This window comes from Neopelma chrysocephalum, unplaced genomic scaffold, assembly GCF_003984885.1.
Source record: "Neopelma chrysocephalum unplaced genomic scaffold, ASM398488v2 Primary Assembly neopelma1_96814, whole genome shotgun sequence".
Taxonomy (NCBI): Eukaryota; Metazoa; Chordata; class Aves; order Passeriformes; family Pipridae; genus Neopelma; species Neopelma chrysocephalum.
The window spans coordinates 1,806,055-1,927,950 of NW_020925458.1; the positions used below are offsets into that span (position 1 = coordinate 1,806,055).

Here is a 121,896-nt window from a genome sequence, read left to right on the forward strand (position 1 = left end):
TTCACAAGAGGGAATATTCCCTCTCAGGCTTTGTGTCACTTGATTAATTCCCTTGCTAGGTTTTGAACAAGTATTTTCCAGTGATGTAAATGTATAGAATCAATGGAGTTCTGGTTTAGGAATTAGGAAAGGAAATGGACAGACCGGGGCCACTAAAGAATTTATTTCAAAGTCTTTGAAGAAATTTAGTGTTTTGAGAAACAATGATTACACTGTGTTAAATGTGCCCCTCCCACCACTGTGCTTAAGCCCTCCATTAGATCTAAAGTAAGTATTTTGTTTTCTTATTGAATTTTTTTCTCTTTTATTTTCTTTCAGGTAGAGCAAATAAAGACAACAGAACACCTGTGTTGAGTTCATCAATAACAAGTATGTACATATGGCATAAATCTGTCTCAGTGTGATTCTTGTGGAAATAATTGCTTAAGAATGTACTTTGTAATGGTGACAACCAAATGGATAATTAAATTCAACTTTGATTTTGCTTTTCTACTATTTATGTAACAATGATAAGTTACAAGTGAAGAGTGGCTTTTTGTTACTGTGTCAGCTTATTGAAAGGAAAAAGTAAAAGAAAAGCATACTTATTCCAGGAGCAGATGCACTCCTGATATGAACAAGAAAAGGACAGAACAGTATACTGTTTTGGAAAGTCTGCAATAGGATGGGACATGCTCCCTGGAACTTATATCTCAGGATGGTGTCACATCCTGATGTGCAAACCCTGTCTGCAATTTGAACCATGTTGGCATGGTCCTGTGTTTTCTGCAGTATTATAGTGTGCATTTGAAGGTCTTTGTCACAACATTCATGACAGAGGGTTTGGCCCTGTTGAGAGAAACACCAGAAAAAGCTTTAGCTTCCCTAACAGTTTCTTTTTCCTCATGTTGGGATACTGGTGCTATTTATGAGTGAAGCTCAGTGAAATGCTGGTAGCACCGTGACAGTGAGAAATGAAGGAAAGAGTGAAGAGATTACAGTGGGAGAAAAGAGATTAAAATAATTTTGTTGTCTCTCATGATGGCTATTGGTTAATTTATTTTTAATTTGTTGTATGCTTTTATTTGGAGACCACCTCAAATTAGACTGCTGTGTGAAAATTAATTCATACTGGCAGTTTGGGTTTTTCCTAAGAAAACCTCTCCTGAGAGTACACAGCTTTTGGTGTTAATCTGTTCTCCTGCTCTGCATTTAAGTCACTTAATTCCTGGGCAGCCTGAGATGGCAGTTTTAGCAAAGATTTATCACTATCTGAAAAGTTTAAGCTATGCTCACTGTCTGTATGTTATTTGCTTAAAGATCTGTCAAAAGACAAGGATACACATGACTGCAGAGATGCTTCTTTTGAAGACAGAGAGCTGAAATGTAAGTATAAATGACAAAGGCAAAAAATAGCAAATTATACACAGCATAAATCATCCGTGATCATTTGAGTCTTGATTCATGGCTGATTTATTTACCCCCTTGTTTCAAAAGACAGAGCCTTCAAGAGAAATATAACCTCCCATTCTCTGTCCTACAAACTCGCTGTCATAACTCATTGTGTACTGTTTGTTACATCAAATAATGAATCTGGTTTTTAAAATAGAAAGGATATACAAAGGAAAATGTGATGTGGAGTTATAACCAAAATCAGTCTATTTTTCTGGTTCACACTTTTGCTATAGAAACAGTTGTTCACACACAGTGGGGAAGGAGACAGTAACCTGTCACAGCCACTTGAGCAAGTCTCAAAATGTGAGATATGTCTTGGCAAAGCAAGAAAATGTATGACCAAATTTCTGAAATCTCTGAAACATACTGTGGTATGGAAATTATTAGAGTGAAATTATTGAGGTTTTTCTTTTATGTTCTTGCTGATTTCTAAAGCACTTGCATTAATTACATCCCAAATCCTTCCCTGCTACTTCACTGCAGTAAACTTACAGATAAGCCTGCGGGTCCTGCAGGTATGGATCTCCAAGTCAAAGAGTTAGGACCCAGGTATATGCTGCTACTGATATTGAGAGATAAAGCACTGAATGCATTTGAAAGAATTTAAAAAGCTTTTAAAAGACAGGGGAACCTAAGCAATAGCAATTTCACTGTATTTGCTAAAGAGCACTTCCCACCACTTCCTTTCCTCCCACGATTATCTTCTTCTTCTGTTTGATCTTTTAATTAATTTCATTTAGGTCTTTAATTTGGACAATGAAGGACATTTTTTTGGTGCCTCCAAACTCTAGGAAAGAGGCCCAAGCCCATGAATTGTTTTATGACTTCATCATTCAGTAATTTGTTATTTATTTCATATAATTCTTCCTTTTACAGATATGCAAATTGAGAAGACCTAGATAGAGAAAGCAGGGGAAGATTTTTTTCCTCTGTGGTGAAGATTTGACAGCTCAGATATTCTGTGTTCTATCTATTGAAGGGGATATTAATTTTTTGTTTTTATTGTGTGATGGCAATCTTCTAATTGTTGTAACTTGGGAAAAAATGCAATGAAGTTAAAATAATTATAACATAAAAAGTCCTTGCATTCAGGCTTCTGTATATGGGACTAGATATTGAGGTATTTATTTAAATATCCAAGTTTCTACCTTACAAGTTTAGGCAAATGTGTTTTTCCAAGACACATTTTATTGAAAATGTCTTTAAGGTAAAGCACTTTAGGTCTATGACCATCATGAACTTCATAGCTAGTTCTTGATAGGTCATCTTCTGGACATTTTTTTTCCTTCCTCACCTGAGCTCTCAATTTCCTGCAGACATTTTTTTTTCCAGCTTTTAAAGAATTTTTTCAATACTTTGATCCTCATAAAAGATAATGGTATAACAAGACAAGATGCCATACATTCAGGGCATTTTCTGTCCTTAAAATACCAGATTACTCATAGCTAAGCCTAAAAAAGTGCTGTAACCCTCTTGGCAACTATGGTTTAGAAATTAAATAATACTGAGCTTTTTGGTCTCTTCTTCTTAAAAGTGTTTTGGTAATTAAATTTCCCTGTAATATATCTGGCACTGCTTGGTTACTGCTCATTACTTTCCTGATTTACAATTTGGGGATAATGCAACTGTTTAGACATTCAGAAAGAAGAGCTCTTGTTTTGGAGGCTTTTTTCTTCATCTTGGGAATAGAAGAAAGAAAACCTTCTTACTTCTAGGACATGAAATACATGTGATATATGTGATTACTTCAGAAATGCAGAGGAAACATGCTCCTGGATCCCATTTCTTAAGTTATGGTTATGTTACATTTTGCTAGATACATAGCTTTTTTGGGGTGGTCATACAGAGGTGAAAATTATTTATTGCAATGATATTCACAATTATATTTTTTTTAATAAAACAAGTTTTGTTTTTCTTGTGTTTTTCCCTGCTCTCCTTGACTTGTAAGTACGTAGAGTAAGCACTCTTGCACTTTTTCTGGGAAAATAAAAATGCAAGATTTGAGTGTAGAAGAGTGTCTACACCTGTGTCATCCCACTGATGGCTCCCACAAAGAAGAGATGGTGGAGAACTGGAATCTCATTGGATTTGGCTATTATTTTTCTGTTTAAAATAAGTTTGTTGTGCAGTCCTAGGAATGTGAATGCAGTCCTCAGCCCAGGGTTTCACTGCTGGCACTATTCAATCAAGCTAATGTAAGGTTGTGTTTAGTATATCTCAGCGAGCTGTAGGATATATAATATGATAGAAAAATGTGTCATATAACCATAATGGAGTTGGTAGATCCTAGTTAAGTAAAACAATTACTATAAAGTAATTTCCTTAATTCATTGCAGAGCTTGCATATTCTGATACTAATTCTTGACATTGAACATCCCCTCCTGTGTGTGTTTCCCAACACACTTCTTGAGGCCGTAGTCTGGGTGTCACTGAAGGTGATAGCCAATTTTCAATTATCTACAGAGTACAAAAATGGTTTTGGAAATATCAGGGCCATTTGTAGACAAAGAACTGACTCTCCTCAACACACAAATATAGAATCACATCACCACATAAGTGATTTCCCTTCCAGACAATTAACCCCTTAATTTTCTACTTCGTCTTTGAGATTGCAATAGCTGTGTGCATAATAAAGTAGGAGTCTGCTCCTTTTAGTTATTATCAGCCTTTGCAAAGAAGTGCTGTTAGTGCATGCTTAGTGTCATGGAACTGAATTTTATGTCTTTATCAAACTCCACCAAACAAAAAGAACTGTTGCATTTCTCTTTTCCCAGCAGGAGAAAGGGTAAGTTACTGTTGAAAATGCTGTATATCAGATGAGTAATATAATGAAATGAGGGGACAAAAATATAGTTTTAAATTCTGTAGCTAAACCCCAACATCTAAAATAACAGTGGTTGAATTCCTGAGTGGTTGATAGGAAGTGTGAAATTTTGCTCCTTCCCTAGAAGAGCAGGATGTGTGGTGAATAGCAGATAAGATGAAAAGAGCTGTCCTCTCTAAATAAGCTGTACTTTATACTTCTCTGAAATATGAACCAGAACTTGTCTAATCTAATTTTAGTAACTTTCCAAATTAAGCTTCTAGGATAAGCCAAGTCCCTTGGCTTCGTTATTATGAATATGGGGAGACAGGCCCACATGTTTATCCTCCAATGCCATGAGTGCTTTCAGCTCAGTTATTTTCCACTCATGACAGAGGGAGAATATATACCTAGGTGAAAGTACAACAAATGTATGTCACAAGAACTAGATAAGAGGAAATCCTTCCTATCCTAACCTAAAAATGTAGTTAAGCACTTTATGTGTAATAGTATTTTTTCCTTCAGTTAAAAATGTTTGTGTGCTACTTCAGTGTTTCTGGATATCCGGAAAATAACATCCAGCAGGAAGCTAGACTAGGCCTAGCTTCAGTAAGCTGCATTTTGCTTCCTAATGGCCAGGCATTATTAGATTTCCAAAAGTGCTCATAAAAGCCTGGTTCATATGCACAATCTAAATTGGCTTATTGATATTTGAGTTCAGGACTCATTCATTTGAAAAATGTAACTATGAACCAGTCTGGTGGCCTGTTTTGTGATGTGGCACCTTATTTTGTAGAATATGAATGCGTTTGCTAATAACAATTACATTAAACAACCAATAATTAATAAAACAGAAACATTGCTGTTGACTTGCAGGGCTCTTCACGGAGCAGAACCAGCAGGATGTGTGTCCCTTTTCCCTTCGGCCAAAAAAGTAACCTTAACATCCTTGAAGGACACATACCAATGGTGCATCATTAGTATAGGCTAACCAGCAAAATAGCAGAGATATTAACACTAGAATTCTTACTTTTGCAGATGTTAGCAGTAGGACTTCTAGTTCTACAGCATCTTCCCCCTAATTCCCAGTCTTCCTCTCTATATTTCTCTGGTCCTGCAAATATTATCCCAGTCAAGTACCTGTGAGATACTGCTGGGTTCATGATGTGCCCAAGGTGGGTCACTGACTCTTGGGCAATTGCACTGAGCTTTCTCCCTATCCCAAAATGGGAACCCATGAAGAAAACCTCTTGTATTGCCTTAGAATGAGTAAAAGGCAGTGATGGTGATTGTGAAGCAACTTTGGGGTTCCTCTTCTGTCAGGTGGGAAGAGAACAAGGAACACTTTTGTTTTCCTTTTGAAAGAAGTCATAGTAACTTCTGAGAAACTAGACACTTGGATGCAGGGGAGGTAGAGATTCCTCATTAAACAAGTGAGGAAGTTGTGGAGGGAGTAGGCAAGATAAGGGCTAATTAAAAGAGAAGGAACAAAACAATGCAATCTACAAAACAAGGTGTCTATATGCAGAGAGTGTCACATGGTAGGACTCTGGTATTCTGCAACAACATTTACTAGGAAGCACCATGACTTGAGCTGGGATATCCGTCTTTTACAGTGGCTCCGGCAGAGCCTTTACTACCTCAGAACGCTCAAGGGATCTGCATGACCTACACATCCTGTATTTTTTTTTCTTTATTTCTTCATTTTTACCATTAATAAATCCTTTTAAAAAAGTTCTTAATTGAAAGGTGTGTTTGCATAAATACTTCTCCCTAAATAGGCTATTTGTCTTGTAGAAGGCCAAAAAACAGACAAGGCCTTTGAGAATTGGCAGCAGGTGGAGGGTGAAGATGGAGTTAAGAGAAACAGTAGGCAGGCAATCACCGGCCAGGAAGAAGAGCCTTAGGAAGATTCAATTCCCCTGCTCTCCCATACTTACAAAAAGAGCACAGATCTCAGGTTTTTTGCCATCTTTTCCCTTTTGCTTTTACTGAAAGTATTAGGCCATCATAAGGCCTAACTTGATTTTAATTGTAAATCATAGATCAACCTCAACCCTAATCTTGTGGGCTTTTCTCTCCTCTTCAAGTGTCCAGTCATCCAAATCCTTGACTCCTAACAGCTGCCAAAGAGGTCATAGGAGCTTTTCTGGGGAAAGGGGACACTACTGAGGAGTTACTTTATGTGACAGGGCTACACGGGGTAAGTATACTAAGGAAAAAAAGGTGCACTAGGCAGCAGTAGACATGATTTCACAGTCTGACTCAGTCTGGAACTGTGAGGCAGGCAATCATCACACATCATTCCAAACCAGACAGGATTCACAGGACTAAAGCCACAATCATTATTTGTGTGGAGGTAGAACACAATTCTCCCAAGTGATAAGGAGCTAACTGGAGACAAAAGAGTATGTGTGTCTGACCTGTAGCACCAATGCATCAAGAAACCTAGGAAGACTTTGTATCCTCTTTTATGTCACCCAATCATGATGTCATCACAAATTAAAAGATAGAGTGATGAAAAATGAACAGATACATCCCTTGATAAGGCTGTTTAATAGAAGAGAAACTTTTATGTTGGAAAGAAGATCTGTCAGTCACTGAGTCCAACCTCACACTCAAAGTGGTGCCAGCTTAAATCCAAATGCTCAGGCTTTGTGCTGTCAAGTTTGATATATTTGTAAGATAAGGACAGAGATTCACAGCCTCATTGGAGTGTTTGATTATCCTCTTGTTTTGTTTTGTTTTGTTTTGTAATAATATCAATATATATGAAAACACAAAATATGTGCTGCAAATGCTGGGTAATCACTAGAGGAATTCTTGTAAAATTAGTCTGATGAAAACTAAGAATATGTACCTTGATAGTTTCATGAATGCAGAACAGTCCTAGTAAATGCAAGTTCACATGCCAAGGCTGTATACTTCTCTAAAGAGGTATAAACCCAGCAAAAAGTTATGAGTGTAATTAAAAGCAGAATTTGAGCATATAAATTTTATAGAATGCTTTGTATAATTTTTTTGGATACGAATTCTCAGCAATGCAGAGAACTGACCTCAGAGTATATTCAGCATGAAACATCAAAATGAAACTGGAACTGCTAACAACATCCTAACAAACTTGGTGATTTCCTTTTAAAAGTCAGTTGTTTTGTGCCATGAAGCATGAATAAGATCAGCCTACAAGCTGTGCTGTCAGTGCGTGTTGCATACGCACTGGTCATGAGACTAGGGTGGTTTCTGCTATTGTGCAGATAGGATAGAGATACTTTGTATAACTTTGAAAATCTTAACTGCATGAACTGGATTCTCCAATGACTGCATAAAGATCTGATGTGAGTATAACAATGATAAAATGCAGATTGATATTTAATGTATTTCTAACTAATGGCTTGCAGATTTTTTTCCTAGTTTCTTAAGATTTGCTTAAATTAAGTAATTTTCCTGTTGTTTCTGGGGTGTAGACTGATTCTGAACCAGAGATAGCTAAGTCCCAGATCCTGAAACACAGGTCCATACAACTTCAATGCAACTAAAACCTAGTTTTAGAAGCTGAACTTGTCTTGCAATTCAATCTTCTGTCACAGACAAATGCATAAGCAGTGCTGCTGAACTCTTCAGCTTATGCACCAGGATGTAGCTGTCAGCAAATATTTTGTTCTGAATTTCAGGGAAGAGTCAAACGGAGAAAAAAACTCTGTATATATTTATATCTTTGTGTTCCTGTTTACTTTCTTTTGGTTGTTTTTAATCCACTACCTGCAGGCAGTGGGTTGTTTTGATTGTACAGCTAGTCTGCAGATTTTCACCTTCTGCATCCCAAGAGGAGCACAGGCTATGAAGAGGAGAATTTCTTGTGCCTCTCTGAAAAGTCTTTCTTTCTGTAGAAGTTGAAGAAATTAAGGAAAATTTGCAGTATATCGTGTCACAGTGTTAGCCTGTACTGTTCAGTGCTGCTGCTAAGAGCTGAAAGGTGTGTGTTCCGTAGAATACACAGATGCATTTTAAATGTGATAATGTTTTCTGTAACAAAATTTCATCCCAATCCTATCCTAGTATCTATGGAAAAAAAGTATTTTTTGAGGTTGTATTGGAATTATTGTATTTGACAATGATTGTATTTTTGAACAAAAAAAAGTAACAGTGGAAAAGATATAACAGGTGACAGTTAAACAATGTAGTGAAAGTGAGAATTCACAGAAGGTGTGAGCTAATGAGGATGTGAGAAATTATCTCTTCACTTGAAAGACGAAGTGAGATGGAGAGCAGACTGAAATGAGGCAAATAGGCTGTCATAGGTGAGCATCAGAAGCAAAGCAATGGTCCCAACAATAAATTGACTGTGAGTGATGTGGGCAATGAGACACTGCAACAAGTGTGGAAAAGCAGAGGAAAAACAGCAGATGAGAAGGTATGTGGATGAAGTGGGTTGGAGGGAATGAGGGCAAAAGACTATGTCCACAGAATTTACTGAGATGGGCATGAGAAATAGACTTTGAACAAATTTTAATATGCATGGTTAGGTTTTTGTATGAAATTCCTCATGGACACAAAGTACCTTCTTTCTGATGATGAGATATAGAACAGATGTAGTTTGTATGAGGATCTAATGCTGCTTTTTTGTGGTTTATTTTTTGACCTAGGATTTTTTTTTCCACTTTTTTTTTGTTTTTTAGAACTGGATCCATGAGGATGTCAAAAATGTTGTGCCTTTTTGCACATGTGATAGTGTTGGAAGGAAGCTTTTTAAATTGCAGATGCACAGAAGAAAAGGGAGTTTCAGTAACAGAGAAAGACAAAACAAACAGTGACTAGGACCCCTCAATCTTTTGCAGTGTACATAGGTGTATGACAAGATACTCTCTTTTCTAAGTCAACATAAAACTCCGTTTCATGCAGAAAGAGTCAAATGGAGCCAAGTAGGATGCCATGTTAACGGAGCTGGATTGCTTCTGGTATTCGGATGAGTTTGTTATTTTGGAATATTTCCAGAGGGCACTGTGCTGTGTTTTCTACAGGTTCTACCTTTGCAGTATAAAAGACAAAGACCCTAGAAGGAGAGGGAATAGGAAAAGAGTGACCTGAGCTGATCTCTGTAATGTTACAGAGTATATCAGCAGTAGAGCAAAAATTTTGAATGTAGGAATGAACAAATAATTTGCAATATTGGTGTTTCAAATCTAGTCTGCTAGCTAAGGATTCCTTATCAGTCTTTCAGACCACTTGCAATACCTTGTTAGCTAAAGTGTACTTGACAGTTCATGTGGAGGTGGACACAGGCCACCTGGCCAGCCTAGTGACATTACCATCCTCCTCCCAGTGGGAGTTGTGGAGTGCAATGTCCCTGGTTCCTTCCAGTAATTTTGTAAGAACACCTGTGTTATACCAGCCAAAATTGAGCATGATCATGTTATAAGTGCTGTCAATGGGATAACTTGGTCTGCAGGGAAATACAATACAAACAAGGGTCTGTCTAAAATACCCATACCCATTAAACTTTAAAAGAACCAAAACCCCTTTCGTTAGTCCTTTAATCTTTTGTTCTTTCAGAGTGAAATCTGAGCAATTATTGTGAACTTCTGTGTTCATTTGTCTTCTGCTTTAAACCTGGAGAAAATTTGATGGGCTTGAAAGCTTGTTTAGCTTTTCCAGCAGTTCTGATTATTCTAGTGGAAGTTATTGGTCTACAAACCCTCCTTGCTTAATGCTGCTAAGTTTCATTATGTGAATGCCAAATGAATTCACTGTTCTTAATTATCCATTTGCTGGAATACAAATATTTTAATAGCTGAAATGATGTTTCCAGGAAAGGGTTTTCCATGATTTGCTAGACTAGAAGGTCCCTGAGTCACTGACTGTGCTTCTGGTTGTGTTTGTTTGGTGGACAGCATAAAGATTTGTTCAGCATATGATCCTTTGTTATTCTTGTGTTGGGAACAATTGTAGAACCATAGAATGATTTGGGCTGGAAAGAACCTTTAAGAGCCAATTATTCCAATCCCCCTGCAATTAGCAGGGACAATTATAGCAAGGCTACTAAGCAAAGGTGGTTCTAGAGGGTCTTATACTAAGATGCTCCTTTTATTTAAGAAAAGCATTATGATATTTCAGGATACATGGATCAAAGGAATAGAATTTAATTTACATTATTCAGATACGGCTTTCAATCTTTATTATTAAGAGTAGGTTGCAAAATATTCTGTGATCTTTATGTTCCTTTGCTTTACAAAACTTCTTGTAAACTTAATTTATCAACATGGTGACAGTTTTCCCTAACTGAGGCCAAATCAGTCCTAATGCTTATGACCATGATAGACTAGTGCCTACCTCACTCGACAACTCACTGTAGTTCACATGTACTTCAGAGTCTTCCCTGAAAATAAGATCCAGTAGCCATAACAATAAACATATACCAAAGAGATTTACACAAAGCACAGCTACTTAAAAGAACTATCCCAGCTTTTGCTCAAGAGCTTTATGGTTTAAGCATATAGGAGTTTGATGTTCCCATTTTACTACCAATTTCAGTTCCTGAGAGCATCCTCATAAAATACAGGTCTGTCAGGATGAACAACTCTTCACCTGTGTCTGTAGAATTGAATGAAGTCTATACATTATGTTGAAAATTGAACAATATTTTTGCCTGGAGCATACAGCTTGTGCAATTTGAAATGGGAATGCTGAGTCTAAATTTTCTGAGGGAACAAGAAATATCCTTCTTACTCCTTACCAGAAGGATTTTGGGCAACCAACCACTTGAGATTTTATGTGGAGTGAGGCATTCCACTAACCAAAAATTACTTTTTTCTGGAGATGAGTGTTATAATCTCTGTGGGTATGTGAGCTGGGGTCAGGACTAAAGTCACAGGCATGATCAGCTGAATCAAAACCAGGAAAACAATACATTGTGTGGTTTTGAGCTTTGGTGCTATTATGCTAATATATCACATTAGCATATATCATGCTATTATATATGTTAGCAGATATTATGCTAACGGCTCCTTGATCCTTCTAAAACAGCTCTTTGGCAGAACTTTAGCAATTTTTTATCATTGCCATCTAGATTTCACTCATCATTCACTAAGAAAACTTACCAGAATATGTTCCTTGTGGGCCAGTGAAAGTCAAGTATGGGTTTCAACTTAGTATTTCCAGTAAACCAAAAAAAACTGTATAAAGAGAGAAAATTATATTCCTCCTTTCTCCCATTCATAGTCATACTCTTGTTTTCTTTGTTCCCATTCAAATTATTAGTCTTGGGCCCCACATCTTCACTGAAGCTATTACAACTCATAAAAAGCCATGATGATTTTTAGATGTTGATGTGATGCTTTTCATCACCTCAACCCTCACAGTTTTTTCAGCTTGATTTTCATAATCACACAGCACTGTGTGAAAACTTGCTTTTTCTTCTGCAAGTTGGTCTGAGAAATTAATTTACTGGCCAGATCTGAATTGCTGTTGAAACTTCAGCAACTGAATTGTTGCTGCAACTTCTTCATGCTGTCAGATATGTATTTTCAATTCCTTACTTTGCTGCCAGAACCATTAAGTGCTGATTTTATACTGCAGCATTCCTTTGTTATATCCCTATGAAATTGATGAAAATGCTTTAGAAATGGCCTTTTGATTAAAGGAAAAAAAAATATGTGCTGTGCATAAGCTTGTTAGGATAGTTGTGTACAAGGACTATTGCATAGCTGGGCATGCCATACGTTTTAAAAAACAGAGAGAAAACAGGGGCTATTCTGTAACAGCATGAAGGTTTGGTAGTGCAAGCTCAGAAGAAATCACCTTCCAGACCCTGGTGCAGATTTCTCTATGTATGTGTGTCAGGCAGCAGAGTCACATGATTAAGTGCATGGGTAGATTGCATTGAGGTTGCAAAACAGATTGATGTCTGCTAGTGAGATCGTGGAAATAAAGAAGGATGTCTTCTAACACAGATCCTTGCTGACAGATCCTTTATCCTTCTAATAGAGATCCATGCTAATAGATCCTTGATTATTCTAATACAGATCTCTTCTGATCCCCATAAGCATCTCATGACTCTGCTTTTGGTATCACAAGGGAAAATGTTTTTGCATTTGGGTTCTTTTATTTATTTATGTTATGTGCAATGCTCTTCTCAAGCTAATCCATCTGGTCAGGCAAGATTTACTTGATATTTAATAGCTATGATTTCTATCTGCTGGGGCTTTAATTATGCTTCCCCTCATTTTTGTTCTATCATTTTACCCTCAGTAATAGGTATATTTAAAAAAGTCCCATGCTCTACATTATGAAATAAACACACTCTACATTCTCAATGTACTTCAAGCTATAAAAAGGGAGTGGATTACCTCAAATGTCTCACATAAGGCTAATTCAGGGATCTAAATATTGATGTGAAATATTGTTTCGTTCTTCACTCAGTTCTTTCCACTATGTCTACCTGCTTCTAGGTAAGCTGTATAGAGAAGTGAGCATAGCAGGAGACTGAGGATGGTAAATTTCTTTATAGTATTAAGTGTGAAACATAGTTTCCTATGGTGGCTCCATGAGTGAAATTTAACGTGGCTATCAGGGCAGTAGAGTCTTCTGCATCCAGAAAATTGAGATACTGACACTGATAATGTTTATTAGCTCCTTTCTCATACAGCTAAAGTAATTACCATTCATCACACATTAAGTAGTGGCAACTCAGTCAGTCCTCTGATAAAAGTAACTAGCGTTCATTTACAAGTAATAAGTCTGCTTATGGTAGTTTGCATATCCACCTTTATCTGTGACATCAAATGACTACGTCTAAATTTCCCAAAAAAGTTACAGGATCACTGAATATGCTGAGTAGGAAGGGACCCACAAGGTCATCAAGTCGAACTCCTGGCCCTGCACATGACCATAACCAAGAGTCCCACCATGTGCCTGAGAGCATTGTCCAAATGCTTCTTGAATTCAGACACGTCTGGTGCTGTGACCATTTCCTTGATGAGCCTGTTCTAGTGCCCAACCACCCTCTGGGGGAAGAACTTTTTTCTAATAGCCAACCTAGACCTCCCCTGACACAATTTCAGGCCTTTCCCTTGGGTTCTGTCCCTGGTCACCACAGAGAAGAGATCAGTGCCTGCCCCTCTTCCTCCCCTCATGAGCAAGTTGTAAACTGCAACGAGGTCTCCCCTCAGTCTCCTCTTCTCCAGGGTGAACACACCAAGTGACCTCAGCTGCTCTTCATACAGCTTCCTCTAAAGGCCTTTCACCATCTTTATTGTCCTCCTTTGAAGGTTCTCTAAGAGCTTAATATATTCCTTACATTGTGGTGTCCCAAACTGCACACAATACTCAAGGTGACACTGCATCAGTGCAGAGCAGAGCGGGACAATCCCCTCCCTCGACCGGCTGGCGATGCTTTGCTTGATGCCCCCAGGACATGCTTGGCCCTCCTGGCTCCAGGGCACTGCTGACTCAGATTCAATTTGCCATTGACCAGGACCCCCGGGTCCCTTTCCACAGCACATGTTTCCAGCATCTCATTCCCCAGCCTGTACAGACATCCAGGGTTGTCCCATTCCAGGTGCAGAATCCAGCACTTTCCCTGGTTAAACTTCATACAGTTCATGATTGCCCAGTCCTCTAACTTATCGAGGTCTCTCTGCAGGGCCTCCCTGCCTTCGAGAGAGTCAACAGCTCCTCTGAGTTTTGTGTCATCCTCAAACTTGCTTAGTATCCCTTCGAGTCCTGCATCCAAATAATTTATGAAGATATTGAAGGTCACAGGGCCCAAGATGAAGCCCCACTAGTGACAGGTCACCAGTCTGATGTTACCCCATTCACTATTACCCTCTGTGCTTGCCCCATGAGCCAGTTGCTCATCCACTTCATGATGTCTTTATCCAGTTGTGTCCTGGATATTTTGTCCAAAAGGATACTGCGAGACACATACCAAAAGAATTCAAAAAGATTACATCAACTGCCTTCCCTTGATCAACTAGATCCTATAATCTTGGCTGTTAATTTTCTAAAACTTGAGCCTCACTTTCTGAGGTACTGAGAGCTCAAAGGTAGAAACAATGAGAGAAATGCAGCACCTGAGAAGATTGGAAAAAGGCTGTTTCAAGCTGAGCCACAAAAGAACACCACAGTAAAATTAAACCCCTCCTCCAGTTAGTCTAGCTCTGGGGAAGTCTAAAAGTGCTCCTTCTCTTCTTTACTTCCTTACATCTTATTTCTGGATATTCTTCACTATTTTTTCAGGTTATACTGTATGTTAGCACACTTTATTCAAAGTAGTTCTTCCTTCTTTTCTATTATCTTATTAGTTTTGTTAGAAATTTTTCTTCTGGTTTTTGTTTATTTGTTTTTTTTCCTTTTACTTATGTTGATCTGTATATAAAAGTATGAAAAATAGTTAATAGTTTGCTTGCTACTGGAACAGGAATATACTCACTCTAAAACTGTACTTTCTCCTTTTGCATTATTCCAGGCCTGTGGGTTTACTATCGGCAACACAAGGCACTTTGTACACATCAGGCACTGATATGTGCAAAGTGAAAGAATTAGCAGCAGTAAGTCTTCATTCCAATCCATTCTGAAGCAAACTGTAATTTATCCATCCTGAGATTTCCACTACCTCACAATAAGTTCCAGGTATCTGCTGGTCTTTAGGTTAAAGAATTCAGACAATAAGAATCTGAAAAAAAGTATGCAAAGCAAAGTTGAAACAAAATCAGGGTTAGTGGTCTTGTAAACTGATCAGGTGTTAGTGCAGACAGTTTAAAAATCCCCTTGTGCATGTTTATGGAGCTCTCCAGCATGTGAGATGTTAATTGCAATTGATTTTTATTATTCACAAGCAGTAAAACATGTAAAAGCATTGCCCTCTCAGACTATTTAAGGCGGCCTGCAAGCTACAGATTCTGAAAACGTCATGGGTGAAGTTGTGGAAATATTTTATTTCCCCTTGTTGCTACTGGTTCATTGCCATTGGTTCATACTCTGTGTGTGTGCATGAATTGCTTTAGTCAGGATTTTCCTTGTTTCTTCTGGTAGCCTAGTGTTTGGTTCTATTTTTGCTGTTTATGAGCAATGTGATGGGTTTTGAAGGCTAGCATGGCTCTGATCTGCTTCAGCAGGAAAAGGTAGTTGTTGCAAGTTCTGATGCAATCCTACTTTTGTTTCAGGTCCACCTGAGAAAATGTTTCAGATCCTCACAATTCTGTTGCTGGATACACAGCTCTCCATGGTGTCAGGTGAGAGAGAAACTGTCTTTCAATTCCATCAGCAGAATCAATGCAGCCCTTAGTATGTGGGCTTCAGCACCTCTGACAATACTTGCATGAATGGCCAGTAGTGTCTGGAGCCTTTGCTTTCCAATGTCTTACAGAAGGCACTGGCACTAACTGAGCACAGGACAGATGTCCATCACTTTCCACAATCAAGCTTCTTTAACGTATTGCGTATTGACAGCTGAGGTGTCCAGCATCAGCAGCCATGGCTGTGAGAGGGAGGATGACCAAAGCAACCCACACCCACTGGGAAATAGAACAACCTCAGTGTGAGGCAAAGTGAAGTCAAACCACCTATGTTCCCCTGTGCATGCCTGTAGGAGGAGCAGCTTGACTAAAACTCAGAAGGGTCTTGGTATTTTTTCATATTTTCATATAATTTTCCCCTCATTACAGTTGTATTAGAGTGAATAAACAAACATTTATAAGAGGAATTGAAGTTTTCCCTGCAACTATTTCACAAACACATACAATAAAAGGAATGCATAAACAGTTGCATGGTCTTCTCTTTGGAATGTTGTAATCAATACTTCCAAGTGCTTCTGAATTAAATCTACCAATATATAGTACATCCAATACAGAAAGTAGTAACAACGTATTTTGAATGATGTATTGTAAATAACTCTGCTTTATCAAGTACACCTTAAAATTGTCATCATCATGGCTAGGCTTCGCGAACGAAGATTTGGGAAGGGCTCTACCCATGTTTGTTGCAAGCGCGTTGGTGGCTAAAAAGGCCAATACGAGAGAGGCAAGTCCGGTTGCAAAAGGCACAGCAGAAAGACTCCTTAGATGGTATATTCTGCAAGGCTCGATTCTTTCTGCGTTGTCTTTTCACCTCAAAATTGTAAACTATTCATAAAAATATGTATTTCATATTGGGTAAATGGTGAAGATTATTTTTATATATTTTCTGTAATACTGTTGCATGTATCTGAGAAATTACATGGGATTGAATGATATTCACATGGTTTCAGGCTTGTAGGAGACTGTAATTGCTACATAGCAGATCTTCCAAGCCATACATGCTTATCCAGTGCAACTCTCTTTCACAGGAACTACATTGATATTTCTTTTTGTAAAGGATGAAATGAAATTAAATTTACTGTTTCCACAATTAACTGTCGTTTTAACTAGAATCTTAGGACATATAAGAGACCATCACAGTATCATAAAAGTGCTTCCTGTGTAATCACTGGCTGAGCTTGAAGTTAGTTATAAAATGTGAAAAAAAAACTTGCTCATTTTCTCCTTATCTTTCTGATTCTGTAACCAATACAGATCATTTGCTATAATTACTATATGGTAATTATATTAACTAAAAATGTTAATGTGAGTATGAACAAAAAATGCTTAAAGTGTTCAGTCAAACTGGTAACCATATGCCTGACTACCTGACACAGTATCGCCCAAATTTAAGGAAAATCAGAACACATTTTAATACAAAAAATGAAACGGTTTTCTTTTTTTCATGTAGCTTTATTTACAGTTGAAGTTCCTCAACAGCTCTACATTGCAGAGTATGGGAACAATGTGACCATGGAGTGCAGATTCCCTGTGAATGGCTCAGTAAATCTAGAACTCCTAACTGTTGTTTGGGAGCAGAAAAGGCCAGGCTGGTTGAAATCAAAAGAGGTGTACACACTCCGCAATGGGAAGGCAGTCCCTCCATCCCAACATCCTGATTACATAGGAAGAGCATCACTTCTGCACAGTGAATTGAAGCTGGGACGAGCTATTCTTGAGATCATCAGTGTGAAGATCACAGATGCAGGATCATATCTTTGTCTCATTAACTACCGGGGTGTGGACTACAAGTATATTACTTTGGAAGTAAAAGGTTAGTGGTTGAATTGAATGTAAGTATATATTCATTGAGATGTGCCTACTAAATTCCTAGAAGCTTGTAGAAATTGATTACTTTGAAGGAATTTGTGGCTAATTCTCTCATGAAGACCCTGTGCTCAGCCCTCAGCTGAACCAAAGCAGTTGTGTTATTGCTGACTAGTCTTTGGTTCAATGGCCAGCTGAGCTTCTCCAGGAGCAGCCTGTGCCAGAGAGGGACAGCATTTTTTCTCCATCCATCCTTCATCCTTCCTCCTTCTTTCCACACCCTCTTCTCCAGTGTCACCACCTCCCAACTCTCATTTGATCTCCTGCCTTGTTGGGCTACCTTGGGCCATTCCCAGAAGTTTCTCAGAGGTGCTCTAATACACTTATGAGCACTGCTGCAACTACCCATGTGCTTGGGAATTCCCTAAGTGGCTGCAGCTCCCAGAGCAAGGACACGTGATTTTCTGTGTTCATCAAAGCCAAATGGACATTAGTAATAAAGGCAGATGTTACTGGACAGCACGAGAGACCAGTCCTTGGAAAGACCTCTGGTGTTTCCCACGCATGTCCATGTGACACAAGGCAGCATTAATTTCCTACCCAGACATCTAAATAACAACCTTTGTCAAATGCAAAAATGGACACAGTCATTCTTAAAACTCCCATTGGTTTCCCTGAAAAGTCAATTTTGTTCTAATATAATGAAAATATCACACTATTTATAAGCTGTGGTAAAACAAACATTAAAATCAGCCTTTTTCTTGAAGTGGCATATTCAAAAAGTGAAAATAGAGTCCTATGAGTCTTCACTTGTGTCCTTTGTATTGATATATAATAAATTTAGTGTCAGCAGCTGCCTTGTATAAAGTAGTGGAGTACATTCTGTTGATGTAGGCGTGGTAAGGATTGAATAATGAATACTGCATTGCTATACAAAACATCCTTCATCATTTTAAATAAGTTTCCCTCAGATTCAGCCATAGACAATATGTGGCATTAAAGGGAAGGAAGAAAAGTGAAGTGGGAAAATTACTATTGTTGCATACAACAATTTCACTCAACAACTTCTTATGCAGCATCCTACAAGAGAATAAACACTCAAGTAATGAGAAAACCAGGTGAAGACATGTTTGTTTTTATGTGCCAGTCAGAAGGCTTTCCTCTGGCGGAGGTTTTTTGGCAAAATGAGAAGAACTTCAACCTCAGTGGACCTGCAAATACCACCTATACACTGACTGCAGATGGCCTTTACAATGTCACCAGCATCCTGACATTCAAACCAAATATGAGTGAGAACTACAGCTGTGTGTTCTGGAATAAAGAACTGAATGGAGAAACTTCAGCTCATATTTCCACTTCAGGTTTGTATCACCTTTAACCTGGATAGGTCATATACATCATACATCATATTCTATAATCCATCACTGAAATTCAGTTCTAGAAAACAGTGTAGTATCGATGCTCAGGAAACTAAACAAGTCAATATTATTGATGTCTATGAAGTCTCAGCTGGTTTACACTTCAACAAGTCAGTCTGTATTCTATATATTCTAATTTTAATTTTAGGGTAGCTCCCCTTATTTGTCTGCCAGTACAGAGGGAATTTTTTCAGCTGCACCGGTGTCTTCCTTGATAGACTCCTAATTAATTGGTTTACCTTGTTGTCTACCTTGACATGTCTCCCATAACATCCTCGTAGGTCAGGAAATGTAAGTTAGGTGAATGGACAGTGAGGTGGATTAAGAACTGGCTGAATGGCAGAGGTCAGAGGGTTGTCATCAGTGGAGTCCAGTTGAAAGCCTGGAGTCAGTGGCATTCCCCAGGGATCAGTACTGGATCCAGTCTTATTCAGCTAGTTTATCAAGGACCTGGATGAAGGGATAGAATGTACCCTTGGCAAGTTTACTAATGACACTAAACTGGGGGAGGAGTGGCTGATACACCTGAAGGCTGTACTGCCATTCAGTGGAACCTTGGTAGGCTGAAGAGTTGGGCGGAGGGAAACCTAATGAGGTTCAACAGAGGCAAGTGCACCTGGGGAGGAATAATCCCAAGTACCAGCACAGGTTGGGGGCTGCCCAAAGAGAGCAGCTCTGCTGTGAAGGACCTGGGAGTCTTGGTAGGTGACAAGTTGTCCATGAGTCAGCAGTGTGCTCCTGCAGCCAGGAGGGACAATGGTATCCTGAGAATCATAGGGAAGAGTGTGGCCAGCAGGTCGAGGGAGGTGATCCTCCCCTCTAGTCAGCGCTAGGGAGGCCACATCTGGAGTGTGTTCAGTTCTGGGTTCCTCAGGACGAGATAGACAAGGAGCTATTGGAGAGGGTCCAGCGGAGGGCTGCAAAGTTGAGTTGGAGTTTGGAGCACCTCTTTTATGAGGAAAGATTGAGGGAGCTGGGCCTGTTTAGTCTAGAGAAGAGAAGAGAAGAGTGAGAGGGGATCTCATCAATGCACATAAAATATCTCAAAGCTGGGTGTCAAGACTATGGTGCCAGACTCATTTCAATGGTGTCCAGTGACATAACACAGAGTAACAGCCACAAACTAAAACACAACAAGATACACATCAGCACGAGGAAGAACTTCTTTACCTTTAGGGTGGCAGAGCACTGGAACTGGCTGCCCAGGGAGGTTGTAGATTCTCCCTCTCTGGAGACATCCAAACTCACCTGGATGTGTTCCTGTGTCACTTCCTCTAGGTGACCCTGCCTTGGCAAGGGGGGTTGGACTGCATGATCTCCAGAGATCCCTTCCTGTCCTATTTTGTGATTCTGTGAGTCTGTGAAGTGGGATACAGATAAGTTGCAGTAGAGATCACTTGCGTGCCATAGAAATGAGAGATTTGAATCTTTTTTTGTAAGGCTTTTTACAAAAATATTGCAGTATAAAGTACCCATAAAATGAGTGTAAAACATTACATTGATAACTTTAAAGAATCTTTTGTTCAGTCAGAGCAAGATTCTGGAGAAACAGAACCAATAACTTCATAAACAATGCCTGTTTTGTAAGTTATAAATTTACTTTCCTTTCATGATTTTGACAGCTTTAATGAGTACACAGTACAGTGGACAAAAATCCCTGATGTCATTTATCATCCCCACATGTGTGACTGTAGCGGTCCTTCTTTCTGCACTAATAATATTTCAGAAGAGAAAATCATTCAAGAATGGACAATCCAGAAAAGGTACATTTTACTTCAGATAGTGAAGTAAATTTCACAATTTCTTTATTTTTCCTGTGAACAACATGTAGGAAATTTTGGTAACTAGGCAAACTTGTGTGACTTTGGTTACATTTTATTTCTAGATGACAAGGATGTTCTAAAATGAGATCTTGGATCATTTGAGTTGGGTTTTGTTTTCCTCATCTTGTTACCTATGTGAGACAAGGTACATGGAAAGATACATTTTTTAAACTGGCCAGCTAGTATTCTGTAAATACTATCTAGTATTCTGTAAAAACAAACTTTGCCTTGGATAGGGAGGGCTGTAAAAGCATAGCTTGAATGGTGTTTTCTTCATAGCTATGAAGACATTGTAGCTACAGCATATGACATAGAATTTTTATTTTCCATCTCCATTAAGGCTGTGTAACTAAAATGGTGTGCCATCCTAGACTATCACAAACAGTGTTTCTTTCCTTGTTTGCAAGTGCAGTAGTGCTAAAGCAATAAAGCAAATGCGCTATTATTTTAATATTTTCTTGCATATGAATGGACTCCGGTAAACTTAGACAAATGTATTTATAGTCATGAAAGGAAAGTCTTAACATTATGACTTCAGAATTTGGCTCAAGATTTGTGAAAGAAAAGAAGTGTAGAAAAATTTATGTATTTGGTATGACAATAGCAAACTTGAATATGTTTAAAGCTCAGTTTAACCTAAAGTTTACTTAAATAGTATTGTTTCTTTCAGGCCTAGAAATGTTTAAGCTAAATTTGTATATATTTACTTTAACAGGCAGGAAAAGAAAACTGAACCCTAACCCAAAAGATGAGAACAGTAAGTCATTAGGGGTTTTTGTATTTATGCTTACAGATTTTTCTTTCTTACATCTAAAATTGTAAAAAATATGTAGATTGCAACTTGATAATGTTACATCAAAATAGAGGGTAGTTTTGAGTTTAAATTCATTTTTCCCTCAGTTTTTTAAAAATACAGTATCTAAAGTTTTTTACTTTCTTACAGGCAATGTAAAAATTTATGGATGTTGGTTCCTTTTTACTGAGATACCAATAACTTGCACACATAGCTCACCATACATCTCTGTATACTAACTGGAGTTCTAGTACTCTTGGCTGAGTAGGATACACATGGAAAGCTGGTTGTTTTGGAAGGCATCAAGATTTTGGTGGTAATAGTCTGTTATATTTTGAATTAGGCTACAGGTCTTAATGACAAATAAAATGATACCTCATTTATCTGGAATATTATATCATGTCCTGAGCTACTTCTAATTTTAGGAGCATATGACTTCCCTAGACATCTCTAGGAATTTTTACGTTGCAAAAGGAAGGTAAAAAACTGTCAGGATGCATCTGTACTAAAATGAACTGAAAAAAAGAAAGCACCATAAAAAACTATAAAGCAATATGATAAGAAAGCTCTTAAAGCATCTAGTTATATAAATCATTTTTGTTACCTATAAATAAAAGATCTGACAGGTTAATGCATTCTGAGGAGAGAGGCTGTGGCCAGTGTTAGGTACAGAGGTATTGGATTAAGCTGTAATTCCTTGTCGTCCAAGCAGATCCTAACACAGCCTATTGAGGTCAGCCTTCAGGCTGCCTAATGTGCTCCAGGTATAGGCATGATTTTCTCCCAGTGAGCAAAAATGGAGCAAAATTGTGATGCAGCTGGCCAAGCAGCCTGAAGAAACAATACATATCAGCTTTTGGACAAACAGGCAAGTCAGGGCCTTTCCAAGGACAGGATTTATTTGAGAATCTGCCCATGTTTCTGACTGCTAAAACAATACATCAAGAAGTCATCAGCTTAAAAAATAACTTTTGTGGGTGAAACCTAGGGATTGGATAAAGAGGGCATGAATTCACTGATTCCCAATTCACCACAGATTGTCATGTTTGCATGTTCGATCCACTGCCATCGGTAGATACTACAGTCAAAATGACACTTTCAGAAAGACACTTTCACCTTTCAGAAATCAGCACTTGCTCAGGTCAAAGGCTCTGATGTGATGGTGTGAAACTTTAGTGGCATTATGCCATGCACAAATGAACACATGCTTAAAGCAAGCAGCATTCTGGAGGACAGCATTGGTGCATGTCCAGGCATAATTCCAGTGCATATTGTCTGAGGATATCCTGGCTTCCCATGGCTTTTTGTATTATTGTTGCAGAATTTTTTTACTATATAGGCCATAGCTTCCTCTGTGCACTTAGTGAAATGAAGAAATTAAAGGAGACGAGGCTGCTCTTTGTGGTTTTGTTTTACTTCTTCATTTTAATGACCGAAAGCTTTGTGCAACATGCAGTAAGTCAGATGACAAATATTTATATTTCTCAGCATCACATATTTTTAAGAAACACTGGAAAGAACCTTTTTTCCATGACGAGTAGGTAGGTAGTTGAAACATAAAAGCCACAGATGGTTCACCAGAGTGCCTTGGAAATGACCCACATGGCTCTGGTTACGGGAACAAGGCTTGTTAATGTCATCAGTTTTAACTTACAGCTCAAGCTGTATCAGAACTGAATATGTAGGACATTTGACCTCATCACTGAAGTCCCAGTTCTGCACACTTTTAATCAGATGCACAGATTTACTGATAAGCATTCCCACGGATGTTCTCTAACCAGATTCCAGTTTTGTTATTTAATTTATATGGCTGAAAGTCAGTGATGACTTTGATGTAATAGAAAATTCAGAATTTGGACTACAGAAAAGAGATGGATAGAGATAGTTCTTACCTCAGAAAAGACTGGAACAAAATGTCTTTGTAAATTATGACAGTTTTAAGGAGCCACTGCAACTTCAGCAAAGCCCAGAAAAATTTGCATACAATTAAGACAGAGCTTTCACTCTTTACCACTCAATTGTTAAAATCAGGTTATTTATTTTCTTAAATTATTGCAAATTTTTAAACTAATACTATTTCATTCTCTTTCTTTAAGGAGATGATTCTAACACTCAAACTGAGGCTTTGTACTTGTCAACTGCCACAGCTTCAAGAGACAGTGAGATTTGGTTCTGTGAAAAGTCTTCATCTTACATCCCATAATTTGCACTTCTTGTATCTGTTTTTGGGGACTTCAAAGGAAATTACAGCACTTTAGCCTTGGGATAAACAGTGAACTCATGGGGATGTACTTGCACTTCAGCAATGGAAAGCCATGCCTCTTCAGATATCTTGAAGTTACTGGGAATTATGCTGTCATGAGATGTGGTTTACCACTGTGAAGAGGTCATCTGAGTGCTTTTGATACACTTTACTTTTGGACTTACTGTTGCTCAAGGAACTTTTGTTTAAGAATGCCCTTATTAACTGCTTCAGTCTCAGGAATGGTGCTTGGATTCAAACATTTTGTGTGAATTTGAATAAAAATTGTAAATGTTATCTTATGTCTAAGCAGGTCATCTTTAGAGAGACATCATTAAATGCCCATATCCCATTTCCAAACTTTCTAACACATTGAACTAGAAATTACCACAAGTACCCACCAACATGGCAACTTGTAGTAGATATTTCACAGCACAAGAGCAATAAGAGGTTGAAATTATATCAAAGGATAGACTAAAAAAAAAAAAATCCCAGTAAGAACAGTAAATCAACTTCAGAGAATTTTAATGCACTCTCTATTTAAAACCCTGTAAGTAAGTCAGGTAAAAAAACATGAACTGTGTTTCTATGCTACATGACAATAAGAAGTTTCACATTTGAACTGATTATTCAACAGAATTTTCTTTAAGAGGAATTTGGAAGCAAAAGTGAAAATGAAGCTCAGCCAGATTTCTGCACTGGTTATTTTTAAATACTAATTTCATTTTTCCTCAGAGGAAAAGTTGAGTCTTTCCCATGACAGGCTGTTTTACTTCCTATTACTGGAATGCCAGGATTGAAAAAACACCCAACATTGCATCTTAGATAGCCACCAGATAGTGAAGCAAGGGCACTGGTAAGATTTGTCATATTGTTTTGAAAGAGCAGTGACTTTGGTGAGCTGCGTTTTCTACTAAGATAGATGTAACAGGACTGAAGAAAGGTGTTCACATGGAAACTACTTCTGTCATTATCTTGCTCTTAGAAGAGTGCTATCTGTTAATGTTTTCTGCACAGTGTTTACTCTAGATTTAGATGGGAACTGCTTCTCCAGTGCAGCTATTTACTCCATCCAGCACAAAGCGGACCTACAGTGCTGTTATGAGACCAGAACAGCAGCATTCACACCGTATTGTTTCACCAGGACAGCTGATTTTAAAAAGCAGGTCTGCTGTTGATTTTACCTGTGGTAGAGAAAAACTAATCTCTCTCTGCCACCACCTCTACTTTAATATCTACGTATTGCACCTTTAAATACCCATTTGTAGACATTGGAGGCAGCTGAAACAAATCCCGCACTGGGCTTGCTATGTCCTATGTCCTTGCTGATATGGCAAATCAGGGAGATGTCAAAGAATCAGAGACAGCATTGCTTAGCTTAAGATAGAATAGCAGCTTGGGAACTGCCCTGGCTTGCACAAATTAGCAATACTTAAGGGTCAGTGTGTACAGTCAAGCAATTTTTCTCTCTTCCAGATTCGTACTCCTCTGGGAAGTATGAGCCCCTTCTGTCAACCACAGTGAAAATCTAACCCATTGTGTTCCTGGAAGGACTTAATTTTGCACTTTTCTATTTCTTTTTTCCTCATAATCATAAAATGGAAGAAATTCAAACTGAATTTATGTGGATGAACATAAACAGTACATAAACAGTCTTTGCAATTAGATTACAGTGACTTTCATTGTTCCTTAACAAAATGAAAGTTATCCTGTCGTTATCTTATGCTGCTGAGTAAACGTTGCCTTGGTGGGGGCAGAGGAGAACAAATGTGGGCAGTACTTCCTGCCCATTTTGCAGGCATGGCAAACACTACCTTACTTTCCCTCTTAATGGTCTGTACACTGAAAAGTTTCACCTGGCATCCCTAGGCAGAGGAAGCTCAATTTTGCACAAGAATCCTATGCCCTCTCCACTCCATTTCATTGTGAAAGGAACAATCGCACTATTTACTGTAATAACCATAAAACCACCCAGAAATGTATCTTAGCTCACGAGTTTCTATTTTCACCAGCTCTTGCTGGATGCTGATGAGGATGACAGTCACATCTGAGCATGTGAAAGTTAGCTTGTCAGCAGCTTGGCCAGTCTATCTGTGTCTATGAGTTCATGCATGACTTGTTTTTTACTGTAAACCATTGAGCACATGATATGTGTATGATATGATGAGTCTCTGTTCTTTCTGCTTCACATACTGTTCTACAAGCTGCTATCTTGAAACAGCTGAAGCAAGAGTTTTCAGATACAGATAAACTGCCTGCAAAATGTTTGAAGCGTTCGGGTTTTGTTGTTGTTGCTTTGGTGGGTTTTTGTTTGGTTGATTGGTTGGCTGGGGCTTTTGGGGATTTTTGTTTTGTTTTTCATAGTTTTGAACTTTACAGTGAGTCAAGAGCTGATGTTATTAGACCATAAAAATATTAGGTGTTTTTAGATGTAATATAATCTGTAGGGTTTGACTTTAAAACTTACTTGTACTCTTACCTGGCATTTTAGAGTGGCATAGCGGATACACTGCATAGGAAGCTTCTGTTATCTTTTCTGATATGTACCTTCTCTATTGATCTCCATACCTTTGTCTCAACTGGGCAAATGTCATAAACAATAGCGTCCTGAAAAAAAGTATGGATTCAATTGAATTTGGTGGAATATTTGTATGAAAACATGTGCAAAAAATCTACTCAGTGGTTTATAGTCATCAAAAACATAGTTCACTGAATTTTAATTAATTTTTCACAAGCAACCAGAGAAAAAGTAGTTTGTAAGTATTTAATTCTTCTGGTCTGGCTAAGGAAAAACTACTTTTCCAATTCTCTGACCTGCTTTACTATGAATGATGTATTTGCCATTTTAGCACAAGAGTGACTGGCATCCTAGTCTTCCTGCTCATTCTTCCCCTCTGCTATTTACCAGAGATTTAAGGGCTTACAGTAGGTTTATTCTAGCTTTTCTACAACCACAGTTATTTTGGTAGCTGTGAGTTGCAGCTTGGTCTGTGATTAGGAGCATAGAGAGTCATGGCTAGGCTTTGCGAACGAAGATTTGGGGAAAGATCTACCCACATTTGTTACAAGCACGCTGGGGGCTAATAAGGCCAATACGAAATAGACACGTCCGTTTGCAAAAGGCACAGCAGAAAGGCTCCTTAGGTGGTATATTCTGCAAGACACGATTCTTTCTGCGTTGTCTTTTCTTCTCGAGAGTGATCCTGCGTGCGTTCTCAAAGGAAGCAGCAATGTTATAGATGATGTGTCTCCAGGCCTCCTGGTTTTGCAAATGTGGGTAAGGCCTTCGAGCCTGCACAATGGATTTTTTTAGGTGAGATGCCGTATGCGCGGAACTGAACCCACCCTTTAATCCTAAGGTTCATCCGCCAGGGCCGAGTGAGCTTGGACGGTGGCAGCGAGGTCCTCAGGATGTAGGTTTAATTAGAGTGACCTTCTCTTAGATGGATGGCTTTACAGGGCTAATCGAGCTCCATCTGCCCGGGTTTAGAGTTGTTCATCTCCTCTGTGTGTTCCGGGGCTCTCCCTCTCATATTCCACGAGGGCACAGTCCACGTCGGCAAAGCTCCCCCTCTCTCACTCCTTTCTGCGCCCGGCACCAGGGGCTGGCCAGGGCCGTGCCGCTGCATGCCTGCGTTCTGGGGACGGCTGGGGCTGCGCCGAGGAACATAGAGAGTAAGATTAGCTATATTGTACCAAGTTCTCTTTCATACCAACAACAGCCTAAACCCACTCCATTTACTTGATTCTCATTAGCACAAATATGGCTAAAAGCAATAGTTAACATCAAGAACGTTAATATCTCTGGAAAAAGACCAACGTGGAAGAGGCATTTCTAATATCCAGTTGAAATGCCTTACAAGACTTAAGTTTGCATACTAGAAAACTACTAGATGATTCTGACTATGGCTTACTGGGAGCAGTTGGAAATGCCCTTGAGAGGTTTGGATTGCCAAAAACCCCCTATTCTTTCTCAAGAAATACTGCAGTCATCTTTTCTCACAGAATGTCTTCCTTCATCTGAGAGAAACATGCTGTTTGCCATCAAAAGCAATATCTACTTCTCAAAATAGTGATGGAGAGAGGTTTTACAAACCACTTCTGTACAGTAAAGACTCATTCTTACAGGAAGAGATCTAACTTCGAACTTGTCTTTTCTTTCTGTGGGGATGAGGATCAACAAAGTTACCTCAGAAGTCCCTTCTAACCCAAAGTGACCTTTGGTCCACATTTTTTGTAATTGTCTGACTTTTCTTATACTCTGATGATCTGAAAGTACCATCCCAGATCAATGATTGCCATCTGGTTCAACAAGATATCCTGGTTTTCCTCAGCAAGTTGTCAAGGGTGCTCTGAAATACTGTTTTATAGCCAGTGCTTGGTAATATTTCACTCAGGTTTGATATGCAGCCATATGGTAAAGAGTAGCTGACACAGGTAAAAGCACTGGGCAAACACCGTTAAAAGCTGACTTAAAAACATTATTGAATTCAGATGTATTTACTTTTGGCTTTTCCATTTACTACCATTTTTTCAGCAGCTAATGTTTGTTTACTCATAAACATCTTTCCTTAATGGGCTTTTCCAAGTGAGAAGTGAAATGGCTTTCATGCAAAGTCTGTATTAGAAACCACTTTACATAAGGAAATAAAGCAGTAGAAATGTGAAGAGTGGGTTTAAGTTCATTCCTTATACACGTGTTTTTCAAGCAGTGGGGCAAGATGATTACCTGAATCAGCTGGTGAAGATGGGGCTTTCTGTGGTGATGTGGGGAACCTATCTAGTCAGAAATCTGAGCTTCTAATCACAAGGTTTCTAGCAAGAGGATTGCTGTGCTACTGGACAACAGTTTTGTGTATGAAAGGAACGTTTTTTCAGGTGAGATGATGAACACACTCTTCTCAGAAGTAAAACAGATAATTGTCAGTCTTAACAATGCAAACCTGACACAACAAATAGGCTAGGTATCAGTGAATAGACATATAAACTTGAGAATGTCACTGAGAAAGCAGAAGCTGTTGGTGGGAAAAGGGAACAGGAGAAGGTCAACGATTTTTTCAAGAAGGACACAGAATTTCTGTGAGAATAGTAAAATCAGAAGAAGCATTGTGAGCTCAAAGAACTTCCCAGTTCATATAAGAAGCTATGAACTGCTAAGGGATGTTTCTGTACATCCCCAAAATATTGCAGTCGTAGTCCACAGATCTGTCTCAGACTGGTCAGAAAACTAAGGCAGCAAGACAGCTGTAAATTTATTGAGCAGAAGCAACATATTTAGACCTCCATGCAAAGTCTTTGATTTTCTGTATGTTTGCCATGCACATACATTATACTCCTAAAGAGTTGTGAAGTAAAATGTAAACCACAGAGTGTAGGCTGAGATATTGGGGAAAATATCAGAGATTAGAGCCTGATTGTGGATGAGTTAAATGCTCAAAGCCAGGAGCAGAATCTGGTTCAGCAAATTTATAGATGAAGAATCTGGTGAATTCCCATCTGTGAAGCTTATTTACATGAAATTTCACAGAGATGGATGAAGATTAGTATATGTAGAGTGAATGGGAATGATTTCTGCCTTCCCATACATTCTGCTGTTAACATAGATTTAACAGTTTAACTTCAGAAGAGACTACTGGCTCCATCGTTTTAATTGCCCCTACGTTGGCATTGGAACAACCTACCCAGAGAGGTGGTGGATTCACCATCCCTGGAGGTTTTTAAAAAGAGATTGGACGTGGCCCTTAGTGCCATGATTTAGTAATTGGAGTTGGATCAGGGGTTGGACTTGATGATCTTAGAGGTCTCTTCCAACCCTACCTATTCTATGATTCTATGATTCTATGACGTTAGAGTGTATGAAGGATTGTTTGGGTTCTTTATAACAAGTCTCAAACTTCACCTTTACAAAGCTGTCCAGTTTTCCAACACTAAAAATGTGTATGACAATTTCTGCAAGAGAACAGAAGATCAGATCCCTGATCACCTCCAACGGGAAGAAGTTGGTTGCGTCAGGTATTCCCAGGATTTCCACAATGCTGAGTTGTACGACTGTACCCCACATTGGAGAGATAAAAGTGGAAGAAGTCCAAGGGTGGGAAGCATTTTCTTGCTTCAGTCAAGACACCTTGATTAAAACATATTGTGAAAGCCGTTTCAGGGCATGAGCCAACTTTGCTCAACCAGTCATTGCTGACCTATCCAACCTCTGATACTGCAGGCACCATTATTCTGGAAGCCAACGGTGTGCTGAGATAATTTAACAGCCCTAGTGCTTCCAGGTGACTGGTTACAGCCTAAACCATCGAGATTTACTTGTGCATTTGGCCTGACAGGAGAACTGCTAATTGGCAGAACATAAAAGGTTCTTGATTTAAATATGGAAAGCTACAAAGAATTGTAGGAAGTGATTAAGAAAATCAACTAGACAGACAGGATCACAGTCCCATGCAGAAAAGGTAAATTATTTTCTCAAGTCAGAGGTCATCAATCTATACATCTGCTCTGTGGTGGGTCTTGATATACATTGTGCATCTTTTGTTGATCTGCATATTTTGAGTTTCATTCTTTAAGTTATATGCCTCAGGTACTGCAGCAGAATGCTCTGCCTAGAGTGGGGGCAAGCTAGCTTGAACAGTACTCTATTTGCAAAAGTCATCAGTGATAGGTGGAAGCGGGGGAGGGGGCAGGGAGTGGCACACAATTTTTGATTCTGAAGAATGCTGAAACCAGCCTGACTCAGCAAAGTTTCCTGACAAACTGGCAATGGTGAGACAAAGTTCTTGATAAAGGAACCACTGATATTACTGATAATTTATCGAAAGCTGCTGAGGTGACACAGCTGGCCTGGAGACGTATGAGTGACTGTTAATCGCTTTATCCTTTAAAAGTTGAGTCCCACTTTTAAATATTCAGGTCTTCTGAATAACATATCCTTTCTCAGAGAGTGTGTGAAGATTCCTCCCTTGAGTGGGAACACCCCTCAAGGCTACTCTTCTAGGCTGCACAAGAGACGTTTCCACAGTCTTTGATACAGGTGAGGAACATCAATATCAACTTAATAATTATTTTGCTAACTTTATTATAACTGCTTCAATATGGCTTCAATAAATAGTGCACTACACTAGTACTTATAGCTATACTGGGTAGTCAGTAATTCTGATTAAGATCTTTTAGACTAATCATTATCATTATAATAATAAATTTAAATAAATATTTATTTCTATAAATGTAATTGGTTTGCTATCCTTAATCCTGCAGGACAAAGTCTTATAAGGGTTCAATTACATCTATATGATCCTTTAGATTTAAAGTGTTGACTAAGTCTGGGGCTAGGACTGGATCCAGCCGAACCAAGGCTCCTCTCTGAGAAGAAGTTTAGTGTGGGTCCTTTATGTACCTCATGATTCAATGGAAGGGTCTCCCTGATAAAGCTTGACCAAAACTTCCATTCTGCCTGTGACAGGTAGCCTGTCAGTCACAGCAGCACAACTGCATATATAACTTAGCTCCAGTTCTGGGTTACACATATAACTTGCTTCTTGATATGTTATTTCAAAACATAATCATAACAGATAATTAAGCTTCCTGTTTCCAAGCCTGCATAGTTTTTCTTTTAGTCTCTGCCCTTTGCAATATTCAACATACTCCTCGGATTTTGCCTGCCTGTGTGCAAGTGAAAACAGGATTGTCGTTAAGCAAATTATCTCATATAGGTTATTGAAGGAATAGTCCACCAGGATGAAAAGGAATTGTTTAGAAAACAATAGTGGCATAGAAACAAAGGTATAAAGTGGCTGTGTGGTAAATGTACTGTAAAGATTAGGCTTCTTGAATGTTTCCGAGTAGGGAGGCTCAGAAGAAGCTTTTCAGTGAAAGGGGTAAAGCGAAACATTTATAGCTAGAGCTCAGTAAGTTTGTGAATGGGATTTTATGACCTGAGTCTTGTGACATGAGGGTCCTGAGCATGGTAATAATGAGACCTCCTCCAATTCTGTGCTCCTATTTTAAAGATCATAGGAATCCTTTTTAACACAACCTGCAATTTATACCTGTGAGGACAACATTTTCCTTGGGTTGTAACTTTTGAGACATCATTTCTCACCATTAAGCATTGCCTGTATTAATTTTCTTTCAACCCCTTTTAATAAACAAGCTGCAGTTATCCACTACTGAGCTCCTACTCAGACACTCTTATTGCTTAGGCCTATAAACCAAAAAAAAAAATCTGTGCTAATAAAAAATTTTGCCCTTGGAGACTGGCCAGACACTTGTTCAGATCTGGGGTTTTCCTAGGAGAACAAGAACATGTGCATGCTTCAATGTATGTTGAAACCTTACTTCTCATGAAAAACAGTTCTTATCCTGCAGAGTCATGAAGTAAATGCTCTAGTAAAGGGGCCTGCTGCTGGTTTAGAAACCAGAAGCCTCACAGCAGGAGGAAAAAGTAAAATAAAAAATAAGCATAAGGTAAACTCTGTGTGGTGACCACTGTGAACAAATCATTTCTATGCGTAGGTAGATGCTCAGGCTTGCTCCACACCAGCCTTTCACTTCATTGCTGTCTGACAGTAGGAGCACTCATACAGAGTACAGGTTATTAGTTATTGCCTTGCCCCTGGCTCTGATTCTGCAAGCATTGGCCAGCTGATGTGTGTGTGCATGCAGTTAGCAAGCACATGGCATGGCTTTTTGCAGAACTGGGCTTTGTGCCATTAAGATACACACTGTGAAGACCAGCTACAAAAGCAATCGTGCTAGCCAATCTGTGGGGGCAAAAGTGACACAACCTGGTTTAAATGCCTCCTTGTGCCTATGAACATCCCTGAAAGTTTTTAAATTGTTAATTACATCCAAAAAAGCCACAGGGAGATAAGAGAAACAAAACCAGAATGAGCTAGGGAAACTGGCTTGTATTTTCAGTGTAATTATTTGATTTTTTCCACTTCAGTAGATACAAGGCAAATTGTTATTTTTACTACTACTGTTTTAATAGGATACACTGCCTCCTAAAAATTCACTTTTCTTTAGGAAAAGAAAGGGTCTTCTTCTGGCTTTTGATAGGCTGGGACAACAGGATAAAGCTGTGCTTGCTTTCCTCCAAAACCTGGTAACTGTAGATCTCAGTGCTGCAAGCTGCATTGTATAAGCAGTTTTGACATATTTACAGAAGCACTCTGAAGTACAGCAGACTATACTACAGCAAATATACTTGAACACAGGGAAGTACTTAACTGCTTTCATAAAGTGTCTGTCCAAACAGCAGGCCATACACTCCAGCATCACAGCACTATGCTTATTTGAACTTATTCCTTGAAAAACAGTTGCAGGTAAAAGCAGCAGCAAAATAGCTGACTATGTTCCTGAAAAAGAGAAAGTAACTACATTGAAAACCCAGATGGCTGTTTTCTGAAGGAATAAAGCAATCTATTCTGGCCCTGTTTTCTATCCTGGGTATGAGTTCACATAAGAAGACTCAAGAAAGGAATTACTTTTTTGTAATGAATCTTAGTATTTGTCATTTGATCTATTTCTCAAGAAGCAGAGAATTTCCTGAGAAAGCAACTCAAATTAGTTTGTAAGCTAGTGAAGCATCAACACAGTCTTCTATTTGAGAATCCAAAAGGTTTTCCAAATGTACTGATAGAGAAGGCAAACATGTACCTTAACAAAAGCAGAGTGAAGGACATCAAAGGAACAGAAGTCACATCTCTGAAATTTCACTACAATCCTCATACAACTAGTTTTACTATCCTTGCAAGGTAAACTGTCAGTGAGCTACAAGACCAGGGCTGCCCCATGAGGGGCTATGAACTAGGAGCAGAGGGCAACCTCATCACCATGTCCTCCTCATTAGGGCTCAATCCCAGGGTGCTTAAGCAGGACCAGGGTTGGTGATGTAATCACCTTGATGCCAGTCAAGGTGAGGAGTCAGGCCTAAGACCCAGCTAGGGGATCCAGTTAGGCATAGGCTTGGGGATAGGACAATCTACAGCATGGGCCCATGGTCCAGCAAGGAAAAGTAGCAAGTCAGGATGACAGGGGACAGGGTTGAGCACAAACCTACCTACAGCTCAGCTCAGGCAAGGCTTGGGTGGGTTACTGGACCCTTGGGCAGAAGGTGTGTTGGTGGGGTCACCAATACACCAATACAGCTGGCCAGAGTAGCTAAAGCTCTCTGTTATGTGTAGCTCCCTGACAATGAGGAGTCTGTTGCCTTCTGCAGAACATCCTGTGTTCAATATTACTAGTTTTAATAGCACTCATCTTTGTACTAGAGTAGGATGTCTCTTATGACTCCTATTCTTAGAGCAGCCACTCCTGTAGTATGTTCCTTCTGCTTTAACAGTAGTATTTAACCACAGCCCTGCACATAGCTATTTTTTTATATTAAAGGGTTTGGGGTTTTTTTGCAACAGGGAAGCACAGACACTCAGATGTATTTATTCATACTCAAATATAATTGTCTGTTAACAAAAATTAAAAGTCAATTAACTTCCAGTTGCTCTTAATTGAAGAGCAAGACAAATTTTTTTTCCATAGGAAAGAACAGTCTGAGCTCCCAGCAGAGATTTTGGAAAACTCTGAGCAGAAATACAGCTGACTTGATCCCTGTACCCAATTATAAGAACTGTTCTTCCATAAAGCATTAATCCAGAAACAGAAGTTGTCCCAGCTTCTCTTACAGCTAATCTCTGCTGAGCTGACCACAATGCTGCCGACAGATCTTATCTCAAGTTAGGAGGAATTGCTTAATGACCTATTCTCTTTTCTTTTTTTCAAAACAAACTTGGTTAAATCTAAGGAGATGTCATTTGACATCTGCTTCTGACAGATACATAGCATGACTTTGCAATTGTGCTGCTTCTCACAAGCCAGCAGAACAGAAGACCTGTAGGGCTGATAATTCAACAGCAAGTGGTAGAGATTTTCCTTGCAGTAGTTCTGCCTTTACTGAACAATCATGCTCAGGCAAGGCCTTTTAATTTAAAGATAGTGTTATACAAGGTATCATGGTATGGAGCCAAGTGATTTTCATTTGAATAAATCATCAGCTCAGGTACTACAGAAAGAACTATTACCAAGCAGAGAAATGAAGGATTATAAACAAGATCTTGTAATAAGATATCACTATCTGCAGGAAAAAAACTCCAGAAAACAAAACAACAACCCATGGCAAAATGCAAGAACAATGCAGGTACTATTAAAAAAAAGATGGTAACTACAATACTTCCCTGCACCATCCCTCCCATCCCAATAGGGAATGACTGCTAAAATTTTGAAACAAGTTTTACTAAACAGCCCTGAGCATATGAAAATAGTTTCATAGAGAAGCAAATTGTGCTGATATTCAGCTATTTAACCGCTGTCCTGGCATACTGTGAGTCTCAGAACACAACAGGATTTCAATGGGGATTTTGAAGCAGGAATTCGATAGCAAATCAGTAAATGTTTCTTTGTATGCTAGACTAATGGTCTTCAGTTCTATTTGCTGTCTGGTTCCTTTCCATTCCCCCTGCCCTTCTCTGCATATTTCATATTTCAAACTTCTCTTGAGCAGTATGTGCCAACAGCCACAGAAAAAGAACAAAAATTAAATGACAACACATTTGTTAACATTTTTACCTATATAACTAATACCAGCTAAGTCACAGTACCACTGTGCAAGACAAACTTCGTATCTAGCTCTGGTGTTCTTACATTTTTAATGATACCCAGCCCTTGTCAAACAGGCATAACAGATACATTTGATTACTACTGACAGGAGGGAGGCTTGTATTTTACATGCCATTTACATGTTGAAACACCAGATTGCCATGTGTTTCCACCTGGTTTGTTAATATTGAAATTACAATGTCCTGTTCTTGGTGCAAAATCCTGTATTTCTGCACCTCTTTTATTCTACTGGCAGAAGCTGAGTTTTCAGCTCCTTAGTTCAGATATTCATGTCACATTTAGAAATTTCTCTTGAGACCTTTAAAACACAGCATAGGACTCTGCCTTTTACACAGGAATTTTAGTTTGCTCCCTCAGCAAGAGATATGTTATTTTGGAATCCAGTTCTTAGTAGGAAGAGAAGGAAGGAGGGATGAAATCTCAATATTTCAAGGTCTCTATAAAAGTCTCTCAAGTCCAAGAATGCCACATGACTCAAGAAAAGCACTTATTTTAAATTCAGCTTTTCTCCAGAACTTGCTGAGCAATGGCATACCTGGTTTTCCCATGTTTACATACAGCTAAATTCTAAGGGGTGCCAAGTTATCACAAGTTTCTATGTTCAACAGAAGCTGCAAAACTGAAGAGTTGCAAGGACTAGATCTATACACTTAATTTTTCTACTTACTTCAGTTATGCATGTGCTGTGCTTGCTTACAAGACTTGAAAGCTGGTAATTTATTCCAGCTGATATAGCAAAGATTCAAGGGCAGTTTTGCCTGTGTGCCTTCCCATAAGCTCTCTGATGTCTGTCAGAGGAACTAAAAAGAAAATAAAATTTTGCACGTCCATCTATAAAAAACATTCATTTGTAATTGGTGAGTTGCTAAGGTTCCTTTTTTTAAATGTCAACAGAGATTAATTAGAATTTTATTTATACAAGGTTTTGAGATAAAATGGAAACTCCATCAAAGAACAAAAACATGGCATTTTGAAAAGTGTTGCCTGAGTAAAAGCTGAAGGAGGATCATTGGACACTGTTATTGAAGGATTAAAGTTTTGCCTCATTTAATGTTAGGACTGCTTGTGGACTAATGCATTATGAATCCCAAACAGAGGTGATACAGAAATGACAGTGATTTTGATTCTAGGCATTATGATTTTTAATCACAGAACCATAGAATCAACCAGGTTGGAAAAGACCTCTGAGATCCTCAAGTCCAACCCTTGATCCAAAACCTCTGTGGTTACAAGACCATGACACTAAGTGCGACATCCAGTCTCATCTTAAAAACCTACAGGGACGGTGAATCCACCACCTCCCTGGGCAGCCCATTCCAATGTCTGATTACCCTCTCTGTAAAACGTTTCTTCCTAATATCCAAACCAAACCTCTCCTGGCAGAGCTTAAGACTGTGCCCTCTTGTCCTACTGCTTGTTGTCTGGGAGAAGAGTCCGATGCCCACGTGGCTACAACCTCCTTTCAGGGAGTTGTAGAGAGTGATGAGGTCTCCTCTGACCCTCCTCTTCTCCAGGCTGAACAACTCCAGCTCCCTCAGCCTCTCCTCACAGCACTTGTGCTCCAGTCCCTTCACCAGCCTTGTTGCTCTTCTCTGGACCTGCTCCAGCACCTCAATATCCTTCCTGAACTGAGGGGCCCAGAACTGGGCACAGCACTCCAGGTGTGGCCTCATCGGTGCTGAGTACAGGGCAAGAATCACTTCCCTGGACCTGCTGGCCACACTGTTCCTGATCCAGGCCAGGATGCCATTGGCCTTCTTGGCCACCTGGGCACACTGCTGGCTCATGTTCAGCTTTCTGTCAATCCAAACTCCCAGGTCCCTTTCTGCCTGGCTGCTCTCCAGCCACTCTGTCCCCAGCCTGTAGCGCTGCAGGGGGTTGTTGTGGTCAAAGGGCAGGACCCAACACTTGGAATCGTTGAACCTCATCCTGTTGGAATCAGACCATCTCTCCAGCTTGTCCAGCCTCTGAAGAGCCCTCCTGCCTTCCAGCAGATCAATACTCCTCCCTAACTTGGTGTCATCTGCAAATTTGCTAATGGTACACTCAATCTCCTCATCTAAATCGCCAATGAAGATATTAAATAAAACTGGGCCCAACACTGATCCCTGGGGGACACCACTAGTGACTGGCTGCCAACTGGATGCAGCACCATTCCCCATCACTCTCTGGGCCCGGCCCTCCAGCCAGTTCCTAACCCAGCAGAGAGTGCCCCTGTCCAAGCTGTGGGCTGCCAGCTTTTTCAGGGGTATGCTGTGGGAGATGGTGCCAAAGGCTTTCATGAAGTCCAGATAGACCATATCTGCAGCCTTCCCACTCTTCAACTAACAATCATACTGGCTGATGAACTCATTTTGGAAAAAATCATAAAATGGTGAGAAAATATGTCTGCACCTTAACAACCTATTCAAGAAGTGGACACACTGACTTTCTCCTATTTTAGATAGAATAAACTAATAGGTTTATTCAGCACCTATCCAAATGCAAGCTTCACTGGATACTCCCTAGGTCTTATAATGGAAGGGACAGTGAACACCAGGTCCTTATTCATACCATCTAGTCTGATAGATTTCACAGTGTTTCACCATCATCTTTTCCTTCTGTGTCTGCCACCAAACACAAACTGCACTCATACATGTGCATGGACACAGAGGTGGTCTGATTCAGTTCCTCTTTTCTTGTTGATCAGTCTTGAATAGCGGAACATAGGCATGCTCTCACTCACGTATCTTAAAGATACACTCACATTTGAAGTCCTTTTCAGGTCATGTACAATAACTTTTCACATCCTTGTACACAAATTTAACCCTCAGTCAGATCCTACTCAGCAACATGCAACCCTGAGGCTTTTGATCATTCTTGTTGCCCTTGGTGCCTTTTTGATGTGAAAGGGTGAGAACAGCCCACCATGTTCAAGTGACAAGAACACTCTGAACTTACTAATAAATTAATGTTCTTCTTATTATCAGTAAAGTAATATTGAGTTGGCATTTGTTATGGCAAAATATCAACGATTAAAAAAGTGTTTAAGAGCTGATATTGTAGCTGTGGTTTCGGAGTGCATTAAAAGCATGCTTCATTAATTTTTAATGTGTGAATAAGAACCTCTTGTCTGTATAGTATGGAAACTAAAAGTATAACTGAAACTGATGTGGGTCACTGGGGCAATTAAGCATGTGCTTGCTAAACCAGAGCCTTCTGACTAAACATCTTCCTGCATCTGTCCTCTATAAGGCATGTGCATTTCCCATAACAGAGATTATTTCAATATAATCAGCATTGGCCAGCAATTTTCATTTACCTACATAAGTAAAACAGAAAAATACTCTTAATATGGAAGTGTAGTATTCTTAATAAAACCAAGTAATTATTCTTAATGAGACTGCAAGACAGTCACTCTAAGACCTGTTTCCCAGGATTGTTTAAGAATGTTTGGTGCTATGTTTCATCATATAATTCCAAAAAGACGAGTAATGGAAACATTTCTGCCAGAGCATGTCCTTATTTATTTATTATAAGTATTAAGCCAAGTCATAAAACAGTATCCAAGCTGAAAAACTGACATCCAATGACACATAGCATGCTTACCAAAACAAGTAAGCCTTGGTGTACAGAAATGTATTTTGTTCTGTCAGCATTCCAACCCGTTTTCTTCCCACTCAGTAGTTTTGTGGCCGTAATCTACAAAAGCTGAAATACTTTTCTTTTTCTTATTAATGGAACACAAGAGCTTTGATTACATTTAGGAAAATGTCTATTTAACACTGTCAAGGAACTGCTGAAAAGTTGGCATGGTTCAGTGGCTGAAAAACTGTGACTATTGCTGTGTAGCCTAAAAGTAGAAGTTCATATAGCATTTCCCCTTTTATTTTGCTGTTTTGATGCTATCTAATTTAAATCTCCTGAAGAACAAGCTCTATAGCTCCACATAGTGTTTATTTACAAACATCAAACATCTGAATAGGCCACAGGATACCTAGATATTTTTCTAAATGTGGATAAAGTCAACCAACTTTCTATAATTTTTCAAATGCATTCTTCTTTAATGGGTTTATTTTTCTGTTAGGTTATTCAATATTTGTGAGGTCCATCTAAGAATATAACTGACAGTATTCATACTTTTTTTGTATGTATATTAGCAGCTAGTCCTGACATTGCATCTTTTGCCCCTTCAGCTAAGTAGGTACAAGCTTCTGCTTGACAAAAAAAGTTCAAATCTGTCTCTTTAAATAATTTACACACATAACAGTAAGAGCTTAGTAAGATTTTAACAACAAAGACTTTGATAACATCCCAGAGACCACAAAGATGTCACTCTATGGTCTCAGATTAGAAGACAGAACTCTTGGCATATAACTGTCCTCATATTTCTGAGCCTCATAATTGGAAAACATATTTTCTTTGGTGTGCAGGGCATAGACACGAATGACAGCAATTTACTCATAAATACAGTAATGAAGAGGTTCTACTTTATTGTGATGATATTCTTGTACTGAAATGGTTACCATTTAATCAATAATGATTTGGGATGAGCAATCGATTTTCATGTAATTTACCAAGACAGAAATTATTTCCAAGTTCTGTCCTGCAACTAGAAGGTATTTTTAAGCCGCAATGTACAGATCATTAACAAATAGGTAAAAAAGGCAGAATTTGAAAATAATTTCTTTTACATTGGACTTCAACAGGAAACAGCTCAAAATATGATGCCTCCTCTGACAGTATCAGTTTCAACTGTACTTTCAACTGTATTTTAGGGATGTTTGGATGGCTCTGACTCAGTAACAGCTTGGCTGATTGTGACATAAGACCCTTAAAAAAAGCTGATTTTTTTTTTCAGTGTAGTCACTGATCACAGAGGACTGAAAGCTGAATTGATCACCCATTTCTTTCAGACACAGACAGGTTAGTACAGACAGAAGTAAGTTCCTAGGGGGAAGAGAGATGGGAACTTGAATTCCTGTTGCCAGGATGCTGTATGGTTGTAACACACAAACTGATAAGAAACTAGGCTCTTGAAACAAGCAGGTAATTTCTGTACCACTTAGTGGATCACTTACAGCACTCTGTGTTTTTTTCCAAGCAGCTTGGGAACAAAATTCCAAAGTTCAGATGGTACTCTGCTAGAAAAATAACATAAAAAGAACCAGCTCAACCAGTATAAACACATAATCAAAACAGAGCAGAGTTGCTACAGCTTTCTCTGCTTACCAAATAAAAGCCTGCAGAGGGCACTGCTTAATGCTATCGCTATCTTAACACACTGTCAGAGGTTATTTAATATGCATCTCAGTCCAAACAAGTGCCTAGTACGAAGAGACACAGAAGACAACATAAGGTTAATATCCACTAATATTACATAAGAAAATCCCAGTGTTTTCTTCTTTGATTTTACTTTGTCCCCTATATCTGCTCAAGAAGTTACTTGAAAATGTGTTTTGCATCTTGCCACCTGTAAGACAGGACCCTGCTTCTTGGATATAGACTGTAGTCCCATGCTGCAGATAATGTTCAACAGCCTACCAGACCAGACTCCTGTCTCCAACATCTATGTTGTCCTTTACTGTTCATCTTCAGACTGAAAACATTCAAATTCAACAGAGGAGTTGACACTGTGTAACACAAGTGTTAAGGATAACATGTAGGGTTATAATATGTATACAAAAAAATTCAAGTGCGCTTTTGTTAGTTTCAGATTATATAGTAAAGCAGATGTTCACAAAATTCCAGAAACACCTAGTAAAACAAATAGTTTAAGTGCATAACATATGACACGTCTAGGTTACCCCATCTACCAATGCTTCCATACACAAGAGCTCCTATCTCTTCAAGTCTTTTGTCCGCAACCCCCATATCCATCTAATATACTCTAATTGTACCATGTACCCTGTACTTTACATAGGTGGTGTTACCTGGCAAAAATGTGCAGTCATTACCCCAAAAATGCTTCATTAATTTTCTTCCACATAAGGCAGCTCACACGGTTCTTTCGTCAGTTGTTCACAGTGAATAAAGAATGTTTTTCCAGCACTGGTTTATACTGAAAATTATGTTAGAAAATGCATACCAGAGTCAGTTAGCTCCTTCTACAGTGCTTTTTTTCTCCTTGGAAAGCCACAAGAATAAACTTGTTTCCTAAAGCCAAGACATTAAAAATGATCGGTGATTCTGGATGTTTCAGTTCCTAGTATCAGATATCAAAGACCTTCAAGGAATGCAGTTCTCCAGACATATTCAGAAACCACAATGGCTTTTGGCAAAGTAATTGTGTGCACAAAGCAAATACTTCAGTGGTAAGGTATTCATGAAACTACGAGCATATTCACCAGTCAGTGAAACCCAGATAATAAAGTCTGAAAGAACAGACTGAATTTCTAAGGATATTTTCACTGATGTAGAGGATGTTTTAAAAAACCACCCTACTGAACTCATAGCAGTTATGAAAACCAAACTGAAGTCCTCAGGGCTGTATAATCCGAAGAACTCGGCTCTTTTGCAAATGTTGTGCTAGCTATGTTAAATCTGATAGATCATGGCTTTGGAACATATCTTTATTGACATTGACAATGATTAATCCAATAATTAATACAGGTTGCTTTCAGAATTGTGAAATATTTTTTCCCTTTTTATCTGGCTTTATATATTATATATGGCTGTTAATGAGGGAAAGAGCTCTGCTGTGATTTCCCTTTCTATTTTCTCAGAGACAAATAAACAAAACAAAGTATTTTGGGCCCAAATTTATTTGATTTCTAATCTACCTAAACCACAACTGCAACTTTATTGTAGTATCTGTATCCCCATATACTTTCACTCTAAAATTCACTAGTAAATTTACTTGCAAATTTCAGGTTTGGCTTCTTGAACGCCTGGGAAAAGCCACTTTTGAATAGTAGATACTTTTCAAAAATTTAGAATGAAAAGGTGTCAGTTGTTTGGTTCATTCACTGAAAAAAAAACCCCAGAAACATTATTGCAAAACACTACTGAAATACATAGGAAACTGGGTTCTAACAGTACTGAATTATACTGTTGGTTAGTTATAGATATGGTTCCATGAGAAACTAAAACAGTACTGTGTGACTTGTGTGAAATGGACAATAGACTATAAAACGGATGGTATTTACATGTCATTAGAGAATTATCTGAAATCAGTAATTATTAATTACATTGCCTTATAAGTTATCAAATGGTAAATAATGTTGCCAAATAAATTTGTGACCCCTAGTGAGTGAATGGTTCCTAGAAAAATCAGGTGGAATTTATCTTTAGCTTTTTACTGTATTTAAATGTAGCTGGGTATACCAAATAATTTTTAAAAATGAACAGAAATATAAACATTAGGATTAAGAACTGTACTGTACTCTATTCCAGAATTATTGTTTTTGTCCCAATACTTCAGGTCATCTATTGTATCTAAGCACAAATTGCTGAGTTTCATTTTGCAGTACCAATAGAATAAACTGTTCTTTCCCTTCTTCCTAAACAGTCTCTTTCACAGGAGTACTCCTTCTACTCCTTCCATCTCACTTGGCTGAATTCAGAAAATGTCTGAAAAAATCAGAGTGACTTTTCTCTTTATTAATTGCAGCTGACTAGCCTTGGCATTTAACCCATTGTTTCGGTTTTTTTATTTTTATTTTTAAAAAACACAAGATTTTCCTATTCTGTTATAAGAAATAATTTCCCTTTTATTGGGTTCTTTTTTAAAAAATTTCTAATATTATTATTTCGGTACTGATTTACATTTCATCTTTAAGGATGTTAACAAACATTATAATTCACCCTCTGAGATAACCTCTGTAGGTCATCTGTGGGAAAATGAGTTGAGTATTTGCCCTACCTTGTCCTGTTTATATGGAACTGTTCTCAGTGTAAAAGTCCATTTTGGTGGGTCAAAGGATGACTAAAATGATAAAATGTGCAGTTTAAATAACAGACTAATGCAATCTTCACATTTCATCAGCAAAAATCTGCAAGGTAAAGGACACATTTGTTCCATGACCAGTTTTAAGAAATGAAGATAACTTAACAAAGACATTTTAATGCACAAAACACATGTGCTTACACCCTTTCTGGGTTTATATGACACCATGCCTGCGCCTGTAAGCAGCATGGCAAAAACTTCATGACACTGACCACGGCCATGCCTCACTAACAGTCTTTCTGTCAGGTTTTGTTTTTGTTTTTGTTTTGTTTGTTTGTTTGCTTTTGTTTTGTTTTTACTTTACCAGCTATGTTGCTGGTAGTGACGATAGTGGGGGGAGAGGTCATTGTTTATTTAAATTTAACATGCAAGGACTGACCCTCTGTCATTGCTCATGGAACAGCTGCAGATATAACATTACATGAGAACTAGCTGCAGAATCTAAATGACAGCTCATGGCAATAGCTGCACATCAACACCAGGACTCTTAACAGTGGCAACTACACAAAATAGCTACTCTCATCCAACATTTTCATTCTCAATCTACTGTTGCCACCAGCAGTGTCTCCTCCTTCCTTTCACTAGCCTGGTAACATCAGGACTTATGTATTTAGGTTTATGATATTTCAAGGTCCCTAGACGTTCCCACAGCTCTGCATGAGCTCTTCCTTTCCAGGACACAGCTATCTCAAGAGTGCAGTTTCCAAAACAACATGACTGTCACTGAATAGGCAGCTGCAAGCAAGTCTTATCTTCAACTAGGTGAACTTGATGACAACTGACAAGTGGACCTTCGTGCATAAAGGGCTTTCACAATTCTCTTGAGCTTCGTTATCATAGTCTTGCTGTTATATCCTATAATTGTGCCTTGGTAGCCACTGCCAGATCTGTTCAAGAAATTCTCTGAGCTTGGTCCACTGCATGCATTTTATTTCTACACAACTTTTGTGTCTCAGGGTATTATGAGTTACATTCCCATACCACAACACTGAGAAATATGCTTTTGTAGTCAAGTACAAACAGCCTATTATTAGAAAAAGTCTATTATTACCACATTACCATTCTAGGCATATATTTTTGATTTAGCCTAAAAAATGTATCAAAAACATCACACAGTTTAGATTGCATTCATATTATTGATGTGTGGGTTTCGATAGTCACACTTTTAATGACATGCTGCTATCGTCATTATTTTTACTTTCAAATATGTGCCTCATGCCTCTCCACAGAGAAAAGGACAATATCAGGAATCCAACACTTACGAGGGCTCCAGTCTCCACTTTTACAACAAAATCCTACAATCCAGTTGCTATTAAGAGCAGTACCTGTTTCCCTCATGCACCAACAACATGACTTGAATGTATGTTTGCCTCTCATATGAACATATTAGGATGCAGCAGCATTAACTAAGGAAGCTACAAAGAAGTATGAAAGGCATGCACATCCCTTACTAATTCTTTCATGGATTTTCTTGACAAATTTTTCTGTACTTTCATGAAGTAAGATGAACTTGGCAAAATGCAATTAATCCAAGAGAAGGATGATTCTGAAGTTGTAAATATTCTTCAGGATGTATTTTGTGCCATTTATTTCATAATGTGAGGAATAGAGGGGGAGTCAATAAAATGAAATGATGCCACACTTTTAATATAATTTCCATTTCCCAATTTAGCAGGCTAGCTGTCAAAAAGCATTCAGGGAAGAGATTATAGCAAGGAGGATGTTTGTAGAAGAAGCACTGGTTGGTATATATCTGAGAGCGGGGAATTTGATGGTAGGGCATTTTCAAGTTGCCCAGTTAAAAGCACAAGGTATGAAGTATCTTGGTGTTTTGTTCCTTTACTACATTTTTTTCCCAAGGTCTATTATGGTTTTGTCTGGATTCTAACAGATATGGATATGGATTCTAATAGATACGGATTCTCTTTTTGTGTTCAGATAAAAATATTTCAGCTGGGACACAGTATTCATATGGTAAGAGCAATATATTACCAGGAAGCTGTTAGGAGAAAGCAGGCCTTAGGTGTGGGGACAGGCTGTGTTCTTTGAAGGGCACTGGATAATTTGCATGTAGTGAGACCTGTCTAGAGATAGCTCAGTCCAGAGGAACTCCTCTAACAGGCAGTGTTGGGGGACTGGTTCACAAAACTTTTCTGCTTATTTCTAGCAATAGCTATTTCTTTGTAACACAAGCACTGCCCTTGCAACAGCGTAGAGATCTTACCTTTAGTTCTTTTCCATTTCTTTTTATTTGCCAAGAGAGATACCAACTAGCCTCATTCTCTACCCCTAAAGCTGTAGCTTTAGTTTCTATTTCTACTTGTCATCCTTCACACCACATGCTCCTACTCTCTCCATAACGTGCAAATAAAAGCATGTGGGCAATCATGGAAACAAGATTAAGTAACAGGCCTTGGATAAAAATAACCCAGTGTGGAACACTGATCCAAGTCATCATTTGGTAGAAACGTCTGTGCCTGATCCTGGCAGATGCCTAATGCCAGGTACACACACTGTATGAGACCCGTGCCCTGTGCTCACCCTGCCCCCTACACAGCTCACCCCACACAGAATTCATTGGAGAGTCACGAAATGGCATGGGTTGGAAAGGACCTTACAGATCATCTCGTTTCAACCCCCCTGCCATGAGCAGAGACAGCTTCCACTAGACTAGGCTGGTCAGAGCCCCATCCAGCCTGGCCTTGAACACTTCCAGGGATGCAGATCCATAACTTCTCTGGGAAGCCTGTGCCTCACTACCCTCACAGCAGAGAACCTCCTCCTCTATAGCTACTCTGAACCTGTTAACTTCTGGAATCTATTCCCCTTGTTCTGTCACCCCCCGCTCCGCTTCCCTCTCCCCTTCGCTTCCGTCTCCCCCTCCCTCTACACCAACTCCCCTTTCCCCCCGCACCTCTTCCTTCCGCTCCTTTTCCCTCTTCCCCTGCTCTCCGCTCCTTTTCCCTTTCCCCCCCTCCCCCCTCCTTTTCCATCTGCCCTCTCTCTCTCTCCCTCTCCCTCTCCCCCGCTTCAACCCCGGTCCCCTGCCCCTGCCCCTGCCCCTGCCCCTGCCCCTGCCCCTGCCCCTGCCCCTGCCCCTGCCCCTGCCCCTGCCCCTGCCCCTGCCCCTGCCCCTGCCCCTGCCCCTGCCCCTCCTGCGCACGCAATCCCCGCGCCCCCGACGCCAGGCACGCCTTTTCCGCCCGGGGCAGTGACGCGCCCGCCTCTGACGTACTTCCGCGCGGCGCGGCGCGGCCCCGCCCCGGCCCCGCCCGCCCCGCGCCTCCGCCCGGGACCTGGAACGGGGGAACTGGGGGGAGGAGCGGGAGGAGGAAGAGGAAGAGGAGGAGGAGGAGGAGGAGGAGCAGGAGCAGGAGCAGGAGCAGGAGCAGGAGCGGTAGGACATGGCGGCGGGGCTGTCGGCGACGACACCGACCCGGAGCGCGGGCGGACGAGGCACCCGCGGGAGGGCGGAGCCGCCGCTGCCGCCGCCGCAGCGCCGCGGCGCCCGCTCGGAACAGTGACCGACCGGCCCGGCCCCCCCGCCTCCCGCAGGCCCGCCCGGCCCTCGCGCCAACCCGGACTCACCCCCGCCCCGGCACCGGCGGCCCCAGCGCCGGGCAGGCCTCGGCCCGCGTCTCCGGCCGTCCCGTCCTGTGCCTGTGATTATGCGCGATCGGCCGCCGAGCCTGCGCCTCTCCCTCGGCTGATGTCCCCGCTGCCCCCCCGCCTAGGATAGAGCAGGCTGAGCGCCCGCGCCTCGGACACAGGGAGATCCACAGTCATGTATTTCCTCAGCGGCTGGCCTAAGAGGCTGCTGTGTCCTCTGGAGTCTCTGGAGCGACCGCTTCACATCCAGACAGATCCCCAGAGAGCTTTCTTCGCAGTTTTATCCCCATCTCAGCTGAGCATCTGGTACTGCAGAGTGAGTATCCATCGGCTTGTCACCTCTCGGACCCTGCACCCCCAGCTGAAAAGCCCTCTCGTCTGTTAATTTTTTGTTGTTGTTCTTCCAGAAACGGTTGGAAAATTTGAGATTGAATTTCTAGGATACTTCATTATTTGTGAATCAGAGCGATTAAGCCATGATGTTTACTGACAGCAATGTAGCGTTAAGAAAATATGCAACATCAATCTGCTTGCAGTTAACACCTGTTATGCCTGAAAAATGAGACTTCCAACCAACGTTTTTTTTTGTTTTAACACTAAATAGCGCTTATGCTTAACATAAGGAGTGTTTGTAGCATTTTTTTTGGGTTTTTGCAAATATGCTTCATGTCTTCTACCTTTTCATGTTTATATAAAAAACATATGAATGTAGGAGATATGGAATAGTTTTTGTAAAGCATAGAATTCACTGCTCAGACTGTTATAACACAGAAGTTCACAAACTTTTATGGAAAACTTTAAAAGTTTTGTGGCCCTAGCAGAAAGCTTGTCATGGCTTTTGCATGGAAGTTGCTGCTATAGCAACATCCAGTTTGAGACTATGTGAATAATTGACATTAAGTGCCTTACTCTTAATTCACATTGTATTAGTGTGAATATTGTGTGTCAGTTTGATTTGAGGCAGTCACTGAAACAACTGTGTACTGACTTTAAATTTTGATGCTGAATCCTTTTAAATACTGCTTAGATTAGACCCTAAATCTGTCTATAAATATCTCCAGCTCCAGGTAATATAGAGTTCATCTCAGATTACCAGGGAAAACCAACAATCCAACTTTAGAAAGCTGATACTGGAAGATATCAAATAACAGTCATAGCCTTAAAAATCTCATTTTAAGTTATGCTGAGATTTCATCACATTATGTTTTATTGTGCTCCACATGTTCCTTAGTTCCTTGCTGGGGTGCTGATGCTGTTTTTGGAACCTAGACGGGTATCCAGCTAGGACATAATCAGGCTGGTAACTATGCTGTGGGAACATCACCATGTGGCCTGTGTTTCCTTAGGTTTGTGGCACACTTGTATATAAACTACACTCTTCTAGCTTTTGCCAGTTCTTGAACCTGTAGCTGTAGTTTGTCAGCAGAGCACAATTGTTCTTCTTTCTGGGAAAATATATCAAAAAACCCAACGGGCATGTGGAATGCTTCTCAAGATGTGCGCTGTTGTCTAGAATGTAGTTTATGATCTGTTCCCAGGGACGAGGTTCATTAACTCACATGCTTGGACTTGTTTTGAAATGTTAAACATTGTATAATTGGCTACAGACAGAGGACTAGAAGAATTCACTTGCTGCAGAAGAGTTGAGTAAACTCAGAGGCCATTTACATTTTTAGAATAGATTTTGATTCAGTTTGTAATGGGTGCTTTTGAGGAAGGTACTGACTTTGCCAGGCTTGACCACTGACTGATCTTAAACTAAAAAAAGTGTCTCACCACCTCTGTGGACAACTGGCTGTTAGCAAAAACCTGTAAAAATAAGGATTTTGGTCAAGGGCATTTTTAAAAAGAATTTCTTCCATTGTTTTTCTGTATATAGCTTGGGTTTTGAGTGTGCCTGTGGGGTTTGTTTGTTTGTTTGTTTGTTTTATTTAGGTTGAATTTTTTGGTAGTTTTTATTTTAAATTTGAATGTTGAACTTCTATAAAATAAAATTACTGCATTCTAGAAAATGCTTTCATTTGTCAAAAGTATCTTCTTTGAAACAAGGATAGGTTCTAGTCAGGTTGAACTAACTCAATTTCTTGAAGTAGAAAAGCCTTCAGGCTAATGTTCTTGTTAAGACTTGTTACTATCTCAGCTGTATATGAGAGGTTTCATGTAAGAATGAGGTGGTGAGACTGGGAAAGTTCTGTTTTGAGTTTTTCAAAAACAGGGGGCCCTTTGAAATACTTTCAGATGTGTGAGCTTACATTCAGTATCTGTATTTTTTAAAGTGACATAGTAATGTTTAAAGCTCCATTTCATCTAGTATGAACTAAGAACTAGTGGAACTAAGGAAAGTTTGTCCCAAAGAATGGATTATTTTCTGTTTTGGAATCAATCTAAGTATTAAGATTAGAAACTGGGGTAAGTAGTGTTGGTAAAAACCAGATGGAATTCTGTTAGTGTTTTTGAACCAAAGAATCTTATTTTACTTGTTGGGAGAGATTGGATTGTGTATAGAGAAGATCAGTGACCAGTGGTGAATGTTTTTAATGATGCACCAGTATAGGTGAAAGATAATTGAGCACAGACCCCCCAATATGTTTACATTTATTTATAAATTTATATGCGTGTGCTGCTGTACCAGTATGCACATTAGCAAACATACACAACATAGTCTGGTCTATTCTACTCTGTTTTCAGTTGGAAGGGACCTACAGTGATCACCTAGTCCAACTGCCTGACTAATTCTGGGCTGACCAAAGGTTAAGTCATGTTATTAAGAACTGGTAGACTCAGGGCATCAGCCACCTCTCCTGGACACCTGTTATGGGTTTTAAAAGGATGGAAAAAGAAAAAAAAAAGACAGGTAAAGCCAATATAAACACATTTTAAAATTTTTACTTTATTTTAGATATTATTGGTGCAAAAAATCCTTTTTTGCTCCCCAATGGACTATATTAAATGTACCCCTCTTTGGAATCCTCTGTTTCAACTATTTTTCTTAAATCGGAAGTTTTAGGCCTAGGTACCTCCGAAAATTTCTTGACACTAAGAGCCTATGAAACTATTTTCATTGACAGTATTGGAAAGCTTGTCAAACGTTTTCATTCCGGTAATGTTAAGTACTTGGATGCTTGAAATGAGAAATATCAATTAACAAAAGAAACTTTCTGAAATGCTAAAATGAGGTAATTGACGTGTAACAGATTGACTTGGCAACTAAAGATGAGGTTTCACAAGGCAGCTGTGCAGTCCTAAGTGTCACAATCTTTCCTGCTCGCACGTCTATTTTATTGGATTTTGTGGTGGACTAGTGATGTCTTTTTACAGGCCTGTTAAGCATAATGAACAAATAGAAGCCTGCTTTTTTTTTAGCTTGTGAATGGATCAAAGGAGCATAGTAGATGGCCCTTTGAAAGTATCACTCCTTTAACAGTTATGGCTTTAATTTTAAATTGGTTTGGTTATCTCTTGAATTCTAGATATTCATCCATAGGGCTCTAGGATATTAATGGAAAATGTATGCAGCTAAGGAAGAAGGTGTTATAGATGAGTGGAGTTTTCTGCCTAACCCTTGAAAAGCGAATTGTGTGCAACAAGAATAGTCCACTGATGTAGTTGTATGTATAAATATAGTTCAGCATTTCCTTTCTTTAATCTTAACAAACTTGTGACAATGAGAGGAATAAGTACTAGCCTTGAATATTTAATGAAACTCCTGTAGGTTGTTGGACTATGTGCCATGACTCTGCCAGTCAAAACCAGTTTTGTAAGCTCTTTGAAGCCAAGAGTAGCTTGCCCCAACTACTTATTTGGAGGAGGTTTTCTTGATTACCTATGCTCCTCAGCTTATGATTTACACTTACCCTTGTTTTTTAAAATTGTGTTGGTTTTTTTTATGATGATCTGATCTTGAGTCAGATCACCCTAATGAACTAAAATAGGTGTATGGGAAAGCATGCACGTCAGCATCCTGGCTTGTCAAATGATTGATATTCATTCTAAATGCTGGATAGATCAAACAGCTCTTATAGGGCACTGTTATGTGCTTTTCAGTCTCTAGCTGTTGCTGTATTAGAGTTGAACTTGTTACATGCTTTAAATCCAAGCATGTATGTTAGTTAAATATGTAGGACAAAGCAGGGAGCTGTGCTTCTGTTGTGGAAGTGATCTCTGTTACCTGGAATTTTGCCACGCTGTAAAAGGAGTTACTTGTGACACCAGTGCGTATAGTTCATAAGATATATGAATAAATACATTTGCAGTTGTTTTTGTAGTCTTTTTTTGTATTACAAGTGGCTATTAAAAGAAATGTTTTCACTGTGCTCTCAAGATTATGTTTTAATCTCAGAACTGTAAGCAGAATAATTTACAGAATTATTGTGTATGGCTTTTTCTTAGATAGATTTGGATACAACTTTTGTAGGATTTTTATCTGGAATTTGACTGCAGAATGGCACAACAGATATCTTGATAATGATTTAAGTGTTGCATTGGTTGTGTATTGTGAACAATATGACACATAGTATCTGTGCAAGTTAAGATGTCTTGCCTCTTCTACTGTGTTTTTTCCTTAGTAGTTTAACCCGTGAAATGCTAATCTCTTATTGATACCCCTCAGACATTGGCCTGAGAAGGCCGTTTCTTTTTGTATGTCAGTAACAGTAACGGTTGTTGTTGCTTTTGTTATAAAGATACATTTGTGATTACAGAATGAAGAAAATTAGAAATACTTGTTACACTGATGGATTTAACATATGAAATGTAAATTGTCATGTGGTTATTCAGTAGGACTACCAGGTTTTCAGTGTCTCTTGTATTAATATAAACCTTGTATTATATGACCCCTGAAAGATGTGTCAGAATTACTTGCATGAAGGAAAAAGCATTCTCAGTCACAACTTTTGACTGTGCAGTTAGTTGCACATAAAAGAGCAGCAAAGATGTATAGAATATGTCCTTGCTTTTTTTGGCAGCATTTTTGAGCAGTAGGTTAACTGAAGACTTTCACATGGGAGAGGTAGTTATTGAAAATTCTGATGCACTTTGATTCTTAACTATTGCACAATAGCTGTGAAGCACAGTATTGGGAGCTGTGTCTGCTGTGTTTGTTACATGGGTACTATGTTGATTCTAAGCTTTCCAAATGCTTTCAAAATTCAATTAAAGGAGTTAAGTTTTGGCTTGTCTCTCTGTTACTGACAAAACGGCCTTTTTTGGTCTTTTTTTTTCCCTTCTGGTCCTTAATAGTTTTTCTGTTCCTTATGCATACATCCATACTTCTCTTTTTTCTCCATCTAACCTTTCTGGTTTATTTATAATCCTGCAAAGCTTCAGCATTTAAAGTGGAGCACAGACCATGTAATGATGAAAAAAGTGGTCAGTGTCAGCTGGCTTTTGTTCTGTTTTCTCCCAACTTTGTTTTTGTCACTTAAATCATAAGCTCATCCAAACAGCTTTTTGATTTTTGTCTTGTGTCTACAGCTTAATGAAACATTGAAACATTTGTTTTATAAAACTAAACAGAGCATTTGTGTTTTGAAAGAAACTGCCTCTTAGGTCTAAATGAGATGGATTTTTGATGTCTAGAGTAATATATTGTTAGGGGATGAGAATATTGGAGTCTTAACAGTTATCCACAGCCATGCAAGTTCTTGTATTAATCTCACATTAAGAAACCCAAACTTGTATATAAGACCATGTTCCATATGTGCTGTTAGGTGTTTACTTTTGAAACTTAGTCCAGTAGTTTTCCATTGTATTTGCTGACCTACTTAACTTGTAAAATCCACTACATGCACAGTTTGTCATTAACTGCAGCAGTCAAACCAGAGAATCTCAATTAAGGAAAACTCTTTTTTTTTTATTAGTTTATGTTCTGTCAAAGGAACAATGATTGTACCTCTCTGCATTTTGGTTAACTTATCATTTTCTGTAATTTCCTTTAAACATCTCAATTAGGACAGACATTTGCTCATAGGATGGATGCTGTTCAAGTCTGTTCAAGACTCCTTGCCCTCTTTAATGAGGGCCTGTTCAGAGCAACATTCACATCTTCGTTTAGGTTTTAAGTGAATACTTGATTTGCATTTACATAAAATGTGGTAGAATGGTTGTGTTTAGGTAAGTGAATTGGTAATATCCCATATCTAAACTCACTAAGTGAATTTTCTGCAGGGTTTGTATACCTTGATAGGTTTTGGGGTTTTTTCGTAAAAACTACTTTATATGGTTCAGTGTTCTGAGACTAGTTATGCTGCTAATAATCACAGAATCACAGGTTATGCTGAGGGGGAAGGGACCCATGAGGATCATCGAGTCCAACCCCTGATCCAGGGCAGGACACCCCAAGTGTCACACCACGTGCCTGAGAGTATCATACAAACACTTCTTGAACTTTGCAAGGCTTGGTGCTGTGACCACTTCCCTGATGAGCCTGCTCCAGTGCCCGAAAACCCTCTGGGGGAAGAACCTTTTTCTAATAGCCAACCTAAAGCTCCCCTGACACAACTTCAGGCTGTTTCCTTGGGTCCTGTCACTTGTCACCATGGTGAAGAGATCAGTGCCCACCCCTCTGCTCCCCCTCATGAGGAAGTTGCAGACTGCCATGAGGTCTCCCTTCAGTCTCCTCTTCTCCAGGCTGAACAAACTGAGTGACCTCAGCTGCTCCTCAGTTTCCCCTCAAGGCCCTTCAGCATCTTCATTGCCCTCCTTTGGATGGTCTCTAACAGCTCAATGTCTTTCTCCTATTGTGGTGCCCCAAACTGCACACAATATTCAAGGTGAGGCCACGCCAGTGCAGAGCAGAGCGAGACAATCCCCTCTCTCGACCAGCTGGTGATGCTTTGCCTGATGCCCCCCAGGACACAGTTGGCCCTCCTGGCTGCCAGGGCACTGCTGACTCAGATTCAACTTGCCATTGACCAAAACCCCCAGGACCCCCAGGTCCCTTTCTGCAGAGCTGCTCTCCAGCCTCTCATTCCCCAGTCTATACACACATCCAGGGTTGTCCTATCCTAGGTGCAGAATCCAGCACCTTCGGTTGTTGAACTTCATATGGTTGGTGATTGTCCAGTCCTCTAATTTGTCAAGGTCTCTCTGCAGGGCCTCCCTGCCTTCAAGGGAATCAACAGCTCCTCTGAGTTTTGTGTCATCCTCAAACTTGCTTAGTATCCCTTCTAGTTCTGCGTGCAAGTCTTTTATGAAAATGTTGAAGAGCACAGGGCCCAAGATGGAGCCCTGTGGAACCCCACTGGTGACAAGACCCTCTGTGCTTGACCTGTGAGACTATTGCTCATCCAGTCCATGATGTGTTTATCCAGCTGTGTGCTGGACATTTTGATACTTAGAAAATGGTAAAGATGCTGTATTTGGCCATATAGAATTAAGTGAAATAGTAACAATTTCATATTATTTCTTTATGGGTTTGACTGCCATCCTGTGTGTTTTGTGTTGGGTTTTTTTAATTGTTTGCATAGGTATTTTGTCCTTATGTTGGTGCAGAGCTCATCTTTCATAGTGGAAAGTCCAGAGGGATTCTTCAGGTACGAAAACAACTGATAATGAAACAGATATGCGTTTTTAGGTAGTTTGAGTTCAGGTGTCTCTGTTGATGAAGCTGTCTTGCTACATGCTGTTTTACAGGTAGTGCAGTTCCTCTCTTGTCTTCAAAACACGTTTGCTTTCAGCTATCTCTTTTGAATGTTGTGTTAATCACATGTCAGTAAGAGAGAGGCGTGTTTAATGCTAGAGAGACGTTGTTGTGAAGCATAAAAATTTCAGAGCAAGAACTGTGGAGCATGATCTTGTGAAGAGTATAGCCAAGGTATCTGACTGATGGAAGAAGATAAAGTATATTTAACTATGAGAAAAAGTTCTGTTTCTTTTCAGTAGTATTAACTAGGGCACTGGAGAGTTTGTTTGCTCTTTAGTAATGATAATACTATATTATTTCTAAAGTTATATTTTCTATTCTTCTTTTCACAGTTTTTGTTATCCTGTGAGCATCCACCGCCACAGTTCTGTTTGTGAGTGGCAGCTTCTGTTTTGCCTGACCTTACATTCCTCCCGAGAGACAAAATGTACTACATCAAAATGCTAGATTTTCTCTGCAGGAAATTTTAAAATCCCAGATCTTCTTCCTGTCTATTCTGGGGAGCTTTTGCTAGTGTTAAATTGCAATTTGAATTAAGACTTAGTTCTTTCTTCCTTAGTTTCCTATTCTTTCTTCCTTAACAACTGAAGGTGTTTACTTCTTCCTGTAGACAAATTATTTACTTCTTTTTAATCAAGTCTTTATTTGTTAGGTCATTTACTATGTTTATGGAATCCAGATTCTCCTAAAGTTGTGGCTCTACCATTAATATTTCAGCAAGTGGAATTTAATAATTTTAAAGGAGGAGGTGTAATATTATGCCTTATTTGAGACAGTGAGCGTAATTCATTAGTTGAGCTTAACTAGGTTTCTTTAGCCTTTTAGTAGCTGCATGCAGAAATGTGAAGAGGGGAAAACCATGGAGTTTTCATGAAGCTGATATAGAGAGTTAGTTGGTTTTTCTAATAGTATCAAATGTAAAGATTTAGGAAAAATTCTGATTAATAGAATCTAAGCGCCTACTGTTTCTATACAGACTATGTAAGTATGTAAAACTAATCCAAGTATCGCACCAACTAAGCCTGCTTTTTTCTTTTTTTTTTTCCCTCCTTTTTTTTTTGTTAAAATATGTGTTTAGTGGCTTGCTGTGCTCGGGTGAAATAGTTAGGCTGATATACTTCTGTTTACAGAAATACTTGTGTTCCTTTATACATCTTCAGTCACTTTAGGTAAAATAAATTACTTCATATGTAAAGTTACCATTCTCTTTCTCTTGTGTGAGCAGAGCAGGATTTTGAACTGTCCTTCTATCTTGGTTAATCTGAAAAGTGCACATATCTGTGGGAAGCTTTTAAACAGGGGGATAAAGTTTGTATGTTAGGGTTTTCCTCACATATGAATAAATGCTTTTGAGTTGTGGAGGATGTGGACATAAGCTGTATCAGTGAAATAATTTATAGTTTTATCTTTAGCTAGGTAGCCTTTGTGACCTATTGAATTACAAGTGGGTCTGCTTTCTAAGGAGAAAAGAAGCTACTTAAACTGCAAAAAGATAAAATGATTGATTGCACTCCTAGTGTTAACTCCTTTAGTCCTCATCTGTAAGGCCCAAGGCCTGGAAAGCAGTTTTTATAAATTTTATAGCTGTTGTGTATGCAGAATGTTTTTCCAGGTTCTAAGGTATAATAGCAACTTTCTTGTGAATAAATGTCACAAGAACTTTACAGTATAAAAGCAGTCATTATGTTCTATAAAAGTAGCAATATAGAAAGAAAATTGTGCGTTACTGAGTTTCTAAAACATTATTTTGCCAGTTGCTAAAATGCATCAAGCACAGAAGTGCTTTAAGGTTGATCTCCAAATCTGCACTAATATTGCAGATTACCAATAGTCTGCTTTTTCTCAGTATATCTAAGGCAGTTCCGGTGGTTCTAAGCCAATCAGTAAAAGGCTGTGTAGTTCATGAGAACCACCAAGAATCTGTTAAGAATAATTAGTTATTTATTTAATGTCAGATATTTTGATGTGAACATATCTGCAAAAGAAGCTTCATGAATAGAAAAAGCTGGTGTAAATAATTCTTAGGGTAAGGATTAGTGTTCTTGTTATACTTTACAGTATAAATATTTAACTTTATTTTTGATAATTCAGTTCTGTGTGCGTGTGAAATTTAAGTAATAATGCTGTTAAGAGTATGAAAAGTCATACTGTGTATTTATCAGGGCTAAGGCTACCTGTGTGACATTAATTCAGCTCCTTATTTATATACGTGGTGACATTTCATTGTTTTATTTCATTCTATTTTAAATTAATATTCATAGTTTTAAATTATTTGTTTGTAACTCCACTGTTTCTTAAAGGAAACTGACGCAAATGATTCCAAATATGAAGTTTCTAGACACCCACCAAATTCTGGAGTAGTGGACACCCGCATGATTTCTGGGTAGAATTAATGTTTTTAGATTTGTTGTACTGCTTCTGCTATTGGAGCAAGTAAACCAAGAACAATAGTAAAGTTCCATCACCTAGCAGTCCTAGCAGTGGATGGCAAGCTTTGCCTAGAGATTTCATGGTTAATTTCAGGAAAACAAGTGATTACTGTTTACTCTTTTGGTTCCCTTTCAGTGTGTTCTGTGTGGTACTGTTTGCCACTACAACTCTGAATTAAAACTGGCATTGGTAAAGTTAGGGACAGCTTATGGTGTGAAGATGAGTGCTAACTTCTTATACAAAAAGAAAAGTATTCCTTGCTTAATTTAACTTCCACCTCCTGGTGGTGGAGGGTAACAGAAGGGGGAATACCTGTCTAAGCTGAAAACTGTTATTGATTTCAGAGCAAGAAAGTACAAACAGTTCATATGAATAATCCTTCCAGCAAACTGTAGGGGTGGATTTTCTGCACAGTTTCTGACAAACTGTTCTTGAAGAGATATAAAACAGATTTCCTGATTGTCATTCTCTTTAATATAATGGCCCACCCATTTAGCAGAAACTAAGCAAATGGAATGTACCAAATACTCTATAGAATATTTCATCCTAATTAATTTGACAGTCCTTGTCATTATAGGAGTCTGTTTGAGATGCTTCTGTTCATCTTAAGCATCAGTCACCCTTTGTCTAACTTGAAATTGCTTCTGTATTCTGAAATGACTTCTTACTGTGCAGTGATGTATTTTATTTAAATGTCCTGGGTTTGAAAGAGTGAGATTGGGAATGACGGTTTCTGCATGAGCTCCCTTTAAAAGCCCTATTCCATTCCTTCTAGATATGAGATATAATTATTCATTTTTTTTTTCTTCCAGCCCAGTGTATTAATCATAAGCTACAAGGAACTTTCAAAAGCAGCTTCTCAGTTTGGATCTTACAAGCAAGCAGAATGGCGTCCTGACAGCACAATGATAGCTGTTTCAGTAAGTAGAGTTTTTACTTCTTACTGTGGTTAAACTGTTGCAAAGACAGTTTTGCATTGTCAATTTCTGTGTTTATACAAACTTGCATATCATATATACGATTAATTGATATTTGTCTTGTGAAAATATGTAATATTACCAAGGATTTTTTTGATGATAGAAGCTTTCTTTGATAGTTTTCATTCATTTTTCCTCCTGAGAAGGAACTACAATTCTTTGTTTTAAAGCAATGCTCAGATATATTGGCAAGGGATGATACAGCATCTTATTACTTTAGTAATCTGATCACAAATAATAAAGGCATATAAAAGATATGTGAATGAAAGAAATACGTGTGGATTTAAGTGACATAAGCATATTTAGCTTGATAAATAGGGTTTAAGGGTGGGTCTTAAGAGATGAAACTGAGGCTTTATTAGTGTGTCTTTTGGTGATTAAAAAAAATTGCAAGACACTGAGAACACAGAAAGATGACTGTGTTAAGTGATACTTGAACTCTTCTATTAAGAATCTTAAAGATAAAGATGAGATCTTGTCTCAAATGGAAATAAAGTCTTGTTTCATAGCTGGTGTTGTGCTCACAGCAGCAAATTGGGACTATTTCAGCACTGGTGTTTAAAAATTGGAGATGTGAGACATAACAAAGGTGGAGTAGAGTTTATAGAACTCATAATATGGGATAAACCTCTTGGTGACTTTTGGTCAGGTCTTATGTTAGGACCAGATCTTGTATTGGGTAAGATTCTTTTTCTAGCTTTTAAAATTAAGGCCATTGCACTTAATTTTTTTTTTTTTTTTTTTGTGAGAAGATACAGAAGAAAAGAATAAAATCATTTAACTTCCCCATCACTAGTTGTTTATATGGAATTACCAGATGGGTAATAATTACTGTATTTATTGGTACAGTGATTTCATCTCCTAATATAAAGCATCTTTCATGCTTAAAATGATGCCTATAATTTCAACCAATCAGATATTGTTATCTTGGTGGAAAACACCAGGTGGTTTGTGAAATAGTTCATGTCTCCAGCAATATCATCATAAATCTAAATCAACTAAACTTCCTGTGGTCCCGTGTTCTTTTGTGTAATGTGGGGCCAAGTAGTTGTCTAGAATGTTTAAGTTTCCTAAGAGTATCTCATGGTATCTATGCAGTAAGTATTTCTGTTAGTGCAAGATTATGTTCTCAGATAGTGACTGCTGATAGTTACCAACAAAGGCAGAAAGGAGACTTCTGTAACTTTTACTTTGAATAAAAATGAATTCCCGATTTTATATTACATGTATAAATACAGCATATAAATATTGCGTATATACATACAGCATATAACAAGTGAACTATCCAAATGCATTTTAATTAAACCTTAATGTGGTAGTTCAGAAGAAATTAAAATCTTTATATTGAATTGGCATATTGTGTGGTGGGTTTTTTTTTCTGAGATGTTGGGATCCATTTGCTCAAGAGACCTTGTGGTTCAGCTGACAATCAGATAAGCTTTAGTTTCTGCCACTTCAGTCATTGCAATTTCAAGGTTTTCTGCAGTGAAATATATATTTCTGGCAGATAATGCCAGAATCTAAATGCCCATGAAGTCTCAGTTTGTAAACTAAAGCTCTATGAATTAAGATTTGAAATGGTCAGAGCTTATAAAATAACGCGTCATAAGATTTCTAATATTTTTCATGTTTGTTAGGGTTATATTGCATCTCCTGGGTCAGGCATGTTTGTTTTGGTAGTTTTAATATTAGTTCTGTTTTGCAGTATGCTTTTAGCATGTATATGGAATTTAATTTGAAACAGTTCATGAGTCCTACTGAAAGACCACATTTAAAAATATTGCTGGTTTTGTTATAGAGAGGCAGGGCAGAAAGTCAGTTTTGGGAGCTTAATGAAGAAGACATTCCTGCATATGCATGGTACTTTCGTCGCCCAGTAAAATTGTAAACTTCTTTCCAAGGGAAGAGTTTTCTCTCTTGCTTTTGACTTGTTCTTAACTAATGAGTTCAAATGAAGGAGCAATGGCAAAGCAGGTTTTTACTGAAAAAAAAGTAACTTTGAACTGAATTACGTTCAGTTAATTACTGAAGTCCTGTGCAACAGCTAAAAATTCTAGTTTGAAAGCTGTCAGGTGATGTTTCTCACCTGTGCTCTTGAGTTTCTTAATTATGGTATGTAGTAGTTTTTGTGTAATAGAACTTTGTTTTTAAGAAGGTGAGCAAAAGGCTTAGTATGTACTTACTAGCTAAGTAGTACATTCTTTTTTTATTACTATTATTTTTTAAATGAAATGGCAGTGGGGAGTGTACTCTAGATTTTATGTTCACTAGGGCAGCGATATGCCCTGTTGTTTGGTTTGTGACTGCCAGAATGTTCAGAGCCTCTCTATGAAAATAAATCACTTTGCAGCTTTGAGGTAATTATTATTTGTACTGAATGCAGACTTGGGGGAAACATATGAGGCTTTATAAAATACTTCAAGTAGCTTTAATGGTATGCAGTTAAACAAGCTTAAGTAGTTTTCGCACTGTCATCATCCTGTAGCAATTCTAATTTCTTTTACTTACTAAATGTTGCTAAATGCTTGGTGCATTTTCTAAGCTGGTCTTCTTTTTTCCCCTCATATTTTGTAGTTTCTTCTCTCATATTGCTGCATTTTTAGTTTTACCAGTGTTATGGGGAAATAATCTGTTTCTTTTTCTAGATTAGTACATACAAGCTAGGTAGCTAATTCTAGGAATAAAACAAACTTGTGAAGTGGATCAAGATGCTTCAACATAGGAAAGTATATGAGGCATTTTAGTCCTTCCCCTGTTACAGGCAGTTCTCTGATACAGACTGCTCTTCAGTGTGCATTCCCATAGCTAAGCTTTATTAAACATGGTAGTATATAAGAAACCATGTTGTGAAATCCCTGGCAAGATACCATGTATTTACACTTTTGACTGTCAGAGATGAGAATGATCAGGGAATAGAGGACAGTGATGGTTGTTTTAATAGGTTTCATTGCAACACAGACATTTCTAAAGCAGCGGAGAAACCTTTGTGAATGAATATGATCAATTTGCCGGAAGTGTGTGGTTGAATGCTTCTGCAATTCATCCAGCTCTTCATGGAATTTGAGGTTCTATTTAGAAATGCACCTGTAACAATAGTAACTTTTTGCTTTGAATAGTGTTCAGTAAAGCCCTTTGTACCTTAATATCAGTATAAAGATACTTCACAGTATTGTTTTACTTTTCTTTCCAGGATAAGATAACTTACGGGTTAAATATTTAATGATGTAATGGAAAGAACCTGTAAAGATGTTAGAAATGAACACGTTTCTTTACCACATAATACCTGAACATGATATTACAGCGCACAAGAAAGCTTCCATTTATTTTCAACCTGTCTCAAGCTCACCATTATGCTTCAGATTTTATTCTTGCATGAGAAGGATACTCGCTTCAAATGAGAATAATACTGTTTCTTGGACTTAGAAGCCAAAACACAAATTTCTTTTATGATAAAACAAAATGTTTGACTAGGGAAGACCGTGGCATCTATGAAATTATAAACTAAGCTAATAAGAGTATTGCTTTATTCAAAGAATAGGAAACCAACCTTGAAAAGCAACATGAAACCATTAATTTCAGTGCTTTTTGTCTTCAGTGCTTTGGATACATGCCCAGCCAATATTAAAATAATAGATGGAAACACTATTTAACCTAAGTGCATTTGCCTATTTGCCTGAAAAATAAATTTATGCTGTAAACAAGTAGCACTTCTTTGAACGACTAACATTATTTGGTCATCTGTGTCTCCTATGCTTATGCAAACACTGGATTGGCTTCTAGGTATGACTGGAACATCTGGTAACTAAATGATTTGTATTTGTTCTCTGAGTAGGGTTACAGTTTGAAGTTAGTCTCTCAGAATGACAGAATATGACTTGGGATTGAATGATAGTAAAATCTTTTTCAGAAATGGGAATATTTTGAAAAAGGTGTTGTGGTAGATAACTGCGTGACCGACATTGAGAGGCAGTGCCTAACTTCTTTGCACTATGTAGTGTGCATATGTTTTCAAACACTTGGAGGGTTTATTCCAGAGGTTTGCTACCTTCTACTATGTTTTCTACATTAATTTCCATAGTTGGTGAAAATTAGGTACCTGGGTTCTAAATATCTGATATAGTTGTCAAGTTTTAGGATCAGAGAAAAATTTCTGATGGACTCGTACATAAAGAGTGTTGTTTTTCCATTTTTCTACCTACTGCGTGATCTGTTTCATTGGCTTTAAGGATGGATTTTTCCTGGAATTAATTTCAATGCACAATTTTTTAATATGTCTGAAACTTGATATGAGTGTGTATTTGTGTTCAGTATATGAGACATACGTAAAAATTGCATGAGATTGTATGGATTTTACTCATGCTGAGACTAGATATGTATCTTATCAGTGTTTCTCTTTCAGACTGCAAATGGTTACGTCTTATTTTTTCACATCCCATCAGCAAGAGACAAGTATCTTTATGAGCCAATGTATCCCAAGTAAGTATTTTAAATTTTGCATCTTCAGAGTATGAAAAAATAGGACTAGACAAGCTCTAATCAGACTTTATTATAAAAAAATATTTCCTTACAAAGTATGCTTTAAAACTTGATGAATATATGAACCATCATTCCTGTGAGTTAGAGTCAGTGCTGAGAAGTTGTGTCTAACTGAATTGCTGTGTGCTGGTAAGATTTGTTAGGTCCGTCTTAGAAGCTCTCAAAATCCTAAATAGTAGGGTTAAAATTGTCTGATTTTTTAATTTGAGGTAATCTGTTGTATTCATGATCTGTAACAAGCTTTAATAATTCCTGTTGAATAACTCACTTGATTAAGTCATGTTTCTTAGTAACTGGTAAGGTGCAATTTGAAAGTAAATTCCTTTCTGCCCCCCAGCTTGTAATAACTTAGAGATTTTTTGAAACAAAAAATCTGAATATTTTTGAAAGAATATAAATACCTTTTAGTAAGAATATACAAAAATATTTTAGGTGCAGTGTGTTATGTTGTCAGTTTCACCTTATTTTCCTTATTGTGAATGGCAATACATTTTATATGTTTAAAGTGTGACTGTATTTTGGGTGTAGTTGTGGTTGACTTAGTTGATTTTGGATTTGGCAAAACTGGAAAATACTTAGGACAAATTAAAACCTCAAGGAGTATATGTATATGTGTCTGTGTTTAGATAGGCAGAATCTGCAGTCATTGATTGGATCAAATTTGTCAATGGGAATAATAAAAGACTTCTGATTTCTCATTGGCTAGAAACTTCTTTTTTTTTAGTATCCCATTACTTACCTTCATCAATATGATAGCACTAGTCAGTTTAATTTTTCTTCACATTAATAAAATGAGTTAAAATTGGTTGGTGGGTGTCTCTACATGGGTGTCTCTGAGGAGCTGGATAACCTAGTACGTCATGTAAGAGGAAGACTTTTTTTTTTTTAAACATAACTGTTAAACCATGAATGTAGGCAAGTTATATTATTTTACTTCCCTCTTTGGAGAACTGAATAGCATTTTTTAAACTGACTTTTCACATCTGGCTTACTGCTATCAGAAGGAAAAAAAAGGGCAGACAATTCATTGCTACAAACTTTTGGAATAAATAAAGGGGTAGTATATCCTCAGCTTCCTTCATCATGCAAAAAACTAATTTATTGTAATTTATTGTAAGTTTTTCTTATTCTCTTGGGAAAGTTGTGGGTTTTTCTAATTGGCAACTGAAAACACACGGAAATATATATAAAACATGGAGTAAGAGTTAAAAAAGAAGGTTTGGGAAGTTCATTTAGAATGTCACGTGTAGGAAGGCTTGAAAATATCCATTAAGCCTGTCTAACTTTTATGTTAAAACATTTGTAATTGATTTGTACTGTCAACCTAAAAGCACATGTTTTTTGGAAAAGTCTTTGTTAGTTGTGTGTTGAATGGTCAGGGTTTTAAGATACATTTGTATAGCCCAAATAGGGCTGATTCTGTAGGTGAGTAAGACAAGGTGTTTGTCCCTAGAGTGTTTATAATAGGTTGCTTACAATCTCCTAAGACTAATGCATGTGCTTACCTTTAAGAAGATGAATTATCTCACTGAATTTACTGAGATTACTAGTCTGTCTATATTTAGCCTTCAATTTTGAAAACCTACATAAAATTACTGCTGTTCTGATTATATTAGATCAAAAGAAAGACACATGCATTTGTGGGTGAATTATGCCTGGTGGGATTAATGTCAAATTATTCTTTAAGGTGTTATTATGGAATGAACTTTTTTGGTGCAGATGCAGATACAGTGCACTGCCTGTGGACAGTTTCACTAATTTGCTTTGTAAAGCAAATACTTGGAGGGGAGGTGGGAATATCAAACAAAAAAACCTCCAGTCCAAAATGAACAGACAAATGAAACCAAAAGCCAGAATTGAAACTAACTTTCTTCTGGCATATGTTCATTTTCCAAAGGCATTATTTCATTGAAATGCTTGGATTTTATTTCTGCTGGGCTAAATAATACCAAATTCATTTTATTAATTTTATTCACTCTGAAGCCATTAAAAATTGGTTAAAGCCCTTGATGTGTCTTGCTTTGTGCTTGAAGGGGGAGATCTTACTCTTTTCTCCCACTGTAACTGTGTGTTCTTGGCTCCTTCCTCTGTGTTGGCAGCAGTGATTATGCAGCTGTGCCTTAAGTAAGGTCGGGTTGCGCACCTGATGGGGAAACTAAACCTGCCTATCTCCATGCTTTACCCCTCCCCGCCTCCTCCCCTGCATTCGAGTAGCTGTGTTTGCAAATTGGCATTTAATAAAAGTCTGGATTAGAAAATGGTGACCTTGAAGTAAACTGAGCAGCTGCACTGTGAAGTTCAAAATCATGGAGTCACTGTTTAGTGATACTCGTATTAATTCTTATAGTTCATGATAAAACAACTGCTTGCAACATTTTTTTAACTGTCATGCAGACATTAATTAGGACTTGCCCAGCTCTGTCATATATGGTTATTTACCTATGTTAGGCAAAGTGAGAGGGAGGGTGGTGGTTTTTGTGGAGAGTATGAGGATGTCCTTGCATTAGTGATGTGATGAGACAGCTGCTGGAAAAAATGTCGTAAAAACTGAGGTGAATGGACAACATGTTCACATGTAGGTTTCCACATTTTATGTTTTGAGGTAAAGACTTTTTGCCTACCATTATTTGCTTTGGATGCTGCCAGCACATAACGTAAAGTTAAGAGACATTATAGAATATAACGTGTTGGGGTTGGGGTTTTTTTCATTTGTTTGTGTTTGTTTGGTTTTGTTGTTGGTTTTTGGGGTTTGTTTGTTTGTTGGTTTTTGTTTGTTTTTTTTTAGTCTTGTGAGCACACTTTTGTCAGTGCTCATAAAAGTTCAGTCTTGTTCTACTTTTTAAAATTACAACTAATTCATAATGTTTATTAACTGTCCGTGTCTACTAACTTTTTGTAAGCAGAATGAAGCCTGTTCTTTAGTAGCCTTTCTTTAAATAATAATGGCCAGTTCTGACAGAAATACAATATTTCAATGTAGTGACTACAAAAAGAAAGGAAAACACTCTTAATTACAACTTAAATTTGAACAGTGCAGGTCAACATGTTCATAAGGTGAGCATGCACTGGGATTACACACCAGTAATGTCCTCAGCTGTGCCAAAATGTTGTACAAGATTCCTGGTTTAGTCAGTATCCTGAAGTTGAAATTGCAGCTAGGTTTGTTCACATACAAGGGAAAACTTTGAGAAAGATTGTGTTTAGATTCTCTTGTCAGCTTAGCTCTCATTTAAACAAAATGTGCATATTTTACCATAAATAAAAAGCCAGAAAGGTGGGCAATAAGGTGGGCAATATGATAGATAGACAATTGCTTGACTTCAGTGGGTTTTTGCTGTCTTCCAGATTGGGACACTGGTAGCTGAAAGTTACAAGTTCATATGATATTGGTGCTTTTTTAAATAACTGCTTTAAAATTTTCTTGATAGTGGTTCAGTCTTGATTTGAAGAAAAGGATCAAAAGAGTTGGAAAGCTGAAAAACAGAATCAGTCCTCATTTGTCTGTATGGGGGGGGGATGTTAGTAGAGAAGATGTATGGTCCTTCCAGTTTATAGTTGCTTTTATACAGAGTTGTTGCTATGTATGGCTGTTGAGCAACATGGTCCAGAAGAGCTTGCCTGTGTTTGATCTGTTAACAGAACTGTTCTGGCATACAGCTGTTGTGTAAACTGTAATTACACCTGCAAAAATTTTCTGCCAATACAATTTGAACAAAATGTCTCAAGGTAGAAAGCAAAACAACATTGCATGGGAAGTGACAAAAACAATTCTGTTGTTTGTGACTCAGTATGCATTGTAGTATATCTAATGACAATATGATTTTTTTTTTCCCAGGGCCAAGTCTCTCTTTTTTATCTCACTCTAATCAGCAGAGGTTTAGTAAAAGAGCTAAAGTGTGAGTTGAGGCTAAGCTGTCATCCTATTTGAATGCAAGAGTCTTTGCTTCCCCTTATTTTTCAGTAGTGTAAAACAAAGAGATTTTGGAAAGTAAAGCTGAGTGAACTTCACCTGAACTCTGCTATCGTTTGTTTTTAACTAGACAGAATCGTAGCCTAGGAAAATTGATTTCTGATTTAAAAAAATGCACATTTGGCATGGTTTCCTCCTTTTCATATCAGCCTATTTTAATGGTCTTTATATTCTGAAATGCAGTGCTTTAATCGAAGTGCTGAAATCCAAGATTATTAACTTCAGTGGTTGGAACCCACAAAACCTTTAGTTTGTTCTATCAGCAATTGAGGACATAGCTCTTACGAAGTTGATAATATATTAAATGCTTAAAGAAAGTTGAGTGGGAAATTCTTTTTAAGTACCTTTAAACATTTAATCAGTTTAAAATATGTAGTATAGTAAGAGTTAAGGAATTCACCTGTTCGGCATTATGCACATTATGTGTAAAAATCTGTTATTACATTTATGTGAGAAAACAAATGCTCATGTCATAAGTGCAACATTCTGTCATGAATTCTGAGTGTATATATAAAGAAGGAAACTTTTAATTTTTTTTTTGCTGGAATCCATTGATAGTTTTTTGTCAAGTTGTAATATTTTAGGAATGTTATGCATTGCAGTTTTTCTCTCAAAGAAAATACTTCTGACTCTGTTGATCTTTGGCTAGGCATTGCCAGTCTGTTCTTGGAGCAAACAGATATTCATGCTCAATGACAACCTAAAGTATCCTGCTTAATTTGCTAGACTAAAACCAGGAAAAAAAGCAGTAATTGTAAAGGGTTTTATTTTTTAAATTGAACTGAGTAGTCTGCAATTTTCATTCTAGCTCATGGAGACTTTGCTCTGCTTCAGAGTAGAGTTGGAAGAGAATCAGTATTGGCCATTAGCCCACATTCTGGGATACTTTCCTGCAGTGAACACAAGTACAAAGTCCCGCTTCAATTAGTTCAGTCTGGTTTTACCATCCTATTACTGCAGTAATTACAAGATAAAACATGAAACAAAATGTATGTATGGTAAGATTATAGCATGTTAAAATAAAATTTATCTCTGCCTGTGAGAGACTTAAGAAAAATGACAGGGCTTTGTAAGCAGTGGCAAGGTATGGTGCTAATTTTTTGAGTAGTTTCCAAAGGAATTTGTATGATTCCTTTGTTTCACAGTGAAGAGATGCATAGCACCATCATAGTAGAGGTTTCTCTGTACTGAACTGATAGTTATTTCTGTGTAGAGGTTTGCCAAGGAGAGTAACTTAAGTTCTATCACTTGAAGAGACAGCATGTGTGACTTAATGCTGAGGATACTTTTGCCTTTAAAAAAGAGAACCTAAAATTAGCCTTTACATGGATAATTAACTAAATGTGGTAGGTAGAGATTCTCGTGTCAGGTTTTTTCATATCCTCAAGTGGTGCCTCCAACATTTGGGGAGTGATATGAATGTTGTGTAAATTTAGAATGAGACCTCAATACTGTAGATTATTAAGTCCTTGAAATTACTTTAAAAATTGAAGCTGTTTTCTAACCAGTATGAGTATGTGAAGAAGGTAGTGTTTGTATCCTGGTTTACCATGCTGTATTGTTGCTTATACACCTGGTTACTTTTTTCATGTGCTACTCTTTCTGGCACTTTTAAAAGCTTTTACGTTTTCTGTGGCATGCTGGTTCATAGGTGCCATAAAGTATCTCATCAGTGGACAGTTTTTTGTGATTCAATAGACTTAAGATTAGCATGTGCAAAGGTTTTGAACTTTAAACTGTGCAAGGGTAATCAGTGAGGTGTACAGTTAATTAACTTACAAAATAGTTTTTGTTCAGAATTGAGCTTCTGCTAAACTTTACCGGTGTGGTTTCCCCTGTGAATTGGTTTTGGCATTGTTTGGAAAAAGTATTTTTAAAACTGGATTAGTGTAGAATTTTTATTAACTCTTATGGCACTTGGTAGCCCTTGATGTGGCTCAACTGTTGTCAGGAAGTCTTTGCAACTGGAATAATAATTTGATAAAACATTTAGCTTTTTTACATTAATGTTTAATTAATATGCTAGTTAGTTAGTTCTTTCTCAAACCACAGAAACCTGCTAATACCTAGTTATGTTGTAAAGGCTGTACTAAGAATTACTTTTCTAAATCCCTATTCATTTTTTATAGTTGTTTTCATAGACTCTCTTTAATTTTGTTGGTGCAGCTATTGCCAATCTGTGTGAATATGGCTCTGGATCCAGCCAGACATATTTAGTCCTCAGGTGGTGCATTTCTGCAGTGTATGGTGAAGAGATGCAGATTTAGGGGTGAGAAGATGCTAATTGCACAAAAATCAAAGCTCACAGGGTTTTACTTATTTAAGAACCATTCCTAAACAGCATTGTAGGTGGGGAATTCTTAGCAAAGAATCACATGTTTAAAGTAATAATGGAGGCTATTTGAATCAGGTATAAAAAATTGTCCTCAGCTGTACAGTGTTCACTTTACTCAAGTGTTCACACTCAACCATTTTAAAATGGTTAATAAACATTATGTAATTGTGCTAATGCAACACTAATGACTGTTGTAATTTTTTTGCTTTCTTGCTGTCAAGGAGATTAACTCTGAGTTCTTGGTGATGTAAATTCATTTAGAAACACTGCTCTGGTTTCATCACATATGTATTGGATGAAACATCACAATTTTTAATTTTTTTTGGTCCCATCTCTCCCCCTCCAAGTACAACTGAAGAAACCATTTTAGCAGCAACAATTAAGAATATCGTAGCCCAAAAGCAGTATAAAAATATTTTACAATTCAAAAGATATTTCCTGATGAGAAGTCTGGAGTCTTTACTTTTTTTTCAGTGAAATATCTCCATTGCTTCCCACACAGCTGCAGTTTAGCTAGTGAGACTGGATGCTACTGACTTGTTATTTGTTTGTTTCTTAAGTAACACAATGTCTGCCATTAGGCACACTTTTTTTTTTTTAAGCACAGTATTTTTTGACTGTGAGAGCATCTCTGAACTTTTCTAAGCTATTGTGCAACCATAGTTGCTACCTATATTACTATGATTACCCCAGATAGTACAGTGGAAACTTAAATCCCAATTTAATGCTGTTTCTGCCTCTAGACAAGAATTCTTCAGTAATAAATAGAAAACAGTGGACATTATTTTGCAATACTTAAAGCAGACTAAAAAATATTATGTGTTACATACCTCTGTTGCAATTATAAAGATGTCTTTTAAATAAATACACACTTTCAGATTCTGCTGTAATTAACTTCCTCAGTATTTCTTAGTTGCTTTTGCTGGCAGTGACCAAGTTTGGCAATATTATTTCTGAGTGAGTTTTGTCCGTGGATCATGTTGTAACACTTAACTGCTGTACAAGTAATGGAAGACATTAGTGCAGTACCGTGCACCTAGTTGCCTGTTGTCCTGTTTCCTCCTCCTTGAACCTTCCCCTTCCCTCTCATAACAAACTTCAAGGAAGTTCTTCCTACCAGTTGAGGGGAGTCTAGCTGGCTATGCTTTTGCATGGTGCTGCCTCCTTCTTGAATTTGGCATGCTTTAGGTTTGGTGTGGGGTTTTTTGTTGCCTGTTTTTAAAAAGAGGCAAGCATTCCTAATCTTTCCATATTTGAGGTTTTCTTGAATAGCGGATGAGGTTGGAGATTTTTCTCAATTCTGAGTTTTGAGTGATTTTGTTCACAGGCTTAGTTACATTAACAGATGCCATGCAAATAAGAGGGATTACATTTGATTCGACATGCAGCTGGCTGGTCACTGGAACCGCGTTCGCTTCTCTCAATTTTTGTGCAAAGTGAGTTACTTAAAGTTTGGCTACAACAGTAGCAGATGCTGATGTGGCAACCCAGACCAAACATTCTTTCCTGATTTTGTCAGCTATGCATTCTTTGTTTAAAGGTCAGAGTAATTTAACCAGTAAGGCTGACTCATGCAGATGTGTGTTATATGAACACAGTGTACTTTTGGTTGCACCCCCTTTGCACCCATGCTAGGAGTTTCTTTTGAATCAATGAATTAAACATAATCACAGGCCATGAATGGAAATACTGGCATTTTTGGATGTACCTCAGCTCTGTAAGTGGATCAACCTCTTGCACATTGGGTAAAAGAACCCATTTTGGGATGACAGTGATAGAGCCCCAGTGGAAAAGATAATGCTCCACAGGTGGTAACAAATTTCCTGAAACTAGCTCATGAAACTGAAAATATTCAAATATTCTTACAAGCTGTTTTTTTATCAAAGGTGTTTAAAGAGAAAGAGCTTGCCCACATGGATATTTGAAGTTTCTCTTCCAGCAAAATATGTCACTTAAGCCATGCTGTTCCCATTCTGGCTTTCTAGTTTGTGTTGTGCAGAAATACTGTGTTTACACTTGGTTAAGTACTGTGGTCAGTTAAAACAGACATGTTATGTGGTGTGTTATACCAACCTGACAGTAACGTTTATGCATTACACAACCTTTTTCTCTCAGTTTTAGTTGTTTGCTTACCAGATTCAGCTCTACCACTGATTCTTGATAACCCAGAGTCATTTCATCTAGTTTTGGAGTATACTCTCTGGAACTATAGGTCCACGTGGGTTGAAAGACATGTTTCCAAACACCCACGGTTTTGTAAATTTAAAAAAAAACCTTCAACAACCCCAGAATGATAGTATTAGGGGAAAAAAAAAGACTAGTTAATTCAGGCCTCCTGTCAGTCCATGATAGCTAGCTTACATGAAGGGCTATTCTTTCCTAAGACAGCTGCATGTTGTAATTAATTTTCTTTCAGAATGCAAACCAAACATTTTAATTCAATGCTTATACAAGTTGCCATTTTTTGATGGTAAATTAACTAATCTTTAAGTAATTTTTCTCACTTTTCGCTATAATTTTTCACAGCCACCATGTTGTTTTTTTCTGCAAAGATGATACTGTTTCCATCTCCTAACTCCAGAATGTCAGAGGTTGTCTTGCCCTTATCTTAGCTAGCATATATCTTTGTTCTTGCTACTTAATAAGAGGTATAGTGCCATCAAAGAATAACAGATATGAATTTCATGTTATGCTATGAAATCGTAATGAAATTGTGGAATTTGATAACAACTGAGATAAGCAAGGCAGGAAAGAGATTGAGATATCCTTGTGGTGTCAGACTTCTCTAAAACTGCCTCTGCTTTGGTTTCTGCCATGTCTTAGGCAGTTATTTTGACTACCCTGATGTAAATTAAAAGAAGTGTTTTGTCAGTTAAAATACAGGTAAAGATTGCATAGATTTGTATATCTGTTGTTTCTGACTATTGAAGTTGTACTAAATTGTAACTTGTCTGAAATACCTGTTTCATTCAGAGTTTGCTTTGTTTGCTACCATAATGCTCATGACATGGATGAGCTGGATGACGTTACACTATTTGAGATTATATGTCAGTTTTCATTTAAAAAAAAAAAAAGTTAATGAAGCACTTGGGACATCTGATAACCAAGACAAACAAGGAATGCTTTAATGATGCTGTATAATAATGTATAATGGTGTTGTAAAATAATTATTAAAATGTGAAATTTAAATGAGGAAGATAAAAATGAGAAGCTTTTTACGTCTAGAAGTTGATATTGTGTAATGGTCTGTTTAAAGGAAGGGAATCAGTGTGCAATCATCTCTTTTCTTAGTACATCTTAGGTTTATTGTTAATTTACTGTGGGGAGATATATTCCTATGAAGTATTGCAATAAATGTCTACCTGTTGTGTTACGCATGCTGAATTAATATTATAAACATTGATTTGGCAAAAGAAGTGGAAGAAATGTGAACATTTTGCAGTCTATAATATCTGTAATGCATCCTGGAAAAGAACAAATTGGAGATACTTAAAAATTCAACACAATGTAAACAGTTGAATATTAATTTATTGAATCAGAAGTTCCACTGATATGTATCATTTATTTTAGGGGTATTAAGACAGGCTGCACAGCTCTGGTAATGTTCATTCTCTGTTAGTTGTCTTATTTTGCCTACATACTCTTTATAAACATATAGAATGATTTGATAGAGTAAACATTTTGTGCTAAAATTATGTCATAGATATTCAGGGTTCTTGTGGCAGGTTGCACGTGACTGGTATATATATATATATATATATATATATATATATATATGAGAAAAGAAACCACAGGAATGCAAGTCTGTAACTCTTACCTCTTCTGAGGGGCAGCTTGTTTCAACTGTGTTTCTCTTCTGTTTTAGAGGAAGCCCACATCTGAAGGGAACACCACATTATAAGGAAGAACAGTGTGCTCCTTCATTAAATCTAGAAATGAAGAAAGTGCTGGACTTGCAAGCCTCTATTACAAGGTATGTTCACTAATGAGGTCTTAAAAATTTTTCTGTATATAATGGTACTTTTTAAAAACAGAAGGGAAAACTGGATGGAAAAAAAGACTTCGAGTAGGTTTTTAGATTTATTAATAGTAGGGACTAATATAAGTAAGTTACTGTTAGTGACTAGTAAGTCTGAGGAGGTAAAAAAGTAAATTGCTGTTATATATATGTTAATAAAGAGCTGTTATTTTCCTTTTCCACACCTTTTCACCTGAAGCCTCTGAATTTCAAAGTTATAATAACTTAGAGGGAGGAGGTTGGTTTCTTTTTTTCCTAACCTGCCCTCCTTAGCAAATATTTGTGTCTTGTTAAACTAAGACAACGTGTTAGAGATTTCATGGAGACATAGGTAGGTAAGAGCAAAACTCTACGTAGCATTTCAGCTTTTCTCCAGCTACCTGCATAGGGTCCTTTTTGTCCTGGAAAAGCCTTTTGTTTACCTCTTCTTCTTTTGTGGTGATTGCCTTCTCTGTAAATGAACTTTGAACATATTAAATAAGTATGTTTGAGAAGTTGGTGAGCATTGGGATGAACTGGCAAAATAATAAAGTGCATTTTGGGGAGAGGCTCCATAACAGAAAGCAGTTGTTGGAAGACATGCAGTATATTCTGGAAGAAGCGGTCCTGGTTGTAATCTGCGTGCAAGTAGACTAACAGTAGTCTTCAGAACTTTGGAGATGTTTGGAGAAGGATTTAGGATAGGTCTAATTTCTCCTCCATCAGTTTGCTTAGACTACAGATTTGAAAGCTTTTTGGATTATTTACAGCCTAGGCAGTATTGTTAATTTTCTATAGGATAGATGAATAATTGATTGTCGGCAGGAATGTCTTAAGGGTAATGAAGAGTCTTGAAATGATCTTCAGCAGCTAATATATCAGTTAAACAATTGCTCTAACAATGCAGATCTGTTAATAAACAGTGATTGCGGGAGAAAAATAGAGGTATATACCATATTCTGTCAGCTCGGTACCTTTACAGTCTGGATGACTTAGATGTTTAGTTTGTAATTTATTTGTAACTTTATATCCTAGTTGTTGGTACAGGAAGCAGTAATAATGGTGTTTATTACATTAATTGATTTTTCATGACATTGGTTTGAGATGCAGTTTTTTTGGGGATTGACAAATATTTTTGTTAGTTTGCAGTCCATGTTAGAAGACCTACTTGTTGCTACTGCTGATGGATTTCTCCATCTTGTTCACTGGGATGGTATGACCAATGGAAGGAAGGCCATCAACCTATGTACAGTTCCATTTTCTGTGGATCTGCAGTCTTCCCGAGGTAGATTTTGGGATTTTCTATTGCTTACGATAGTTACCTCTTGGTGACACACCATCTAATATAAAAACTTGGGCAGAGATGAGAAAATTTTGCCATTTGTAACTGTGTACAAAATAGCCTGTTTAAATTAGTTTTTTTCTTTGAATTAATAAGTAAACATCTGAAATGTCCAATATATGTACAATATACAATTGTACAATATATCTGTGTTCACATCTTAAACGACTGATATTCTCTCAGCAGGTTCATTTTTGGGCTTTGAAGATATTTACATCAGAGATATGGAATACTGTGCCACGCTTGATGGCTTTGCTGTTGTTTTTAATGATGGCAGAGTTGGTTTCATTACACCGATGTCAAGTAGATTCACTGCTGAGGTATGTTTCCTTTGGTATTTCTACCCTGTACGGTACAATAAGTACATTTTCTTTGGTCTCTGTATTTCAGTTAGCTTTCTACTTTAAATTCTGTTCAGCTACAAAGAAACTAAAATTTAGCATGCGCTTAAGAGAGAACATAAGAACAAGACTATTTCATTTGAGCTAGATTGGTCTAGGGTTAGTATCCGTGGGAGAACATAATTGATAGTAAATTTAACTTTTGTTTATTTGTTCAAAATGTCATTATATAGATGGTCTTATTGTGTCTGCAGCAGACTTCCTCTTGCTAGTTACAAGTGTGTGGTAAGAAGTGATTTCTCCTATGGCTAAATATCGTAGGTAATATTTCTAGGTTTTAGCCCTGATCAAGTCTATGTCTGTCACATAATGACAAATGTACTTCAGAATTTGTTTTAAAGGAATCTTTTCCAAGTGAAATGTTTTCTTACATATAATTCAGCTTAAAAACTAGTATGTTTTTTCATTAGATATCTTTATTTTAGTTACAGAAAACCCAAAAGAATACGTCTAATGTCCAGACTTCACACAGTTATAATATCTGTGATTTCAGCTTTTGCAGATGGGAGTTTATTTCCCTGTTTTGTGTTTTCTTTTCATTCTTAGTACCATATACTGGGGTTCTTTTATGCAGTATGAGGTTGGTTTTTGGGTGGGTTTTTTTGCCTTATAGATATTGACCTGCTTTGATTATTTAGGGCTCAGATAAACAGTTTCCTTACCTGACATCTTTCTGTAATTTATAGTAAGAAGAATGAAACCAGATGTACATATACTGGATTTTGTTTATTTGAGCCATGTCAGTTCATCTTGACATTTGCAATAGAAATTTCATGAGATGATGGTCAACTGATAGATGTGTAATATGGTGAACATGGGTAGAAGCTGACTGTCATTAATAAAAGCATTGTTTAACAAAAAATCCTGTGAATTCCTTTCTTTGCAGCAGCTCCATGGTGTTTGGGCACAAGATGTGGTTGATGGAACTTGTGTTGCAGTGAATAACAAATACAGGCTAATGGCATTTGGATGTGCTAAGTAAGTTTTATAAAGCTGGTTCAGCGTGGGGGGAAACTTTAATTCTAAAGCTGAAGTAGTGGTTACTCCTTAGCAAGTTGTGTTGCAAGAGCTGTAAAGATGAAACTGATCCATCTTCCTAGAGACTGTGTAATGTGGTCTGTCAAGAAGGTAGGAGAGAAGTGGAAAAAACTGGTTGCCTGCTTGAACTGCAGTTGAAATTTATGCTTGCTATTCCGTTCGGGGGGGGTGGAAATAAAAGGTGGCTGGACCAGTAGCATGGATTGGAAAGTGCTGCTGTTCTAGCTAATCTCAAAGCAGGATTATAAAGTCAGTTTTAAGCAGTTAATCATAATTATATTGGACAAAAATCAGCACTTTGCACTGAACTGAGAAAATGCTCTGTGAAGTGATGATTTGGTCAGGCAAACTGTTGCCTATTTGAGTAGCTATGAATATATGTAAACTAAATGTTGCAAAAGTGCTTTTGGTTATGGTGTTTTGCTTACTGGTCCTTCAAGGCAGTCCCCTTCAAGGCAGTATAATGCTGTTTTAGCGGATGTAGAGTGCAACTTTTTATTTTCTTTGATTGTATTTTATTTGGGGTTTTTTTACGGCGTTTCAAAACATCTAGTAGTTTATTTTTTAGCTGTTGTCTTAAGAATTAGTATTCTTAGTTGTAGTAACAATGTAGTGTGTTGGTGTTTCCTCTGAAACAGTAGTAGTTACTGTAATTTACTGATCTTGGTATGCGTTAGTACAACCCTGATGAACTTTAGCACTGAAGAAATACTGACTTTCCTCATGGATTGTCTTGCAGTTGGAAGCCATAAATATATGAATTTTGTGTGCATATATATTTTCAGAGAATGAAACAGTGCATTGGTTATTATAGAGGGCTGTTTTTTGGGCCCTCTGCTGCCTTCTGGAAGTATCTTAGAAATTTGTTTCATAAAATTCTTTGAATATTACTTGATAACAACATTTCTGTTCTAAATAAATTTGGTATTTGTGAGAGAAAAAGCAGCTTTCCTTAACCTCTTGAAACTGATGAGAAATCCAAATGTTCTGTAGTCTAAGGCATGTGTAATCTCTTTTAGCGGCTCTGTGCAAGTTTATACGATAGATACCACCACTGGCGCCATGCAGTTTTCTCATAAATTGGAGCTAACACCAAAACAATACCCTGGTGAGCTACTTTTATTGCTAGAATTGTCCAGCTGTTTCTAGGGTATAGAATACTTTTTATCCTTGGCCATCTGTTTGTTTGTTTGCATGATCACTGATGTGATTGTATTTACTCCTGCATGTTTATAGTAATTTACTCTTGTGCATTTGTTCTTTTAGTTGCTTGCTTTTTAACTTGACTTTTGGATGTGTTTCATATGTGATGGTCTGGGTGGGCGGTTTGTGGCTTTTTGGTTTGGTTTTGTTTTGTTTTTTTTTTAACTAAATCTGAATCTTGAGATTACTTTCCAGTTATTCACCTGAGAAAATGAGAGAATATTGTCAAAACTGATAATAGGTATAACAGAAGGGTGAATTAACTTGAACCAGCTGAGGTATAGAGTACAGGAAAAAAAATGGAGTAATGTGGCACCCTTCCTTGAACTGCAGTGAGATTTTTTCATGTAGTAGTGATGAAAGTGAGGAACAAAGTAGGTAAATTGTGTCCTCAACTGAAAATATGTGTACCTATAAAGTTTCAGTTAAAAAACAAAACTGTAAACAAGAGTTTCAGAGTTAAATGCCTCTTTTGTCCTAAAAATCATTTTATCAGAACTGTAGTTCTGTGGTTGTGTTATAGCACAGTGTATATCTGGCATGTTTTCCTGTAGTCTTAGTTTCTTACAAAACCAAGAACGCAGTGGAAAGAAACCATGACAGTTTTATTTGCTACTTATTAATTTTGAGATGGTCATTTTGATTTAATACATCAGCTAATTGAAAAATCAAGTATTTATTTCCATATACTTTTGTTTCTGCTCTTACCATGAATGCAATTGAAGGGCATTAGATGTTTTTCACATGATATTTTATTGTCTGGTTTTAAACAGATATTTGGAATAAAACAGGACCTGTTAAACTAATCAGATGGTCACCTGATAGCTGTGTTGTGATGGTGACCTGGGAATGTGGAGGCTTGTCCTTATGGAGTGTTTTTGGTGCTCAGCTTATCTGTACTTTAGGAGGTGATTTTGCGTGAGTATCTTTAATGAAATTGTAAATTAGAAGCCTTTATTTTTCTAATTAAAAGCATTTAATTAGAAATTAATTCACTGAATTAGCTTTTTAAAATCTTTTTCCCTTATGATTTCTTAGATATTGAAATCATTGACAAATATTTAGGAGGGTATCATTTGAATATATCATTTGTAGTGGTCTTTTTGGCTGTAAAAGCAAATTATCCTAAGGGCAGGCTTGAGCAAGCAAATATTAAAACTCCCTCAGTGCCACTATATATTTGCTGAAAATATGCTAACATCCAGAAATCATCATTCAGGCAATTTATGCTACACATCTACAATTGCATTGCCTTTTTTGCAGTGTTGTGGATCAAACGGGGTTTACTATTTGAGATGAGGATCAGTATAGAAGCATATAAAAATAGGAAGATAAGGAGATAATTTCTTGTTTTAATAAAGTTAGTTCCAAACTCAAACTTGTTCTGTTCTGTTTTTAAGGTATCAATCTGATGGTGCCAAAAAGGACCCTCTAAAGATCAGTTCCATGGTAAATATGAATGTAAAAATACTCTAATAGGGTGGCTGTTTATGTTTTAAATTGGTTTTAGTATAATAGATTTTCAGAAAATCAAACTGTCTTTCTTTCACTTAATTTTCAAGAGTAAGATGCCTTTACTACACTTCTTAACTGCAATGTTTCATTGAAGAAAAAGGGGACAACTGATAAATTTTTCTTTTCATGTATAAACCTGATCATGAAGTATTCATGACATCTTTTCTTGCCTTTGCTTTTAGTACTAAGAATGAACACTCTTGGTTTTCCATAATATCCTTTTTTTCCCTTTTTTTTTTTTTTTTACCTGGTGCTGTATTTTTAAAGAACAGTGAGACACAGTACAACACATATTGTAAACTTCCTTATTTCTCTAAAATTATGGGCTGACCCTTGACAGTTAAAGTAACTTTACTCAGATTATGAATTCCAGAGAAACTTAACTGCTGTTTTTTTAATACAAAGTGGTTAACATTAAATCTGTAAAATCAATAGATATTGATAAATATCAAACTCATTCTTCAAGGCCTCATACAACCCATGATGAATTTTGTACAGCATTTCTAAAACATTTTGTTTTATTTACGTATGACCTAGTTGCTGTGAAGATTGACAATTTTAAACTTGTATCCCAAGTGGAGGTACATATTTGCAATGGCAGTACAATGTAGCTTTTAAAAAACTTCAAAGAGTGGAACTCTGATACCATTGAATTTAATGAACAAGAGCCAGTATAATTTTGGGGATCAGGATTGTTTGGGTATCTTTGCATAATAAAGAAAATAATTCAAGCTAGATTCTTACTGTTACTTGTGAATTTTACTGCTTGATTCCTATAATGATATATTTTAGAACACCAAAATGTGTGAGTTTTTTACCAGGCTCATGTCTATCATAAGAGGGGTTACAGTAAGTTTCTGTAGTTCTTGTTTTTTGAGAATATATAGTGTTGGTTTAAGGTTTTTATTATTGTTATTCTTTTACCTTCAGACCTGGGGATCAGAAGGGTATCATCTCTGGGTTATTGATGGGAATTCTTCTTCAAACATGAAACCTGAAAGAGATGCAAATAATAAAGCTCAGCAATTTGGTATTCTGCAGTTTCAGTTCATCAAGAGTGCACTCACTGTTAATCCTTGTATGGTAAGTTTTGTTGATCCCGATTTTAAAGCATATTTCCAGTTTTCAGGTGACCTCTGAGTTACTCTCTTAACGGATTCTAAGTCTGTTTTGAAGCCATTAGGCTTGTTTTCCCATTTTGACATAGAGCCTTTAAAATGGTACTGTGAAAATACTGCTATGCAATGCTGCAACATAAAACCTGCTAGTACATAGTGATAAAAAACTGAGAACTGCCTCAGTGCTCTTAATATATTGATCATTTCCTTTGTTTTCTGTACATGGAAATCAAGGTTGCTTTTGGTTTTTTGTTGTTTTGTTTTTAATACAGAGTAACCAGGAACAAGTCCTCCTTCAAGGAGAAGATCGCTTGTATTTGAACTGTGGAGATGCAACACAGGCTCAGAGTCCCAGAAATACTTCGGCACACTCTGAACATAACCATAGCAGGGAAAGAGGCCCATTTTCAGATGGCAGTTTAGATTCTCAGGGTTTAAGCACTTTACTAGGACACCGGCATTGGCATGTTGTACAGGTAATTGTTGCCTATATGTGCTCTGTTCTTGCAGAAGTTTGTAGAACTGAAATTTGCAGCATCTCGCTTCTGCCATACTGTTTTCCTCTAGTATGATATCATTGCCTTTTTATTGTCTCTTGGGGTTTGCCTCGGTACAATGTTTTCTCGTTGCCAGATGGTAAAGGAACATTGGTCATCTCAGCCTTGTGGCTAAGAGTTTGCCTCCTGACCAATAAAAGAAGTCTTTGGGAAGGAGCAGTTAGTTACTTTCCTGTGCTTTGAAAGGGAGAATAAGTGCAACATGCAAGAAATTCTTTAGGGGAGTTGTTTTGTTCTTTTTGCAAAATGCTGTAAGCATGTTCAGCTGATGAATACAGCTGGCTGTATTTTCAAGCATGAAAAATTGTATCTATTTAAGCCTGTAATTAAAACTTCACAGTATCGGGCTTTCAAAGAAGAAATTATTTCTGGAGTAGTAATGGGGCTGATTCTTATTTTGTCTGTAATATAAACAGAAAGTTAAATAACTTTTAATCTGTAATTCTACTGTAATTCTAATTCTTCATGCTTGAATTGGTAGATATTTTTCTAAATAAAGGTTTTTACAAGGTCCCCAAAATTTTGTTCTTCACATAGTTCATGAATGGATAGCATTAAACAGCATTTGATTCTAGGCATGTAAGTCAGGTTCTAGATACTGTTGAGTTTCCACTTTAGCTGGTCAGGTAGCTCTTCTGTCTTCTGAAACTGGTGTAGGAGGGAGAAGGCTGAGGCAAGAGAAAAGCTGACACAATTAGAATTACTGTGGGGAGCAACATACCCATGAAAACAGAAAGTGGCTGGGTAATGACAGTACCTACCTACCTTATGCCAGACCAAGGACTGGAGTTTGAACCTTGGTTTGTATCATTCCATGTGACATGAAGCATTCATTGTCAAGATTTAATCTGACATATTCCAGTCAAGTTCTGTAATAACAAGGCTCTTGGATATGCTGATGTGTATTTCTAATGGGATTAGAAATTTCATCTCAACACTGAAAGTCACACTTGAACACTCTGTTTGTCAAAACTTCTTTGTTCCAAGGATCACTTGGAGGGAGAAGTACCTGGGAGGGGAAATGAGCAAATTATAACGATTAATCTGCAATATAGTATTAGCTGTTGTATGTTGTTGATGCATTTTGATATTTCATGTGTTAAGAACAGGGTAACACTTGGGCTTCAGTAACTTTCAGCAGGCTGGAAGTAATTGTATTTAAAAGAAAATCCAGCATTAAAAACGTTTAAGCCAGTGTTTTGGAAAAACATGGACATCGTAAAAATTACTTTAGGACATCATAACTACTCAGTACTTCAGTGGTACTTGGTATAGTCATGTGGTTTTGATTTTCTCTTTTTTTTTAGATTCATAGTACATATCTAGAGAGCAACTGGCCTATAAGGGTGAGTTATTTGAAGAATATATTCCTGCTTATTTAAAAATATTGGAGGTTTATAATTGTCCATTACGATTGGTTGAGCTCTGGAAAATGACATCATTGTTTTACATTACAGAAAAGACTGTGTGGGGCAGTAAAGTCTAAAACGTGAAGATACCGCACCAATTTTGGTCTGATGTTATAGTGCCTTGTGGTGTTGTACTTGGATAGGATATATCATTTAAATAAGTTCCCTTAAATAAGGTTCTGATAATTTTTTTTTTTTACAGTTTTCGGCTATTGACAAACTTGGACAGAATGTAGCTGTTGTTGGCAAGTTTGGTTTTGCACATTATTCTTTACTCACCAAAAAATGGAAGCTGTTTGGAAACATTACCCAGGTGAGAAGTTGTGATATTTTATTCTGGTGTACTGGAAGATTTTATTTGTTGGAATGTGAGACTTGATGAAAACTAAAAATATCTTTTTCAAGTAAACAGTCTGTAGACACACTTGGGATTAGGGATGCTGGTTTTACATGTGTTTTTCATAAAATGTCTGAAACACTTGTCTTGTTGTTTTGACACACTGGTTTGTGTCTGATTATTAACAGATTTCCAAATCAGAGTGTGTATAGTCAGACACTTACTTCCATATGTCTTACCTGAGAACTTATGCGATGTAGTTTTGGATGTAAAGCTTGTAAATTCTGGCCAGAAGTAGATTTAAGTTCAGGGATGCCAATAGCATAAGGAACTGTGAAAAGCTGTTTTATAGGGTGATGTTTGTCCTTCCCATACTATTCTTTAGTACTTTGGTTTTCTAACCAGCAAAAACTTCATATACATAGATTGTCTTGCCATATGTGTAAAGTTTATAGAGATCATGTATGGCTTTCAGAAAGTACTCATATAACATACATGTTTGTGTGTTTAAGTATATAAAAATGCATACATATATGTCATTTGCTTGCCTTTTTTTTTTAGGAGCAAAATATGATGGTAACAGGTGGCTTAGCATGGTGGAATGACTTCATTGTTCTTGCATGTTATAATTTAAATGATCATCAAGAAGAGGTGAAGTATTTTTCTTCAAAGTAAATATATAATGATTAGAATATCTGATCTGCTCTACACTAGTATTATGGAAAGCACAGTAGTATTATTAACATATTTACAAACTATAAACATAGGTGGTTTTTGGTCATATTCAGAATTTATTTATTAATATATAAGTAATTGTTTGCAGAAAATTTTTATTGTTACTATTAAAAACTATTTTTTTGCTGACTACAGTGAATCTACCTGTTATTCTGAAAACTTTGTGACATTTTTGCATGTTAGCATGAAGCCTGTTTTGACATGCCCAGTTACAATATTTTGGAACACTTTTGTAAGGTTTTAAATTAGATCGGCAGAGAAGATTTACTTACTTTTTGCTTTTTAAAACTAGTGATTAAAACTCCTTCCTTAATATTGTTGTTTGGTACTTCAGATTTGGCTGTACTGCGCTTTAATCACTTGGGATGCAAAAATAAAATGCAATGGGTAAAACATTTGATGAAACAAAAACTCAGTAAGGTGTCTTGCTAGAAATCCTGGACAGCCATTCCACAAAAAAGAAAATAATTGAAAGTGGAACTACTGTTAGTTTATTGGTAAACAGAACCTGTATTCAAACTACTGCTTTTCCTTGCAGCTGAGAATCTACCTGCGAACGTCTAATCTTGACAATGCGTTTGCGCACATCACCAAAGTGCAAGCAGACACATTACTACTGAGTGTCTTCCGGGACATTGTCATATTGTTCAGAGCAGATTGTTCCATTTGCCTTTACAGTATTGAGAGAAGGTCTGAGGGGTGAGTGTCAGTATCTAAATGCTTTTGCAGTATGGTACTTGTAAATCTGTCCTCAGTCTGAGTAAATTCTTAGCATAATACAAAGGTGTTTGATAACTTGCGGAGTTGGATTTTTAAACTACAGAGGGGTAAGTGTTGTCTGTATGCACAGCATATGTCTGTATGTTGTCACTTGCATACATGCTGATAGACAGATTAGGTGTGGAGGTAGTGACTGATGTATGCACATTTCCAGTTGTCTGACCAAACATGTTCTTAACTGATAGGATCTTGAAAACTGAATGTAAATAGAAGAGAAAGGTACTAAAAGGCACCCACGTATTTGAATATTTTTAAATAAAAGAACGTTTCTAACATTAAAAGTAGGAATTGTGAGGTGGCAGCAGACTTGCAGAGATGGAGAGAGAAAAGGTTTGGTTTTGTTATTGTGATGGGGAGTTATTTTAGTGCAAAAATTTAGTAGCAACATAAGATATGCCTGATACTTTGAGACAGTTAAGAGAACACTCGGAGGAGATAAAGATTCACAGGTAGCTTTTCATTTTTTTTAAGTGCCTAAGCAGATGATTTTTCTTACAATTATGATATCTTGGTTTCAGCCAGACAGGACCTTTTTTTGTTATAAGAAAGCAAATTGTTGATCAGCTTTAGAGGAAAATATTTTCAATGCTTTTCCAGAAAAACTCCCAGCAGAATTCAAACTCTGGAACTGTCTCATTGAAGGGTCAATAGAGTCTTATTCTGAAGCATCTGATGTTGTCTTCTATCCACTTATAGGTGTATTTCCCCAAACTATCAAGATAAGTAACCCAAGATAAGTTTATTTGGTAACTGATTCCTGATTAAAGAAACATCATTTTAGTCTGTAGAGTAAACTATTTGCTGGCATTAAGTTGCTTAGTTTTTTCATTAGGTTTACTTCAAGACAGTAACTTTATGTTGAATACTGTTGTAAAATATCTACATGTTCCCATCTTTCCTTTCAGTCTTAACCCTACTGCCAGTATCCAAGTTCTTCAGGAAGTGTCCATGTCTCGGTACATTCCTCATCCTTTTCTTGTAGTGTCTGTTACATTGACATCAGTGAGGACAGAGACTGGCATAACCTTGAAGATGCCTCAGCAGGTAACAGGTCTCAAAATTTGGTAGAATTGGTGCCTGGATTTGTTAGCTTACTCCTCAAGGGTTACCTGGCTTATAAATGAATCATAAATCAGTGGTTCTTTTATGTGGTAAAATCCAGAACGTTTTTTCTGATGCTTATTATACAGACATTTTATGTGTGAATTGGGGGCGAGGGGATGGAAAAAGAAGTAAGAGTTTGGATTTTATTTCATACCTTCTCTTGTTATCTTTGTTTATCTTATCTAAGTTTGGGGCCAAATTTAATTTAACTATGTCAAGGGTATGTTGCTCTGTTGTGTATTAAAAGTGGAAAACCAGAGCAATCTGTATCATTAGGAATTACCTTTCTTGCAGCAGCATGTCTATTACTCAAAGAATAAGCAGAAAAAAGGAAAAGATGGCATATGACCATATAAGGTTACTTTTAGTCAATTTCCTACTACACTAAAATAAAGTAAGATAATATCCCCCGCTAGTTACTTCAGGAGATAGGTCAACAGCCAAACAATAACTTAAGGTGTGAAGGTGAAGCCCTGTCTTAACTCCAAAAATTAGTCAGGCCACTGAAAGCATAGTACAAAGAGAACTGGGATTTTTGCTGTCTGAGGTGTAAGCAAATTAGGCTTAACCAAGTAGCTGCAGTAAGAAGTGTATTTTTTCATGAGAGCAGCTACCTTAAGATGGCTGAGAAGTTGCATTGTCTGTGAGGCAGGCTGGGAAACATGTGGAGGTGCATAATTTTGTCCACATCTCAAAGGCACTGGCAGATACAAAAGTGGTGGCACAGATGTGAAGTCTGAAGGTTTGTGCTTCCTTCCTTCAGTTCCTTCTAATTTAGGGTCCTACAGTGGTGAACATGTGTCCAGAGCCTTCGATATGGTCTTAGACATGGGCATAAAAAGCGACATACTTGTGGTTTTCTAGTCCATCTTAACCATGAGACAGCATCTGTATTCCTGAATTACCTGACCTCTCGTGTTCCCTAATTTTGAGAAAAAGCTACTGAAACTTTTTACAGCATAAATATAGCAATAATATTTAAACTTTGTTTCAGACTGAAGAGATACTACTTCTTTCTTCCTTTCTAACAAAGAGCCTCTGTCTTTAAATTCTGTTGATCCTCTTGATCAAAATATAAATATTATTCTTAGTACTAAATATGACCCTGGACTGTAGACAAAGCAATGTCTGACTTTGTGGAGTGTGTCAGCCTTTTCGATGTTTTTACCTATTGGTGACCTTGACCCCCTAATGCTTCAAATTTACCATACAGATTCTCTATCCACATATTTTAAAACTAAGCTTAAAAGCTCCAGTGACTTGATTTAAAATTAACAAGAGATAGTTCTGAAATAAATCTTTAGAAAGAATACTTTGCTTTCTTGATATACCTAACTAGGATTTTTCTCTAGTTGCGGCTAAATAAAAGTTCAAGGTGCTGCGCAATTGTGGCTCAACTCTTTTTGGCTCAGCTCTTTTTGGGTTGTATCAATGTTAGTTTTTGCAGTCAGATACTGGCAATCATAAAGTTATGATACTGATAAGAAAACAGAGCTTTATTTTTCTTAAAATGCTGGTGGCTTGCCTGTGCCAAGATACATAGTTGGAAAAAGTCCATATCAAACAAACACATGGAATGAGTCTGGTGAATAAGAAACCTTCCAGTATTTACTCCTTTGCACAAGAACTGCAGTACTTAGTTCTACCTGATTTTTCTGGGTCATCCTGTACTTAATTCGGTTGTTAGTCATTTCTGTATTCTGGGTTTTGATTGTGGTTATGAGTAAAATGATGCATTCAAAAAGCTTAAATAATGTGCATAATATTCTTTTTATCCGTAGGCTTGTGAAGCTGAAAGTATTATGCTTAACTTAGCAGGACAACTCATCATGTTGCAAAGGGATCGATCTGGACCCCAGATACGAGATAAAGATAATAATCCTAATCAAAGAAAGCATGTGAGTAAATATATGTGGAATAGTGCATATAGCTTTAAAAGTATCTGAAGAAGTTATGGAAGAGAGTGGTCCAGACATAAAGAAAATAGATCTATAATCTATTATAGATTATAGTGCAGTATCCGCACTTACAGCCTGAATTGTTAACTGGAAGTATATTACTATTCCATGGCTTTATTTTTCCCCTCTAAGAATGTCTAACTTAACTATTTACCAGTTGTGTTTGCTGGTTATATTGCAGTGAAATAAACAAGTGGTTTTTTTGGTTTTTTTTTTTTTTTTTTTGGGCCCCCCTGGTGGTCTAGTGGTTAGGATGTGGCGCTCTCACCGCCGAGGCCCGGGTTCGATCCCCGGTCAGGGAATTCCCCCGGGCAGATGGAGCTCGTCAAGCCCTGTAAGGGCATCCATCTAAGAGAAGGTCACTCTAAACAAACCTACGTCCTGAGGACCTCACTGCCATTGTCCAAGCTTGCTTGGCCCCGGTAGATGAACCTTAGGATTAAAGGGTGGGCTCAGTTCAGCGCATGCTGTGTCTCACCTAAAAAAATCCATTGCGCAGGCTGGAAAGGTAAAAGACCTTTCCCAAATCTTCGTTCGCGAAGACTGGCCATACTTACTTACTTAAACAAGTTTTAAGCGTAAGGATCCTGTGCAAAATTTGGTATGCACCAATGACAGAAAATCTCTGGTCTATCTTAAACTATTCCATATGTTTATGAAGCATTGTAATTTTTTGCAGAGTATGTTTACAGAGTTCCTGAAAACAACAACAACACTGGAAATTGATTACTGAATTTTTCAGTTCTGTGCTGATGAAAACCAATTCTATGTGAAACAACCACTTCAAGAGAGTGAAATCTGTAAAGTTCAGATGTAGATTTGTTTGCAGCTCAAACACTAGCTGATATGGTGTTTATAGTAATTTTGTCAGTTCTAGTTTGAACTTGTGGGCTCACTGAAGAAGCAGAGAGCACGTTTTTTTTTTTTTCCCCTTATTCTCACCTCTCTGCTTCCTGACTAAGTATTAAGGAGATTAAAAAAAGTCAAAGAAATGTCTTGAGTTAAAGTAAGTAGTAAGTGGTGTTTTCTCACATGCTAAGGTGCAGTTAAGAGATAAGCAGATTTGTTTCTTCTTTGTTAGAAGAAGAACATGTTTGAAGAGAGTAGTTCTTAGCTAAAAAATAGTTCTTGTGAAGAGGGTAAAAAAAAGGAGTAATGAATAGTGATTTTATGTTTATTTTTCATTTTAAATAGCTGCCTTTTTGTGCTCCAGTTGTCCTAGCCCAGTCTGTTGAAAATGTATGGACTACTTGCAGGATTAACAAACAGAAACGCCACTTATTGGAGGCTCTGTGGCTCAGCTGTGGTGGGGCAGGTATGAAAGTCTGGCTTCCCCTGTTTCCCAGAGATCATCGAAAACCACATTCTTTTCTGTCAAGACGGATCATGCTGCCTTTCCACATCAACATATACCCATTGGCTGTTTTGTTTGAAGATGCCTTGGTTCTTGGTGCTGTTAATGACACTGTGCTCTATGACTGTTTATACACTCAAACCAGTGCTAGAGAACACTTGGAGGTTCTCTTTCCTTTCTCCATTGTTGAGAGAACCTCTCAGATCTACCTCCATCACATTTTACGCCAGCTCTTGGTTAGGAACCTTGGTGAACAAGCCTTGCTTTTGGCCCACTCCTGTGCCACATTACCATACTTTCCTCATGTACTAGAACTGATGCTTCATGAAGTGCTGGAAGAAGAAGCTACCTCGCGGGAACCCATTCCCGACCCTCTCCTTCCCACTGTGGCGAAGTTCATTACAGAGTTCCCCCTCTTCCTGCAGACAGTTGTTCATTGTGCTAGGAAGACAGAATATGCCCTGTGGAATTACCTTTTTGCTGCTGTTGGAAACCCTAAGGACTTATTTGAAGAGTGCTTAATGGCCCAGGACTTGGACACAGCTGCCTCTTACCTTATTATCCTACAGGTGATGGTACCTAATATATTGCAAGAGTGGTGATATTTACTAATATTGCAGTATTTTAAAAATGTCATACCAAAGTTGTGCATGTTCAGCACATTTTTAATTTAACAGTTTTCTGTTGATATTATGGCCTGTTATGAAGGAGGGAGGGGAAGATTGTGTGATGTAAATAGTTAGTTTACTGTTTTAAAAAGGAAAATAGTAGCAGGAAATTTGCTTTTTATAATCTTTGGTATACTTGAATGTGACTCCATGTGGCTTAATAGGACTTCTGTTGCTCTACAGCAAAAGCAAATAACTTAATTACGCTTTGTTACTTGCAGAATATGGAAGTTCCAGCAGTTAGCAGACAACATGCTACTCTCCTATTTAATACTGCCTTAGAGCAGGGAAAGTGGGATCTTTGTCGTCATATGATAAGATTTCTTAAAGCCATTGGCTCTGGAGAAACAGAGACACCCCCAGCTACACCAACAACTCAGGTTTGTGATGAGAAAAGTAAATACTGTGCATCAAACCTTTTATGATTAATCTTGATGTTACATAGCTTGTCTGCTCCTTTGACTGTGTTGTTTTAATTTTCTTGGTTTTAGGAACCTAGTTCAAGTAGTGGCTTTGAATTCTTCAGGCATCGCAGCATTAGTTTATCCCAGTCAGCGGAGAATCTCCATAGCAAGTTTAATTTGACAAAAACACTGAGTATGCCTTCTGGCCCATCTGGAAAAAGGTAATTGGTAGTAATGTCATCTCCTTCCCCACTTTGTTAGGTACTGTACTAACACTCTTACCAATTTAAGTTCTAGAAATACATCCATATGATAAGAGTTAGATTTGTGATAGTCTCCTTCCACATCCTTTGTATTTGTGTTTTCAAAGCTCTTGTAATGTTTGTGTCTCTCACAACATTCTTTGGAGAATATATTCTCACACATGTAAATACACGTGTGTGTATTTGTATGTGTATATACACTGATATGCTCGCTGACCAAAAGCGTCTGAAACCACTGTATGCATGTGTAGTAATTTCAATAGCTAGTGAGACCACATGCCTCACACCTGAAGGATCTGTTATGCTGAAAGTTCACAGTTGCGCTGTGCTGCTGTGCACATGTTGATCTAGCAGTGTGTTGACAAGCTACAAATAGAGCCTTTTACACCTTGGGGTGAACCACTCTAAAGCTGTTGTATACAGAATTGATATTTATAGGTATTATGGTTTAGAAGCAGCATTGAGCTGGGATTCATTATTAACTTTGTTTTGACTTTTTTCCCCATAAAGTTTTTTAAAACGATCTTAGTATAAATTCAAATACTCTTAGTCATTTTTCATAGAGAGTACTATCTTAAAAGTTTTGATAGGAAGGGTCCTAGACTAATATTTGACTAGTTCTCTAAACATGTTTCTCAGAAGTCAGTTTGCAATGGTATCTGGCTTTTAGCTCTACTGCTCTACTTTTTTCTGCACTGCTAATAGTTTAATACTCAATAAACAGTGCTGCTGCTGTAACTTTTGTTCTTTATTTTACCTACGTGTTGAGGCAGTGGGATCTTTTAGAGAATATAAATAGCAAGGAATGATGAAAACTGCTTTTGCTATTATATAGAAAGTCCCCCCCCGTTCTCTGTCCCCCACTCTGGTCGCTTGATGTACTGTGGTTGTGGCAAACAGCCACAACGACTCAGTTTTCTCAGTCTTAACGTCGCTGTTCTATGGTCTGTGTACAGGTGGAGCAAGGACAGTGACTGTGCTGAGAACATGTACATTGACATGATGCTGTGGCGGCACGCTCGGCGCCTGCTGGAAGAAATCAAGCTGAAAGATCTCGGCTGCTTTGCTGCACAGTTGGGCTTTGAGCTCATCGGCTGGTTGTGCAAGGAGAGAGCCAGAGCTGCCCATGTAGAGGATTTTGTGTTAGCTTTGAAAAAGCTACACAAGGATTTCCTTTGGCCATTTCCAGTCATACCAGCTTCGTCCATTAATTCACCTTTCAAGAATGGAAAGTACAAAACAGGTGCTGTAACATCTGACTTGATAAGGACTAGGTTTCCCTCCTGCAGTCCTTTATCTGTGAATCTGAATCTGTTCTGTCTCTAATCAGCCAAACCAAGAACAGGCTGAGGCTGAGGCTTGCCACCACAGCTTTCTCACAGAGGGTGTACTTTTTGAAGGGATTCTGTTTAGCACAGATGGTATCTCTTGTTGTGATGACTGTTTGTTTCTGTTGAAGTTTCCTACTTTCTCAGGTTTACTGAAGTGGGTATCGCTTGCGCAGATGTTGAGTTGAACATGGAAATTGCTCCATGGAAATTCTGCTGCAGAAAGTTACTAAAATCAATATTCTTATATAGTCTTTAGATGAGGTTTTGTTTAATTTTTTTTTAAATTAAAAATTGATGTTCCTAATATTTGAAATTTGCTTTATGCTAGAGGGTAAGAACTTGGAAGACTTCGATGTAAACTTCCTTTGTGTTACTAATTCCTCAGTTCACTGGCTTATCTCCTTATGGCAGAGTTGACAATAGCTGCCAAGCCTTCTTCCTCTTAGTAGCAGCATCACTGTTGAGGTCTGCTGATGCTAACATTTTATCAGATGATACTCCTTCTATGCCAGTGCTCACATAAAAATCTGATCAGGAATTCTTGAAATACCTAAACTTGCTGCATTCCTTATTTTCTTGGTCCCTCAGCAAACTAATTGAATATTGACTTACATACAAGTTTTAGCATCGTGAAATGTCAGGAAGTCTGTCCAAATTTCCTTTTGGATAGCTACATGACTTTTGTATGGTCTGGTTTGTTTGTTTGTTGTTGTTTTTTTTAGCCATAGGGGAGCAACTGCTAAAATCTCAGTCTACAGACACCTTTGTAAATATGGAAATGGATACAGGGGTTTCAAACACACCTCGCAGTCGTAGCTGGCTTGGGACTGTCAGCTGCTCCCAGAGAGAGATTGACACTGTTTCATCCCATGGACCACACATGCAAGATGCATTCCTTTTTCCTTTGCTAAGTAAAGGTTAGTCACTCTTCCTTCTCTCTGCTCATTGGAAAAATGTACCTGAAGTTATGCACTTATATTTTGACATGTGCGTGCCACTGCTGAATTGTTGCTTCTCAACTGCTGATAAAGAAAACTCAGGAAAAAAAAAAGGGCTTGTTGAAAAGTAAACTGAAATTTTTACAGCAGATAGTGGCCATGCTGTACAGCTTTAAGTATTTGAAGTAGAATATGAAATTGATATTTGCTGAAGTTCCTGTCTCTGGTGATAATTTGAAGTTCAGTATTTTTTCATTCTGGCTAGGAAGAGTGTTCTGAGGGGTTTTTTTATCTTTGTCTAATGCACGGATCAGCCTCTTGCACAGGTTAGCACTGCTCTAATTGCATGAACTTCATGCTTTTGAATTTCTTTAGAGTGATATTAGACATATTATTTATTGAGGAAGTTTGGAAAACTAGAGACCTGTATGGTTTTATTTTTTCCTATGGCTGTGTTTAAATTGGTTTTCTAAAAGCTGAAATGCATGATCAGCTTATGAAAATAGAAGGGGGAATTTTATTTTTCTTGTATTTTTTCTGAACACAATCTGAGACAGGAGATGTTTGTCTGACCATTGATCTCTTTTTTTTTTTTTTTTACATTTCTTATACTCCCTCTTGTGTTTGCGCTTATAGCAACATTTTCAACAGTATCTAAGTCATGTCATTTCCAGGGGACATGGAAAGACCTAATTGCTTCATGTGAATTACAATCTCCCCAAGATTCTAGAGCTTTCTATGAGATTCAGAGCATTTGGAGATCGTCTCTGTCTGCTTGGACACTGTCTCACTCTATTTTCACTCCTGTTTCTCTTGTTTATTAATTCTAGAGACTGCAGGAATGCATTAGGTTTAAGTAAGTTTTTTGCAGAGCTCTGCAAAAAAGCACAACTAAAATGGGGAAAATGAGTATCTCTTTCCATTGCACTGCTTGTACTGCTGGTTTGCCACTATTGCTCTTTCTGTAAACAAGTATCTTACTGTTTTCTGAGCTTGACGAAGGCCTTTGAGTTCAATGGACTTTGGTATGCATTTAGAAACAGTTTATTTCTAAAGTGAAATTAAATTAATGGTTTTTAAAACATTGCAAGCTGAATTCTAATAATAATAATTTCACAAGTTACTAGTCCAGCAGTGGTATTCATGTGCAGGAAGCTAAAACTTCTTAACTTCCTAAAAATTTTCTTCAGAAAGATACATCTGCTTTAATATGGAAATTGTTCTGAAGGGTGCCTTCATGACTCACCACTGTAATAGGTTTTAGCTTTGCAGTTGTTACTGTAACTTTGAAAATTCTGTGGCTACAAGTGCTCTTTATTAGAAACACATTTCTTTTTCTAATTAGTGCAGGTAAATATTTACATTACAAAGCATTCGAATTTTCAGGTTTTGTATGAAGAAAAGAACTTGGTATTGCAACTTCATTTTTAACAAAATTAAAGCTTAAGAAAGAAGAATCTTTAGAGAGACTGTAACCATTCCTACAGACTTAATTCTAGAACTGTAGTAGGCGAGAGGCTGTCTCTCTGCTTTTATGATGACTGCCAACACATATTTAGGATCCCTTATTGATATTATTCTCCTTAATTATTTTTACTGGATAGAAAAACTACTGCATTCCTGCAGGAATAGTTCTACCATACATTTTGACAAGAAGAATGCTGAAGTGGGATGGACAATATGCCTGAAGTAACTGTGATACACCAAAAGCTTTACTGTTTGTCAATTTGTATAGGAAGTAGTTCAGAAATTCTGAGTCTTACTAAAGTAAGTAGTTTCTTTTTTCCCTTATGTTTCTGAGTGTTTTTGATAGGTGATGAATGCAGCATTGGTTCAGCAACGGACCTGACTGAAACAAGTTCTATGGTGGATGGTGACTGGACCATGGTGGATGAAAACTTCTCCAGTCTAAGTTTAACGCAGTCAGAGCTTGAACATCTCTCTCTAGAACTGGCCAGTAAAGGGCCACACAAGTCACAGGTCCAACTGCGGTAAGCAACTCATGTGAGCATTTGAAACTTAGAATTGCTGGTATGCAGCATTAGGAGAAAGAATCACACTGGGATTTTTGCTTTTGTGTTCAGAGTGAAAAAATAAGTAGAATGTTTTTTTCCATATAGGTACTTGCTACATATCTTCATGGAAGCAGGATGTCTGGATTGGTGTGTTGTCATAGGCCTTATTCTCAGAGAATCTTCAGTTATCAACCAGGTTTTCAGTATAATGCAGTCCTCTGATATTGATGGAGAAATCTGTCAGAATATCAAGACTGGTCTACATGCTGTTGACAAATGGGCTTCTACAGATTGGTAAGTATTACTTTCCACCTTCTTATTCATTCTAGTTGTAGATAATTTGTTACCTAAAGAGGAACTTTATCTCAATCCTAGCTGAAACATTGTGTCATCACAGTCACTTAATACAGTTGTAATTAAACCAGGAAAAGAACAAAACTCAAACCACAACAAACCAACCAACCTTCCAACTTTTATTGTTTTATTAGGGTTGACTTTTTCTATTTATTTAAAAGAGTTCCTGCTTTTCAGGCACATGACAGAGGTACTAATTTCTAATTCACTTACAGTGTTCTCTCCCATTATCTTCCTAGCCCTGGGTACAAGCCATTTTTAAATATCATCAAACCACAGATCCAGAAACTAAATGAAATAGTAGAAGAGCAAGTACAGCCTGAAGCCTTTCAGCCAGTGAATCCTTCTAAGGTTCCCGAACAAGCGAACCCCAGAGCTGAGGAAAGCAGGACTTCATCTAGCCATGGCACTAATCCTCAGTGTGATGCTGGCAACAGCAGTGCAAGCAGACATGAAGAGGACAAGGCTAAGACAGATGATGAGGATTCATTCCAAGAAGGCAGTTATGACTGTGTTGTGTCTTAAATGGAAGATTAACAACTTCCCAAGTATCAGGTGTGAAAGGAAGCAAACCAGCTCTTAGATATGTTTCCATGTTTCGGATTTGAACTCTTTTGTTTTGGTTTGGTTTTTTTGGGTTTGTTTATTTTTTATTTCAATCTTTGAAATCTTTAGTGGGGATAATTAAACAGCAGTTTCATCTAATAATTTCAAAAGGAGGTAATTACGTTTCTTTTTTGAGGGAATTTTCAGACTGCAGCTTTACATTTTGATACTTTAAATAGTGTTGGAGAGACAGTGAATACATATGGAAACAGGTTCAGCTAATGTTCATCAGTACCTTTACATCACCGACATGTTTCGAAGAAACTGCTTATATCTTGCTTGAGTTTAAAAGGCGAAGAGGGGATTAAATTTAAAAACTGTTATTCTTTGCAGCTTGCCTGCCTAGTAAATGTCTGATCAATGCAGTTCAGATTGGTTTGATACCAATATTTTGTATTAAAGGACTGTAAAATATATTGTATGTTTTTGTGAATAATCTTGTACAAATACTGAAGACTGTACCATATTTGGAGGTACCTATATGTATTGTGCATGTTTCTAGATGACTAGTAAAGTTAAAGCAGAGTTGCACTTCTTTCTGGATGACGCATACTTTACTGACCTAACATTGACACAAGGTGGCTTACCTGGTTTTTTACTGCCACTTACAGATCTTGTAGTTGGGTTAAGGGACTGCTGAAGGTTATTTATTTCATTGTAAATTCTTTTCTGAAAAATGGATTTTTTAAATGTAAATAATCATCATATACTCTTGCTATGGAAAACTAGTTTAACAGCTCATACTTAAACATTTTTCAAACATTTTATAATATGCATACTTCTAACTGAGACATATTTAACTTTCATACAATGTTATGGAAAGCTGGCTGCAGAAGTCTGTTGCTTTGAGGTACTTATTTTTTCTAGCTGCTGTCCCTATGTAATAACTACCTGTAACAGTATTAATTTAGATATTAGCTTGTTTGTACTGTGCAATCTGAACAAAAATGCAACATTACTCATTTTATATACAATAAACTAGTTTATTTTTTATAACATCACTTGATTACTGACATGGACCAAACTAGTCATCATAGGGTAGTTGCAGCATCTGTTGCTTTTCTAGTGTAGTTACTAAATGCACATCCATTTAAACTCTGAAAATTAAGACTATTCACAATTAAGTTTTTAAAAAATTGTGGGTTTATCATCTTTTTTTCCTTTGTAGATAAGATCAAGTGCTTTAAAATGTACAAATATTAAATTGTTGCTTTAGAATGGCTTTACTAAGCCAGTACAACCAGTACAAGTGCAATAATTGCAAGTATTACTTGGAAAGCTGGAGCTTTTAGTGAATGCAACTTGAACTTCATTTTAAGAGTTGAAACTGATATTGAAATTAGAGGAAGGAAATCCATTTTGAGTCCCAGCATTAAGCTTATTCTGCATTGTAGCTACTGGTTACAGATAATGTCATACCTACAAGCCTGTTGTGACCTGACATCAAAATCCATTATTGTTTTAAGGGGATAATACTTAAAGCTTTTTTTATGATAAAAAACTTGCTTAATCTATGTTAAAAGAAATAAAAACTGTGCTTCAAGTTAATATTTTTCTGTGGTTCTGTGGTAATGATGTAAGCCAAGCCTATCCTGATCAGCTTGCTCTTCAAGATCTGTACAAGTAAAACCATACATTTAACTGATATACTAACATTCTTAATATTCATATCTTATTACTATGCTACTGTTGTTTAGCAGGTAAATCTTTTTAATTGTGAAATTTTAGAAGTTTGTACTTCTTTAAGTAGTAACTATCTCTATGCAAATCTTACGTGCTAATTTTGTATTTAAATTTCACTGCTGTTATACCTGTAATTAAAAACCAAATGTATTCAACTTTACTTGATGTTACTCCTGTGAAAAATATCTATTTTCCATTTACAGTAAATTACCAGAATTCAGGTAGGTCGTTTTAGAGAGACAAAGCTCTCAAAGAAACCACCTGATGAAGATTGTTTTGTACCCCTGTGGCCTGGTTTTTACTGGATGAAAGAATCAAGCCTTTACCTTCTTAGTGCATCTTTGAACTTACACCCACCTTTTGCTTTGTAAAGTGGTGTACTGAGTTTAAGTGACAAGGGCGCGGTAGCAAGGGGGACTGCAAGAGCTGCCCGTGTCAGAGCCAGTTCCAACAGACCTGCCATGGGACACAGCTAAGCCTGTCAGCCAAGGTGGTGCCTCCCCTCTATAATGTATTTAACAAGGGCTAAAAAATACTGTGGGAGATGAGTGAGGAACAGTCCTGCAGAGAGCCAGGCCTATAAAGGAGCAGGAGGAGGTACTCCAGGTGCTGGAGCAGACATTCCCTGCAGCCTGTACAAGTTAATGCATGCATTAAATGTTACTACTAACACTCTTGCTATTAACATCTTACTACTGTGCTGCTGTTCAGCAGTTACATCTTTTTAGAACATGGTGAGGCAGGCTGTCCCCCTGCAACCCATGGCAGAACATGTTGGAGCAGATACCCACACTGTAGCCTGTGGAGGACCCCACACAGAACAGGTGGATGCATGAGCCCTGAAGGAAGCCACAGCACTGTGAGCCCATGTGGGACCAGGTTTCTGGCAGGAACTGTTGCCCATGGGGGACCCATGCTGGAATAGTCTGTTCCTGAAGGACTACTCATCAAGAGGAGGATGGATAGCAGCTGATCAGAGACGGTATCCCAGGAAGAGGACCCCGTGCTGGAGTAGAGCAACGGTGTGAAGAGGAAGGAAGCAGCAGAGAGGAAATGTTGCTGACCATGACCTGACCCTCAAGTGACCATCTCCCATCCTTCTGCACCATTGAGGGAGAGAAGGTAGAAGAGTGAAGTTGGATCTGGGAAGAGAGAGGAGGTTGGGGGAAAGTGGGTTTATATGTGTTGCTATCCTATTTTATTTTTAATTGGTAATAAATTAATTTTCCTAAGGCCAGTTTATTTTGCCTGTTATGGGAATCAGTGAGTAATGTCCCTGTCTCAACCCATGAGTTTTCTCATCTTATTTTCTCCTGGCCTGCTGAGGGGAGGGTGTCAGAGAGCAGTTTCGTGGGTACCCAGTAGCCAGCCAGGGTTAACCTACCACAATAGGTTTATTCATCTACAAATTTCCACTACTAAACGTAAGAAAAACGGGCCATTTAACCAGTTGAAGGTCAGCATTTTTTTATGGAATTCCAGCTTGTCACTCCTCTCACTTTGCATATCCAGCTCACATGGCTGATGTAGGATTACCTCCTTCACCATTTGTGTATCATCAAGTTTTCTGGATCTGGTTCTCATCCTGTGCAAAACTAATTGCTCAGAATAACAGCAACAATACTGAATCTTCCATGCTACCAATTTAAAAGATACTTTCAGGTAGGGCATATTTGCAAAAAATGCTTGAATCAAGTCACATTTCTGAATATAATTTTTCATTATGACATTTGTCAACCCAAGTAAGCTAATTTTTCATCTGTATTTTAGTCCAAAGCAACCAATTTAAATGGTTTTAGAGCTGAGGTGTTTGTAAGCTACAGGTTGAGACACACTGTTAAATAAACAGAAATACCAAAATTCATAATCTAGCTGGAACCTGTACACAGGAGGTCCTTCTTTTCATTACAAGCTGAGGGGAGAAGTTGTCTGTGGCAATAACGATACTATAAAAGACGATGGTTAAATTGTGTAGCATGGTAAGCTGGCTTAAACTGAAAGAAAGAGAGCCTCCAAGTACAGAAAACAAAGGCTACAGACAGAACTTACTGTCTCATTTTCGTTTTCTGTCCTAGAGCTGAAAACTGTTGAAGTACTGTAGTGGGCAGTGAGATGAATGTCAGCTTATGGTGAACAGGATAAGTCATTCCAGTGTTTAACACAGAAAACTGAGGAGCTTTCTCATACCACCCTGAAAGATACAACTTGCTCTTGCTGAGTGTTCTGTTTATCAGGGAGCACCTGAATTTAGTAAACTCAAGGAGCTTCCTACTGGAGAGCGCTAAGAAAAGACTCTACAAAAGCCCACAGCTGGAGACAGAAGCCACAGACACAAGGCACCTAAAAAAAAAAGTGGAGGACCACCACATCCCCACAGAAAAAAACAACATCCACAGATAAACCATGCATGGTTACTTAAACTGACCTGCATACCTATTGGCTTCTGTTTGTTCCAGTCTTAGAGTGCATGCATTGTTCCTTTTCAGATTAACTACTGCTCATTTTTAAGACTGATTCTTGCAGCTTTCTGAAAGTGAATTCTTAAAAAAACCCTTTTGTTAATGGCACGTGATTCTTGACACCCTGCTTGAAATAGAGGTAGCAGGGACTGGACTTCCCTCAACTGGCCTGTACTTCCTGCTCAAGATAGAACTTTACACTTGGCATGTTCTTAAGCTGCACTCACATAAGCATTGCATGCTGCAGCCCAACAGTGAACAAGGAGCCTTGCTAATTTCTAGGACCAATTCTAGGACCTCCAAGACTGGAACAGATTTTCATGAATATTGAGAATGAATGTTCTGTTTTCAAAATGGAAGTCACGGTTATGTAACTTGATACTAAGATAGAGCTTTGTGACAGAACATTGGTAAGAAGACGTGCAAGATCAGTAAACCTTTCTCCACCAAGACTGCATATCAAGTTTAAGGTGGGTCACCCTGCAGGCTCTTTCCAGATAATTACCAAAAATCAGATTAGGTTTGGCCCTCAAGGGAAAAAAGTACTGAACAGCTTTGCCATGCAGGCAAACTCTTCATTAGCTCTGTCCCATATGCTACAATTCGCTCTGTATAGACTTGTTAGATCTTGTCTGTTTGATTAGTGTTTTTCCAGCTTGCTTGCAACCCAGCCTAGATTGACAGTAAAGACAGGTCTTGCTCACGCAGAACAGCCCCACTCAGTGTGTGATAGCTGAAATTCTCCTGTTCATTGCACCTATGCCAACACTTACTTTCTTCAAATGCATACTTCTACTTGACAGCCAACCTTGAAAGTATGGCGACACACTTTAATGATGCATTAGATTGTATAACCACAACATGTACAGGCCTCCTTTGCTTAAATTGATAAAATGCTTTGCTGAAATTGGTAAAATCCTTAGTACTCAAAGAGCTTCAGAAATATGTATGTTAATAAAGAACATAATAAATTTTCAAAGCCACCAAAAGTCAGAGAAGAACAGAATAGTAAAGCAGTTTAGAAGAAGCTGTGGATGTAAATTGTTTCAGATGAATACAGGAAAATTCTAATCAGCTATCTGTTTACTGCCCCCACTAAGAATAAATGATTTTTCTACTCCCTGCCCTTCTATCCTTAAAATTATTATCTGCTTGCATTTTTTACTCTTCACACAATGCCGTTTTATGAGAAATAAACAGTAGCAGAAGACTAGTCTGCTTGTAATCAATGAGGAAGCAGACGGACACAGAACCACCAAAATTTTCCATCTTGTTTTTCTATTTGTGATCAACAATAAATCTACTCTCAACCATCAGTTTTGCAAAGAATACTTAGCTTTGCTACCAATGACTCTTCCATATCTTATCTGAAGAACCACCTTCCTCTCCAGGAAACCATTAGGGCCCCCATTTTAACTTAACTCAGATGATTCTGACATTCCTTGGCCATGCTTATCTTCCACACAGCTCTAACTCTAGCTGTCTTAACACTAGCATCACTTAGCAGTGTTTCTACCCCAAGCTCAAATTAAACATTAGTGCAATGAATAAGAACAACTCAAATATGCCTTTAATCATGCTAAAAATCAAGTTTCACTAATCAAGTTTTGCTTTTATTTACAAAGACAGAAATTTGCAACAAACCAGACATACCTCATAATTAAATTATTTAAGAAGGGTTAAATCCTGAGATAGCAATAGTTATTGCTTCACTGAAGTTTCAGAAACTGCCAACAGGCATTTTTGTATTTTTGGCTCCCAGTATGAATTCTTCACACAACACTATTTCAAAGCTTTAAATCAGGCAAAACACAAAAATGAAAACTGAGGAAGACAGTAAGTACCAGTGCAGCCTTAGTTAAATAGCTGTGCATCAGCTAGCGTACAGTACAAGACATTTGTTGAGATTCAAGACACAAGAGTTTCAGTTCATAACTCTGATTTTCAAATCACTAAGCACTTTTAAATAATATAGGGATTGTAGTTTCAAATCAGATACAATCAAGTGAGTGATGATTAATGCACGTTAATGTAGAAACCCACTGGTTTTTAGTGATGGCCAGTTCATTATGATTACAGTAATTAAACCTCTTACCCTAGCCTATGAGTCAGTTGACAATCTTTGTGAATGTCCCTTGCAACAAATGAAACAGGTTGTTGCCACTATCATGCACAATTACAGAACAATTTGAAGGAAAAATACCCAACTGGAGAGCTGTCATCCATCACAGCTCACACAAATTAACCGTCACATAGTTTTTTTTCATGTACCCTGTAAACTTACCAGTACTATCATGTTTTTACTTGAAATGATGATGCATGCACAAAATCCGCTTTGCATGACATTAGGTAATACTCATGCAATGAAGAAAACACTGTAAAATTTGTAGTCTGGTATCGATGTAGCCAAATGTTTTATATATAGTTTGGAAAAAGAAAGGAAGTTTCTTCAGATACACAGAATTTCAGAAATTACCATTATTAACGACTAAAAAAACCCAAAAAACCTGGTAAGTATAAAAAAAAAGATGTCAGTAGCTTCTGATTTCAAAGCTTGTCAATTAAAATTGGAAGATACTCTAAATCACTCATAGTCATTTATAAAACCCATCCTGTGAAAATAAGAGAAATCCAGAAATATTAGACATCTTTTTAAGATTACTCTTTTAGGTATTTTTCCTTATGGAAAGCAAACCTTATTTTAAGAAACAGTTAAAGGTATTAGCAAAGTGCAATAATGTCACACTACCAAAAGTCTCTCCAGAGGAGATACCAAAATAAGCCAATTCTAATAAATTGGAAGGTAACTTTAAATTTAGAGTAGATTAATTATAAGACATCCACATAAAGGAGTGAGCACTCTTACATATGAGAGAGCAAGTCACATGCTCATGTGCTGAGACTGAAAGATCCCAATAGGAACAAAAACACAAGATGATAATTCGGTTGAACTTACCCACTCAAGCTGTAACAGTGAAGAGACAGAAAAAAATGGTAGGAACTAAGTTTTTTAACAGAAACATGTAATTTGGATGGATGGATGGATGGATGGATGGATACACAGACAGATAGACAGATAGAGAGATGATAGATCACATTCCATCATAGGATTGATTTTTCTGCATTGTGCATTTGCTAAGGAGTGGGAATGCAACCTGCACGAGCACCTTAGCTTTCAGTGACTTCATCCAGTGACAAAAGTAATGTTTAGGACTTTGCCACCTCTGTCACCTCACCAAGGGAACAAGCATCTTTTAGCTGAAGATCTGACTTGAATAGGACGGGTAGAATTGGTAGGTGATACTCCACATATATGTGAAGTACACTTATATTTCACATAGCATCAAAATAATTCCATGAAGCCTTCCCATTACAGCTGCCACTAAGTGCAGTTTTCATTTTAAAAAACTCACTAGCCAAACTGCTACTTCAGTGGAAGAACCAAGGTGAATTGCATTCACATTGACACAAGTACCATTATATCCCCAAGACAGCAGTAGTCTTTAAAGAGTCAAACTGCCAAAGAAACACCATTTGTTGCTGAAGTACTTTAAATTCTTGTTGAAGTCTCTGGCATCTTGTTAGAAAGTGCTTGCCACAACTGTATTCTGTGTCAGAGATAACCCTACTGGCCCTGCAGCATTGCTGTCAAAAGACAAAAAGGTCGTAAGTGCAGGACCAACCAGAAGAAAACGTCCAGTTTGGAAACCTCTCTAGTAAGGCAGAGAGTTGAGGTGACTTTTGATCTTCCCCAAAAAAGTAATGTGCTGCTATGGCGAGGGAGACTATTCCATCAGAATGCTTTTCTGGGGCCTGAAAGTGAGAAAAGGACAACACAGCCTTTACAATTGTTTATGGCTTTTAAATGTAAGGTCTATCCAGATGCATTTTTCTACAGGCAGTATCTATGCAACAAACTTCATCTTGCAGTTCTTTGTCCTATATGTTAAAATACTTCCTATCTTCAACGTATCAGTCCGATTACACGACGAGTTCAATTTGAAATGAACTGGCAACTAGATATTTAGATCACAGCGTCTCTGACATGTGTCACAACTTTCAAGTGCTCCAATTTCAATGTTTGTATCTGTCTGTTTTGCTGACAAATCAAGATATGGACTCCAACACACTATTTATACTGATCCTTCTACTGTCAGTCCTGAGGATGTACAGCCTTCTCTGCACAGCTTTGCCACTATGAGCCTTGCAAAGCTTGTCACACTCAAGACTCATGTCTGCCTTTACTGAGTACCCTCAGAGGGACTATTTGGCAAGTGTTTAGACTGCCTGATGTGGGAAGGAAAAAGGGACTTTGTGAACTTTCAAAGATTATTGTAGTATTTACTCAAAGACCATGGAGACCAGGAAAATATTCTCCCCTTAGCTGTTGGGCAAGTTAGTGGACTACTCATTGAAAATACATGTGAGCCGACGTATAAAGATGACATACCAAGGGGGGAACACCTGAATTAAGGTCTATCAAATAAAGCGAAGCTTTAGGAAGTCATTATGACATTTTTCACATAGAAGTGCAGCAATGGTGACAGGAGGGCAGACCAAGGCATCACTGGGTTTCCAGCAGCCACATACTCACCGTCAGCTCTACCCAGAAGTGCCAGGGTGCAGCCTGCAGCCCATGGGAGTAAAACACAAAGTAGTCTCCTCCTATGCTAGCAACCGGTGTGCCATCCCCGAGAGACCAGCTGGACAGAGCCGACCCTTCGTGTGGCCGAACATACAGAGACATGTGACTTGGGCCTGCAGAGACAGAGATACGTGTCTGGATATATCAGCACATAGAGGCAGAACAACCACCTGTTTTCCTACATAATAGCATGTTATCTGTGTGTTACTACTCATGTCTTTCAAAATATGATACAACTGTCTTCTCTACAGAAGAAGCTTCAATTTTTTATAATCATCGAGATAAAGGAGATGATGATGGAGCAGAAGAATATAAGACTATATATAATATAAATATAATACAGTCCTATAGTGTGTATATATATATATGTGTGTGTGTATGTGTGTATATATGTATATATGTATGTGTGTGTGTGTGTGTATACAGACACAGAGCTGTAATACAGAGCTATAAAATGGACTTTTAGAAAGGACCTGCTGTAAAACAATCAAGACTTACTCATGACAGACAAGGTCATCATTCCCAGAAATAAGAACTGCAACACAACACCCAGAGGTTCCAGTGTGTTAGGAAGCTGAATTAATTCATGTTAATCTCACAAAAATCACTATCTTGGGAATGGCACTAAAACCTGCAGTACTGCAGTCAAAGCCTGATCTATTATGGGCATAAAAATAAACACAAATCATAGACCAGAAGCTTCAGTCACTCACCAGATACTTCAAAGCTTATCCTCACAGAGTTCAAGGGCATCAGCTCCTTGGACAGAACTTTAAATTGAATGGGGCTTCTTGGCAAAATTTCTGGAGCGGGAAGATACCAGTTTTTCCTGTGGAGAAAAAAAAAGTTTCAAGTTATTCTCAGTGCAACACCCTGAGGTACTAAACATCAGAAACCAAAAAGAAGTTTCTGTATAGTATAGCTGCCTGTGCTGCTACTAAATGAAATATTCGAAAGCTACCGATTCTAGCAGAAGGCAGATAAAATCAGCAGCTTGTGGCCAGACAAATATTTAAAGGGCGTATTAATAGGAAAACAGTCACCAGTGTATTCATTAATTACCTTCATTTACCTTAATTTACAAAACAAATAAGCAAGAATACTTGCACCTTCAAACTGCTACGCTTTCACTCACAAGATTCTTGTATGAGAAATAGTCACAGCAGCCGGTTTTCTTCTGTGGAGACCTGATACTCTAAACCTCTGCTGCCAGCTGGGGTGAAGGGGGCAAGAAGGGAGGAGACATACATACTCCTACTGTGAACTGCCCTTCAGAAGGCCCCCTCTGCACCTTTTTAGCCATTGGTGCTTACATCCATTTTCCACAAGTCAACTTGTACAGCTCCCGCAGCAGACCCAGCAATTTCTTGTAGAGACTGTCAGAAGACACTGCACCTAAGCAGAAGTCTGCCTTCTGAAGAGGAAGAATTATTTACTTTTAGGCTGAGATTAGCCTTGCTTTTTCTTCCCTTACACAAGCAAGATTGCATAAACAAACAATGTGCTTTGCAGTTAAGTGCTCAGATGAAGCAGAGTTCACACCAACCGGAACATGAAATGCACTGGCAGAATCCAAGGAAGGCCGCAGAAGGGAGCCTGCTCCTCGCATGGAGTTCTAATAGTGTCATTAATTTCAGGTACATGGGGAGTTATGTGAGATATTCCATTATAATCAAATCCATTAATCCATATACCAGCGTCACTTTTAACCACATTTCCATCCAGATCATAAAATCTTCTGCTTGTGTGCTAGAAGAAAAAAAAAAACACAAAAGCAATATGACAGAGCCTGCAGCATTTGCAAGAGTCAGAGGTTACTCTGAAATATCCTCCGTGTCAATCCTTAAGGTTTACTGCATTTTCAGTATGCACTGAACACATATCTAAGTATTTATGAATATAAATACAAGAATTACTCAGATCAAAAACATACCATGAAAACACATTCAGAGGATGACTGACTGTATTAGCTCACCTCCCATGACTTTTTAAATTACCACTGTTCACTCAATTGTCCTATTTAAAAACCCCTAAAATACCCTGCTCTTCTGACGGGGTTGAACTGAACTGAACACTGAGACTGAATAAGAGAAACTTAACAGCAATTCTTTCAAATCCAGGAATAATCATTAGAGGTTTTAAAACAAGAAAGGAAAGGTTACTTTCTTCTGGGGTAGAAGAAGTGGGGGAAGTTAAGCTTTGAAAAAAACAAACACTCTTGAAACCAACAGAGGCAACAGGACATGGAAAGCTTTTCTTACCTGGAGAAAAACTCGCTTAGGTTTTGGATTAGCTGCATCTGAACTGTAAGGAAAGAAGATTCCACTACAAACGAGAATGAGAGTGACTACAAACACAGTAGTTAAAGTTACTAGCGTTGTTTTTGTACTTTTGACAAGGTAAATGAAGTTAACCTAGAGAATAAAAAAAACAGCCCAGTTATAAAACTGCAAGGCTTAAGACACTACTTATATAACTCTAAAATTTAATTATGGAACTGAAAGTACATTAAAAAAATATCACCCGATGTATCACCCAACACAAGATACTTCTTTGCAAACTCAGTATTTAAAAACAAGAGAAAAAGTGAGTTACTTCCTGGAGCTTTCAAAAATTTCCAATTTTTAAAACACCTGCCAACAAAAAAACCCCAAACTAGAACCTTCCCAGGTTCTATGGCAGCAGAAAAAAACCCCAAATATGAGAATTCTTTTTGAAGTGTCGTGTATGTATTGTTTAGCCACAAACTACATCTAAAATGAATGCCTGTTCAAAATTCACCATCACATTTCATATTTTACACCAATCTTTACTACATCATCATATAGCAATGTAAGCCCTGCTTTAATGACTAACACAAAACGTGGAATCTTTGATGTGTTTTGGAGAACTTTCCTGTAAGATTTAAGATATTGTCTAATTATCATTAACTTCTTGTACTAATTAAGAAAAATTTCTTATTCTAAACTCTAGAGAAAGTTTAAAGGTTTTAAACAACATTTACAAATTCTACTTACAAAATAGGATGACAGTATCACAGTGAAGACCACAATAAATCCTGCCAATACCATATCTGGTGGAATTTCTGAACCACTTCGTCCCATGACAGGTGTAAACATTTCAAATACAGTCCAGCTAAGATACAGCATATATAGATAGGGAACAAACATCCCCAGCATGTACATCACAATAAACTTCATTGTGGCACCTACAAGGGACAGAAAAAAGACAAAAAGAAGTAAAAGCTCAAAAGGACACAAACATACAGCTTTACTGACATATCCATATACTGCTGCAAGGCCCAATACGCAATACTGGTCCTCACCCCAACATGGATACAGAAAGAAAATCTCATTTTGTATAGCAAATGCCAATATACTGTTCAAAACCACCACAAAACTATTCTTGTATTACAAAAAAAAATTTAAACAGGTCTCCACATACTGTTCTATTAGCCTCAGAGACAGGATGTTTTTCAGTGTGTTTTTTAAAAAAAAGCTTCTCACACTTTAAAACTGTCTTTAGTTCAAGAACATTTTTTCTCATTACAAAATTGTGACATAGTTAATTTGACTATTCAAACTCAACATTTGGAATTTCTTTTGCTTGAATAGGAGAGTAGGGGCAGAGGTTTTGAAATACAACCTATGCCCCGCAAAACTCATACCTTTTTGGTGGAATTCCTTGTGGATCATCAGCTTAGTGAGTAAAGGAAATGCTACCCATAATGTGCAAATGAATGCTGAACAAAGGCCCATCTGAGTCATCACAGCTAATGCTATAGACCAAATCATCAGTGAGGCATCAAAAAAAATATCTCCCAGGTACTGCTCATTCATATTCTGTAACACAAAAAGTAAATACACTTAATTATTGAGCCTGTTCCATGGATCCCATCTCATCAGAACACACAGAAGAATCCTTATTTCTTGTATATAATTGTTTTCCTTGGGCAATTTCCTGTTGACTGTATTCACAAGCATCATCTCACCATTTTCTTACCATTTAGAGTTACCCATGAAAGCATACTTTTTTTATTATTTTTTTAAATCTGCTGACATAGCTTGAAAAAGAAATTACCTGGGCTGGGGTGGAAGAAGGAAGGGAAGGTATAAATGACAGTACAAGGAATACACAGGGCTAGTGTTTCAAGTACACAGATAAAGAGGGTCTTTTAATAAAAAACATCATAACATAGCAAATTAAAAACTTACATAGCACTTCTGTGTGACAAAGTTATCTACAGCTCCTGAGGATCTAAACTTGATCTTGAACAGCAGCTGTTAACAGGCTTCTTATACGAGCACTAATATTAGTGCACAAATATACTGGTGCCTTTACAGGTCATGCCACAAGGTGTCACTTCAGAAGCTTGCTTTTTAAAATATGTTACTTGCTTTGAATAAAAGACATGCATAGGTGAGATAATACCAGATAAGTTTCAAAAAAAAAGAAGGAAGTTTAATCATCAAAAATATGGTTTGCTTTGTTTTTTTGGTTTTGTGGGGGTTTTTTTGTTTTTTTTTTTTTTGCTTGGTTTGGTTTTTTTAAGTTACACAGGCAATGCTACAGTGTTTGCAGTGCAAGATTCCTAATTGGAAAACCTGCTAGTAGGAAGAAGGAGTGCTTGCATGAACAATGATTATCTGAAAGCACTTGGTTCAGTTTTGGGGTGAGAAAAAAAAAAAAAGGAGGGGGGTGAAGAAACATATGAGTTGCCAAACCTATTTCAAAACATAAAGCTTATTAATATTAACTCCCAAGTTGCTGAGCCATGAACAGGTACTGCCTCTGACAGACAAGGAAGAGATAGGATTCCAAAATTTTTGTGCAACTCTAAGTAAAATACAAGTTACAGTTACAGCATAAACCGTGCAGTGTAGTGCAATCTACAGCATGCAAGGCTTGTGACTTCGAGGTGGCTGATCTGATGACCAGGCAATCAGCAGGCACGAAGTAAATCCAGACCCTGGAATGTCTGAACAGTTAGTGAAACTACCAGCCAGCTCATCCAAAAGACTAGAAAACATTGCATCTAGTTTATAAATGGCTCACCTTTACACAACAGGTCAACACCACACACATGTATTTGGTAACATACATGTACCAGTTAACACTTCCTTTCCCCCAAAAAACTAAAAAAAAACCCACTTCCAGAGAAAGACATGATGGATCCACCCAGAACTTCTCATACAATCAAATCTCACTAAGTTCTTAAAACTTTTTGAAACATTTGGATGAAGCTGGATTTGGTTGACAACTAAGGTTTTCCAAACTCCTTGTCCAAAGCTCATACAAATGGCCAAGAAGTAACAGCAACATGAATGACTAAATATTACTGCACCTAAATCCTCAACCTAGCATGCTTGAGTAGTCAACTTCTGCCCTGGAAGAGTGTCATCTACCAGATATCTCAAGGCCCTATTTGTTTTTAATACAAAACCATTATACCATCATCTACATATACAGGAATGTTATCAGCTACAATTATTCAATTATTATGCAAGTTAAATTGCATTGGTTAGTCATAAAAAAGAATTCTAGGCAAAACAGTTAGACAGAGAGTAAACATGACAAATTACAATAATGGAAAGGTAACACACACCAAATCCTCACTGTCTTGCAGGGGCCTAAATGACCTTTACCTATTGCAGAAAAGAACACAGACAACCAATAGCTCTGTTCTATCTCCAGCTGTGGTCAAAACAACTATAAATCAGAATAATCACAGAATTTTTTAGGTTGAAAAATACCTTTAAGATCATTTGAGTCCAATCTAAACCTGGCACAGCCAATGTCACCACTAAACCATATTCTTAAGTGCCACATCTACAAGTCACCTCCAGGTAGGTGACTCAACCACTTCCCTGTGTCAGTGCTTGATAATCCTTTCAATGAAGAAATTTCTCCTAATATCCAACTTGATCCCCCCCTCACACACCTTGAGTCCATTTCTCTTGTTCTATCAGTAGTTGCCTGAGAGAAGAGGCTGACCCCCACCTGGCTACAACCTCCTTCCACAGGAAGCACCAGAATGTCCTTCTTGGAGCGAGCGGATCAAAACTGAACACAAGATCTGAGGTGCAGCCTCACCAGTGGCAGGTACAGAGAGACAATCACTGCCCTGGTCCTGCTGGTCACACTACTGATACAGGCCAGGACGCCATTGGCCTCCTTGGCCACCTGGGCACATTGCTGGATCATGTTCAGCTCCTGTTTAACCAACACCCCCAGGTCCTTTTCTGCTGGTCAGCTTTCCAGCCACTCTGTTCCCAGCCTGTAGCGCTGCCTGGGGCTGTTGTGACACAAGGGAAGGACCTGGCACTTGGCCTTATTGAATCTCACACCACTGGCCTTCATTTAGAAAGCTCTATGCAGCACAGATTACTGTATTAGAAGAGAGCATGGCAGAGGTAGAAATTCTGACAAGATATAAGAAAAAAGTTCTCTCAAGAACCATTTGAAAAAAAAATCACATTATTTGCTTACGAATTTATGAATATAAATGACATCACCAAAATGACACGCATAATAATAAAAGCACAGGCTTGAACAGAGAGAGACGGAGTTCCATGTTTTGCAACAAAATACAAATGATAAATCGGATTAAATAAAGCATTAAAATAATGGAAGAGACATAAGGAGGTACTGTACCAAAATAAATTATTAAATACAGGGAACCTGTATTACAAGTATATTCAGAGGCAAGAATCTCGTAAGATTCAAAGAACATTTGAGTAGACGTGTAGATTCCATAATTATCAAGAACACTGAAAAGTATCAAAAATATTCTCCAGCTGTTCCTCTGGTCTCTTATCACTGAAATGATGACAAGAAGGAAGGTGCAGATAGGGCAAGAAACAGTACCTTATACTGTATTCTACTAGACTTTTACTTTTTTTCTGAAGTTTCTCCTAAGGTCAAGGCCACCTTAAATCACAAAGTTCTTACCTCTCTGATTTAGTAGAGCAATCCCTATGTTTAGATGAAGAATTTTTTGTGACATTTTAAATACTCAAACTTTTTTCACCGTTTTAATCAACCCCAAAATTAAGTCTTCAACAGATTAAACACTACATTGCCCTTCAATATTAACATCAAAGTCAAGCCTACCTTGTAGAAGAACTTCTTGGCCAGCATATGCACAAGAATAAGCTTAGCTGCAGCTGCACTGCCATAGAGAGACACAGAAACATAGAAATGGGTGTACCAAGAAAGAGCCCGTCCAATGACAGAGACAAACACGGCCACGATAAGCACGGCCACCAGTGTGCAGACCCAACTCGTCAGTGTCAAGCCAAATGCAGTAAATAATTTCTTCAGGTTATGAATAGCTATGAAGAAAAAAAAGGTTTGATTCAACAGTCATGTATTCTACTGCAGACTATCATCAGAATTTCAATGACCAAAAGAAACCCGAATGAGGAGTCCACTCTGAAGACTTCTTAACAGCATGGTCTAAACCTCTCAGTCTATTTCTTTGCATGTCTTTTTGCAGCCTTCCCCACTGCAAGATTTATTCCCAGAATACGGGCATATTTTGCAGATTACTGTGTTCCTGATAGTAAAAATATTACTAGGGAGCCACTCTACCATTTTTAAGTCTCAAAAAACAACAAAAAAAATTGAAAAACTGGAGTTGCTTTTCTTGTAACTTTTTCTTGCTCCAAAAATGTTTTCTGGATTTTGAGGGGAGGTGGTGTCGGTGTGTTTTGGTTTGATTTTTTCTTTTTAAACAGGTATGTTCCTACACATATCTGAAAAGGTCTAACTAGAAAATTTAAGTTGGTTTACACCCTTTATTAAGCTTTGTTGTCATTTTCCCCATTTGTTGTTTTCTTATTTACTCCTGCCTATGGACAGGTGTTAAAGAATGATTCTGAAGCTGTATCTGAACTAACAAAACAAAAAATAGATACTAAGTAATTTTTTTCAATTTTCAGACCTTTAAAAGATTTAATTTTAATCTTCATGAAATGATAAGACATAAAATCGTGACTCATAAATGCTAAACATCTAGGCCTATCATATTCTTTCATCACCATAATTATTCACAGCTGAGAGATTTAAACACAAAGCAACTCCTGTGGCATGCTGCACAGCTAAAATTTATTTCTGAAGCTTGTCTAAAAAGATGCCATAATGGCCTGAATGCTTTTCCATCTACACTTTTTCATCTACTAACTGTTATTCGTTAAAGAGTAATGTCATTGTTTTTTTAAAAAAAGCTAGACTTACCTCTGGTTTTCGACTGTAATACTTTTTTGCTTAAGTAAATAAAAGCAATTGCTGCTGTAACATAGTTCATGATTGTGCCAATGCGAGCAGGATAAGCCAGGACAAATAAACCAAGTATATCAAAGAACACAACATTTCCATGTCGATACTCAAAAGATTTAGCCAACTTTTCTGATGTTGCTAGGTATTTTAGGACAGCTAGAATATTGTCACCTATTAAAAAAGCAGATACACAACATAATTACATCAGGGTTGGTAAATTAGCACACAGCATTTTTTTTTACCATAACTGTTCTTAAATATTGTATAGAAATATTCTCAACAAAGACATATACAACCAATTATTCTCAAAGTGGTATCTGACAGTACGCACAGCATAGTATTTTCATGAGTAATCTATACAGCTGTCACTAAAATGAGGATACTTGGGAAGCTTCATGCACTTAAAGACCATTGCGATTAAGTCAGGTATTTAGCCCATAAATACTTCTTCAGTTCTGGTATTTAGCATTGGACTTCAAGGCTAACCCATAGAAAAGTTTATAGTTTCCTAATATTCCTCCTCTTCTCATTGTCTCTAAGTGACACCTCCACGTTTCAAAGACTACAAGTTACCTGCCTTTTTTTCCCTACACGTCTGTAAGGTAGAAGACAAGGTGGCTATTTTCCTTTGTAGCCTACAGGTACTAATCACTTTTTCCTTTCCCACAGCACAGCCAAAACACATGTAATCAAATGACAACAATTCTTCTCAACTTTTATCTTGCTTTTAGCTGACCCTTAAAAGTGCTGAAATGTCTTTTTTTGGTTTTTTTTGTAATCTGCACTATGTTTAGCAGAAGATGTTCTACATAACCATCAGGACCAGTAAAATTGTCTTCCCAACAGGAATTTAGAAGTGTTACTTTCTGTCTTGTAGCTGCATTGTTGCAAGGAAGTATTTGAAACTCTTATTCACGCTGGTCATTCTAAGCTGGCTTCTATATAAGCTTAAAGAGGGAATGGTCAAAATCCTGGAGGTATTTAGGACTGTTAGCTTTTCCAGGGAAATTTACAAGTCGTACTGCATTTTCTTTACTGCAATCTGTCAAAAACCCATCTATGAAAACAACACGTTGTAGAAAATAAATCCTGTTTACTCAGTCTGTGTACTACCATGTAAGTTTGACTGAGATCCGTTCTAAAGGAGAAACCTCTGTTGGCAGATCAGTCTCTGTGTCACCAACTTACCCACAAGCTTCTGATGAGAAACACAACCAATAAGGCTTAGTGAGAGAAAAGGAACACAGAATGCTGAACAATCAGGTATCAATGGTTAGATGACAACTCTGATTTGAAAGCAACCATGAAATCTAATTAACATCACTGGATGTTGACAAAGTTTATTTTCCCAAGTAGACCATATATATTTCTTTTGTATTTAAAATATATTCAGTTAATTCTTTGTTCTTTAGAACATGTCCAACATGTACTAAATGTGTCATTAAAATTATTAATTTCTTATGATAACAGTCTTACAGCAAAATGACAAAGCAACTACAACACTATTCTTAAGGTAAATTACTGAATTTTTAAAATACCAACCTGCTCTCTGAATGGAATCTGTTAAAATTCTGTCTGATGTGTCATATTTTGTATGATAAATGTAGCCATTTTCAATAAAAGCCAAATCGATTCCTACAGAAAGACGAAAAGCATCTTAAAATTTATGTAATTCTAAAACCCCCAAACAAACAAGTGAAAGCCTCACATACATGTCACAGAAAATGTTGCTCTACTTTGTAGCCCAGTCATTATACTTAAAGAAACAAAACAGTCTCCTTTGTGAAAAGAATACTAACTGAGATTTCAAGTGTATTATAAAGAGAACAGTTTCAAAACATTTTAAAATATCTGTCCTTTCTGCTGTACCGATTTGCAAGATATCTGTACACAACTGGAGAAACACCTGAAAACTCCAAACCATCTCAGCTTCAGAAAAGATGTACAAGGTGCTTTCCAAATGTTTACTTGCAAAACTTCAATAAATATCTACGCTGAAAAGTAATAAAAAGTAGCATTGTGGAACTACAGAAACACCTTCTCAAAATGTGTGTTCTTTCTACTTCTATGTGTTAACAGGTTTTCGGAGAGCCAGTCTGAAAACTCTTATTTTGAAAGTCCAAATAATTTGTTCAAGTGAATAAAAACATTTACCAAAAGCGAAAGGTTATTCTGTTAGATTAGTCATACATTCACTGTATCCCAATCACCTTCTCAGCTGCACATGCAAAAAGCTGCTATCTGCAATCTGAATCCTCACAATTTTGCAGAGGTTTGACAAGTTAGACCTCAATTCTACTAGTGAACAAAGAGGAACCAACTAGTTCTTTAACTCAATTATTTAATTTTTATTTCTTAGTGAAAAAAAAACAACAACAACAAACAGAGGTCAGTGAGAATTCATTTACCATCCAGATATCATTCTGAACAAATAAAGAACACATTGCACAAAATTATCTACTTTATTTCCAGGCTGGAAGCATACTTTAGAAGAGTCTAGAATATGCCAGAACAACAGTTTTGTTCTAACAATCAATTCAGAAATATCACTTTTCTTGAAAGTGACTCCAATGACAACCTGTCCCAGACAACAAGGATTTTACAGAAGTTTACAGTCCTTTGAGTTGTGTTCATATTTCACATTGTGTGAACATCTCACATTTTTTCCCCACTGGTCATTCTCTGCAGAAAGGATAGCAAACTGTAAACAGCTTAGCAAAACTAAAAAACTTCTGTCCAGTGCTTGATTACTAAAAAAAAAAAAACAAACAAACCCCAAAACCCAAGAGTAATGGAAATGCATTAATGACTAAGTCACTATCTTTAAAAAAGATGATTTTCATTTATCCATTTGATACAGACATGTCATTCCTACAAACAGGTTATTAGCATCATGTACAAAAATGTTTCAAAACAGAATATTTAACAGGGTGCTCTTGATTCCTGGAGTATTTTCCTATTTTCAGGAAACTTTTCTACCATGTAGTTTCTTTCTGGAAAACACCAGTCTTCAAAAAACATCCCTACCAAACCATATGAAAAACTGAATCTAAAAACTCTTGCCTTAGGAAAAAAGCAGGAAAATTTTCCCCCAGACAAACTAAATTTGAGGACCTTTGCACAGTGAACCACAGAACAGTATCCTTTTCATAAGCTTAATGTGCATTGACATCTTTAATGATAGCATACCTGGAACATTGCCAAAATCCCTGTAGATACGGAAGTCTGTATCTGCTGGGATAATACCACTCTGAAATATTTCCTGTGCCACCACAGAGGCAAAGGGATGTTTGGCTGCAACTACGTATGCTTGTACCAACCAAGGGTTCTCAGGTCCTAACAAAAGATGAGCAGAAAGTTCACAGTAAACACTTTTTGAACCTCAGTTAAGATATGCATCTTCACGGTAACAAATACAGAACACAAAGGAACTCACTGCAGTTGTAAAGCTGTTGCCCCATAGGGTATATAATAAGTAATTTCTGTTGGCTGAGTGACTCACACTCGAGAGAAATACACTTGGGGAGCAAGAAACAAGCCACTGTTGCCTTGCGTGTTCAAGAGGCAGAGCAAGAAAGCCATCTCCCAAAACAGAACTTCTTTCTCACAAAGAAGTCAAAACCTTTAGCTGAGCTTCCAATTCATCGTGTCTGTATCACACATCAATATCATTGTTTAGAAGCAGCTCCAGCAGCACAGGAAAGTCTGCAGTCTGATCAGAATGGGGCACAAGTTTAACTGTAGCTTACAAAAGACGGTTTTGCTGCTTCCTGAGCAGCAGATAGAGTTCTAATGGCAACATCTCCCTGCAAAGATTTTGGAAGAACTGCTGTGAAAAATAAATAGAGCATATGAAAGTATGTGTAAGTAAGTATGAAAGTATGAAAGTAAGTCATAGGTGGTATCCAAATGTTTTTCTCCTTGTTACCTTGACATAAAATGGAAACGCAACTTCTGTTACTCTGTTCTACACAAGCTTCCCACCTATGAGGCAACTTCTGTGGCAGTCCTTTAGCCTACAAGTATCTAAAGCTAAGAGCAATTTAATTGCTGCACAGGGTTGGGAAAAATGCATGAGGTTCTCCTATCTTTTGCTGATGAGTCACTTTCAATACTTCTTCAAGTCTGCATTGTTTATTATCAAGTTATCTTTATGTAGAAACTGGACACAATGCAAGCTCATACCTGTTTGAAAAACAAGTTCTTTTCCTCCTACACCTGCTGCCTCCAGGTTAATAAAAGCTCTGATTGACTTGGCCCACTCATGTTGTGTAATGAAGCCATGACTAGCCTTGATGGGAAAACAAAAAAAATATAGGTCAAATATCTACCAGACCAGCCTAAATAATCTTATTTTCCATCACTCAAGATTGGATATGACTGAAGAAATAACTCAAGATTTGACAAGGCAGACAACACAAGCAGATGCAGAAGATCCAAGTCTTCTAATTAAATTAATGTAGACAACATTCTTAATCTAAGTGTATTTTTCCCTTTGAAATCATACACATTTTCCTGAGAATGTTAAGACTGTTATTCAACTAATATTTCAACAGGTCAAACACAAGCCTTCTCTGCAGTTACTCTTTCCTTTGTTAAGAGTTTTAATACACAGCTTTTATGTATAATTTATAATTCTCACATATTCTCACCTGCAAAATATTTTCTTCTGCACCATTAAATAAGAATATGACAGCATGCTGCAGGGACTCTGATGATTTTGAAAGTGTGTTAAGTATTTCAAGCATCACTGCACAGCTAACAGCATCATCACTGGCACCTTAAAACAATCACCAAAATAGTAAGGCTTATAACAAACAGATTTGCATCAAAAACGAGAGAAGAATAAAGCTTTATGCTATTTCAATCACTTAACCTAACTGCAGTATAATTATGTCAAGTTTTGTGTATTTTCTATTAGTGCTTGTATCCTCTGTTTATACTAGTTGAAAGTAACAGCAGAAAGAAAAATAATGTTCAGAAGTTGAGCAAGTGAAATTCAAAATATCAGATCAAATGATACTACTCAAGAAAAGTAGACTAACCAGGTTACTGGTTAACGAGCAAAATGATTGTTACTTATTTTCCTAAGAACAATATGAATCAACAAGAATGTAATTTACACTAACAACATACTCAAACTTTAAAAAATAAACATTCCCACACAAGTCACCCTAAAGCATTCTATACTGTTATGATGCATTCAAGTAAGAGGACAAAACCTCAAACTAACATAAGGTTAAGATTTCAAAATAGAGCTAAGGAAATACAAGAATTTACAACTTAAGTTATACATGATAATAAAGGATTTTCATGACCAAATGCTTTTCACCATCCTTCTTTCTTTGCAGAAACCCCTTTCACTCTGAGCTCAGTAGTCTGTCCTCTTTTGAGTTCCTTATCTAACACTATTCTAGACTTACTCTCTCACACCTCCTCCCATGCTCTGCCGCTTTTTTAAATCTTGATTAAGGATTCATCTTTTAGCCAAAGTCTCCCATTTTCCCACTTCCCTCATTTTGGTGTAAGCTGTAGCACCTCCCTACTCCACTCTAATAAATAAAATTTTGGGAGAAAACAGAGAAATTAAACCTCATTCCTTCAGGCCTCGGTTGCATATATGATGCTGACACGCTCTGAGATGACAACAACAGTGTGCTCAGGCCTCAGCATGCTATTAGGGTACACTTGTTAGCTCCTAAAAATGTTCATTTAAAAAAAAAAAAAGCACCTTTAACAAAAGCTTGTAAAACTTAGACACATTTGCCCCTTCCATGAAAAGGGCATATGCCTGATACAAACATAAATCTCAGTCTAAATTTTAACCTGAGCTTATTGCATGGATTAAAAAAATTCAGAATCTTTCCAACACACCATTCTCTATTTCTCGGAAATTAATGCCTTGTTCTGTCAAAAGCTTTCCAAAAAGACTCCCATCCAAATACCTGATTTAAAGCCCTGATTATCACAGATTTTCCTTAATTTCACAGAATATTCTCAGTTGGAAGGGACCTTTATATTGCTACCCAAGTTTATCAATAGTCTACTCTTAGCCACACTGAGTTCTTATACCTAACATACTGTATGGAAAACTTGGCAGAGAAGTGAGTATAGTTTCCAGTGAGATTAGTCATCTACCTGCCTCACTGTGAAGCTATGAAAAATAAAAGTTGCTGGCTTCAACAGACATACAAATTTACGTCTGATGAAAGCAGCCACGTAGCCACAGACTATTACACAAACTCATGGAGAAAGTATCTTCTCCAAATACTCTGTATATAGCAAAACTGACAGGAGATTAAAACAGGTTTTATGGCAAAAATCAGCAACTTGAGAAAAGCACATCATCAGTTATGTCTGGAGTGATAATTTCAGGGATGTTTCTGTCTTCAAGTTTATTAGAAAAGAAACAAATAGCCCATATAAACTGAAAATTAGTACCATTAGAACAAAGACATGTTTTAGGACTTAAGAGTTTATGTTTTTCCTTCACAAGGAACACAAGCTTTCTAACACTGATGGTTTACTGAGTTTTGCTTCACTCATTTTGTATGCAGCAGATTATATTTTATGATCTGATTTTCAAATATAGTATTAACTGACCACTAAGTAATGCTGATTCTATTTAAAAATCCACAGTTTTGGTAAAGAAAAATGGCCTGTAAGCAAATAACTAAGAGAAATACAGAAGAATAGAAAACAAAGAGAAAACAATAGAAAACCTTGCTTAGATTATGTGCAAGGGACACAGTAAGAAAATGAAAGACAGAGCAGCTCCTCACTGTTGTAAAGGGCTAGGCTGCTTTGTGATTAAGGGAAAGCACATAGGCTGGTTTCTAGCTCCTCCACAGATTTCTGTAAAATCCTATACAAATCAGTAATATTTTTTGGCGCTTCTGTGCAAGGTTGGTGAAGTACTTTACTGACTGAGTAACTGTTAAGAAAATAATTGAGGTAGACATAATCCTGTCTTACATCCCATAGGAATGGACACAAAATTTACACAGGGTATGAATTTAAAGACCGTTTTCAATAATCATAGTATTATACTTGTGAAATATTCTTTCCAAGTTCCACATCCCGTAATTAGCATCTCTGCAATTCATAAATCACAGAGCATGTATAATAATCATGCAGTTATTAGGCCTAATTTGGAAACTCATGTCACCCAAATGTGGTTGAGGAGAAAGAGAAGTTCTGTATATTATTTGTTGAGAGAAAAAATGCAGGAGGAGTACAGCAAATGCTTTTTTTCTCTAGCTAATACTCAACTGTTTTCTCAATAATGGAGACTGTTTGCATGTGTTAAAGAACAGAAGGTCTACCCCCCAAAAATAAAATATTAGGTGGGTTATAAATTAAGAAACTCCACTAAAAGCTGCACTGTTGGTGAGTGAGATCTGTGGGTGTTTTTCAACTGTAATAATAGGTACATGTGGCTGAGTGTTACAATAAACTTTGTGCAATCTTTAGAACTCTACCTTTCTGGCACTGTTAAAAGCACAAACATCCAAAGCTGGCTATACCCTTGCTGAAATAATTATTCAACAGGATTATAATATATAAGAATGTAGAGGAAGGAGAGCAAGAGAGGATGCAACAGTGACAGTGAAACTAGTAGCAAGAGATGTACACACTACCAAGGCAACAGTACCCTAACCTTTGATCACTACAGTCTTTGGAGGCAGAAGCTTTGAATGCAAAAAGAAAAGGAAAAAAATTGGCATAGCTTAAGCATATCAGACAAAAAAATCTGAGACATCAGCAAAGGGAGGGGAAAACACAGACTTTTTAGTGGGGGTGGACAGAGTCACTGGCACAAAGCATCATGTGAAAGGAAAGACAGGATTAGATCAGTACAGAAGCATGAAAAGACCTGAATGACAGGTGGAAGCAGCACATGAACTACATGCATAAGCAGAGAAATCTAAATACAGCATCTCTAATTTGCTGCCTACCAGAAAGTGAGAGCGAAATCCTGAGTTTAACAGGATCAACCTGTCACTCTAAACAATGAGTCTCACTGAGATCAAGTAGACCAGTTGACACATGCAGTATTCTAATACAGCTACTTGGTATGAGAAAACAAGCCAAGCTCTATGGCTCACGTAACACATGGAAAAGCAGAATGAACACGTGGACCTACCCGGGGTATTTGGTACAGAATCAAAGTGGCAATTGGATAATACTGCATGCTCAGCTCCACTTCGAGGTTCCAGCTTCACTATGACATTGGTTATGTTTGCATAGTAACTAGTAAAGCCTCCTAAAAAGTCAATGCTGAAGGAGCCTGTGGGCCTCTGTATGTCTACAGATATCTTGTGAGCATCTGTGCTTTCTCTTGCTATTCCCCTAATTTGTTCTAAGAGGTAGTTAACTGCAAGAACTTCATTTTCTGGACTTCCAACTGTTCTGGGCCCAATTGCTGTTAAGTTGTCAAGGTATTCCCTGTAAGACATAAATTAAAAATTCAGCATCAACAAGTTCAACATTTAGTAATGTTATCTACAACTGTAACTTATCTACAACTGCAGCATTTTTGTACACTGTTCTATTTCAAAACTCAAGTAGAAGAGACTAAAGCCAACTAGACAGTAACTAGCCAAGATGTTCAGGATCACTATGGTAATGGGCATATAGCCTGACCTTTACTCAGGGCTCCTTATCTTATCTATCATGATATTAAACCAAACTATTTGTTTTCTGGTTTGAACATATCAATCCAAAAAGAAACAAAAGGGTAAATGAGAAGCCAAAGACTTTAGCGTGGTTCTGCATATGCATACATGCCCTTCCCCCAACGTCCGAATAAGCACGTTTTTCTCAAGACTTACATCTGACATAAATACTCTAATTCTGAAATTACAGTGTTAGAAAGTTTTATAATTCCCGGCGTCTCGGTGACACAGCGACTAAAGATCTGCACAGAAGCTTTCCCAAAAACCGAGCACTACTCAAGACTACCAGAAATAAAGTATGGGAGACGCACTGCTTTATCAGCGCCAGCCAGCACCTTTACGGGTGCTGAAGCCTCCACGCTGCCCGCACCTTTCTGCGAGCGCCCAACCGAGCTTCGAGCTCTCTCCCGGGCAGAGTGCGACACGACTCCCCTGACAGGGACCCGACCCAGCCCCGCCGCCCTCCCTTCCTCCCGTACCTGGCGCGGGCGGCGCTGAAGTCGCGGGGCCCGGCGGCGGCGGGCGGGCTGCTCAGGAGCTGCCGGTGCGACACCTGCGCCAGAGCCCGCAGCGCCAGCAGGTACAGCAGCACCAGTGGCACCCCCCGCGCCTCGGGCAGCGGCAGCAGCGGCCGCCGCCGCGGCCCGCCACGCTTCTTGCTGCCCGCGCAGCGCTCCCCGTCCTCCCGCGGCGGCGGCTGGCGGCGGTCGCGCTGTGCGGCGGTGGCGCGGAGCCGCCACACCGCCGTGTCCCCGCTGCGCTCCATGGCCGCGCTGTGCCGGCCGCGCAGCCGCGCCGTACGGGCACGGCACAGGGTCAAACCGCGACCCGGCCCCCGCCCGGCGCGGCGGGGCGGCCCCCGCGCTCACGTGGGTGCGGGGCCGCGGCACCGCCCGCCCTGCGGCCCGGCCGGGACACGGCGGTGGGCGGTACCTCTGCGTCACACAACCACAGGGTGGGTCAGGCTGGAAGGGAGCACAGTGGGTCAACCTCCCTGCTCAAGCAGGGTCATCCCAGAGCACGTGGCAAAGGATTGCATCCAGGTAGTTCTGGAACATCTCCGATGAGGGAGACTCCACAACGTCTCTGGACAATCTGTTCCAGTGCACACTCACCCACACAGTAAAGAAGTTCTTCCTCAAGTTCAGGTGGAACTTCCTGTGCATCGGTTTCTGCCCGTTGCCTCTTGTCTTATTGCTTGGCACCTCTGAGAAGAGCCTGGATCCAGCTTCTGGACACTGTCCCTTCAGACAGTTACAGTAATTGATGACGTCCCCTCTCAGCCATCTCTTCTCAAGAGTGTACTGGCCCAGCTCCCTCAGCCTTTCCTTGTAAAAGAAATGTTCAGTTCTTCAATCACCCTTGTTGCTCTCTGCTGGACCTGCTCCTGGAGCTTCACATCTCATTCTGAGGAGCCCAGAACTGAACACAGCCAGTGTAACCTGGGCCTGTGTCTGGTGACACACTACAACTGGGAAGCCCTCAGTGGCAGTCACCTGTGGAGGGTGGTGGCCTGGCAGCAGTGGAGCCCTGAGCCCTCTGTCTCACCAAAGCACTGGGATGAGCAGCCACCTGGCCCTGAGCCTGACTGAGGAGTGCCCCATGCATTGTGTGGTGCATCGCCTCTCTTGCAAAGCATGCAAGGCTTTTCCTGGTTTTGCAGCTTTTTTTGGTTGTTTCTTGGTTTGTTTGGTTTGTTTTTTGTTAAAACAGAAAGGAAAGTTCACAAAAGTAGAAGCGGTGCCATGTGGGTGAGCGGCAGAGTGCCACAGGCCAGCACACCAGATGGGAGGGGTGATGAAGCCTCACAGACATAAGTCACGGCATTGGCAGTGCTCACAGAGTTTCCCCCTCCACTGCTTTGTATCTTTGGCATTGCATAGCTATAGCACTGCCCAGAATGGAGCTCAGGTAGCCTGGGGTGAAGGGCAATAGCTCCACAGGATGTGCTAGTGAATGGCTGCTTTCAGTGAACTCATGGCAAGGAGAGCACCTGGGAGGATGGGGGCCCAAGC

General features: G+C 38.0%; 4 protein-coding genes and 1 long non-coding RNA gene across 15 annotated transcripts in view; 3 read left to right on the plus strand and 2 right to left on the minus strand.

Moving 5' to 3' along the window:
• Nucleotides 1-2,565, plus strand: part of CD274 (CD274 molecule) — an 8,484-nt gene extending 5,919 nt beyond the window's left edge. The window contains exons 6-8 of the mRNA XM_027709630.1: nt 319-369; nt 1,300-1,365; nt 2,311-2,565. Of these exons, the coding sequence (XP_027565431.1) occupies nt 319-369; nt 1,300-1,365; nt 2,311-2,333 (140 nt within the window). The 3' untranslated portion in view covers nt 2,334-2,565. The remainder of the gene's footprint in view (nt 1-318; nt 370-1,299; nt 1,366-2,310) is intronic.
• A 4,876-nt stretch (nt 2,566-7,441) lies between these two features.
• PDCD1LG2 (programmed cell death 1 ligand 2) lies at nt 7,442-24,164 on the plus strand. Its single transcript, XM_027709629.1, has 7 exons — nt 7,442-7,572; nt 15,397-15,465; nt 16,979-17,341; nt 18,411-18,695; nt 20,375-20,515; nt 21,291-21,332; nt 23,465-24,164. Exons 2-7 carry the CDS (start codon nt 15,411-15,413, stop codon nt 23,569-23,571), a joined length of 993 nt encoding a protein of 330 aa, XP_027565430.1. The 5' UTR covers nt 7,442-7,572; nt 15,397-15,410; the 3' UTR covers nt 23,572-24,164.
• A 15,157-nt stretch (nt 24,165-39,321) lies between these two features.
• Nucleotides 39,322-46,839, minus strand: LOC113981934. 4 transcript variants are annotated; one of them, XR_003538577.1, is made up of 5 exons: nt 45,435-46,066; nt 43,127-43,256; nt 41,196-41,323; nt 40,495-40,895; nt 39,322-40,406 (listed from the first exon to the last, which is right to left on the minus strand). It is a non-coding gene; the product is annotated as an uncharacterized LOC113981934 (long non-coding RNA). The 4 variants fall into 4 exon arrangements; XR_003538576.1 differs by lacking the exon at nt 45,435-46,066 and adding an exon at nt 46,799-46,839 and having other exon boundaries at nt 39,322-40,895; nt 43,127-43,189; XR_003538575.1 differs by having other exon boundaries at nt 39,322-40,895; nt 43,127-43,189.
• Nucleotides 46,840-46,968: 129 nt separating this feature from the next.
• RIC1 (RIC1 homolog, RAB6A GEF complex partner 1) lies at nt 46,969-95,979 on the plus strand. Of its 8 annotated transcripts, none has more exons than XM_027709643.1 (26): nt 46,969-47,135; nt 57,704-57,811; nt 62,268-62,344; nt 72,575-72,682; nt 73,849-73,991; nt 74,232-74,368; nt 75,336-75,427; nt 76,507-76,595; nt 77,464-77,608; nt 78,091-78,139; nt 79,136-79,288; nt 79,596-79,799; nt 81,188-81,226; nt 81,492-81,602; nt 82,188-82,277; nt 82,900-83,060; nt 84,047-84,185; nt 86,027-86,143; nt 87,398-88,126; nt 88,447-88,605; nt 88,717-88,850; nt 89,849-90,135; nt 90,946-91,140; nt 92,963-93,152; nt 93,282-93,470; nt 93,746-95,979. In XM_027709643.1, the coding sequence occupies exons 1-26, from the start codon at nt 46,995-46,997 to the stop codon at nt 94,053-94,055; spliced, it is 4,296 nt and encodes a 1,431-aa protein (XP_027565444.1). In that variant the 5' UTR covers nt 46,969-46,994; the 3' UTR covers nt 94,056-95,979. The 8 variants fall into 8 exon arrangements, with proteins under 8 accessions (XP_027565444.1, XP_027565448.1, XP_027565447.1 ...); XM_027709647.1 differs by having other exon boundaries at nt 93,770-95,979; XM_027709646.1 differs by having other exon boundaries at nt 92,975-93,152.
• A 3,108-nt stretch (nt 95,980-99,087) lies between these two features.
• ERMP1 (endoplasmic reticulum metallopeptidase 1) lies at nt 99,088-120,647 on the minus strand. The gene is made up of 15 exons (XM_027709653.1): nt 120,361-120,647; nt 119,350-119,651; nt 115,856-115,983; nt 115,389-115,494; nt 114,393-114,539; nt 112,746-112,838; nt 111,162-111,374; nt 110,037-110,257; nt 106,591-106,765; nt 105,941-106,131; nt 105,185-105,337; nt 104,470-104,672; nt 103,637-103,752; nt 102,873-103,036; nt 99,088-102,091 (listed from the first exon to the last, which is right to left on the minus strand). The coding sequence occupies exons 1-15, from the start codon at nt 120,645-120,647 to the stop codon at nt 101,927-101,929; spliced, it is 2,664 nt and encodes an 887-aa protein (XP_027565454.1). The 3' UTR covers nt 99,088-101,926.
• Nucleotides 120,648-121,896: the final 1,249 nt, after the last annotated feature.

Bases quoted from the DNA above. Each gene is read 5' to 3' on its own strand.
- RIC1 (XM_027709643.1), top strand. From the start codon at position 46,995: ATGTATTTCCTCAGCGGCTGGCCTAAGAGGCTGCTGTGTCCTCTGGAG. The intron at 73,992-74,231 runs GTAGATTTTGGG...ATATTCTCTCAG, and splicing joins GGATCTGCAGTCTTCCCGAG to CAGGTTCATTTTTGGGCTTT. The intron at 84,186-86,026 runs GTAACAGGTCTC...TTTTATCCGTAG, and splicing joins CCTTGAAGATGCCTCAGCAG to GCTTGTGAAGCTGAAAGTAT.
- PDCD1LG2 (XM_027709629.1), top strand. From the start codon at position 15,411: ATGTTTCAGATCCTCACAATTCTGTTGCTGGATACACAGCTCTCCATG. The intron at 15,466-16,978 runs GTGAGAGAGAAA...TTTTTCATGTAG, and splicing joins ACAGCTCTCCATGGTGTCAG to CTTTATTTACAGTTGAAGTT. The intron at 18,696-20,374 runs GTTTGTATCACC...TGATTTTGACAG, and splicing joins AGCTCATATTTCCACTTCAG to CTTTAATGAGTACACAGTAC.
- ERMP1 (XM_027709653.1), bottom strand. From the start codon at position 120,647: ATGGAGCGCAGCGGGGACACGGCGGTGTGGCGGCTCCGCGCCACCGCC. The intron at 115,984-119,349 runs GTAGGTCCACGT...GATTGTTTTAAG, and splicing joins TTCTGTACCAAATACCCCGG to GTGCCAGTGATGATGCTGTT. The intron at 103,753-104,469 runs GTTGGTGTGAAC...TTTTCTCCACAG, and splicing joins CCAGTGCATTTCATGTTCCG to GAAAAACTGGTATCTTCCCG.